This window comes from Girardinichthys multiradiatus, chromosome 5 (assembly GCF_021462225.1).
Source record: "Girardinichthys multiradiatus isolate DD_20200921_A chromosome 5, DD_fGirMul_XY1, whole genome shotgun sequence".
NCBI lineage: Eukaryota > Metazoa > Chordata > Actinopteri > Cyprinodontiformes > Goodeidae > Girardinichthys > Girardinichthys multiradiatus.
This window is the reverse complement of record NC_061798.1, coordinates 43,330,428-43,459,209: the sequence shown is the minus strand read 5'-3', so window position 1 is coordinate 43,459,209 and position 128,782 is coordinate 43,330,428. Positions and strand designations below refer to the sequence as shown.

Genomic DNA, 128,782 nt, shown 5'->3' with positions numbered 1-128,782 from the left:
ACACTGCCCGCATATAAGCCCCCACCTTTCCACAAGTCTTTCTCTTCCAGGCGGCCTTGCAGAGGGACCGGATAGGAGAGGAAAGCGCGCTGATGTCTTTTGCTGGCAAAAAGACATAAATTCAACTGGATCCAAAGCCATACGATCATCGATCATATGCAAAGTTTAGTAGAATGAAATACTGTCTGTGTATCTGGTATTTTCATTCATGAACGGGGAAATTAAGGTGAAAGAGTTGCTTACCTTTCTCTCCGAAGCCCCGCAGAAGCAAACCTGTGTCGCAGAAAGAGATCCCCGGCAGAGAAGCTGTTTCTACAAGCCGAGTCTGAAGGAAGTTACTACGGCCTGCACAACCGTGTTACGGTAACGAACAGCTGGGCAGCGGACAGGCCGAGCTGCCAGCTCTCCGGAGCTAATTCGGTAGCTAACGCAGAGGTTAGCTACCGAGCCAACCGCTTGTTGACTGGATACCTTCTTCAAACTTCGCCCTTGGACAACATTCCCTCAACATGGTCAGAGGTTAGGTTTGGGCAGATTAACAGTTAGGTTTAGGATGAAATGATCTAAACGTTTTCATGTTATGAAGTTTTGTTTTGTGGAACCTGGCTATCTTTAGAGCTAGTAGGCTAGCTACGGCACGCGCCGGTTCTGTGTTCTTTGTATGTTTTAAAGTTAAGATAAACTTTATTTAAAGGGTGGTTTTAACCAGAACATTGCTCATAACGCGCCGTCTGCGCTTATGCATTTTAACCCTTTTATTAACCCTGGTATTTTAAAGGTATGTGTTGATTCTGGTGCTAAGCTATCTTCTAGCTTAGCACTTTAGCTAGCTTCTTTGTTAGCTTAACGGCTGACCGGTAGAGAACATGTGCTACTAAAGACTATTCAAAAGAAAGGTTGTTGGTTTTCAAGCTAGTGAATAATAGTCCCTGAACATCATTTGCTAGAGTTGATAACTAAGTAAACACCATGAAGCCCCATTTCTCCAGAAAGATTTGGCTCTTTTCCAAAATACTCAATAATATTTCTTCAAATATTATTTCAATAAATAAAGGCAGTTAATTAGACACCGTTGAGAATTAGTCATCCAGGAGGGTGGTTTATTCAGCAGATCATTATTTAAAACATTATTTTATTAAAGTAATATGTTATCTGATCTTGCATTGTGAAGGGTTGTCTAGATGTTGCTGATTGTTGCCTAAGTTAGTTCCAAGACTAATTTAACTTCATTTCCGGATTCTTTAAGATAATCCTTGGTTCTCAAACATAAACATTTCATGGTAATGTTGCATCACTCTTTTTGGTCATGATTTCCAATCATCTTTAATCAACTTGTTTATATTGTACATAGTCCATTTAGTCTTCGTTATTCTTTAATTCTGCTTGGTAGTTTAGTTGAATTGTTTTAGCATAGTAAAGAGTTTGTTGATTGAAATATGTTTGACTTTGAGTTGACTTATTTTTGTTAATAAATTCTTGTATTTTAAGAAATTGTGTGAATTCATTCCTTGTATGTGCAGAGTTTATGCTGTTCAATAATGTCAGAGCTCGTCTCACACCTTTCTATTCTGTCCTAATACCATCGTCTTAATGGGGCTGGTATTCACAGGACAATACTTAACAGACCGAAATATTATTTGATAAAATATTAAAATATTAATATTAAAATATTGATATTAAATATTAAATAATATTCTCAGATTCATATTTACAACAGCATCTGAATGTTGCAGCTAGAATCGACACTCATCAACATATTCTGTTCAGAGATGATGTTCTGCATACATTAGTTGTAACAATTGACTACTTGGGCGAATGCTGCCTTCTTGTTATCTTGCAACAGTCTGCCCATCCTTCTATGACATCAAAAAAGATTTTATTGCCACATAACTACTACTCACTGGATATTTTTTCTGTTTTGGGTCATTCTCTGTGAACCCGAAAGATGTTTCTGTATGGAAATCCCAGGAGGTCAGCGGGGTCTGAAATACTCCAACCAGTAAGAAAAACCCAAACCAGTCAGAAATATATCACTTTCCAAATCTCTTTCTTGTCCATTCTGATGCTCGGTTTGGAGTCGTCTTTCCCACCGCAAGGAATTGAGTTGCTGCCATATGATTGGCTGATTATTGACTGCTATTTTTATAAGCAACTGAACAAGTGCACCTAATAAACTGTACATCATAATTTTACATAAAGTCAACCAAATGTGACAGTTAATGCTTCTTCTAATCTGATATGTCAGTAATGAGCAAGTTTTGTAATTCCAGTAAAATAGTTATAATCAAATGAAAAATTTCTGACAGGAAAATTGAATTTCTTATCAGTCACACCTTGTTCTTTATTTTCAGAATTAGCTCCTACAAGACCAGGCTCTACATGCAAATATCAAATACCTCAAACATTAGGTCAATTTTAACAGGAGAAAAAAAGCATCTACAGTTCTTGGAAGAAGGTGATAAACAAGAGGCTGTTTAGTTATTTAAACATGTCTACACATTACTGAGAATCTTCAGTTAGCAGGGTCAGGGGTAAAATAACACCTCGATTCACTTCCTGAAAATTCTGCCCAGTCATTCATGAGAAACCATGTGGAAAACCCCCCTCAGACATGTCTGATCTATCCGAAAAAGACCCAGAGTGCGTCATTAACACCGACCCTACAGAGCTTTGGAAATCTCTGGCCAGCAGCGAATCGAGCCCGACAGGAGCGTGAAATAGCTGCAAATTAATCCCTGCTGCTAGCCTGGGAAGTTTGTTCCAACTGAAATAACATGACTGCTAAACTAGTGTTTTTCTTATTTTACTAGAAGAACAATTGCCCTTTATTTAGTGTTCAATTTGTGGACAGTTATTAAATTATATCTGAGATCTTAAGTGACGAAATATTGTTTCTGAGAAAACACTTTTCTTTTCTGTACATTTTTAAGTAATCATTGAAGAGATTATCTGCTGGAAGGTGAACCACTGTCTCAGGCTCTAGTCTAATAGATTTTCTTCCCTATATTTAACTACATCCATCTTACCATCCGTTCTGAAGAGTTTACCTAGACTGCTGATAAATCCCGACATCCCCACAACATGATGCTGTCATGACGGTTAAATAATAGACTCTAGTGCAGGCAACAGTTACAAAGACAAGGTTATGATATAACAGATTTATTGATGAATGAGGAGAAACAGGAGGAAGATGTGGATGCCATGCTATGGCCGGTCAGAAGGTGGACTTCTAGGAAGAGGTGTTTGTTTTCCGATTGGCGGTTGGTGGACAGGCAGGTGATCTTGACGTAGGTAATTGTGGGAAGCAGTTAGCACTTTCCTCAGGTCTGCAGGTTCCAGGAACAGGAAGGAGACACATGGTTGGATAGGTACAGTGCAATATTTCCAACCAACCACAGATATGGACTGTACATAGGAAGGAAAAAGCCTAGGCTTGAATATTCAGAGGTTTTTCAAACTTGGGTAAGTGTTTGGATCAAAAAACAGAGAAACAAATGGTTACTCTGCTGCTCTGCAGGATCTAGGATGAAACTTCAAGGGAGCCAGGAATGATATTCTGTAGCGTACCCTTTCTAGCCAACCAGGCATTTAATGCCCCTGCCTTGTTGCAGTGAATCCCCTATGTGGCGGATGCAGGATGGCCATCAATTTCCCGGAAGGCTAGAGACAATCTGGCTGGAAAACAAAGAGCTGGGGAGGACTGGTTAAACTTGGGAGACGTGGAACTTGGGATGGACACGAAGATGAGAAGGAAGCCTGAGGCGAAATGTGGAAAGACTGATGATGAAGTTGATTCTGAAGGGGCGGAAGAATCTTGGTTTCCTGTAGTTTCCTGGAGTAAGCTTTGAGTAAAAAGTATCTGTAGGATAACCACACCTCTTGTACTAAAGAGTAGGTGGGAACCAGGATTCATTTCAGTGATTCTTTTGTTTTGGAGAGATAAACGTTGGAGAACAGCCCAGATTTGATTCCAAACTGTGGGGCTGGGGAGCAGGTGAGTTCTGACAGATGGAAATCATTCCATTGTCATTCGGGGGAGGACGAGGGGAGGTGTGAAGGTTGGTATCCAAGGTAAACTTCAAAGGGAGACAAACAAGATGCTGCTGAGATGTGAGAGTTGTGAGGGTACTCTGCCCAGATGAGGTGATGGCTCCAGGATGTGGGAATGTTGCTGCAAAAGCATGGGCTGATGGAAGCTTGGAGAGGGCAAGAAGAAGGTAGGCCTTCGGAAAACGATAGGTAATGGTGAGAATAAAAGTTTTGTTGTTGGATGGAGGTAAACCAGTGACAAAATTTAAAGCCATGTGGAATAAGGGGCAACTGAGAATAGGGAGTGGTTGGAGAAGGCCTGCATGGAGTTTGTAAAAGCTCTTATGTGTGCATATGGAACAAGCAGAGACGTATTCCACCACGTTGTTGAGGGAGGACCACCCAAAGTAACGATGGAGGAGGGGAATGATGCGACGGGAGCCTGGGTGGCCTGAACAGTTAGATGAATAAGCCCAATTAATAACCTGTGACCTGATAGTAGATGGGACATAGAGACGGCCTGGAGGACCACCCCTCTTGGGTCTGGATCATACTGCTGGGGTCTTTGAATATGATCCTCCAGATCCCAGAAGAGGGCCCCGACTGGGGAGTAATGGATTCTGGTTCCTCTGTGGAGAACTATCAGCAAAGTGCATCTGGCTTGATGTTTTCCGAACCCGAACGATAAGTAATGGAAAAGATAAAATGGGAGGAAAAACAGAGACCAATGAGACTGACAAGAATTAAGGTGCTTAGCTGACTAAGGGTACGAGAGGTTATTGTGGTTGGTCCAAATATTGATGGGTTTCGGTGTGCCCTCCAGGCAGTGTTGTCATTCCTACAGAACCAGTGTGATGGCAAGAAGCTCCAGATCCCTGATGTCGTAATTCTTTTCTGGGGATGAAAAGAATGCACAGCGCTGAACGTTACCGTCAATGGGAGAAAACGAATGGCTCCAGCCCACTGTGACTGAAGCATCCACTTCTAGAATGACCTGAACCTTGGGGTCTGGGTGGATGAGGATGGGTGCTGTGGAGAATCTTTCTTTAAGCTTCTGAAAAGCTTCTTCTGCTTCAGAAGTCCATGTGAAAGTCCTCTTGATGGATATGAGAGAAATGAGGGGTGAAGCTATCAGGCTCAAGTCCCAGATAAAACAGCGGTAGAAGTTGGCAAATCCAAAGAAACATTGGAGTTCATTTCTGGTAGTTGGACCATTCTAATGCTGTTTGGACCGGGGCATTTCTTCACTTGTTCACCCTCAAAAATGAACCCTGGAAAGGTTATTGAGCTGCCTTGAAAGTCCCATTTCTCGGCTTTGAAAAAAACATTCCCACAACATGATGCTGTTATGACTGTTGAATGTCGACTCTAGTGCAGGCAACGATTACAGAGACAAGGTTATCATTTAACATTTATAATCAACGATCAAAACAGGAGGAACGTATGGATGCCCTGTTATGGTTGGTCTGCACACTGAGGAGTGTGCAGACCAACCAGAAGGGGTGAGTTAAACCACAGAGGCTGAGATTAACAGGATATGTTGTGCTGTAGCTGAACGTCTCATTGTTTGCTTTCCAAATGACGGTTTGTGATGTTGGGGGGTGGCCCTGCGGGTGATCTTCAGGTTGGTAATCATGAGAAGCAGTTAGCACCATTGTCCTGTAATGAGCTCTACCCATGTTCTATTCAACTAGAACCAGCTTCCCTGTCCGTGCTGAAGAAAAGCATTATCATAGCTTGATGTTGTCACCTCCATATTTCATGTTTTATGGTGGGGATTTGGGATGTGTTCAGGGTGTTGTGTATTGATGCTTTTCATTCCAAAATGGAGGTACGTTTAGCCTTAAATAGTTTTGACAGAAAGCTCCAAGGCTCTCAAACTGGAGGAGCTGTTTCAGAAATTCATTTATTAGAAAGAAATGTGCTTTTAGAAGTTTTTAAACTTGAATGCCTGAGGTTATCACAAAAAAAGACCAAACACAATACATATATTAATATAGACAATTGACCTCCAGAGTGAAAATTAAAAAAATTCCAGGACCATAAATGACTGTCTCCATTCAGGTCAAGCACTAAGTTTAAAGTACATCGGTATGCGGACTTGACGCTGTGGGAAAACTTGTATGTGAATGTGCGTGAGAGAGACAGAGGCACATGCAGAGACTGCTGACCCCAATAATCCTATTTCTCCCAGCGTACACATCTTTTTCCTGGGTGGAGCTCTGCTGTTGTCATGGCGACTGGCTAAGGGGGGGAGGAGGAAGAAGAAGGGGGGGCGACGGTGGATAAAAGCGAATACTCTTGTTTCTCTGTGGGATGCAGCAATGACCAGTGAAGCGGCAGAGACATGCAGAGCCTGTGTCGAGACCGCACTCATTACATTACTTCTGTCTCCTCTCCTTCATTTTGCTGACAGCTCGTTCAGATGAGTTATTCGTACAGGAGGGGGTTTGTGTGTGTGATTACACACCCTCCACTTCTCATCCAACACCCCCTTTCCATCCTTCGCAAACAAAACTCACACCAGCGCTGTTACACCCATTTTTTTTATTGGTTTTATATTATAATGCCACGCTATGCTGCATGCCTTCATTCCACCGTCCTCTGCCTTTTAAGTTTATTTCCTTTATTTGGCTAAGGAAATTAAAAGAAGGCTTTTTGGGGCAAAACTTTTATGAAGATAAAATCAATCCCTTTTTTTTTTTTTGCTGTTCTCAGTAAAGTCCCTTAAAATTTAAAAGGGATCTTTTTGCACCAAATCCAGAAAGTTCACTGATTCATCTTCATACTTCTGCTATTTCCTTGAAGACAGATCAGTGTCTCAGACAGTAGTAACAGCCTGTTTTAACAAAAGTAACCCTGGCTGAATCTGCAGTGTTTTTTTCTTAAAAGAGAAAAACAAAACAACACAGTACAACTTGTTGATTCCCTCACTGCATCCAGCATTTACTTATCTTGATTTTCAATGTCGTGAGCTTACAACTTTATAGATTATGTTTCTGATTTATAACCCTTTTTATTTTTCCATAATTCAAGTCTCACTGCTTTTGATGAAATCACAAGATTGGAAACGAGGACTTCAGCAAAGATAAGAGGGCAACTAAATGAAAACTCATTTACTGATATACACTATGAAATATGCCACTAATAAATTAGGTGAAAATTCTACAATAAACCGCTTAGAAATTTGTTTGCAGAAAAATTTCCAACACTCAATTTGAAACAGCTAAATGCACCAAACCTCGTATTTAATGATTTGAAAAGCAGATGCAACTTTTAAGAATAAGCAAAAGAAAAAGATACAATTATAAAAATTGTCAGCTAAAAATAACATCAACAACAAACTTTACTTTAGCAGTAGATATTGTGGAGTTTCTATGTCACAAAATCTCATAATACCCTCCAATCGCGATTACAATCTGGTGGTGGAAAAAATTCTTTTTAGCTGCTTGTATTGGGATTTGAAGCCCCAATCCATCTATCCATCTCCTGTTCCATTCTACCATCACTCTTGAACAAAACAACAAACTTCTCCGCTTGAGGCAGAAACTACCCGTAAGACAGAGGGAGCAGTCCCCCTTTTTGTGGTGGCCTCAGACTAAGAGAAGCTAACTCATCTCAGCCGATTCACATCTAGTTGTAAATTATTCCAGTGCACACTAAAGGTTGTGGCTTTCAATATCACATGCAGGACTGGTAAAAGCGTTGGAGTGGCGAGATTCTGTTGGAGAAGCCAACAGAACCACCATTTCTGCAAAAAGCAAAAGATGAGATCTTAAGGGTCCCAAACTGGACACCCTTCTCACCATGACTGCGCCTTGAGATACTGCCCATGAACAATACAAACAGTATTGGTGACAAGGGGCAGGTCTGGTAGAGTCCAACAGCCACTGTCACAAGCTCAACATATTGCTGAGAATAGGGACACAGCTTTTGCTTTGGGATTACAAGGGTCAGATAGCCTTTACAAGCCATCCTGATGCCTAGTCTTCCCTCAGCACCTCCAACATAATACCTTGTCTCTGCCTTTTCCAGATCCACAAAATACATGTAGACTGGAGAAGCAAACTCCCATGACCTCCTCCAATCTGGTCCACTGTTCCATGGACAAAAGCCACACTGCTAGTCATGGAACCGAGCATCAACAATCAGTTGGAGTCTCCTCTCAAACATCCCAGAGTAAGCTTCCACCACAGGCTAAGAACTGTGATCCCTTAATAGGGGGAACACATTCTCTGGTTCCCATTCTTAAAAATTTGGACCACCACCCAACTCTGCCACTCCAACAGTTTTCCCAGTCCTCCATGTGACACTGAGGAGTCGTGTCAATCAACAGTCCCACATTGTCAAGAACCTTCAGTACTTCATCTAGTTCCCTGCTGCCAGGGAGTTTTTTACTATCTTGGTGACCTCTGCCAAGGTACTGATGGAATCACCTTTCGGCTTCACGGAGGAAGAGGTGGCCAGATTGAGGAGATCCTCAAAATGCTCCTTCCACCACCTGACAATATCCTCAGTGTGGGTCACACAGAGCACTTCTCACCCTACATCAATGTAGGTTAGGATTCCAAACCTGTACCGTCTGTAGGTCTTAATCATTAAATAAACATTTATTATTTGTCTTGTAATCTTTCAGTATTTATCTTTAATCATTTAAAAAAAATGTCCATGCAAAATATTCCGAAAAGCTCCCAAAAGCTTAATATTATTTTGGAAATTGATCAAATGTAATATTTACCCTAGTAGAAATAGAAACAGACATTTATGTTCTAAGAAAAATAATAGATATTGAAACCAGTTAATGTTGAATTTCTGAATGAATCAAACAAAGTGCTGTTCTGTCTTTTAATAACTGGGTAAACACCTGTTTATCTCTGCCTTTATATTGTCCACTCCTTCACTATATATTGCAATAAAAGTTGTTTGGAGGGTTTTCTTCTCCTCATTCTGATCTGCAGAATGTTTAATAATATTGGGAAATATTTTTACCTGAATCCACATTTAAATATTTGGTCTCAGTTCTAAATAGTAAAGATGTAAAAAAAAAATAAAGTAAAGGGTGCGGCATTGGCGCAGGGGTAAAGTGCGCGACCCATGTACAGAGGCTACAGTCCTCGACGCAGCCTCAAGGGTTCAGTCCCTGCCATTGAACTTTGCTGCATGTCTTCTCTCTCCACCTGATTTCCTGTCAGTTAACTGACAAAATAAAGGCCACTAGTGCCACAAAAATGTTACAAAATGGTATTAACGCATAAATTACAACATAATGAATGAGGCAACATGTTGTAAGTAAATAAAACTTCTGATTGAACAAAACAGTGATTTTATTTTGACATTTGGATGGTCCATGTAATGTTGCAGCTACCGTAACGGCGAAAGAATGTCAGAGGTAAATTATGTTTTTTTTTGTTCTGCAATGATCAAAAATCATTTATTACAACAATCATTTGGTGGTAATTATTCTGAACAGCTAACATAGAGAGATTGTCATGAGCCATTACAAGCCCATAATCCACCACTGGCTAATAATGAAGTGCATCCTTTTACAGTAAAACATGCCCAGCCGCTGCAGTCTGCAGCTCATATACCGGCTTCCTTTCCCCCTCACTACATGAGATAAAAGCTGTTACTAAAGACTTGAGTCCTAGTCAACTCTCAAGTCTTTATGCTACAAATCTAAGTTGAGTCTATAATCTTTTATTTTGGCGACTTAAAGGCACCTCATGTCAGAGTCTCACACTGAAGTCAGCATTTCTGGTTCAAGGTAATATGAAAAGAGCTCCTTGCCTACCAGGGCCATTTTTATGGGCAAATTTGTTCCAGGGTAAAAAAGTTTTTTTTTACCTGAGAGGGTAAAGAAGCACTCTAAAAAAAACTACCGTATTTTCCGCACTATAAGGCGCACCGGATTATAAGGCGCACCTTCAATGAATGGCCTATTTTAGAACTTTTTTCATATATAGGGCGCACCGGATTATAAGGCGCATAGAATAGAAGCTACTGCAGTCAAACGTTTGACTGGGGTTGCGTTATGCATCCACTAGATGGAGCTGTGCTAAAGAGAATGTCAACAAAACAGTCAGATAAGTCAGTCAGTCAAACTTTATTAATACACTACAAACCAGCGTTCTGATAACTCCATTCACTCTCATGGTAAGGTCTCCTCTACATAGAATTCTATTGAATAGAGCCAACCGCACGTTAGGAATGCATTGGAGTCTATGAAGTTGAAGTTGAAATCAAACGTTAGTTAAAACGTGAAAGGGAACTTTTCCCTGATTCAGTAAACACGTAAAAGAAACAGTTTGATGCACTAAATCAAACGTTAGTACTGTTAACCTTTCCTGTTTCTGTCCCCTGACCGTAGTCTGATGACACAGGGGAGACGCTTTCTCCAGGGCCGAAGTTACTAGTTTCCTCGGGGTTAACTCCCTCACTCATACGTTGCTGAGTTGAGCATGAAGAAACAGCATCAAAACACTGAGTTGTTGACGAGATTCGGGGTTCTTTTTAATGACTTTGCAGCACGTAAAAACACAGGGCTTACAGACTCATACACCGCTGCTCCGGTCGCCGTCTCTACCCACCCCACACACACAATAATACCGACGTCACTCCTTCACTCTTGATTCTCAGCTACGGCAGCACACAGCGCCACCTCTGTCCGGAGGAGTAATGTCAACATCTTCCACACACACACGAAACATACACCCCACACACTGAGCTTCTAATCACATATAGTTCAGGCAATTCCTGCAACAGTACATTCAAACGTTATACACACACAAGTGGTGTTGGACTAGGAGTAAGCACAGTACAGGTGTTTACCGCTATTACTTTGGCGACGCCCCTGACTACGGTAGCCGTAATGCTGCAAGCGGTGCAGCTTTGTAGTTTACCAGTCGTACTGAAACATTTGACAGAGCGCCGTGTACAACCAGTATGGATCAACCAATTAACCAATTGATCCATATATAAGGCGCTGCGGATTACAAGGCGCACTGTCATTTTTTGAAAAAATTTAAGGTTTTTAAGTGCGCCTTATAGTGCGGAAAATACGGTACCCTATTGTTGAACAAAGTTGTCCTGCAACTTTTAGATGTGCCTCTGCTTCATCAAACCTGAATCTAAGAATAAGGTAACCAGAGCTCTGGACAACGTGACTGTGTGTTCAGGTGTGTTGGACCTGATCTGAAGGTTTCAGGACACCGGCCTTCAAGGACTGAAGTTTGACACCCCTGCTACGGGTTGTCATGATTCATGAACACTGTTAAATTAAAACTATGCATCTAGAAATGAGAACCGCCTTATGTAATGTGAAATAAGTCAGACAAGGGCTTTCTTTTAATTTCTGTAGGTCACATCGTTAGCTGGACAGTTCTTTGATAGACAGCAGCTGATTTTATCTAAGATGGAAAAGGTCCAGATAATTCTTTGGAGTCAAACTATCCTTTCACAACTTCTCATTTGAAAACAAATAAATTAAGCCTTGCAGTCAGATGTTTTAAATTCACAGAGTAGCTTCACTTCTGTCTTGGTTTAATGAATCACAATCAGCAACTACTTTCAGTTAATTGTAAAGTATAATTTTTCTGTCCCAGACCTTTTCTAAGAGCAACTAAAACTGATCAGACACCATCCTTCTTTAAAACGTCTCCTTGCAACTCTGGTGATGTTTAATCTAAAAATATTACCAGCTCAGGGTTAGAAGAATAATGTATGTCTTTCTGCTCCTTACTGTCCTCTTTTTCCTTTAAGCTCTCCTCCTGGGAAAGGCTCAATTAGTTTTGACATTAGAAGTACGAATAAGGTCCAAAGTCACTGGATTTTGTCACAGGCAGGAGGTGGACTTAAAAGCCTGGAGTGCAGCTTATTAGGTGTATCTGTATGTTCACTTATACCTGTATAACAAATACAATATGACTATGACCCAGCCTGTCTTTGTCTCAGCAATGATCTATGATTGATTACTTAAGCTATGGTGCTGAATGCATAAATATGTGCAGCTAAGACTCTTGTATGAAAGGACTACAGTTAAACTTGTCTTAATGATCTTGTTTATCTATAAAAAAAAAGGCTAAACTTTTAGACCAACAAAATGGAGGCAATCTTGGGCAAAATGTATTTAAGGTTTTAAATTGTAAATGGACTGAATTTATAGTGCTTTTCTAGTCATAGCAACCACTCAAAGTGCTTAACAATACCACTGATATCCAGATCGATATGCAAACAATTTATTTCTATTATTATTTATTTATTAAGCTATTTGGTCATAATGGCAAGACGTTGTGTTGGTAGGACTCAGAGTGAGGATGCAAATCTAAGAAGCTGTACCATCTGTCAAAAAGGTGATGGATGGTAGCATGGTGGGCTGTTTTATCTGCCTGTGATCCTAGTGCTTGGCACAAAGGCGGACAGAGTAATGAAAATGGAAGACAGCCTTTCAAATTTTTCCATTTTATCTTGAATCATTTAGCAAGATGGTTAAAACTTGGATATTGCTGGGTGTTCCAAAAAAATTTAAACTGATTCCAAATTGGACAAAGCTGACTAATTGTAAGCCCTCTCCTGAACTGCACTGATGATTTGCCTAAAAGCCTGGTGGATTGAAGGAAACCAACTACTATGACCAACAAGAGTTATGCCAGAAGCTTGTTGATGGCAACAAAAAGCATGAGATTGAGATGCAACTTGCTAAGGGATATTTAATTAAATATTAGCAGAGTATATGTAAATTGTCATCCCAGTATGTATAATTGTGATTCTATGAATTAGTGAAAACCCACAATTTTCTGCTGCATTGTCAATGCATTTTGGAAAAGGATAGTTGAAATAAACCATGACAGAACTAAGATCTACACATTTGTGGTCACAATGAGTGTAGGTAAACTTTCCAATGGAACTGTACCAGTTCCAACTCTTATTTGACAAATGTTAGATTCAGTGTTTTGAGTTTATTGACTGTAATGTGCCAATTTCAAACTATATTCACCAGTCATGGCAAATTCCCACAAAATCCCACAGCCCTTGGCTTCCAGTGAGAAATAACTAGAAATCAAATTTCAGCAAGTAACGTTTTATTGTTAATTTCAATGCTCGTACTTTATTACCTTCCGACAAAATGGAGCAGTAAATTAATGAAAACTGTAGCTGTGAACCACAGACATTCAGAGTAAAAGCTGCTGCAATAAAGAAGCTCAAAATGTTCCACTTGTTTTGATGCTTTGACATTTTTTTCTAATATCAGCAAAACGACATGCATAAATCGAATCTGTGATTTTTTCCCCCCATTGTTACACAAGGTACTAATTATGTTGCAAAACTTTTAAAATATCCTACAATGTAATTATTCAAAACAGTTTCGCTCCTTTGTCTTTTTCTCCTTATTTTCAAATGCAGCAGCAATTTTTATTAGGCTGCAAGAAAAGCTGTTCATTGAAAGAATATGTTCCCCTATAAATGCTACATTGCAATATATGACTAGGAAGGCAAAATTATTGTGTTCTGCAATCACCTATTTTATGAGTATCATAGAATATAATGAATTGATTCTGAATATGAAACAAGTGAGAGTTCAGAAAACAACTCAAGATGATTCTCTCTCATAAATCTGGGATGTTGCTGAGAGTTTACCTGATAAAACTGCATAGACATAATGAAAATAAAAAAGTATCAAAATGAGAATTTTGAGTGTTCCCAGAAGTAGATTTCCCTCAAATAAAGATGTCTGGAAGAAGAACCTTTGTCAGTGAGGTGACCAGGAGAATAATAATCAGCAAAGATTGGATTTATAATTGGCTAATTTATAAAAGATGTCATGTTGAAGCATATTACAAAAAAGCAACATGGTTAAATTTTTCAGTTGCATGAAATGTAATCTTATCCGGCTGAGCCCCATTCAGTTTAATTTGCATCTCTACAGCCTTCTTTTCAAATTAAAACTACTCCAGCAGAAATGAAAAGCCATCTACTACAATTGGCTGTGTAATTGTGCTGCTAATGTCACTTTATTTTTAAAAACTAATTTATTTATCTTTTCAGTATATTAAAAATATACATTTAAAGGAAATTGTTTTTCTATTTTCCAGATAATCTTTCATAGACGCCAGTTGAAGGCACTAGGGAAGCTGTCAGTACCTGCCACATCTTTTGATGCCCAAGCTGGTAGAGGACTTAAGTGAGACTCCTTAGGTAGCAGAGTTTCACCACGAAAACTGCGGTGAGTCTCTTTGGTAACACAGTGTTACACTGGTTGATGGGTGGCAGTTTTCCCCATCATTTCCATTACAGCTTTGAATTTCAGTGCTGATGCAGTTTGTGCCGTAGTATCCGGATACAGGTTTCACAACAGACCCACTGCTTTGTCGCCTGGATGGAAAGATGTTAGCGGCTGATGCCACTGTGTCCGGTTGAAAATAATTGATACTGTTAGGGACATTAATCAGAAATAGCAATGGTACAGGTTGTTCATGCTAACAGTACTGATGCCCATCCGTTGTCTCCTATAACACCAAGTTGTGTGCATCCTCACTCAGTCAGCTGGCTGTCTTCTTTGCAGTTGGTTGTGCAGCTTTTCTTCCATAACAAGTCATCTACTAACTTTAATACATTCATTTTCAGCCAGCTTTCTATGAAGGCTTTTCTACAGTAATACTTATACTTGCATCTTTTGGGATCTGGTACCTGAGCAAACTATCCAGATTTAAAATAATGTCACTTCAAATTGGTCACATTGCATCCAGCACTGTAATATCTCTGATGAGGAGATATAGAGAAACTTAATAAACTATTTCAGCTAAATTATCATGTGGCATAGCAATCACACAGATAATTCAACATCAAGGTATTATTCCCAGTGTTAAGTAACATATATTGAGTTGGTACCACTACACTTTTGCAAGCTCTTCTTACACCGTTTTGGAAACTTTTTAACTGGTTACCTTATAAGCAGCTACATTTATGTAAAAAAATTTCTTCACATTCTCTGTAAATAGCACTATTAATTGCTGTATCATAAAAGTGTGTTATATTGAGATATCAGATCTTGATTGTTTTTTTATTTAGCTCCCTTTAAAGTTCTTCAAAGGATTTAAAAGACTTCCCTATTAACACGGCAGGAAAATCTCTGCATTTTATAACCGTATCTGTCATTCTGAGTTTTAAGGTAGGTAGAAGGTAAACAAGGGACCAGACAGAATGACAAAACTAAAGGAAACCAGATCTATGGGAAATGAAAACAAACAACCCTAACAGACAGATCCTGACAGTATGATCTTTCAAGTTCTTAATTTAGGGTTTTCAGATAGCCGCACCAGTTTCCTCCCATTAAATTTTTTTTTTAACAATCTCATTTCTTTTTTAGTGTATAAAAGTACTTTATGCTTCCTCTATGTACGTTTTCCCACATACCTTAACCTGGACCTTAGTGTGATCCAGCTTTGGTTTAATATCTTTTCATTTTGCCTGACTCTCAGGTGAATACCGGGAAACGATATGTCTTATTTAAGCAGCATAATGTTCTCACAGATTCTCCAAGACTTTTTTTTGTGGCAGCCAGATCATCACTAAAAAAATAAATATGAATCAGTGTTTCAATTTTTGACATTTATACCTTATTGCACTGCCTTGAAATCCCTAAATAGGCCCACTAAAGGCTTTTTTTTATTTGATTTGATTTATTGAGTTTATTTGTAGTATGCAATTATACTGCTTTGGTTGTTTAATACAACTGATACCTTTTGTGGGCTTTGAACATATCTCTCTTGAAAATGAGACCACTTATCGTAATGAGATTACTTGTATAAATAAAAGTAAAATGAACATAAATGTATGGACTTTTGCTTAACAAGTGTTCAATCGTGTTGTTATTTTATAAGCAAGAATAGTGATCAAAACCTAGCAATTTGTAGTTTTTTACAATTTTTTCTTCTTTTCTATTTCACATGCTGCATTGAACAAAGCACTGGATAAGGATTCACATTTGGTTTAGATTAACAGGTAGACAAATGGTACAGAAGCTGCTTGTTAGAGTAGGTTCATCTCAATAAATTGGAATATCATCATATTCATATTACATGCATTTATTACATTCAGAGTGATATATGAAGTATCTATTTCTGTTACTTTTGATGATTTTTGCTTATAGCTAATGAAACCCAAAAATTTTGTTCCTCAGAAAATTTTAATAAAACAAAAGCAAAGTTTATTTTCCATGCAAAAAATGTTGGCCTACAGAAAAGTATGTCCTTGTCCTGGGCAGTACATGCACACAATACATGGTTGGGGTTCCTTTTGTATGAATTAATGCAACAATGTGGCTTGGTGTTAAAGCCCAACGCAGCTCGTGGTGTACAGGTAGAGTGCCATATACAGAGACAACGAGTCCTCGACGCAGACACCCTGGGACCTTTGCTGCATGTCTTCCCCCTTCTCTCTTTGCCCATCTCCTGTCTATCTACTATTAAATAAAGCCAACTAGTGCCACTAAATAAATAAAAAACCCAGGTTACTTAAAAAGTTTGGCTATGGTCTCTCAAGGCAGTCAAGGCAGTTTGCAACAAAATCACATAAAAATCATCAATGGAAATCAAATTTATGAACCAATGGAGGCCTGGATTTGGAGTCACACACAAATTTAAAGTGGAAAAACACACTACAGGCTGATCCAACTTTGATGTAATGTCCTTAAAACAAGTCAAAATGAGGCTCAGTATTGTGTGTGACCTCCACGTGCCTGTATGACCTCCCTACAACACCTGGGCGTGCTCCTGATGAGACGGCGGATGGTCTCCTGAGGGATCTCCTCCCAGACCTGGACTAAAGCATTCACCAACTCCTGGACAGTCTGTGGTGCAGCGTGACGTTGGTGGATGGAGCGAGACATGATGTCCCAGATGTGCTCAATCCAATTCAGGTCTCGGGAACAGGCGGGCCAGTCCATAGCTTCAATGTCTTCTTCTTGCCGTGCGGCCCTCCAAAGAAATGCCACCCCACACCATTACTGACACACTGCCAAACCAGTCATGCTGAAGGATGTTGCAGGCAGCAGATCGCTCTCCACGGTGCCTCCAGACTCTGTCACGTCTGTCACATGTGCTCAGTGTGAACCTGCTTTCATCTGTGAAGAGCACAGGGCACCTGTGGCGAATTTGCCAATCCTGGTGTTCTCTGGCAAATGCCAAGCGTCCTGCACGGTGTTGGGCTGTGAGCACAACCCCCATTTGTGGACATCGGGCCCTCATACCATCCTCATGGAGTCGGTTTCTAACCGTTTGTGCAGACACATGCACATTTGTGGCCTGCTGGAGGTCATTTAGCAGGGCTCTGGCAGTGCTCCTCCTGTTCCTCCTTGCACAAAGGCGGAGGTAGCGGTCCTGCTGCTGGGTTGTTGCCCTCCTACGGCCTCCTCCACGTCTCCTGGTGTACTGGCCTGTCTCCTGGTAGCGCCTCCAGGCTCTGGACACTACGTTGACAGACACAGCAAACCTTCTTGCCACAGCTCACATTGATGTGCCATCCTGGATGAGCTGCACTACCTGAGCCACTTATGTGGGTTGCAGAGTCTCATGTTACCACGAGTGTGAAAGCACCACCAACATTCAAAAGTGACCAAAACATCAGCCAGAAAGCATAGGTACTGAGAAGTGGTCTGTGGTCCCCACCTGCAGAACCACTCCTTTATTGAGTGTGTCTTACTAATCGCCAAAGATTTCCCCCTGTTGTCTATTCCATTTGCACAACAGCATGGGAAGTTGATTGTCAATCAGTGTTGCTTTCTAAGTGGACAGTTTGATTTCACAGAAGTTTGATTTAGTTGGAGTTATATTGTGTTGTTTAAGTATTCCCTTTATTTTTTTGAGCAGTGTACATTCATCCAACAGAAGCAGCAGACATGGCTCTCTACCAGATCACTGACTCAGCAAACTTCGCACTGGACTTCAAGCAACTTGAATTATATCCCTTTCAATTCTTCCTTCAGACTCTGGGACATTGATTTCCAGATTAAATCCTAAATTTATTTTAATTTGAAAAGAGTAAATTGGAGAGCAGAACTTTTTTTCTTTCACTTAACTTTCCATCAGCCAGTTAAAACCAGCCTTTTTTAGCAATGACCTTTTGGGGCTTCACTGCTTGTGAAGAATGTCATTGAGTGTTTTCTGGACAATTGTAAAGTCAGACCACAATATAATGTTTCTGTATTAAATATTCATAGAAACCAGAATTGAGGTTTTAATTAGCTGTGAGTCATAATCAACAAAATGAACAGAATTAAGTAATGGTAATTAATCTAACTTTGGGGTTTCTGATGGAATTACTGAAATGAAAGGTTTTATTTGCACCTGTAGAAGAGGCCTCAACCCATTTATCTTAAAATAAATGCATAAAATACCTATGCAGATTCTGGTAAGAATCTTAGGTGTTAAGAGTTTTGAGTTTCTTTCATGTCTCTGTTTTCTTCATTTCCCTGTTGTTTATTTTCTCTTAGTGCTGCCATTTTAGTGCATTCCTTTGTATACTTATATCTTAATTCATTCTTGTTTTCTTTGCACATTTGAATTATCTCTGTTAAATCCCCCCTAGTGTTTGGATGTTTTAGTTCTCCCTCTCCCTTAGTTCCCTGCCTTCTCTCTGCCTCAGCTGCTCCACATATGGCCTGATTGACACACACTTGCATCCAATAACATTCTCTCTCTGTATATTTAAAGCTTTAATCACATTGCTCTCTGCTGGATCCTCCCGTTAGACTCTCTGGTTTCATGCCGTTCTCTCCTGTTGTGCCTGTGACTCCCCCATGTTCCTTGTCCTGTTTTTCTGTGCTTCCTTCTAAGTTTTCTTGTCCTCGTTTTTAAACTATGTACATCCAACAATCCTGTCATCACTTTCGTCCTTCACCCAACCTACTCATCCTGAAAGATGCACAGAAAAGTGCTTTACCATGTTAAGAAGTGTGTTGTGTAAGTTCTGGGGTGTTACTGCATGCATTTCATTGTATGCGTTGGTAAAAAAAATATAAAAATTGAGTCAAACAGGAAATTATTTTCAGGTATACCTATAAACTTGGCAGGTAGCGTTTATAAAATAATAAGCCCTCCCGCCTGTAAGTAGGTAGGCTTTTTTTTTTTTTTTTTTCCAGAAAGAGGTTTAACATGAATGATTCTTTAAAATAATAATGAACGGGATTGTGGAGAAAAAATGCGAGGCTGAAACCACAAAGAAATTAATGAACCCGCACAGGGATATATGAAGGGAAGTAGGACACGGCCTGCTTTTCCACATCGCAGCCACCAAGCGACAGTATTTCTCCCTTCTTGAGTGGAATCGCTCCCCTTTGGATTGTTTAATCACATGCTGGGAAGGTTTGAAGTGGCGGCTTTATGTCACACATGCGTACCGACAGAGTGAATGGCACACGGGCGCAGAAGTGACTCCGAGGAGAACAGAGCAGAGAGAGCGGAGAGCTGATCCTTGGCAGCTGGGTGAAAGCCTTGACAGGCAGGGGGTAGAGAGAGAGAGAGAGAGTGGAAGAAGAGGCGCTCGTGGAGAAGATGAACATGAAACCCGTGGGAGGTTGTAGTATCAAACCACCGGTGCCCACTCTGTAGGGCTCGCGGAGGAGTCACGGAAGGCGTGAATTTGGCTCAGTTGGGGGGAAAAGTTCTGCAGCTGTGCATTACAATGGTAATAAATGGGTCTCACCTGAACAGCTCCGCTCGGGACCCCAGTGAGGCCGTGTTGAGCCGCCCGCCGTGGGTCACCACAACTTTGGGCTGCTTTCTCATCTTCACCATAGTCGTTGACATCCTGGGGAACCTGCTGGTTATCTTCTCCGTGTATCGAAACAAGAAGCTCAGGAACGCAGGTGAGCACGGCAAGTGTGGAAATAAATACGTGAAAAACAAAAGCAAAAGAAAAGTGGAGATATGTTGAGCGCGCGTGATTACTCAGCTGCGACAAAAACAAAACAAACGTCAACAAGTGATTCGTGGCGCGGGCCCACTCACGTGGAAACACGTTTATTAATGAGAAACCAAGTTTATTACGCAGGCGCCGCAGGAGAGAAAAATGTTCGGCTTCAGGATGGTAAGCACAAATTTGAGTTCGTAATAAAAAAAAAAGGACACTTTAAACAACGCAATCTCCTATTTATTCATTTAGCAACTTGTTATTGAATAATTGTCCTTATGTTTGCTGCGTGCAGCTGACAGAAATTAAGACATTATCATCAGCTAGCTCCGAAGTGCTTTTGAGACTAACAAAATTCCACCGACCTCCACCAAGTTCCAGACAGGTAAAACAGCCTCGAAAAGACGCATTGTCACGATTATTGACTGGAAACCACGGAGAAAGCCCTGCGCTCACCAGACACCTCCCAGCTTATTTCTTTAATCTCATAAAGTGAGAAACAAATGTCACCTTTTAGTTTTTTTTGTTTGTTTTGTTTGTTTGTTTCTTAGCTATATGTGCTTTTAAACGCCCCATTTCACTGTGAATACCATGATAGTAGGGGCTGTGGATTAGATTGTGGGCCCTTTGTGAACAAGCAATGTATGTCTTGGCTATGGAGGCGGTAAAGCGCTCATCATTTAACAGTCAGAATAAAGAGCGCCGATGAGAAAACCTAAGAGGCTCCTGTCGTGCTCAGGTCTACTCACTCTGACTGGCAGCGGCGCTTATCATCGCTGTCATCATTTGGGGGGAGGGGGCTTTGGAGGGTTGATTTCTAAACGCACTTAGTCTTTCTCTCGTTGCAGAAATGTTATGGTCACATCAGATATCCATCATGTGTTATAAAGATAACTATAGCAATGAGAGACAAACCTCCTGTGAGATGTAGACGCAGACATATTTTGTGTCGCCCCGTCCCCGCAGGTGAAGAGGGGTTAAAAAGCCTTTAGATAAATTAATAAGTTATTGCTTTGGCATGATATTGTTAAAAATTGAGAAAAGACGCAACCTGTAATTTGAGATTATTTATTTGGTGCGGGAAAGTCCCGTGCTTGGAAACAATTGTCCTTTTTTTTTTTTTGTAACCTGTGGCACGATTATTGGTAATCCTAACAATCCATTTAAAAGAAATTTAACTGAAACATTTTTTTTTTTTTTTGCTTTACTTTCTAAAATGATCAGGGTTTCTAGGAAGTTTAAATCAGTTATCCATGGCTTCTTGTTTTCCGTTTTTATAAAATTATGCTGTAACTCACTGGTTCATTCTGAGCTACTCTTCAAAATGACCAGAGAAACTGTCATACACATAAGGCTGATCTCTGTAAGTGCAAAAATTGCACTTACAGAGAAGGGAATAAGTGCTTGCCTTAACTTAACCATTCAAACAAGATGAGCATCCACGTTTATGTTGCCACCATGGACAGTGAGAAGGATTTATAGGGGGTTAAAAGCTCCTAAGCTCACTGTTAGAGAACAATAGCAAAGGATGGCACCTTGAGGTCACCAAGTGTTCATAGCAACCATTCAATGCTTCCTAAATGCCAAGTAATTGTTTGAGAATGATGCCAAACCAAAAACGGCTTACATGTCCTAGCATAACAGATGTAAACATGCAGAATTGCTAAACTCTATTGGGACTTTCACTGCAACTGCTTTGCTCAGACTTTTCTCTGTGCATGTGTTCTTACTGAAAACTGTGTATGGACTAGAGGTGGAAAAAAATCAGGTCCACTTTTAAGTAGGGTAGAGGATCTGTGATGCTTTTTGTTCTAGTCTTAAGTGCTGGCCTATTGGCAAAAGGAGGGTTGTACAAAGTATTAACAGCAGGGAAATAAACAATTGTGCCCCCAGTGATTATTTTAAAAACAATTACTTCTTTGTTGTAGGATTTATATCCCTACTAAATGAATGCACTTAAATTAAATGTTGATTTTAAAATATTTCACTTTACCAGGGATGCCAAATAACTTGCTAGTCTCTGTATATTGACTGTTATAGGTCGCAAATTGATAAGCATGATATCAATACTTTGTAATAATCAGCAGCTGGCGAAGCCCTAATAAAGGTGCTGACTGTTCTGTTTCTGTTGCTCACATCTAATCTGCTTTAGAAAAATTTGTGTTCATGAAAGTCAGGAAAAAGTGTGGATTTTATCTATGGTCGAGCACTGCCCAGTAATTGGTGTGACAAAAGCACAATACGAGAGAATGGGTAACTTTAGGAAACTGCATCTTTAAAGTTTTCTCCTTATTATGGTTAATGCCATGTAAGGAGGTCATATTACAACACCAGGATTTTAATCAACCATGTAAGTTAGCTTGTATTATTTCAAGACTTCAGTGCCTTTTGTGAGTAAACTTTCCAGCTCATTAAACCAAATCTTTTTCTCTTTTTGAATTTTTACTTGACATCCTGAATGTGCAATATTTAAAGATTAAAAAGAAATTACGTTTTATTGCATTTTGCAATCCATGAATATTGACAAGGCTTGGGTAAACTGGAGACAGTTCCTCAAGATCATGCTTTTGGGGCACAGTCGCTACTTCCCCTTCAAAGGTCTGAAGACGAGCATGCCAAACTTGAATCTCTTATGATTTTGATGTCAAACAGCTGCTGGCAAATTGTATATGGATTGGCAGACTTATTGATTTACATAAAACCATCCTGTTCACGCTTTTAATCATCGTTTGTTTTACCAGACACAGCAGGAATCTGATAATGCAGAGGATTGTTTGACCACATATTTGACTTCACGGCATAAAAATATCAGGAGTGTATTTTAGCAGGTTCATTTTACAGCCAAGTTAAATTTAATTTCCCTTTGGCGAGTCTCCGCTATGGCTAAACAAGTAGGCATATATTTTCTTGGCATGTGCTGAATGTTTTTAGAAACTGCAGGGCAGTCTGACTAGAAGGGGATAAATTAAACAGTAAGTAATGAAACTTACTCAGTGGAGAACCTGGCAGGCATCATAGGCACACATTGCAAGAAGTAGCAGCGCTGCCGTCTATGCATGACCAAATCCTGTGTCGGCGCATGAAACGGCCCATGATAGAGTGAGCAGGGAGCCAACAACACATGGTGATTACTCTCAGCTGCATGAGTGAGCACGATCAAAATTGTGGCCTCAGCTCACTGCCAATACATTATCTTAAATGTACCTTTTCTGGTTGTAATGAGGGAGTTTTTATTTTTGTGCTAGAGCTGAAATGATTCAGGCCAACACAGCCTTGTCAGAGCTAATATTTTGACTGTCTGTTCAGGCGAGAAACACTAGAGTTTGGAATATGATCTGAGAAAACCAAATCTGACAGCTGGGCGTGAGTGCTGACATGCCACCTTGGTGGGTATTTTCCTTCCATTCCACAAGACTCAACGCTTTGAATGTTCAGTGTCTTCATCTGGTATTTCGGTGTGAAACAGGGTGGATTTTTTTGTGTGTGCAAGATGCCTCTCTGAGGTTGGTTGTCAGTTGACATTGTTTTATAATGGAATCATATTTTTTTCACACACATTTGGTCACAAGTACACTTCTGGAGATAAGGAATGAGAATCAGAAGATGCTGACAGTTTTGATGTCAAATGTCTAGCCATGGTAACACAGGAATAATTCCCCCTGAGGGACATTTTCAGTTATCAACAGTTTCAGAAAGTTCTGTTTCTCGCATGAAAATCTGAAAATATTTGTACAGGTAGCCATTTGAACATTAAAATTCACTTGGCACAAAAATAAAATAAAAATTTAGTTTTAGTACATTTTTCCCGTTAATGGTGCTACATTTATGAGGAAAATTGATCTGTGGGTTGCACCCAAAGAAACGTTCCCAGATTCACACTGCAAATTCTAAACAGCTCTTTGCTGGAGGTAGTGAGATGGCTATGGTTGTCCCACGAACCACTGAAGCAGCATTTAAAAGATGAAAAAACTTTGAAAATCCCAATAAGCCTTGTTTCTTCAAATGTTTATCATCCAGTGGCTGATAGACATAGCAAACCTGACACTATGTTTCAGACTTTTGTGTAGAAGTAAGAAAGAAAGTAGCTCTAAAGTTTCAAAGTTATGTTGACAGAGTCAACTAAAGGCTGGCTGGTAACACTTGTGGTCTCACCACTTTTAAATAGTTTGTGTGGCAGAGTTTTAGGTATCCAGTAGGACCAATAAACATTTACAGGGTCAGTCATCAGTCAGTCATTTTCTACCACTTATTCCATAGTGGGTCGCAGGGGAGCTGGTGCCTATCTCCAGCAGTCTATGGGTACACCCTGGACAAGTCGCCATTTATAGGGTGATACTAAAAAAAAAGAATGATTTGTAAGCTTAAGTTCACTTCTGATGTGTAGGTCTCTTTTGACACCAAAATAAAGGCATTTCACTGTTTTCCAAGGATTCTGGGCTGCACTTATTTGAACTCTGAACCATTAAACTGCTCAAACCTGCACAGTTTGATATTCAGGAAACCTTTAATCCTGTTAGTTAAAACACAAAAAGGAGCAGTGCTTTGTCAGCATTAAGGGCACCTTAGAAGACAATCATGGATAACAAAAATATAGACTGGTCAAACCTGGACCAAACAATTCTGGGCTGATTACAGATTATTTAAAAATAAAAATTTTTGATTAGTGAATCATTGATGCTATTGGTAATTTTAAATATCTTCACTCACCTCAATACCCATACCTTTTGTCTAATAACTGGTTAACTGATACTTTGATAGTTTGGTTGTGTTTTCAGAAGTGTGATTATCCAGCAATTTACTTGAGAAGGCTGTCAGCACTGAATGTCTCTCTCCATGCTTAGTTTCTTGGCCTCTAAAATGATTAAGAACAATATAGATATTTTTGTAAAAATGACAAATAATCACTTCCAGCTATCAGCTTCCTTCTATTATCAGTTTTCTCCTTAACAGCCTAAACCAGTCCAGCCAGGCTTTAGTGCAAACAAAGGCACTAAAGGCTGAACAAGCACCATTCTCTAGATGTTTTTTTGTTTCTTTCCTGACCATTTTTGTGTATTCCAGTGGATCAAATGTTTTAGAGTCAAACTGAGCTGTCAGCAATAGTCAAAGTCACTTACATCACCTATATTCTCCCTTGTGATGCTTGGTTCAGATTTCATTGAATCATCTTGACCTGCTCTTTATGCCTGAATATGTACACATAAAGCAGCTAAACTGGCATGGTTAGTAAAAATGCTGCTTTTTTGTGCCATTGTTACTCATAAAAAGTAATAAAACAAATGGAGCAGCACGGGAAACTTCAAACAGTGACTCATCTAATGTAGCATCCACAATCTGAAGTGACAGGTAGAGAAAAGCCTCACAGATCTGATACTTCTGTGTCCTAAGCTCTCCCTGCGCAAAATAAATCAGAAACTCCATATTGTAGCAGGACCATCTTTTATGATTGAGTGTTTATGTTGTTTAGCACTGCATGATTTGGTTATGCTCCATTAAGGAGATATTTTACCTTTTAGTCTCAGTTTCATTATCATTGGCAATTAATATTTTACTGCGTTACTGGAGCAATAATAAGCCTATGTTTCTAAATAAAATGAATGTTTTAGGTTTGTAAAAATGCTCCAGCTTTGTTGTGAAATTGTACACAGAAATTGTCTCCGCCTCATGGAGCTTAATAGAGAGAAAGGAAAACAAATCCATATATGTTATAGAGCAGATGTTGATTTCACAGCTTCCTGTTTAAATTATGATCCTCTGGCTGTGAGAAACTGTAAGCATTTGAGCTTTATCAGGGTCGTATTCATCTCTCAGTGTAAGACACAAAAAGTACCTTGGATTTTGTAGTTCCTCATCAAACTCATTAACACCTCCTTTTCATATTTGGCCCCATTATAACCGAAAAGTTTTATGGGTTTTTTTGGGATTTTATGTGATAGACCAACATGAAAGTGCACAGTTATGAAGTGGAAACAAAAAGGATATGTGGATTTTAAAAATTCTGTTAGAATGACAAATCTAAAGGAAGTAAGATGTGCATTTGTATTCAGCCCCATTTACTTTCATATGCTAAATAAAAGCCAGTGGAGCTAACTGCCTTTAGATGTCACATAATAAGTAAAGTCAATACTTTGTAGGACAACCATTTGCTGCGAATACAGCTGCAATTAATTTGGGGTATGTCTCTACCAGCTTCATCTACAGACCGGACATTTTGCCCTTTTTTCATTGCAAAATAGCTTAAGCTCAATCAGATTGGATGGGGAAGATTTGTGAACAGCAGTTTTCAATTGTATTCAAGATCTGGACTAAGATCTGCCCCAGTTTCTCACATCTTTCCATTTTTAGGATTGAGCTGTATTTAGCTTATCCCAGCTTTATGTACATTCCCTATCTCTCTTGAGCATGATGTTGCCACCACCATGTTTCATAGTGTGGGCAAGGTAAAATACTGACCAAAAAGACATGACGAATAGTTATATCAACATATTTCCCCACATTAGGTGTGGATCTCTGAGGTCCTCCAGAATTACTTTGGGCCTCTTGGCTACTTTTCTGATAAATGCTGTCCTTGTCCAGCCTGTAAGTTTATGTGGATGTTAATCTCTTTTTGTTGTGCCATACTTTTTCTTATTTCAGAAGAATGTTTTAATACCATTAAAGTTAATTAGATCCACTGAATTTTAAGGAGGCATGCACGGTGGTGTCGTTGGCAGCACTGTGGCCTAGTATTAAGAAGATCTAGCATTTGAATCTGATTCTGGGGTCTTTCTATGTGTAGTTTGCATGTTCTTCCTGTGCATGCTTGGGTTCTATCTGGGTACTCTGGCTTCCTCCCATAGTCCAAAAATATGCGTGTTAATTGGTCTCTCTAAATTTTCCCAAAAAGTGTGTGTGTGTGCATGCGTGTGTGTGTCTGTGTGTGTGTGTACATTACAATAAATAACAAAATAATTTATTGAATTACTACTGCACTTCAGCTACATTTTTCAATCTCAAAGTGCTACAGTAAAAATACAACTAGAAAATAAAACAATAACTAAAAGTAGCAAAATTCAAAGTACATTTAAACACAATAAATTCTTTTAAAGATGAAAGCCTTTAGTAGGGGTGCACCGATTGCAGTCTTCTGACCGATCACTGATTACCAATCTTTAAAGCCTGATCTGCCGAATCCAATTTTGGCCGATACCGACTTTTTAAATAACTGACACTGTCAGGTGTTATAAGGTCACAATACACCTTCAATATTTCAATCTTATTTAACTGATAAACATTGAACAATACCTGTGAAACAATACAAACATGTTTTAACTGCACATGAGGTAGTGCTCCCAAATATAAATGAAAAGTTTAGAGCATTGTGGTCCCTTTAGTCCTTCGTTTTTTTTCCTTTTTAAAAGAAAGAAATCTTGTGCAGCAGGTTAGACAAGTAGATAAGATCAGCAGATAAGAATGGTTTCACATGTAAGGGTTAGCCAATCACAAAATCTCCCAAAGTTCGGAAATTGGGGCTGATCCATCAGTGCAACCCTAGTCTTTAGTTCTTTCCTAAAAGTTATTTCATAAAACTAAACTGTAGTCTGTGGTATCCTTAGATGGTTGGGGTGATTAAAGTGCTGTTCTAAAGTTTGTCTGAAGAGAAAATGTGATCTAAAGAGGTGACCGCTTTGGAGAGCTAGAATACATAATGTGTTCTCTTCTAGTTGTATCAGTGTCAGGTGGCTGGATCATGTGCTCCTGCTTTTGATGACAGCGAAGGCTCCTTGCAAGCCCTGCGGAACAGCCAAAAGCATCACAAAAATTGAGAGGCAGTCCCCATGAGTGCATAATGCTGGGGCCCAGAACCAGACATTTGTATACTGTAACAAAAAGAAAATACTTTTTTCCTTGTCACCACAGTGGCAAAGTTTCAAATAATAATTAAATATTTACTACACATCAACTGTCAAGCTGAATGTTTGACAGTTGATGTGATGTTTGCATTGGCAGTAATAGAGTAGGATTAATGATTAACACCATTATTAAAATGTCACTGTCATAAGAGTCAACATTGATGCTTCTCAGTGGGTTAAAAAAATGTTTGCTCAGTAATGCCCGTAATGTGTGCAGTAGTCATCTTGTGTGGGTGCCTTGTCTTAAAGTTGATAACTAGACAATGATGACTAGAAGCTTGCAAGAAATTATACATCAACTAAGCTCCTCCACCTGCTGTCTTGATATTTTACACACAGCTTTCTTTAAGAAAGTTTTGCCTGTTATAGCATCTGATTTTATTCAAATAATAAACTCATCCCTTTTTTCAGATGTTTTACTGCAGGCCTTAAAAACAGCAATTATCAAACCACTTTTGAAAAAGAATAATCTGGACAAGTTGCTATTGCAGAATTACAGGCCTATCTTAGATCTCCCATTCATCAGTAAGGTTATTGAAGAAGCTGTGTTTCAACAGTTAAATACCTTCTTAACATTTAACAGCTTCAGCATCTTCCACTCAGGTTTTATAATCCCGGGTGACGGCATAGATGCGACGTCTGTTGAGCTGCACATGTCGAACTGCGCAGCCCAGCCGGTCTATGGCCCCAAAATGGATGACCCCAACACCACATACCAAGACTGCCCTTGTCAAGGTGTTCATTGACATCTGCATAATTTGAGACTGTGGAAGAACCACAGTGCTGGTGTTATTGGAGCTCATCCCAGCATTCAGTACTGTTGACCATGGAATATTACTGGTGTGTCTGGAGAACTGGGGCGGTTTTTATGGTACAGCACTTGGCCAGTATGAGTCCTCATTATAGAACAGGAACCTTTTTGTGTCAAAAGGTACCTTTACATCAGAGTTGACAAAAGTCACATGCAGGGTTCCCCAAAGATCCATCCTGGGGTCCCCCTAGCACAGATGAAAACAAACAACAAGATAAGTTATCACAACTATGCAGATGACACACTGCTCTACATTAAAATAGCACCAGGTTAGTATGAATTCTTTCAACTGTTGGGTAGTTTATTATAACAACCAATGTGTGGATGTGCCATTATATTCAAGTAATTATGTTTGGACCAATGGAAGAATGATCAAGAGTCAGTACACAACTTTAGTTACTATAGCTAGAAACCACTAATCACGCCAGAAATCTGGGTATAGTAATGGACTGAGACCCGAACCTCTATAAGTCGGCCTTCGATCACCTGAAGAACATTTCAAGGATTTAAGGACAAATGTTCCAGCAGGACTTTGAAAAACTCATCCATGCATCTATCTTTAGTTAAACTGATTACTACTACACTGATCCAGAATGCTGCTGCCCGCGTCCTCACTAAAACCTAGAAAGTAGAGCACATTTAAAGTCCTTACACTGGCTTTCTGTATGTCAGAGAATAGACTTTAAAATAGTTATGTTAGTTTAGAAATCACTGAATGGCTTAGAAACAAAATACATTAAAGATTTGTTGTCATTGTATGAACCTTCCTGACCACCCCTCTGGTTGAATTCTACTCTGCACCTCAGAATCAGAACCAAACATGGATAAGCATGTCAGTATTCAGTTCTTATGCTCCACTAATCTGGAACAAACTCCCAGAAAACTGCAAAAATGCTGAAACCCTGAGTTCGTTTACATCAAAGGTAAAAACTTATTTGTTTAGAGTTGAGTTTGACAGTTCATATATTATTTAATGTTATTATTAAAACTATTAACAGAAACATTATTAATTTCAGTCTGTAGTACAATTTTCCTTTATTATGCTATTGAAACATACTTTTTTAATGTTTTATCTTCATATGTTTTCATCATGTAAAACACCTTGAATTGTCTTGTTGGTGAAATGTGCTATACAAATAAGTTTCCCTTGCCTTGCCTTTACTATATATTGACTGCGTTTGGAGCATATACTGTATATACATTTTTGTTTAGTTTGTTTCAAATTAATGTCTGAAACATAAAAATCTGTTGAATGATAAAGCTTCTAGTTTAAATATATATGCCTGAAAGAGAGTTTCAAAGTTTCTGCATTATATATGTAGCACTTTCAGCTCCTTGCCAAGCATAGGCAGAGTTCAAGAGGTCTGTATAAAAGGAACTCAAAGAGTAGAAGAGAGTATGTATATACAGTGCCTGCAGATGTATTCACATCCCACAAACTTCATTATGTCTTATTAGCATTCTTTATGATGGAAAGCCACTTAGTGCATCAATGTAGAAGAATGATAATGCATACTTTCCATAATGTTTTACAAATACAATCTGAAAAATATGGCATGTATTTATATTTAGACTTCATGAGTTTGACATTTATGTGTCTTTGCAAAATAGCTCAAGGTCAGTTAAATTGGAGGGAAAGCATATGTGAAAATGAACTTCAACAGTTTGTCACGGATTCTTAGTTGGGTTTGCGTCAGGACTTTTAACTGGACCATTCTAACACACAAATAAGCTTTGACATAAACCATTCAATTGTACTTCTGCTTAAAGTACAGTCTCAGTATCAAGACTTTTGCAGTCTGTGCCCTCATTTATTTATCTATGATTGCCTTGCATTTAGATGTATCCAATTTTTTTTTTTATATCTTTACCAATGGCCCTGTCCTTTTTCAAGAAAAGTATCCAAACAGCAAAATGCTGTTTCACAATGGTGATGGTGTGTTCAGAGTGATGCGAATTGTTATTTTCTCCAATACAAATAGTTTTCCATGTAAGCCAAAATGTAAAAATTTGGTCTCATCAGACCTTGTTCCACATGTTTGCATGGTCCGCAACATTACTGACTTTCTTTCAGGACACCTTCATTAAAGGTGTATAATTGTTCAGTACACCAGTTTCCCGGACAGATTCTCCCACCTGTGCTTTGAAGTTCTGCGGCTCCTCAAGAATTTCTATGGACCTCTTGGGCCTCATTTGGCTGACAGTGTGTGTAAACCGCCATGTTTTTGTAGGTGTGAACTAGTACCATTTCCGCTTGTTTTTCGGATAATGGATTGAACTCCACATTTCAAGATGTTCAAACCAAAGGAAACTGTTGTTATAACTCAGCCTTAGTTTAGCCTTCTCCACAAGTTCATTCCTTTCTGCTGTGTTCCTTGGTCTTCATGATGCCATTTGTTCACTGATGTTCTCTAACAAACCTCTGAGCCCTCCATAGCTGGACTTATACTGAAAATAGGTTACAAATAAATGGACTATATATTTTTTAATAAAGCAACTTCAGAAGGCAATTGCTTGCATAAAACTTTATTTAGGGGTAACAGAGTAAAGGGGGCCGAATACATACTTCCTCTTTACTAATATGCACCATTGTGTTGGGTTCTCTAATAGAACCCCAATAAATTATGTTGACGTTCGTAGTTGTGATACTAGAAAAAAATGGAAAGGTTCAAGAGTGCTGTTGCAAGGCACAGCACATACTGTATGGCTAAACGGATGCAAATGTTGTTTTTTGTCCTTTATTAAGATATTTTGATTTTATATATACTTTATTTCTGGGTTTTATATTCATGCAGCTGATACCTCCAGAAGCCTATGTAGAGGTTATGCAAACATTATAATTGGTCATATTTGTCTCAGTGTCTTATGCTTACAATTCTCTAACAGATATGTGAAGGGGCAGAAGTTATAGCTACTCAGCAGGTCACCCCCGTGATGGCTATGATAAACATCAGGGTCGCACAGTGTGAGCAGCTTGACATTATGTGAAAAACAATGAAAAGGCTCACTGGGTGAAAAACACTTACTAATTAGGGAACAACATTGGCTAGCGGGTCATGACTTTGAAATTAATTAATAGTTTGCCCGAGTTGAATAATTGAACAATGAGTGTTAGAGGATAAGGATCTCTTCTTTTCTCAGGGCACTTAACTCCTCAGTGTAGCTTAACGTCTGCACCTCCGCCAGGATATGGTGAAACAGAGCGCACAGTGGCCCACCAAGAGACTGCTTTTCAGCTGATAATTTATGGATAACATAGACGGCTTCTCTCTGTGCCGTAAATCATTTTTGAGCTTTTATACGTTTTCGATACATATATATATATGTACATACATATATATATATACATATATATATATATATAAATATATATATATATATATATATATATGTATGTATATATATATATATATGTGTATATATATATATGTATATATATATATGTATATGTATGTATATATATATATGTATATATGTATGTATACATATATATATATGTATATATGTATGTATATATATATATATATATATATATATATATATATATATATATATATATATATATGTATATATATATATATATATATATATACATGTATATATATATATATACATATATATATATATATATATATACATGTATATATATATATATACATATATATATATATATATATATATACATATATATATATATATATACATATGTATATATATATATATATGTATGTATATATATATATATATATATCTGGTTTTAGACCACAATAATTTATTAGTATGGTGTAGGGCCTCCTTTTGCTGCCAATACGGCATCAATTCGTCTTGGGAATGACATATACAAGTCCTGCACAGTGGTCAGAGGGATTTTAAGCCATTCTTCTTGCAGGATAGTGGCCAGGTCACTACGTTATACTGGTGGAGGAAAACGTTTCCTGACTCGCTCCTCCAAAACACCCCAAAGTGGCTAAATAATATTTAGATCTGGTGACTGTGCAGGCCATAGGAGATGTTCAACTTCACTTTCATGTTCATCAAACCAATCTTTCACCAGTCTTGCTCTGTGTATTGGTGCATTGTCATCCTGATACACGGCACCACCTTCATGATACAATGTTTGAACCATTGGATGCACATGGTCCTCAAGAATGGTTCGGTAGTCCTTGGCAGTGACGCACCCATCTAGCACAAGTATTGGGCCAAGAGAATGCCATGATATGGCAGCCCAAACCATCACTGATCCACCCCCATGCTTCACTCTGGGCATGCAACAGTCTGGGTGGTACGCTTCTTTGGGGCTTCTCCACACCGTAACTCTCCCAGATGTGGGGAAAACAGTAAAGGTGGACTCATCAGAGAACAATACATGTTTCACATTGTCCACAGCCCAAGATTTGCGCTCCTTGCACCATTGAAACTGACGATTGGCATTGGCATGAGTGACCAAAGGTTTGGCTATAGCAGCCCGGCCGTGTATATTGACCCTGTGGAGCTCCCGACGGACAGTTCTGGTGGAAACAGGAGAGTTGAGGTACACATTTAATTCTGCCGTGATTTGGGCAGCCATGGTTTTATGTTTTTTGGATACAATCCGGGTTAGCACCCGAACATCCCTTTCAGACAGCTTCCTCTTGCGTCCACAGCTAATCCTGTCTGATATGGTTTGTCCTTCTTGGTGGTATGCTGACATTACTCTGGATACCGTGGCTCTTGATACATCACAAAGACTCGCTGTCTTGGTCACAGATGCGCCAGCAAGACGTGCACCAACAATTTGTCCTCTTTTGAACTCTGGTATGTCACCCATAATGTTGTGTGCATTTCAATATTTTGAGCTAAACTGTGCTCTTACCCTGCTAATTGAACCTTCACACTCTGCTCTTACTGGTGTAATGTGCAATCAATGAAGCCTGGCTACCAGGCTGCTCCAATTTAGCCATGAAACCTCCCACACTAAAATGACAGGTGTTTCAGTTTCATTGTCCAACCCCTGTATATGTATATATGTATATACATATATATGTATGTGTATATATATATATATATATATATATATATATATATACATACATATATATATATATATATATATATATATATACATATGTATATATATATATATATATATATATACAAATGTATATATATATATATATATACATACATATATATATATACATATGTATGTATATATATATGTATATATATATATAAAATCCTCTTTCATTATATTGTGGCAGAGCAGCAAGGAAAGCACTTTATTGCCATTGTACCTCAAAGTACATTGTACCACCAATCCCCAAACACATTTGCACACACATTTATACACCAATGCACACTTGCATCAGTACGCAACTTGAATTTGTCCAGGGGCACATCAAGTTATGACAGGAGGAAGCTGGAATCAAACTGACAACTTTCAGATTGCAAGATGACTACTCTTCCCACTGAGCTACAGTCACCCAATAGCAGCCTGTTTACCAAATACGTTTATACTCTTACTGAAGTAAGCTTTTGGATGACTACTTTTTACATGTACTTGAGTACATGAACATATTAAAGATACGCCACTCTTACTTGAGTAACAGTTTTGGCTACTCTACCCGTCTCTGCTCAGTACTTGAGTTGTGTTTTTACCAAATACTTCTATTTGCGTAATTTTTTCAGTGGCTACTTTTTATTTTACCAAGCATATGTAAATAAATTCCCATTTTCTAAGTAAGAAACAGTTAAGTTAACTTATTTGTCAGTCTATTGTCAAATCTGTTTCGTGGCTGTTACATGCAGACTTTTTATAATGCACTGAGGTATATTGCACTTAAATTTTGATAGGCCTTTTTATCAAAAGGCTTTCTTCTTGATAATATAATGGTTTTGTTATTCAGTTACACAGCATCATTCCTTTTCTTCAAAATAATTTATTCTATTTGTATTACATCACATAGAATTTAACTGGGTTCTGCTGAATCAAAGCACCAACTTTAAACTTGTTTTTGCTAAATCAAAATGTAGTGACCTGATCCTTGCTTCTTATGTAGAGGATTGTTGAAGGTCTGGCAAATTGTATCACATTGGCTACTGAAGAGAAATACTACTGTAGAAAACCTACTGTAGAGACACATCATTGTCCCATCTGACCAATACTGAGTGACTGTAACTTCCAGCTGCTAAACAGCAGCAATGTGATATCCTGAGGAATCATGCAGAGTAACATTGCTCAGATTGTTATAAGAGTCTTACGGAACAATCAAGAATGGCCCCACATAAGCCTTTTTCATGTTTTGCATCTTGTAATCTCTGTTGTGTCATCCTGTTCAGTGCTGGTGTTCTTTGCACATGATGGCATGTTACGTGATCATTACAAAACAACAAATATAACCAATGCTTATACGAGGTCAGTGTAGTGTATCTTTCACTTATTTTACCTCACAATAGAATTGTGAGGTAATAGATAGGTACTGCATCTTGGGATCACCAAGTCTTCCTAAAATCCATTTATTGTATTGCAAACAGCGCAGCCAGGTGTGTATTTCCTATTCTACAACTGCACAATTATAATAAAACCACAGCAGGATTTTTAAAAAGAATTGTAATGCAGGATTTTGCAATTTTACATTTACAAAGGATGCAGATAACTGAGGAGGGTGATGTAAATAGGAAAGAAAAATGTCGATTTAAAATGTTCAAAATGTCTCCCTTCTCACCCTAAACAGTCTGAGACTTTCAGTTTCTCATCATTTTGACATTATTATCATCTAATATTTAAGGAATATCTGAGTAAAACTTTTTCTATATTTACATTTGCTGAATTATTTTGTTCATTGCAGTTTATTTTTAACATGTTTATAGTTTAATACAATCCTCATAATTCTAACCCCCTTATCGGCCACCCACCATATTTTTTAATTCCTCTTCCTCCCACGGTTTACTCTTCCTTATACAATCAATGGTTGATTTTTTTTTACTCTTCTCACTTTAATCTGACCTTCTAGGCTCCATATTCCTCAAACACCCTGTCTGCTTGTATCACTTTGATCCAACACCCCCACTGTTCTCTGAGGATTTTAGGTTGTTGGGCTACATACCTGTGGAGGAATTCTGCCAATAGCGCTTTGCATCAAGCCAGTCAGGCAAGAAGACATTTTTTGCAACAAACCCTGTGGATTCCAGATAAAGAATGTCCTGGTGGAGAAAGTGAATTAAGGGTTTTTAAGCATGAAACAGTGGCCCTGCTTGATGTGGTCAAATTAAACAAGAACAGGTGTTTGGCATGGTGGAGGCCCCCTATTTCTTGTTTCACATGCTCACCGATCAAAGGGTGATTTATCTTGAAGCAAGTGTCCTTTAGTTCTACAGGTGTATTTTAATAAATTACAAGATTGAAGTGATTTTTTATTTTATTTCAGTAATTCAATTCAAAAATAAAATTTATTTTTCATTAGTTGTGAATGGGCTGCACAGTGGCGCAGTTGTTAGCACCCTTGCCTTGCAGTGAGACGTTCCAGTGTTCGAATCCTGGCTTGCGGTCTTTCAGCATACTCTCCTTGTACATGCGTGGGTTCTCTCACGGTACTCTTGCTTCTTAAACAGTCATGAAGATATGCATGTCAGGTTAATTTGTCTCTCTATACTGCCCTTAAGTATGAGTGTGTGTTGTGGTCTCTCCTGTGTGTTTCTGTGTTGCTGTGATGAACTGGTGACCCATCCAGTACATGGTGTTCCCTGTGTCTTGCTCAAGGACTGCTGGAGAGAAGCTCCAGTCCCCAGCACCTCTGCAAGCATAAGCAGGTATAAACAGTTGATGGATGGATGGATAAACAGTAACCCATAACCACCAAAATAAACTGAAATAAATACTTATCACTTCACATGTAATGGATCTATATATTATGAGTTTCACTGTTTGAATTTAATTACTGAAATAAATTAACTTACAACCCAGGGTCCTGACCCAAAAGTAAAGTTGTGCTTTGACACATCTCTCTCTTACCCTATTGAAACAGTGTATTTCCTACAGCACACATTAAATGGATTAAAAACCAACCTAAAATGAGTAGACTTCTTATAAAAGTAAATACTACTTCAACAGAACAAGAAAATGAAAACAATTAAATGTGGTTATTTGATCTCTCTCTTCAAAGACTTTGGTAGTTCATGAGAATCGGCTATATCTGAAGGATTATGTTGGTAAAAATAAATCAGTTCCTAATTATTTAAAGGCTAAAAGTCAAAAAGATTCAGTTAAAAGCCTTCAGCTGATCCAAAATGCTACAGCAAGAGTTCTGATAAAAACTGAAAGGAAAGATTATATTTCTAGTTTTATCTTACTTTCATTGCCTCCCTGATAAAACCAAAATATAATTTAAAATTTTCCTTTTCACATGTCAAGTTCTTAATAATCTAGCTCCATCATACATAAGAAATCAGATTGTTCCATATATTCCTAACAGAGCACTTTGTTCTCAGACTGCAGGTTTACTGGTGGCTCCTAGAGTCTCTAGAAGTAGAATGGGAGGCAGATCCTTTAGTTATCAGGCTCCTCTCCTGTGGAACCAGCTCCCAGTTTTAGTCCGTGAGGCAGACACCCTGTCTACTTTTAAGGCTAGGTTTAAGACTTGCCTTTTTCAAAAAGCTTATAGAGTGGCTTAGGTTATCCTGAGCTATCTCTGTAGTTATGCTGCTATAGGCTAAGGGTGCTGGAGGATATTAGGACCACTTTTCCCCTCTCTGCTACATTCTCTTACTACTGTTGTATTTTGCATTATTTGCTGTTATTTCAGCTTTTAACTTTATGTAGTATCTTTTTATGCTTTTTTTTTCTCTTCATATAAGCTATATCTGGCCTGGCAATTTTTATACCTGTGACCTCTGATACACCTGTCTCTGTCTTTTTGTGTTTAAGCTGGTCTTTAGCTGTGTTTTTCTGCTAGATTGGAGCCACTAAAGGAGCTACTGTGGCAATTAACCCTTAACTTTTTTATCATAGAAAGTACTCCTAGGCCACTGCTTCTGTGCTTTTTATGTGTTTTCCGTCTTCTCAACCCCCTGTCGGTCGGGGCAGATGGCTGGTCACCCTGAGGCATGTTCTGTTAGAAGTGTATTCCTGTTAAAGGGAAGTTTTCCTTTCCACTGTCGTTACATGGTCAGTATGAGGAATTGCTGCAAAGTTAAAAACTCAAAGCCATTGACTGTCCACTGTCAATACATGCTTGTTCAGGAGGAGTGATTGTTGTTGGAGTCGTGATTGATGCAATTAGCTATGTTTCCTTTGATATGTTTTTTTTTTAACAAATTTGAACAATAAACTGAACTTGAATGCATTGTTTAATAACTAAGATCAAACTGGAATATATCTAACTGACTTTTAATCTTTCTGTAAGTTGAATTGACTATAGATGTACGTGTATAAATTAGATGTTTTTATAAAGTGCCTTTAGACAACATTTATTGTGAATTGGCACAATAAAAATAAACTTAATTAAATTGAAACTATAGTTTTATGATTATAATTTATTGAGATGCACTGTACATGAGATCATGTTGTAATTCAAGCCCCTTCTCAAACAACCTCAGTATGTGGCGAACCCACTCAAGTTTCCCTTGTGCTATTTTTAACCATTCATCGTATTATTAAGTGAAAACCTCTTTATGCCCAGACGAAGCTTGAGATGACGTCCATGTGGACCATTAGGGCAGTGAGATCAAGTAAAGCCTGTGCTTATCCAAGAGGAACCGTGCGTAACATATATATACTGTAAAGTGCCTACAGCACTGTTTTAACTATTTGATTATGCACACATGCAGGGATTTAGAGGATAGAGATGATAGCAAGTGAAAGGGGAAGAAACCAATTTTAATCCCATCTAGGAGAATAAAAACAAACAAAAATAAACGCTACTCTCCACTTTCAAGGTGCCCTTGGTGGAAGCACTTGGTCCACCACTGCTGTTCTAAAGTGAAGACTAAAGTTGGACTCAACAGCTTCCAGCTGTGAATGTGTCAGAACTGATGACTGTTAAAACACTGCAGCAATGACAACATGAAAAAAGAAGGAATATAGCTTTAAAAAAAGAATCAGATACTCTATTTGATGTCTAACAAAATCTAAAGAAAATCCCTACTTTCCATTTTGCTATTATTTTTTTATTGGTTGGGTTAAAGACAGTGAGTTGCCTCCACTATAGTGGACTAACAAGCAAACAGCTTAATCAGAAAGCCTCAGCAGTCTCCATGAGGCAGCACGGTGATTCACTTTAACAGGATGTAATGACGATTATTACGGCAGACACATGAATACCATTTGATGCAGCCTTGTGAACACAGCCTCACTCAGCCTCATCAGGCCACTCTCTCTTGGTTCAGCAAAGCAGTTTATCATACTACATTTACTCGCATATACACACACTCCAGATGAGTGCACCATTAAAAAATAACAATTTCACAAAGTGCACAGTAAAAACATGAGGGCATTACATTCATGAGGTTAGACGGGGGTATGCTTATGCTGTCTGTATAAATGAGTGATGAAGTTCATATAAAGCTGCTTCCAAAATTGGAAAGAAGATTTTACTTGGTGCTGTTGTCTAAATTTGGTTCAGAAGTGTTACTATTTAAGTAAAATGCGAGCTCTGTCAAGACTCGTTGGAAATTTAAACCTATTGTAGTCTTACATTTTTTATTTAGGTGCATGAAAAACACATATTTGTGGAAAAAAAAAAGAGCACCCACTTTTAGTTCCAAGAGCTGGTGTTTGAGGCATAATCAAAGACAAAAGTTTAAACTTTTCCTGGCAAAACTCAAACCCAATAAAAGAAAGAACACCCTCTTTTAGTTCTAGGTCTTACATTTCATGAAAAAAATGTATCTGGGCCCGTATTCACAAAAAAAATAATACTAAGACTTATAGCTGCTCCTAGTGACATCAGTGTAAGAAAAATTTATCAAAATCTACAATTTTTCTTAGAATTCTACCTCAGAAAGATAAAAGTTATTCACAAAGAATCTTAGGCCTTAAGAGTGCTCCTAAAGTGCACAAATGTTAGGAGCAGAGATATTCTCTGTACAGTGAGCTACATTAAATTAATAAGACCCTTCCAGCTCGATGGGGCAGGAATCCACCACATAAACAGCCGATTAAATAAGCTCATAAACTTCTATAACAATCATTAATATAGAGATAAGATAAAGCTTATCATCCCCATAGGGAGAAATTAAATAGTTTCAGCAGCATGACAAGGTAAAGATGCACCTCTAGTAAGGTAATTTTAAGAAGGATAAATAATAGAAAAAATTATAAATAACACTGACTGAATAGTGAAGTAAAATATGGTAGAAAAGTATATTATTTACACACTGTAAAATGCTTTATAAACTAAACATTTTGAACAAAATAGAAAAAAAAAAAAAGTCGGGCTGCATGGTGGCGCAGTTGGTAGCACTGTTGCCTTGCAGCAAGAAAGTCCTGGGTTCGATTCCCGACCGGGGGTCTTTCTGCATGGAGTTTGCATGTTCTCCCCATGCATGCGTGGGTTCTCACCGGGTACTCCGGCTTCCTCCCACAGTCCAAAGACATGCCTGTTAGGTTAATTGGTCACTCTAAATTGACCTTAGGTGTATGAATGAGTGTGTGCATGGTTGTTTGTGTGTTGCCCTGCGATGGACTGGCGACCATAGTCGGCTGGAGATAGGCACCAGCTCCCCCGCGACCCATTATGGAATAAGCAGTAGAAAATGACTGACTAGAAAAAAGTCGGAAAATGTATATAAATAAATACACTCTAGACAAGATAAAGTAAAAAACAATACTATACATAGAAGGAAGATGTGAATAAGTATTTATTTTATTGTACATGATGATGTCAGTGGGCTGCACGGTGGGGCATTGGTAAGCCCAGGGGTCTTTCTGCATGGAGTTTGGATGTTCTCCCCATGTATGCATGGGTTCTCTTTGGATACCCTGGCTTCCTCCTACAGTCCAAAACCTTTACTGTTGGGTGAATTGGTCTCTTTCAATTGTACTTAGGTGTGAATGGGTGTGTGCATGGCTGTTTGACCTGTGTGTCTCTGTGTAGACCCCGTGACCCTGTGCGGAAGAGACAGTAATAGAAAATGGATGGATGATGTCAGTAACCTTAGCCTAAATGGTCATCTACAACACCCACCTCTGCGAAGAAGTTCGCTTATGTGCAATCTCCTCTCTAGCTTTTGATTGCAGCAGGTACCAGAGCTTCTCATTTTCCAGGCTGGTGTGTGAAAGCAGAACGAACAACACATTGATCTGCTTGACAATGTGTTCCCTCTTTGTTCGTACTGTCACCACTCCTCCATTCTTCTTTATGAGCTGTGCCAACAGCAGGCACTGATCCTCTGTCCAGTTCGGTTTTCTCCAACTTTTTTTCTCCATTTTGTTGTGGGCGTGTTGCCAAATCAAGCCGCTTCATGTAAGAAGGTAATGACAGTAAAAAGCTGAAAGGTGATACATAGGCAACAGTAACTCAAATAACCACTCGTTACAACCAAGGCATTGTTGAGGTAGGAAAACTTTTCTGGCCATCAGTTAATTCTTACATTACTCCTCACCTCTCATCGATTCTTTTTATTTGGCACCCAAAGGACAATCCTCAGTCAGAGATCAGTTGTACCTTTCCACAAGTTTATTAAAACCAATCTGAATTCAGAGAGGGGACATCACACTTACACGGGTACCTGGAAACGTCTGTGTGTTGTCCGTTTTGGAGGGTCCACAATACCTTTATATACCCTTCGCTGCTATGCAGTACACATATACAATCATCCTGTCTGTAGATATCTCCCCAGCAACCATATCCTTATGTCCAAATAAGGAGTACTTCTGGTTCTTCTCTTATAACAAACTTATCCTGTCTGGCTCCAGCCTTGTCTCCTTCCCCAATTTATGACCTTGCCCTCTGTGTGCCCTGTTCTCCCCTGTCTTCTTCTCCCCCTTCGGTGATTCCTTGTCCTTCACTAATTTATGACTTTGGACTCTATGCTTCACTCCCTAAGCTTGACCCCCTCTGCTCTATGTACACATGCCAGTTATACACATAGATGGTTTATATTACACACATAAATAGTTTATATTCTACAGCATGCAGAAGAGCATCTCTGAACGCACAACATGTCGAACCTTCAGACGGATGTGCTACAGCAGCAGAAGACCACACCGGGTACCACTCCTGTCAGCTAAGAACAGAAAACTGAGGATACAATTTGCACAGGCTCAACAAAATTGGACAACAGAAGATTGAAAAAATGTTGCCTGGTTTGATGAGTCTCGATTTCTGCTGCAACATTCGGACGGTAGGGTCAGAATTTGGCGTCAACAACATGAAAGCATGAATCCATCCTGCCTTGTATCAACGATTCAGGCTGGTGGTGGTGGTGTAATGGTGTGGGGGATATTTTCTTGGCACACTTTGGGCCCCTTGCTACCAATTGAGCATGGGGTCAACGCCACAGCCTACCTGAGTATTGTTGCTGATCATGTCCATCCCTTTATGACCACAGTGTACCCATCTTCTGATGGTTACTTTCAGCAGGATAACGCACCATGTCATAAAAGCATGAATCATCTCAGACTGGTTTCTTGAACATGACAATGAGTTCACTGGACGCAAATGGTCTCCACAGTCACCAGATCTCAATCCAATAGAGCACCTTTGGGATGTGGTGGAACAGGAGATTTGCATCATGGATGTGCAGCCGACGAATCTGCAGCATCTGTGTGACGCTATCATGTCAATATGGACCAAACTCTCTGAGGAATGTTTCCAGTAACTTGTTGAATCTCTGCCACGAAGGATTAAGGCAGTTCTGAAGGCAAAAGGGGGTCCAACCCGGTGCTAGCAAGGTGTACCTAATAAAGTGACCAGTGAGTAAGCATTCAAGTTTCTGAGTTCCTTTAAATGCGAAATAAGCTCTTCTGACTAATCTCACATGAGCTGGTCATAGTTACTTTACACAAGTCATCCATTTAAAAGAGAAAAAAAGACAAATATTTTGGTTATTTTGTAAAGAGATTATTTGTATTTACTTCCTTAGAAATTCACGAAAAAACACATTTATTTCTTTGTTTGTCCTTAGGACCCTTCTGCATAATTTCATCACCAGTGGCTAGAACCTTTCTCCATTCATAAAAGCTCTGTGCAACCATTTTAAACACAGCAGCCTTACTGATAAGAAAGGAGGTCTTGACTCATTCCATGAGGAGAGAAAAATGTTTGTCACTGAGAAATCAGCTGAAGCTCAAAGAATTATAAATACATTTATGAATAGAGGAGGTGTATGGAGCAGCTAATGTTCAAACATCATATGATCAGAAACATGATTACAACTTAGAGATACACCAGTTGCACTTTTCTTGGGAAATTGTTTTGCGTTGACTGTACATAAACATACACAAAACATTGATATTACTCAAGAATAAATTGCAAAACAATTCCTCACAGTTCCCTTACTGTTTTTGTTTTCACTGTTGGAGTGGAAGTTGCAGTTTATTGTACCTTCTCTAATTTTAGATAGAAGTTGCAGCTGTTTTCACCGTTAGTCTTTCTAGGCAGTCCCCAAAGACAGCAAAGGTCTAATGCCTTCTCTTGTTACCTTGATGGTTTCCATCACTAATGATGTCCTCTAACCAGTCCTTGAGTTTCTGCTTCAACCAGCCCCATTGACCTTGAAGCCACAGCTCATCTGTCCTGATCCCATGTCCCCAACATTCTTCAGAACTTGAGAAAAAACTACCTCTTGAGTTGAGTTAAAGATCTCCTGAATGGAATCCTCTTTCAGATTTTACCAGTTCTCCCTCGGCACTTGTTTGGGTCATCATCAATGCTCACATGGGCATTAAAGTTCCAGATAGCTCACCATCCAAAACACATTACAGACAAAAGTCTGAACTTGTTCTGGAAAAACTCAAACCCACAATCAGGCCCCAGCCTCATTCACCAGGGATAGCACCAAGGTGCCCAGTCGGTGGCTTTTGAGTCTCCTAAAACCTTTCCAGTGTCTTTCTTCCCTGGCAACTTCAGAGTTGAAAGAGTCTACACCCCATCCAAGAGTTTGGTTGAATACCTCAAATGTGTGTGGAGGTATATCCAGTTCCAACTACTCAACTTCAGATGCCATTTTCTGTAATACCATAGAGATTATTTGAACTATCCTGTTCTGCCCCTCCATTGCAGCTAATTTGTCGTGGGAGATACTAGTAGAAGCACGGACAACTTAGTCCCCAGGACCATAATGCTACTCAGAATCATCCACTTCTCTGCAGCTTGGCATGTAGCTCATGTATTTATTTAACTTGCATAAAAATCTAATATAATGATTGGTTGCAAAATTCGTCTGCAGCTCATTTGTATGAAGTAGGCTTCATGAATAGCTTGTTTAAGAAATAGGTCATGGGATGGCAACTGTACATCTTTGCCGGTGCTATGTTAAAAAACATAGCTAAAATAGAACTTTTAATTTTTTTATATTCTCCTGCTGAACTTAGTTTACTGTTTTCTTTCTTTTTAATGTCTGTCAAATAATTATTTTAAGTCGTTAATACCCTTATATTTAAATAATGACATTTGCCATCAAAACATAAACCTTCTCATTCTCATTCAATTGTTTTAGAGAAAACTAATAATCATTTGTTTCTTTAAAGTCACCACTGGATACTCCTAAAGTTGATTCTTTATCATGTTGCCATAGATTTCAAAAGTTTCTTTTTTATTTCTGTTGCATAAAATCATTTAACCCACTACCCACATTAAACCTTATTCTGAAGGTCCTGTATCATTACAGATGAGACACAACAGTAATCCTCTCTGGTTTGTTTTATCTGGAGTGTTTTAAGAGAGCAACAGTCATGTTTTGATGATGTAGTTTTTGTGGTGTAGGTGAACGCTAATCCCAAAGAGGAAAATTGTGACACTTTTTTTCTGTTTTGGTATGTCTGTGAAGTTTGTGAAGTAATTAGCAGAGTCCAGTCTGTCTCTAATGAGCTTCCTCAGCGCAGTATGCTTTCCTTTAATGACCCATAAAGATGCTCCCTGTGATTATTATCTGAATGAGTGTGTTTTGTCACACTCTGAGACATAAAGGCACATGTTTGGGTTCGCTCCAGCGTACTTTGGGTGTTGTCCAAAAACAATAGAGAATTAGGCAGTTCATGTTCCTGTTCATGCTGTTCTGTGCAGCGAGGGGCTCGTTTTTCTTTAAGTTTTTCAGGACAAATCCAGGTGGCATGCACCATGATGGAAAAATTATGTACTATCTTGTTAGAAATAACGCACTGTAACAAATCATTTTCAGATGTGTGTGCAATAAAGAGAATCATTTCGAGAGCTTTATTAAGAGAGAATTTGCAACCAGACATGGGATTTTCATTTGAAAACACCAGATTAAATTAGACTTGTTTTGCTGTGGTTGCTTTTCAGACTGAAGACGAGTTGGCTGAGAGAAGCTTCAGTGAATTATTCTTTTACTGTAGACAAGATTACGCCTAATGTTGTAATTCAGTTTTATGTAGCTCTTAAAAAGATGACATTTGGGCAGTAACCTGCTGCTCCCCAAAATGATCTTGCAGACAGTTATTAACCTGTGTTTGTGGTTTCAGCAATATTGAAGCTAATAATAGTGAGTGTTTTCTAACCCTTTTAACATCATTAAGTGTGTGACTTAAGAATTTCATTCTATTTAGAGCTGGCACCGAGTTGTCTTGAGCCAGATAATTCCTCAGTGGGAAATAAATCCTCCAGATTCATGAATGCTGCAAAAAATAGGTTCTCAAAATCTGTTTTCTTATATGCACAAATCAGGGTTTTCTGACTGATTTCTAATCCTAGGATTTTTGTTTTAATGAAGGACAAAATAACCAAAACAAAGGGAAAACAGAATGAAAGTACAGGCAGAAGTTAAAGCATTTACAGCACCTACTCCATCACAGTTTGAAACAGTAAAATCAGATTAGCGAAATCGCCAGGTTTTACAAGTAAAAAGGATAGTAAAACCACATAGAAAGTAAAGGAGTTGGGTTGTATTTAAGGCAAGAGTCTGTTAAAGAGGGGGCTCATAGTACACAAACAGAAATAAATTGAAAAAAAAAACATGTAATAACTAGCTAGGGAACTGGCTTTATTAAAAGAATCAACATTCCACTTCCTGACTGGAGCACTGGTGCAGTGAGACTTTGACTATGCTGCCATTTCTTGGTGGATAGGCTTTTGCAGATGTTTCACAGGTGTGCGTTAGAATAAATAGGCCTAATAGGGAACAAGCATAAAAGTAATAATTTCAGTCTTAAATAAAGTCATTACAGAACTCTGCTTAAATTTAGCTGTACTGGCCCAGATGTTGAGAATTACAATCTCCTTTTAGGAACAATTAAAAAGTACCAAATGTGTTATTTTCATTACTGGATTTTACTGTTATTGTTATAATTTGTCAGTATTATATTTTGTTTTTTTGTTTACATGCTCTCATGATACTTTGTGTTTTGGATTTCTGTAGATGCCTCTGTCTTTCCTTGTTTATATTCTCAGCGTTACTATTTTAGCTCATCCCATTGTTTATTCATTTCTTAGACCATTCTGTACATTTAGATATTCTCTGTCAGATTTCCTTTCTGTGTTCCTCTGTCTGCTCCTGCCCATGTTCTCTCCTCCCTCAGCTCTCCCTCCCTTCATTGGTCTCAGCTGTTTCTCATCTCCTGCTGATTACTCTCACCTGTTTTACCTTGCTCCACTCTTCCCAGTGTTTTTATACTGTCTGGTTGTCATCATTCATTAATGGATTCTACTGTCTGCCTGCCCGTTCCATGTCCGTCTCACTGCCCATGCTCCGTGTCCTGTTAACTCCTTGTAGGTTTACCCGTTTTATTATCATGAACTACTTCAACTCACAATGTGGCTCCCATGCTCATGTTTACCCTTTGGTCTTGGAAAAAAACATTCCTTGAGAACTCTGTTTATTTGTTGTTTTTCTTTTGTTACTGCTTGTTTCTGAATTTTTTTCTAGTTTGAAACGTATTGCATGTTTGTATGCTATAAACTCCTGGCTTTCTTGTGTTTTTGTCCTCAGTGATGATACTTGACTGTTGTCATAAAGTACTAATGTTGCTCTCATATGTACTATCACCAAACTAAATTTAATTCAGTTTAATTCAATTCAAATAGCAACTAACAGTATAAAGCCGTAACTTTCATCATCTTACATCCTGGTCTGCCCTCAGTTTGCTGCATGAATAATTGCTGTTACTGGCCAATGGCCTTGGTCATTCTCTGTAATTCTTACCTGTTTGCTGGCCTTAGAAAATAAAGCAAGTCGTCTGGAGCAAAAGTCTACTCACCCTCACATTCAGCTCCTCTGGAACAAATTTAAGTTTAAAAGTAGTTACCTTAGTATTTGGAGAGCAGTTGGAAGATACAAATTATAGTCAACTCTCCTGGTTTCTTGATTATGTAATTGGAATTTTTTTATATTTATACTCACCCACAAGAATTTATGACTTTGCTGTGAACATGCTTTGCATTGCTGTTTATCTCTTTGAGAACCTGCTCGACTCCTCCTTTGTAATTAAAGTTGACCTCAAAAGGGGCAGCAGCAGATAGTGTCATTTAACTCATAAAAATAAATGCAACTTGGTCAAAAATATCAAACAAATCAGTCATTCCTACCTGCCAGCCGATTTTGACCAGTTTACCTGAATTATCCTAAATTACTGCTACACACTGTAAATGACTCCTCCTAGGTGGGTTTGTTAATGTATACATACATCTGTGTGTGTGTATGTGTTTGTTTATGTGTGTGTGTGTGTGTGTGTGTGTTCCTGTCTTGGCATCACAGTGAGAACCATTTTCCCGATTTCACTATCAAATTGAGGACTGTTTGTACCAAAGTGAGGACATTTTGCTGGTCCTCACGACCTATTTTGCTAATGGTTAGGTTTAGGACTAAGGTGTGAATTGACTTTTGGTTAAGGTTAGGGTTAGGCATGCACTGGTAATGGTTAGGTTTAGGTGAGTTTAGTGTCAAGGTTAGGGCATAGAAAGGGTTGAAAATGACTGAAAATCAATGGAAGTCAATGGGAGTCAACACATGGTCCTCACTACATATAGCAAAGCAAGAGTGTGTGTATGTGTGTGTGATTGTTGAACAAGTGTGCAACACTCCCTGTCAGGACCAATTTGAGTGCAAAACTAAGGATGTGTTTGCAAAGTGGGCCAGTGCACCAATTACTCCCTCCTGTGTGTTTAAGGGTCAAGGGGAGGATTAATGACTAAAGAATTAACCTGTGGCCTCATGCATATATGTGAGTGCTTACAGAATAAGCAACCCAACCTTTTTGACCAGAAATGAGAAGTCTTTGGAGGCAACGATGCCAGGATCAGTAAAGTGAGTCTTGTGGAAGCTGTTTTAATCTGTTTTCAAGCATCTCCTCAATAACACTATTGTGAAAAAAGCCACAATACTGACAGAAATCTCTAAGCTTAAAGGTGTCTAAATCTTAATTTTGAATATTCTAAATCAATGAAGAAAGGCTTTTTGAATAGTTAATAGAAGCACAGTTGTGAAATTTTAGCTGTCCTCCCACCCAGAGGAGAGGTGCAGCTTTTAGCCCAGTCATCAATCCATAAACGCTTCTTCCATACAAGGTCACAGGGGAGCTGGTGCCTATCTATAGCAATCTATGGGTGAAAGGCGGGGTACACCCTGGACAGGTCACCAGTCCATCGCAGGGCACACAGGACAAACGACCATGGTCATACCCATTCACACCTAAGGTATGGTTTAGAGAGATCAATTAACCTAACCCATGTTTTTAGGCTGTGGGAGGCAGCCTGAGTGGGTCCAAATGCTTCACCTGGATGAATAAAAAAACTTGAATAACATAATTTGATTATTTCATTTCGGCATTTGAGCTGCTCTTGCTTCGATTCTGTAGTAGTGGTACCTACAGTGACTTGCGAAAGTACTCGGCCCCCTTAAACTGGTCAACCTCTTGCCACATTTCAGGCTTCAAACATAAAGATATAAAATTCTAATTTTTTGTGAAGAATCAACAACAAGTGGGACACAATTGTGAAGTGGAATGACATTTATTGGATGTGTCAAACTTGTTTAACAAATAAAGAACTGAAAAGTGAGGCATGCAATATTATTCGGCCCCTTTACTTTCAGTGCAGCAAATTCACTCCAGAAGTTCTGTGCGGATCTCTGAATGATCCAATGTTGTCCCAAATGACTGATGATGATAAATATAATCCATCTGTGTGTCATCAAGTCTCCGTATAAATGCACCTGCTCTGTGATAATCTCAGGGTTCTGTTCAAAGCGCAGAGAGCATCATGAAGACCAAGGAACACACAGAGATTTATCTTCCAACAAGACAATGATCCAAAACATAAAGCCAAATCTACAATGGAATTTCACAAATAAACGTATCCAGGTGTTGGAATGGCCAGTCGAGAATCTGTGGAAAGAGCTGAAGACTACTGTTCACAAACGCTCTCCATCCAACCTCACTGAGCTCGAGCTGTTTTGCAAGGAAGAATGGGCAAGAATTTCAGTCTCTCGATGTGCAAAACTGATAGAGACATACCCCAGGCGACTTGCAGCTGTAATTGCAGCAAAGGGTGGCGCTACAAAGTATTAACGCAAGGGGGCCAAATAATATTGCACGCCCCACTTTTCAGTTTTTTATTTGTTAAACAAGTTTGACACATCCAATAAATTTCATTCCACTTCACGATTGTATCCCACTTGTTGATTCTTCACAAAAAATTAGAATTTTATATCTTTATGTTTGAAGCTTGAAATGTGGCAAGAGGTTGAAAAGTTCAAGGGGGCCGAAAACGTTCGCAAGGCACTGTATATTTGGTATGTATGGCATCTGTTGGTTGTAACGCTCTACAGCTGCCTGTTGTGTTCATACTGTGTTCACTTACTGTGTTAATATTGTAGTATGAGGGTGTAAGAAGGCTATGCTTAAGTTTTATTTACTAAAGGCAGTGCATCTTCCTATGCCAGTGTAAAACAAAGAAAACAGATTTGCAATATTGTAATAGTAGTACTACTGTTCGGTCAAGTTTTTATTCAAAAGCCAATAAATCTAAGTGAAGTCTCAACAGAACCTCAAAGCATTTTTCCCAGTGTTTGTGGTCACCAAGTTATAAATCTCAATCTGCCAGCAAATGCCCCTAAACAGTCTTCAAAACAAGCGCCCTCCTTGTTTTCTCTATTCTGCTCATTGTGGTACTCAGCTTTGTTACTTGAATATTTGGCATCACTTTTGAACTGGATTTATATTGTTGAGCCTATATGGTCAGCATAGACAGACTGTCTACACGGGCTCAAATTTGCAGGCTGCACATGGTTGACTGTAGTGGACATGACACACCTACAGTGCCTTGTGAAAGTACTCGGCCCCCTAGAACTTTTCAACCTTTTGCGACATTTCAGGTTTCAAACATAAAAATATAAAATTCAAATGTTTTGTGAAGAATCAACAAGTGGGGCACAATCGTTAGGTGGAATGAAATTTATTGGATGTGTCAAACTTGTTTAACAAATAAAAAACTGAAAAGTGGGGCGTGCAATATTATTCGACCCCTTTACTTTCAGTGCAGCAAACTCACTCCACAAGTTCAGTGAGTATTTCTGAATGATCCAATGTTGTCCCAAATGACTGATGATGATAAATAGAATCCACCTGTGTGTAATCAAGTCTCCGTATAAATGCACCTGCTCTGTGATAGAATTAGAATTTTATATCTTTTGTTTGAAGCCTGAAATGTGGCAACAGGTTGAAAAGTTCAAGGGGGCCGAATACCTCCGCAAGGCACTGTATGTGGACTGGTACAGATGATTTTATTTTTTTTTGGTCCAACATTTAAAATCAAATTTGCTTGGAAAACCTTCTCAAACAAATTAATTGTTCTTATGGGTAAGGAGGTACTTCTTGTTTGTATATTCACTTTTTTCTTTGAAAGTCTAGCGATAAAATTAGTTATGTTCTGGTAATTGGTATTTTATATAATTGTCAATGTCATACTCTATTTCTTTAATGTTTTTTTTGTTTTTTTTTTAACTTTAATTTAGGCTCAGGATCCCGATCAAGGCATTTCTAAATCACCAGCATCAGAGGCCTTCATTGAAATAAACTCTGATACCTGTTTTTGTCAACTGTAAGCTGTGCTGCAGTTTGTGTCACCAAATCTAAAAGTGGTTGTTGTAGGAAACACTGTAAAGATCAGAAACCAGACAACTTTTTCTGTCCACACACAAATAACCGGAACCGCACTGAAACATTTTAAAATATGCATGAAAATTCCTTAAGTCAATTATAAAGAAATAAAACAGTCAGGAAAATGTAGGTTAATTATAATTGATATTGTGAACAATACATTTTTTTCAGCTGTCTACTTTATTCAAATAAATTGATTGAAGTGCTTCTTGGTAACAACTTTTGCTCGATGCCACTGTCATCCAGCTTGCTGCATGTGTTTAAATATGCTGCTTATTGTGTGTGTGTGTGTTTCCTGTAAGTATTTGAAACTTCCTCCTAATTTCAATGATTTTGACCCCGTTCAAAAAGGCTGAATCTTTTTGCCACAAAAATGACTGCACTGGCTTAAGATATGTTTGTAACGTGATGAAAAAAAAACTACTGACATAACAAGAAAGAAAAAAATTATGTTGGATTAGTGGGAAACTGACACAGTACACGATTTTAGAAAGGAACTTAGTCAGTAAATATGAAATAAAATACTGTCCATCTCATGAACCCGGATAATTTTGAAAAAAAAAATGGTCTCATAAGCTTCTATGAAATGAAATGTATGTAATATTTTCAAAGCCATCATATTCACATAATGTGCAGTAAGTCATCTCAAAAAAAGGCTTAGAGAGGAGAGAAATTAGAGGTTTAGAAAATGTTGGATATGCTTTTAAGAATTTAAACTATGATTTTCCAGGTCAATTGGAGTCAACAAGATAGCAGAAATGAGTACAGCAGAAACCTAATAAAGATCGTTTATCTAAGTAGTTGTTGAAAATGCCCTTTGACTTCAGTTTCCCACCGGAATAGCAAAGACACACAAAAATATACAGATGAATGTTACCCCTAGGACAGTTACATAAGTCATTAATTCACACAGCCAAAACAGCTTTTTTTCTTCCTGCCTTCTGCATTTGATCCTCATCAGCAGCAAGATAACATCTTATCGCATCTTACAGTTTTATTTTGAATCAGAATAACATAGAGCAGTGGTTATTAACATTTTGAGAACATGTACCACCTCCGTAAATACTGAGTACCACCAAACCGACAGACCTTTTATTACAGCAGAACATTGACTGTCTCAGTTTGCTTAGGTTTTTCAAGAAGAAAATAATGAAAAACTTTCATATCTATTGGCACTACACAGTCGGTTACAGGATGTGGTTAATTGTATTCCTCAAAAACAAAATTTTGAAAAAGGAAAGAAAAGTGAGCTTCATTTTTTAATGGCATATATTTTTAAAGCTGTGAAACCTATAAACAGTATGAAAACTAATCTGAATGTACTTTGTTATTTGTTTTTCACAGTGAATGGAGGGCTGCACGGTGGCGTAGTTGGTAGCACTGTTGCCTTGCAGCAAGAAGGTCCTGGGTTCAATTCCCAGCCTGGGGTCTTTCTGCATTGAGTTTGCATGTTCTCCCTGTGCATGCGTGGGTTCTCCAGCTTCCTCCCACAGTCCAAAGACATGCCTGTTAGGTCAATTGGTAACTCTAAATTGCCCTTAGGTGAATGAGTGTGTGCATGGTTGTTCGTGTGTTGCCCTGCGATGGACTGGCGACCTGTCCAGGGTGTACCCTGCCTCTCACCCATAGACTGCTGGAGATAGGCACCAACTCCCCTGTGACCCACTATGGAATAAGCAGTAGAAAATGACTGACTGACAGTGAATGGACAACTTCAAAACATTTTTGGTGTGTTTTTAGCCATGTCTCCTAAAGATAGGTGGTGAGTGCCCTGTGTAGTAAATGGCATGTAATCTGGACGTGCAGTGTCTGACAGACTACTGTTTAAATAGACTACTGATTAAAAAAAACAAAACAATGTTTTAACAGGTATATGTTGAAAAAAATTGTGGCTGCTTTTTTGGCAGCAAAGAAAAAAAAATAGAGTGAGCACTTTTGCCCCAAAAACCATCTATGCAGAAATCATGGGTGTGACTGTTTAAGCAGGGGGTAAACAGCCAGGCCACTGATGCTGGGTTTGGTGTCATTCCCACATGCACATTCCAACTTCCAAGGTAAATAAGTTGCCACCTGTGCTTGTTCTTGGCTCAATGTTGACCACTGCAGTTTCTGATTGAAACAATGAATTTACTCGAATTACTTCTTTTTGGTTGTTAATTCGCTTTGTTTTTAAAAGAAAGGGTTTATGCCAGAATTTCTGGTAGAATACTTATGTTACTGGACCACAGTTTGACAACCTTGGAGCTAAACAATTGCAACTGCACAAAGTAGACCATTCTTCACCAATGTCAGTGAATAAGGTCCATTTTCATAGTGAAATACAAGCTGTCAGGACAGGTAGTTTTTCATTTGTTTGTTAGAAATTAAACCAAAAAATAATAATAAAGATATTACCAGATTTACAGTTCCCTGAAACCAGGCCACAAATGTGTTACAGGAAATAAGCTGAACCCTGTAGTCATGCTGCAGCTGTATTCAGAAAGTAGAGCAAACTGCATGTACACACTCACATATGCATACACCTTCTATCAGCTCTGAAACATGATAATCTCAGTTCCAACATGTATTAAATGCTCTCCACAATCGTGGCAAAGAACATTAAAAATAAAAAGGACACCTTTAATTTGCTTACAGTTTTTACCTATTTACTGTTGCAAGTTTGCACACCTTGGCAATGTTTCCATCAGTTTGCTGCAAACAGGATATATTTCCAAACAGACTTTCTCCAGTAATATGTTAAAATCCTTACCAACCTTAATGGTTTTTGGAATCTTTAGTATAAAGTTGTACTCTAAGCTTAATAACCCCAATAACCTTGAAGCGTGATGAGTGTGCTCATTTCATAATGAGCAGCAGCAACTCCTCATTAAATACTTACTTTCATGGGACCTAAATGACATAAATGGGATCAATCCAATCTTCTGACAGGATCAAGCTGCTTTGAAATTGCAAATGGGAATCCAGCCACTCTGTAATTGGTTGCTGTTTGCGTGTGTGTGTGTGTGTGTGTGTGTGTGTGTGTGTGTGTGTGTGTGTGTGTGTGTGTGTGTGACTGGGTGATGAATGCCTGCATTAGCTGTTTTTTCAGTGTGAAATGTGGTGTTATAGGTTTCTTTCTCAGTTGAAAATGTATAATTTTATGACTTGGCCATTTAGTGTATTTGAAAAATGTTGAAAGCGATTTGATATCAGTCTGTGTATTGCAGAATGGACAAGGAGCCAAAATAAATCGAACACTCCATGAGCACCAAGTCAGGGAGTTAATGATTTTAAAAAACACTAAAGGTGCAGCAAAAGTTGGAAGCAAGAAGCTAATGCTAGCAGTGGTAAAAAAATAAAATAAAAAAAAGTCAAAAAGTCATAAAAGCAAAAACTGATAAGAGATAAGTGGACAGCATCCACAGATAAGGATTTACTAACACAAGTTAAAGAGGAATTATTTGATGAAGGGCAAATGTGGCAGTCAAAAACTAGAACCAGGTGGTCTGACTAAACTCGAACTAGGACCAGTAAGAAAAAATAGGTTCAAGAAGTAAAACAGAAAGCACACGAAACAGAAAAAGCAAACAAACATATAACCAACATGATCATGTTATTATCTTATGTTGTTTCTGACTAGAAACTGACATAATTTGAATGGCTGACTAACTTGGTGAACCATCCAAAGCTCTGTTTTGGGCTCAGTATTAATCAGAGGATGATTTCAATGTGAGATTCATAAAAACTGCGGATACAGGCCAGTCCCAGCATATGGACAATCAGGTGCTTATAAATCTGTCTGCTGGAAACAATCATCATTTACATACAAACCCCCATTTATTCATTGTTTTGGAGACATTGTTCGCATAATCTGCATACATACACGTTTTCCTCATGTTTTAAAGTGACAGCACAAATTAAACCACAAAAAATTTATATTTTTTATAAATATAATTATTATATATTTTCTTTGAAATTCTATAATTTTAACAGCATACTTGCAAAAAAAATTTTAACACCTAATAGATGTCCTCAAAAGGTTTTTGCCTATCAGCCTTTAGAAACATCTTGGTTTATCAGGCTGCAGAGGATCAAATTAAATCTTCTAGATGATCTAATGCCTCTTTTCCACTGGCTCAATTTGGCCCTACTCGACTCTACTCAGCTCGCTTTGCAAGTGTTTCCATTACAGTTTTTTCTGTGCCAGTACCTACTTTTTTGGTCCCTGCTCCTGAGTGGATCCGACCGGGGTTGAGTAGGGACTACATGTGACGTGAACAGACTGCTGTTCAATGATTGGCCGTGGAAGGAGGAGAAATGAGAAGGTTTTCATTGAGACAGTGCAGGGAAAAGTTAATAAAACTCAAGAGTGACTACAATAATATTAAGGACCACTGTGGCTGGAGCAGGTCATGCATGTAATTTCACCATTTCAGAAAAAATGACAAATCAGCTTTCTGAATTAAAAACTGGCAGAGCACTGTATTTAATAACATCCTAAATCAGCTGATTATATATAAAATCAGCTGTTCAGAGGCACAAAAATTTCCCCAAAACACACAAAACAATACCACCATGAAACAACGTGTTCGGTGGGTTCGGTCATTTATTCGGTCCTTTAGCGAACCAGAGTCTGCTGGAGGAGAGAGCAGCTGCCCGTAATCAGACTGCCTGCATCGGACCAAAATGGAGGACGAGCCCGCTGAATCTGCAGAGCACGAAATATCCAACCTGAAACTAAGGGTGTATTCACACTTGCCACTTTTGGTCCGCTTTAAATGGACCAAAGTTCATTTCCCCCCTTGGTCCAAATCGTTTGTGCAGATGTGAATACACTCAAGCGAACCCTGGTCCGGACCAAACAACCGGGCCGAGACTCACTTTTTGAGGTGGTCTTGGTCCGCTTCTAAACGGACTCTGGTGCGGTTCACTTATGGTCTGAATACGAACCGGCCCCGGTCCGAACCAAGTGCAGAAAACGTACGTCTCTTTGGACTTAACAAGCCACCGTAGCCGATAGCAAAGGTGTACGTTATACTCCAATCATACCAGGCCAGCTGATTGTTGCAACACCGGGCATGTGGGACCGGGGACTCAGAGCACACCATTTTCTTCGGTGTTCACCACGCATTCTCCAACGCTGTTCCAAATTACAAGTAATAGTTCACTTGCAAAAAGTACAATGTGAAAGCAAACCCCACCAAACAAAAAACAAAATAAAGTCCGCTTTTGCTCCGGACCAAACAAGCGGACCAAAGGACTTTCCTGGTGTGAATACACCCTAACTTCAAAGGTCAGAAGTCCGCGGTTTTGCTCTTTTAGGTCCTTGTCCTCATTATTGCTATGAGAGACTAAAATACACCCTTCAATCAAACGTTTTGACAGGTGACCTTTGACCTTAAGGGGGGTCATGGGTGATGGGGGCGGGGAGGTCATGGGGTCAACAGGGGTGTGTCCGAGGGGCGTAACCGTGGATGCTGATTGGTTGTCGTCATTAGGGGCGATACCTTAAATGAACCAATAATAATACAGGGGTGTGTTTAAGGGTGTTACGGGGAAGACCTTAAATGAACCAATTAAAACACATGGGTGTGTATGTTATAAATAGAACAAGACAAATATGGTATTATCAGAAACTGTATGGCATCAGCACCAATTAAAAATAGAGGTGTGTGTTTGTAAGCCTCGTTAAACCTTGAATAACCCAATGAAAACAATGGGGCGTGCTTTAGTGTTTACTTTAAATACGGGGATAAAACTCTGCACTTTACATGCAGCATTCGTTGGGAAAAGAACACCCGTTTAGCAATGGCTAGAGTTAAGAGAGTTAATCGTCAAGTGGAGGAGAAACGCAACACGTGCCAAGATGATGATGAACAAGCAACTGCATCATCTATATCATCTACTTCTTCATCTGAGATACCTATCGGAATTCCCGTCATAACATACTCTACCGATGATGAGGATCCAACTTCAACAACCATGGTTGAAAATCAGACCTCGGGTCGGCCAAGAGGTATGTCAGTTCTGCGCGAAACCCCAGTGACCGTCTACCAGCATTCATCCCGTGAATTGAATGCTCCTACGAAATCAACATACTACATCTGCAGGGTACAAAGACCCCCGTTCAACACTCTGCAGACAGAATGGTCTTTGGAGCCATATGGCCTGATTGGTATATGGGGTTATATTTTCATGTATGAAATAGGAGACCTTTGCCGGGATAAATTGGATCAAGACGAGGTATTTAATGGATCACTGGCTCTATGTACTCTCACCCACAGCGAGGCTTGCAATCCCGCACCTTAATGATAGCCCTGAAACAGTCTCAATGCAGGAGAGGGAGGAAGAAGAAGAAGAAAATGAACTGTCTCCTCGACCTGCAAAACGGGCGAGAATGTTTCATATACCATCCGATGTTGAAATAGCTGAGAGAGAACCGCTCTTTAGCGCAGTGTGGGGGTCAAAAACCACAGCAAATGGTCGCTGGTCTTTTCGGGCAAGCAGACGCAGGAACAACCGGATGAACCCTTCAGATCTGTTTGTGTTGGAGGCTTTCAATCAGGACTGCGGCATATTCAAGACAATGCTGGCTCTGCCGTTTGAAGCTTGGGCAAAGAAGATGAGTGAAATTGGACAGCGTCTTTCCGACCTTTTCCACAACTCACGCAGTTGGATCGATGTCATGTCAGTGAAAAAAACGCTGACGTTTCCTGTTTTACGTCTAGAACAAACCCTCTTCTGAGGACCCGCCCCCCTTCCTATGATATATATATGGGGGGATAACAGCGAGCTCACAGACACTGAGAATTGAATCCTGATAATGAGTGAGCCAACACCATACAGGGATCTCTACAACCACTGAGCAGAGATCCACTTCTCTCCTGAGCATGATGAAAGCTTCAACATTGGACCATATTCAATTCAATACAGTTTTATTTATATAGCGCCAATTCATAACACATGTTGTCTCAAGGCACTTCACAACAGTCAGGTACATACATTCCAATTAATCCTAACAATTGAACAGCGCAGTCGGAGTTAGCTTTTTATTCAAATTGGATAAAACGTTTTTCTATCTAAGGAAACCCAGCAGATTGCATCCAGTCAGTGACTTGCAGCATTCCCTCCTCCCGGATGAGCATGTAGAGACAGTGGACGGTCACTGGCGTTGACTTTGCAGCAATCCCTCATATCATCCGCCTTTCCCGGACCTCTTCTCACCATCCACCTCAACGTCCTCATTCTCAGAGACCCACTTCAGTCCTGCATCACCTACAGGATACAACATGAAAATGTATCAATCGCTTTCTCCAGACCTCTACTCGCCATCGTCGCTATTCATGGCTAAGTCTGTAGACGCAAATGTCCTGCCTGAAGACATGAAGGTGGTCGTGGAGGATGAGGTAGCTACCAGCTACTCACCCTCTACCGAAGCCCCTACACAAACCCTGGAACCGATGGAGGACCCTCAGCCTTCAGCGGAGGAAGAGAGTAACCAGGTGGACGAAATTGACGGTTGGTTCTCAACCACCCTCATCAATACGGTGAAAACAGCGATACTTCATTTATTCAACATAACCTCTTTGAACTATCTCAGAGAAACCTACTATGGGTGTATAATGAACGACCCAAGCCAGCATCACCACCAATGCCTGGAGGTATTGGGGGAGGATTATTACCAAGTCAACTTTCAACGCATCGTACGACGACTCGTAACCCCCAAACTCGTTCCTGCTATTCAGAATCTTCTGGTACTTCGACGCATACAAGCGGAGGACTTCAGAGTGAAGACGATTGCAGAGACAGTTTTATATGAACTGAAATCGGTACAAGGCATCCACAGTGCAATAGCGCACGTTTATGATCGCATGGTTGGAGAGAAACACCTCAAACAACTTAACTCTGTTTCAGAGTGCTACGGACTGACAAACTGTTTGATGACTTGTGTCATTTTTAGTATTCCAGTACTTTAATTAATTTGCATTATATGATTTTTCTTCTTTTTTTTTTATTTTCACTATTAAATACATTTAAAGCAGGAACATATTAACCTTCCCCAAAAGTGTTGTTTAAAAGCTAGTAGTGTTTGAATTCATCTGAATTAATCTGCATTTTATCTGATTTTTTTCTTTTTACTATTAAATACAAAAACAAAAAAAAGGGATAAATCTACCCTCCGGTGTGTTTTTTCTCATTATTTAACAAGTAATCGTCAGAGTGAGCATAAGGCAGAGATGGCAGGAAGACGGCTGATGAAGAAAGTATATTATAGCCCTTCAAATCCGGGAAGTTTTGGGGGTGTAGATAGACTGAGGAGGGTTATGCAAGATGAAACGGGAAAGAAGGTTGCGGTTGAAAAAGTTAAAGATTTTTTATCAGGAGAAGATACCTATACTCTACATAAACCTGCAAGAATAAAGTTCCCAAGAAACAGAGTTTTTGTCACCAGACCATTGAGGCAGTTCCAGGCTGATCTCTGTGACATGCAAGCTCTGGCCAAGGAAAATGATGGTTATAATTATTTATTAACCGTCATTGACATCTTTTCAAAAAGGGCGTATGTACGAGTTTTGAAGAGGAAAACAGCCGCTGAGGTGGTAAAGGCATTTGAATCAGTTTTTAAAGAAAGTCAGATCCCCAAAAAACTTCAGACTGATGCCGGTTAAGAATTTTTTAACAAGAAATTTAAGGTTTTAATGGAGAAACACGGTATTGAACATTTCGCGACAGCGAGTGAAGCAAAAGCTTCAGTGGTCAAGAGATTTAACCGCACATTAAAAACAAGGATGTGGAGATATTTTACAGCTAACAATACCCGGCGGTACGTCGATGTCCTGCAAAACCTAGCTAGAAGCTACAACCACAGCTACCACTCCAGCATTAAAATGAGCTCTATTGAAGTGACCTCACAAAATGCCTTTCAAGTGTTTCAGAATCTGTATGATGTCAAGTCCAACAGATATTGCAAGGACTCAGTGACAACGTTTAAACAAGGGGATCTTGTCAGAATATCCAAGGTCAGTGGAGTGTTTGACAACAAATACGAACAGAGTTTTACGGATGAAGTGTTTACAGTGTATGAGCGGATACCCCGATCTCCTCCTGTATACAAACTCAAAGATTTGGATGGAGAACCTATCCAGGGTTCCTTTTACGCTGAGGAACTTCAAAAAGTAAAAATATTTAACGACAAGATGTATCAAGTGGAAAAAATATTAAAACGACGTACGGTCAAGGGAGTCAAACAGGTTTTTGTAAGCTGGAAAAACTGGCCTGAGAAATTCAACAGTTGGATCAGGTTTGATGAACTTCGAAACGTATAAAAAGGTTTGCACTAAACCTCACAGTTGACACAGCATCATGAACCGTCAGGTAGAGGATGATGGCTTTTACGTTACCCTTCCCTCTAACGCTAGCATGGAAGTGTTTAAAAATAATACCAGTTCAAGTTTCCGTGTAAATTTAGCTCAACATATTGATTTAGAAGGCCAATGGATGGTTGCATTAGCAGAGATTTCATACCCTCGTGCATGGCATAATTTACCGGATTATGATGCCTACTTTGAATGGAGGAAGGTTGGTGATGTGGAGATCAATACGCAAAGGATCAGAAGTGGCTACTATAACAGCGTTATTCAACTCGAGACAGGGATGGAACTGTTTTTCAAAGAAATGAACACGGGTATCCGCATTAAATTCAGCAAAGTTCAAAAGAAATTTGCATTTCAAGCAAGCAGTCCGTATGAAATACGTTTCTTCAGCACTCTAGCTTATATGATGGGCGTGAAACCAGGGGAATGGATTCATGTATCTGAACCAAAACTGGCTCCTTTTCCGGCGGATATAAAGGCTGGTTTCTATTACCTATACTGCTACAGCGACGTGGTCAGCCCGCAAATAGTAGGCGACACTTTTGCACCTTTACTGCGGACCATCAAAGTACAAGGCGACTTCAGTGATATGGTTACTCTGATGTTTAACCCCGCCCACTACCTTTCAGTTTCCAGAAGACATATTGAAAATATCAATATAGAAATTAAATCGGACTAAAACGTTCCTGTAAATTTCGTCTATGGAAAGACCGTCATAAGACTACACTTCAGACCGGTGATATCACAACGTAGCCTGAGATAAATTGTATTTGTATAAACTATTCCAGAGATATGTATATAACCTCTAAGACTGATTGGTTATCATTCATATTACCCTGGTCCTTCAACACTGCATCAAGCAAGCAAGAGAGAACATGGCACAGCTAAGTCTGAGACGTGATCCAAATCGCTTTGTAAATTACTATGTAAGTCAATCAGGCGGTAATCTGCCAGGTTTTTATGGGGCTCCGGTAATGTACGGACGTGGAATTGGATCATTATTTTCAAAATTATTCCGCTTCGTATCCCCTCTGGTTAAAAAAGGATTTGCTATTGCAAAACCCCATCTTAAAACAGCTGCATCAAATATCGCTTCGGATGTCATAGGTAGAGCCGTGAGTAAAATGAGTGGTTCTACACACACCGAAGGTCAAGAAGGTTCAGGAATAATGGTTTTATCCAAAAGACCCAGAACAAGACCCCCTGGTGATCGTTTAAGGATGGTTAAAAAACAACGACAAACACAAAAAAGGAGATCAGTCACAGCTGACAAACGAAGAGGAAGGAAGTCTTCCGCAAGTTTTGATATATTTAAATAATGGCTCTTTTACATAACAAATCATCAGAGTGCACGCTGGCAGAGCTGGACTTATTTTCTGCCCCGATGACGCAGCTAGCGATTGAGGATAAAATTTACACCGAGATCCAGCCTTTATCTGCAATCACTGATGGAGGCCCGATCGAGTTTTTCATTCCGGGAGACGGAGAAAAGTATCTGGATCTCAACGATACGCTGTTGCATCTCAGAGTGAAAATTACTAACGAGGATGGAACAAACCTGCCGGATGATGCACCTGTAGGGCTCATCAACTACCCGTTAAACACCATCTTCAGTCAGTGTGATGTCATTCTCAGAGATCGATTGATTTCACAATCCAGCGCCACCCATTCATATAGAGCCATGATTGAGACATTGTTAAACTTTTCTGAGGATTCTTTAAAAAGCCAGATTAGCTCTGGTCTTTTTTATAAAGACACAGCCGGGGCTCTGAACTCTATTGTTATAACTAACGGCCCTAATCAAGGTTTTAACAGCAGAGCAGGCTTTACGGCAAATTCCAGGGAGGTACATCTCCTAGGCCCCCTGCATGTAGACATATTTTTCTGTGAGAGACTTCTTTTAAACTCTGTTGACCTCAAAATTAAACTTACAAGAGCCAACGATGCCTTTTGTCTCATGGCAGCAAGAGACTCCACTTACAAACTTAGGATATTAGGAGCCTCTCTTTTCATCAAAAAAGTTACCGTTTCTCCAGCTGTACGACTGGGGCACGCTTCAGCTTTAATGAAGGCAAATGCTCTGTATCCACTTTCACGTGTCAATGTAAAAACATATTCCATCCCTGAAAATTCAAGGGTGTGCAACCAAGAGGATCTTTTCTTAGGCATCTTCCCCAAGTATGTGGTGACTGCGTTACTGGATCATGACGCTTTTACAGGAACACGCGATCTCAATCCGTTTGACTTTAATTATTTTGATATGGAATATTTAGCTTTGTGTAAGGATGGCAGACAAATTCCAGCTAAAGCCTTCCAGCCCAATTTTAACCAAGGTCATTCAGTGAGAGAGTATTACAACTTGTTTACGGCTACAGGACGACATCTAAAAGATCTTCCGCTGAGTATATCACGTCAAGAATTTAATCAAGGATACTCTCTATTCGCATTTATTCTTAACCCGGGTGAGGACACAGATGCTCTATCTCCAGTTTCCAGTGGGAATTTAAGATTGGAAATGCGCTTCAAAAACCCGTTGCCTCATACCACCACGCTGATCATCTACGCTTGTTATGACTCTATTTTAGAGATTGATTCAAAGAGGCGTGTGCTGGTGGATTATTATTAATCTAATCAGACATGAATAATCATGAAATTGAGAACCTGCTGCATCATCTGCTGGGAGATTTGTTTTGCGGTGTGTGGCCGTGCGACCAGCTGCCGTTGCTAGCTGACAAATTCCCAGGGCCGGCCTACTTTATTGTGAACACACATCCTTCACACATGCCCGGAGAACACTGGTTAGCTCTGACTTTGGATGAGAATGGTCAATCCAGCTTTTTTGACTCTTATGGATTCTCTCCGGATTTCGAGTTCTACCCGTCAAGCATCGTAACATTTTTAGAAGACAGATCCTCAAAAATATTGTATCATAATAATCAGCTTCAAAACACTCTGTCACCATTGCATTTTTTATCTATGTCATAGAGCGTGCGGATTATCACTGCAGCAAGTGTTGTCAAAATACACCGGAGATGTGATTAAGAATGATTTAATGGTATCTAAAATATCAGAAATGTGTCATTAATCAAAGTTGTACATTTTATACTCACAGAACATGCTCTTTGGAGATGTTTCTGGATTGTTATGGAATTTAAATTGTCATTTTTTTTTTCATTGTTTTTTCTTATGATTTCATATTTGTGTAATGACATCATATGTTAGTGTGTGAAGTAGAGAATGAAGCTAGACTTGAAAATATAATCAATAAATATTTTATTGAATAAAATAAATAGGCTACATGTTTCATTTTCTTATAACGGTTTAAGGTGAAAATGTAATCCATTGGGGTGGTAGTGTTGTCTTACGAAGAGACTTTTTTGACCTCCCATCAGCATTTTTATCTTCCAGCTCGGATCTCGACCAGTGGGGGGAATGAGTTATCTGCCTTCTTCTTCTTGTTCTTCTCTGCTTAACGCTGGGGGGGGGTACCCTCTCCCTCTGTTTTGAACCGTCTATATTCATCACGAGCATAAGGGTTAATGACTGAAGATATGGGGATGTTTACCTCTGACAAGGTGTGTAGAAAGTCACACCATCCTCGGGGTAGCGGTGCTCCAGATTTTTTAAACGGTAGCATGAGATTTTTCAACAAGTCAATCATTTGGGACCTGTTTACGACATTTCCTTCAAATACAGATTCACCTCGCGAAGTCCAACTCTCACTTCTTTCAGACAATTTCTTCAAAATGTACTCATCATTTTTACGGTTATGCTTCGGTAGGCTTTTCAACTTTTCAACTTGATCCTTAGGGGCCTCGTCCTGCCCCGGGCATTGTTTTTCTTGGGACTGCTCATGCTCAGGAACCTCTGTGTCACGCTGCAGCATCAAACTCACCCGCTGTTCTTCTTTCACACCTTGCTTGAGTAGAGTCAGATACCTCTGCAAAAGCGCATCGTATTTCTTGATTTTTTCATAAGAAGTCAAACCGGACTCGTTTAATAACGCTCTCATTTCAGTCTCCAAATTCTCCTCCGCCGTCTGTCTGATGAATGTTTCTGATTGGGTCAGACGCTTGAATTGATGAGGGGAAATGAGAAGCATCTTCTGCGATGTTCTGAGAGACATTATCTCCTGATTATACCACCCACTAGGTCACCGATCAAGGCAGCAAGAGCCGTTAAGACGGGGAGAATAAAACCACCTCCTTGACTCTTGAGTGCCAACTGCTTCTGTTTTAGACCGGTTCTTTTATCACCCAACAATCTGATGATTTTTCTTTGTTTCTTCAATTGTCGGTGTTGAGAGGGCGATCTCACACAGAGCCTGAAAAAAGTCAGGTGAGCAGTGTGCGAGAATATCCTTGCGTTTCTGTGGACAGGCTTGGTACAAAGCTCTGAATAATGGGGAATTCCTTTTTATACGTGCAGACATGATGACTTATTTTGTTTTGGGCACGTACACAGCAGGCCACTGGTGAGGAAGTATGCCCGTTCTCAGTCTGAAATGTTCTGGGCAGGTAGGCGTAAAATCGATGATTAAATACCCATGAGCTTCTCTCGTCGCATCTTCAAAACTCTCCAAGAAGAGACCCTTTTGAGATGGAAACATTTGGCGGGCCAGTATATTCAGCTGGAGTTTATCTCTTGGGTTTTTAAACAACACCATATAATTAGCGTTCAGGCTGATGGTGTGACTGTACGTTCCCTGATTAAATACATTCTGAGTCAGCATCATGACACTCATATTACGATGGTGACGAAACTGGGTAAGGACTTTCATCACGTTTTCATCATCTGAGGCTTGAGCAATAACATCGTCTAGAATAATCAGATGATTCTGATCAGGAGGAAACAGGTTTTCATCTTCAAAAGAATGAGGCAATCCTTCCACAAAGGTAATATTTTTATTCATCTTCTGCAATTCATTATACATGGGTTGAAAAAAAGTGTAAATCCATACAATATTTTCAGGTGCAACATCCATGACATTATTACAATTTTGTAAAATACTTTTTACAAAGAAAGTTTTCCCGCAGCCGCTGAGTCCAACATGAGAAAGGTGCTCTAAATCTAGGATCAAAATCAATCTCCTGTAAATCCATGGAACGTTTTATTTTTATTATTATTTATTTATTTTTTCTTCTTCTTCTTCTTAAGCTCTAATAACCAAAAGGCAGAAAAAAGACGTCTCTTATCATAGACCAATCGAAACCTTTTAAGAAATGTTGCGTTTGTCAAATGGAATCTCTTTTTATCCCTCCTGATCGTGTGCTGAGGAATTTCAATGACACTCTCACTTGACCTCTGTAAATAGCTCTTGACCAGCCCTTTGATGCTGTCCGAATTGACCCTCTCGCTGCATTCATGCGTCTGAGTGATGCCTTTAGCATGTATCACTACTTTTTTACGGTTTTTAGTTTGGTATGCATAACTCTTGGGTCCTGTTGATGCAAACTCCGAAATGCTGTCACCATCTAACTCGTCAGTAAGATCACCCAGATAATTTCCAAGCTCCAAAAGAGTTTCACCACTTGTTGTCACATAAATCAAACTGTCCGTGTCAATATAAATCAATCTGTCCTGTAACTCCTCCATGCTGCTAAGAAGTTTTAAACATGCATAAGCGGTGGTGAATGCTGCAACAAACACATTGTTTGCCTTGCTTGGAGGAGAGATGACACGTTTACTGAAATTCCACTGCACTACACACATTTCAGGGTTGAAAAAATGAAAATAGTTAACTCTATATTTACTCGAGAACATGAAGCTGAAAAATTCATCAGGGTTAGTGATCACTGTGGTCTGAGACAGATCACTTCTTTGCGCAAATTTCCCCCAAAAACTGTTTAAACACAGTTTTGCCACCTGCCTTTTGGTAGGGTTCACCTCGATTTTCTCAGGGTCTAATTGGATACCCTGATGGAGTTTGTAGTCTGCTACATACTTTGACTTGCTCTCCTGATCCACTGCTTCAGACGGGTAGCCTGAAGCCTCCTGCTTACCTTTCAGGAAGGTGTTGATATACCCTTTAAAGATTGTGTCACTGCTCTTTTCAAAATGCCACACCTCTGTGATTTTAGCAAGGCGATAACCACACTGCAACGCTTTACAAAACTCTACACTTACCCACACACCTGTCAGAGCTCTGTCCTCATCTTTATGCCTGCAGGGACCTGACTGGTTATTTATTTCAGAGCATGTGCGGCAGAGAGTAAACACAAGTTTACCTCGGGAAGTTCTGTAAGGTAAAACGGGGAAAAAGAGGCCACGTGGTGGGTACACCACACCTTTGATTATTCCGAAGTAGCTGCTGGGGTCATCAAAATCTTTGCATATGATGGTGAGGTGACCGAGGGGAAAAACGCAGTTGGCGTTTACATAAGGGTACAGAGATGTGTAATCCACATAATGTACAGTTTCACCCGACCCGCTGTGTACCTCAGTCTCATAGCGCAAGTGCGTCCACCATACAGAGCATCTCGGGGTGATAATGGTTCAGGTGCGTTAACTTTCTCAAGATTGCTGATCGCCCCGGGTGGGTTTTTTTTCATTTCAGTCCACTCATGCTCCTAGATGACCTCGAGACGAAGGCCGTACACAATTTGGAGCACCTTGCTTCTCTCGATTGTCGCTGTGTAAAACTGATCGATTAAGTTTAAAAAGTCACCGTGCTGATCTTCATTGTGGTTGTTAACAAGAGATGCATCATCCTCTAAAACATGTGCAGGTATAGGGATTTCGTTAAGCTCAGTTACTAAATTTTGTATTTCATCCAGGGCAAGTCTGATTCGGTTATCCATTTATATGAGCATAAGAAAAATTAGACAAACCTACAGAAAAAAAAACAACAAAAAAAACAAAACAAAACACAGTGATCAGTTCAGTTTAAAATCACCTTGATGTCACCAAACTGCTTCTGTAACAGAATCTGACATGCAGCCAGAAGCCTTAACGAAGAGGCCTTATTCCGACGGTCCCCTGCTGCTGCTTGAGAGGCCTTCTTGCTGCGACGTTCCTGTCCGGTTCTGGATCGGATCTGTCCTACCATTAACGTTACCTCTGTAAAAAAGAATGAACAACAAAACAAATATATATATATTGAAATAAACAAACTTTTGGCTGGGGTTAAATATTCTGTAAAATCAAAATAAAATAAAGTTATGCAGCACAGCGCTCATAAATAAATTATTATAATAGTTTAAAATAAACAAGTTTTTTTAAGGGAGGAAGTGAATTCCTATAACTTTATTACATGTAGGTTTATAAACGAATTTTGAAGTACTATAACTTACGGGTCTGTGCGATGAAAGCTCCAGATTTCGTTTCTTGTTGTACTGGACTGATGCGCTTGTGTGAAACGCTGCCTTGATCTTTGAAAAGCGACCTTCTGGTGGGCGGCTTCAGTGTCGCATCTTTGGGTGCATCTGTAAACAGATTTATATGATATTTTATTGAACTATGCTTAAAATACATATATATATATATATATATATATATTGTTGTTTTTTATTTATTTTCACCCACCTTGCTGCTCGACAGCTGATGGCAGTATTCCAAGTTCGGCTTTAGTTTGCTTGATCAAATCAGCTGGTGCTGCTGTGTCATCCAGAGCGTTCTCTGTCGAATCTGTAAACAGTTTTTATCTGAGGTTTAAAACAAGTCTCTAATAATTACACATTCACTCTCAAAGAAAACAAATAGTTTTTCAGGGCTTACTTTCTGGCCCGGGAGCAGCTGGTAACTTATCCGGTGTGTTTTCAAGGGAAATGATGATAATTTGCGGAGGCGTATTTAACGATTCAGATTTTAATTCTTTGTTAGAAGAAAGTTCAGATGTTGTCGGGTTGTCATTTTTGAAGATAATCCGCCTTCTCAACTTTGATTGTTGGGGGAAGGCCGATTCCTGCCGCTGATCCCTCCAACTTGATCATTCGGGTTTACTTCTCTCATCAAATCTATAAATTTGTTCAATGTTAGCTGATTTATTCGTTAACTATAAAATATTGATGCATTTAACATTACTTACCATATTCTGATTGAATCAAGATGAAATCCTCAAGGTCATCGGTGGTGGATTCTAAGACAAAAAAACAATATATATATATATATATATATATAAATATATATATATATATATATATATATATATATATATATATATATATAAACAATATTAGAGAACATTCACATGCATTTAATGATTTCTTAAAGATGAATACCTACTTCTAAAGATGACATTGTACGTCTGAGAATTGTTAGAAGCAGATTCAACAATTTCTTTGTTTCCTAAAATATGTATATTGATGCATTTAACATTACTTACCATATTCTGATTGAATCAAGATGAAATCCTCAAGGTCATCGGTGGTGGATTCTAAGACAAAAAAACAATATATATATATATATATATATATATATATATATATAAATATATATATATATATATATATATATATATATATATATATATATATATATATATATATATAAACAATATTAGAGAACATTCACATGCATTTAATGATTTCTTAAAGATGAATACCTACTTCTAAAGATGACATTGTACGTCTGAGAATTGTTAGAAGCAGATTCAACAATTTCTTTGTTTCCTAAAATATGTACCAACATTTTTTTTTCTCGTCAGTACTAGTATTTTTCAGTGTAACAATTTTAAACCTTTTTTTAGCTGTAGCAGACTTGACGCTGATGAGGATGTAGGCAACTCTGAGGTCTCTGGGGCTACTGTGAAACTAAACCTGTTTTTATTACCTGCACACTGAAATGCAAAAAAAGAGGTCCAATTACCATATTAGCTATTCATTACACTGTTTCTTGTGGACATAACTCAGTGAGCTCTGACATGGGGAAGCAGTGTCTATATCTATAAACTTTACCAAAATCAAAAACAAGAATTTCCTTTTAGAAGCACGTATTAGCAATGAGAAACCAGCAAACTTTGATATACATCAGGCCCTGGGGGTCTCACCTGTTCATGAACCTGTGTATTGACTCTTTTGGAGCGGGGGGGTTCAGAGAGTTCTAATTACTTTATTGCCCTGTGTCACACACTTGGTCAGGAAACTGAATCAGAAGGCCAAGGATGATGTTGACTGGGAGTTCGGTTACAGAATAACATTTGCTCTAAGATGAAAAAAAAAATGTTTTAGAAAAGCTACAGGTAACTAAAATTATCATTCCTTTTCCTAAAATGGAGTCTCTCATGGTTCAAAACAAACACATCATTGCTAGTCAATTTATAACTTGGAAACAGTATACAGAGGGATTGTAAAGTTTTTCTGTTAATTTCATATTTGTCTTACCTCGTTCTCCTGGTTTCCAGTCTGTTGACGCAGAAGTTTGCCCGTTCTACCAATATAGTGAAGCACAATCTTTATTTACTTTTTAGGTATTTTCTATTTTGAACTGATTTAGACTCAAAATATATGAATGTTAAATTTTCATCATTACATTATTGAAAATAATGAACTTTATCACAATATGCTAATATTTTTTTGAGAAGGACCTGTATTTACAGGTCATTTCAAAGAAAATCACACCATCATTCCAGCCCACTGAACAAGAATGGAGGTCAATTCGTTTTATACACGGGGAATGGAAGGCAATTGGTTGACAAGACCCACACTACACCTAAATTCACAAGTTCATAGTACATTGTCTATTTAATTAGTTTCTTTTAGGAACTTTCTCACACATTAGACACATAAAATAATGTAGATTTTCTTTTAGATGAGGGGTCATTAAAGATCACGGGAAACCCATTTTTATCACCAGCTTGTTCTCTAAACATCTTTCATTTCTGGGGCTTTAACAAAAATTTCATTACTTGTTGACTTGTTTGCCAAAATGTCCTAATCCCTTTATGAACACACATATTCTCCATTTTGTCTGATGTTATGTTTGCTCTTTTCTCAATCCACAGTTTTTAAAACATGGTTTAGTGTTTTAGATCCATATTTCTATTTTCATGAGCCATAAAGTTTTATTATTATAGCACTTCTTCCTCCACTGAGGGGCAATGAGGACTCCAAGGCTAAAGTTGGTGAACGAAACTCTTTGTGTGCTGCAAAAATGTGATATGTATCTTCAACTATTTATAAGTAAGGATATACTTTGGCTACTCTTTATTGTTTTTGTTGTTCTCCTTCTGAAGCAGCCACATTTTTAATGATTCTGGCAGGAGGTGTCATGTCCATTAAACACAAACCCTGTGTCAGGACTTCACACTCCAGTCTATCATTTCACTTATCAAAATGTTTTAAACCTAGCTCTAACCTGGTACGAATTCAACAAAGAATCAAAGATTTTAGTATTCATAATGTGACCATTAGTGGACAGTAGTTCTTGTATGCAGAACCTCATCTACATGTGCTTGCATAGCTGACATGACTTCTGTTATCTCATAAATGTTCACTTTATTAGTAAAGCGAGCGATGAGTCAGTTTTGTTTGTGTACCTTATTTTTTTATTGATTTAACTTTTGAGGTTTTCAGTAGGAGAATCAAGACAAGCAGGCAACAAATTAACACTGCAACAGTAAATTTAGCCATAGCACTACTCACCACAAATTAGATTTTAGGTTTTTTAGCTGATTGAATTTTGTGGGAAGACAGAAAAAACGGTTGTTACATTTGTGATGCATTAAAAGCAAACCTGTTTGTCCTTGCTGAACTTCAGGTCAGCCTCCCTCTATTTGGGTCAACCTACCACCCTCCTGCCCCACACGGCCCTCTGCTGCCTTTCAGAGAGCTATTCAGCAAGAGTTGTATCAACTGTGGAATACATGATGGAAACCATGGTGGACAGAGATTTAATATTTTCTTAGTGGAGTGTGGTGGGCGGTGGCAAACAGTTTAAAAGTCAAATTTTACCAGGTATTTTTTTGTCTCATTGTGTTAGCCTTGCACATTGGAAAGACGCCTGTACAAAGGAAGGAGACAAATTGCTTGACATTATGTTGATGATTGCGGTTTTTTTATGGAAAGGTCATTCTGCAACCATTTCAGGTTATTGCAGTTTTATTTCTTTTTAAAAATGCTTGAGGTAAAATTAGGAAAGAAAATATATATTTCTGTAAATGTACATCTATGATCTTAAATTTAGAGAACATCCAGACATTAGACAAGTTGATGCCATGATAACTTTAAACAATTGCCAATCAGGGGTCAGCAACCTTTACACTTGCTCCTGCTAAATAAAATTTGTCTGCACGTGCAATAAAATGAAACACAAAAAACATGTTAAATTTTATAAATGGGTTCTGGTCATTTCCCCTCTTCGCCATACATTAATTCATTATCTCCAAAGGGATATTTTATGTGTCCTTTGATAACAGATTTAAAGCTATTTCCAATAGTTTTCTGTAAGGAAATGCGGTTTTCTGACTCCAATAAACATCTACCAGCAGGAGGTTAGAGTTATTTTTGGCTTGATTTGGGTCATAATCTGATCCTTACATTGATCAAAACTCAAATACATTACTCAATACAATTAAATTATATGTTAGATTTTTAAAAAAAATTTATGATTATTTATCTCCATAATTATTTCTTAATATGTTACTACTAAGACAAATAAACTTATAAACCATAGCTAAGTAAATGTTGAATGTATAAAATTCGTTTTTACAGGTATGAAATAGGAGTAAAAAAGGACTCAAATGGCCTACAAAACTGGGGGCACAAACTTTCAGAGTTCATAAATACTTAGTATATTAACTTGATTGCTGTATGGTAAAAAAGAACCACTTATTTATGTACCAGGTTTAGGGAAAATTGAAAACACAAAGTTTTACAACAACAAGAAATTAACATTTTATCAAAAATAGGGAGAAAATAGAAAAAAAGGCTATAGTTTTAATTGTATGGACAAAGTGTCCAGTGTGTGATGTTTAATGGGTTGATGGCAGGACCAAAGTGCAAACAAAAACTCAGGAGCAGCATGGTTTGTAAAGAGATTTAATAAATAAAGCGGCACACTTACAGCAATGACCTTGGAACCTTGGTGGGGAAACAGGCACAAAAACAGAGCAAAGGCATGGAGCAAAGTAACGGGACATTCCGGTAAAGAGCAATGACAACCAACTGTTTTCATACAGGGAGAGAGTGAGGAGTAGGCATGGCAGGCATGTATGGCAATCAGGTGAGAAAGTAGAAGATAAATAAAGGGAGAGAAAACTGAGGGATAGGAGTAAATGAGCTGGAGTAGACACATAAACACAGACAGAAATCGAGCAAAATCATACACAAATTTACCTGAAAACAAAAGTAAACCGGGAGATAAAACATAAAAAACAAACTGAGACACCTAACAATAATGGACAGGGAAATGAACTGAAGAATACAAAAGCTATGAACCTAACAACATGAAAGAAAAGGTGAAAAAAAAAATACACACAAAAAAAAATCTCACACCTGTAGATCATGACAAAGTGAACCAAAAAAATACTCCTTGTACCATTAGTCTCATCATGTTTGTTTTCATGCAGTATGTGTAAAGATACCAAAGCTGCTTAGTTATTTATCATATTTGACCAATTGTATTAATAGTGACTGTATAGGCCTAAGGAGCGACACCCTGCACTAGATAATGGTTTTAATTTGTCTTATGTCCAGGTCACAAATTTCATTTAACAAAGCGGATTTAATTTATAGTTTATTTTTTCTCTCTTCCCAAAATCAATTGTAATAAATTTTAACAAAAGGAAAAAGAGACTTGACAATTAAAACAGTTTCTCTCCATGGAAGTAGTCACAGTAATAAATAATTAATTGTGTGTTCTATTTTAACATTGATGTCTGAATTACACAGTTCTAAGCTGGTCAGGTAAAATGCTTTGCCCCCCAAAGTTGATCCAACATGGCTGCTTTGCAATGAAAAGCTGCAGTTATGAACTGTTTATTAGCAAGTCTGTGAGTGTGTACATAATAAAGTCTTCATATATATTACTATACAGTCTCTATTGGTACCATGTGGTTACCGTGTTTACTTACAAAAAAGCTGTATAAAATGTTATATCAGGTCATACTGCTAATATGGTCTTGAGAAAAATGATAAGAAAATCCTGTTGGTTCTCTGACTTTCTCCTGTGCTTAAGCCTGTCTGCATTGGTTTAGTACTCCTAAAATAAGAGTGCAATTGAGAAAGAACAGAAAACTCCATGCAAGTTGTAGTTTTCACATCCGAGTTGTGGTTTTCACACCCACACAGTGTCATTGTCTGACATCTATTCATTCTTTGCCCTTAGGTAAAACATACTCAGACATCCTGTTTTCAGCTGATTTCTTGTGAGAAACTGATTAACACACTTTTAAGGGTCTCATGACAATAATTGAGATGGACTGCATTGGTAATGTGTGTGTGCTTTCTTCAATAATATTTAGTTCGGTTGTATTACATAATTTAGGATTTTCTTTCCATGAAAATTGTACAAAACTGCAAAACATTTACACCATCCCCTATTTTGCCTTTAAATAGTCAAGTAGTCACTAAGGTTTTCCTAATCAGTAGTTCTCAAGGATTTCAGAAGGTCTTTCAGCATTTTTCCTTGAACCCTGGCTGCTTCTGTGTTATCTCTGTCCAGTTCTGAGTGTTTCAGCATATTGTGCTGTGTGTGCTTAAAATGTTGAGAAAGTGGAAGACATAACACAATGGATCTGGCCTGTAATACTATCAATAACAGTGTATAATATCTGTTGGTAATGGCTTAACAAGACAAAACAAAAACCTGACTCATCACCCTGCAGTTGATAATCTACTCTAAGTTTTCAGTTAATAGTTTTTTGGAATCAGCTTGTTAGTGCTAGAATATTAACTTATATGTCGACTTGTGGCATATTTAGCATTTTTCATAGTATCACAATTTCTGTTATTTTCTGTTATATTTCCTAAGCCTGTGAATTCTAGCATCCGTTTCCTGTTCTTAGCAGAATGAAGTTACACCCAGTCATGTTTCTTGCTGAAGCTGTTTCAAGGCTTGTGTGTTGTGAGTTCAGAGATAGTTTTCTGCATACCTTGGTTGTAATGAATGATTATTTGAGCTACTGCTGCCTTTGTGTCATCTAAGACCATCCCCTCTTCTTCTCTAAGCTCTGATAAATGTTGCTTTCTGGATATATTCATGTTTTGGTTTCTAAAATACTCACAGCAACCCATCTGGTACCAACAAACATGCAATGGTAAAAGTCACTTGAATTTCCTTTTTCCCCATTCCATTTGAACTTCAGCAAGTCATCTATGCCACACCATGTCTAGATTTTTAAATGCTTTGAGTTGCTGCCATATGATTGGCTGATTTAGAATTTTTGTTTACAACCAATTGAACAGGTGTTCCCTAACAAGGTTGCCAGTGAGTGTATTGCTGAAGACTTGTTAAAAGGTTACAAGAAAGGTGGACTTCATTAGAAATATAAATAAGGAAGGGATGACTCTTGACCCCTGCGTAGAAACTATTCATGTGCTCGATAGAGGTGAGATATTAGCAGTAGATGACAGCCTTTCTAAATTACTCCAAGCTTTACAGCTTTACAGCTAGTCAAGAAAACAAAGACAACATACATTCTTAAATGTGTTGCAGCTCTGTGTCAGCTGATATTTATTCAGGGAATCCAAAGATCAGTCCTAAATGTGTTTTCTTACAAGGGATGTGCATAGCTTTATCCATTTCAGTCTCACATGACAAAACAAGGCTTTGGTTTTTTCCTTTAATAATCAAGAAAAGTTAACAGTATAGCTGAAACACTCTTAATGGAATTACTATTAAATAATTCACATAAAACTGGCAACTTGTGAGTCAGAGCCAAACAAGTCTGGGATAATCAATGCATATCTGCACAGCGAAGGAAACATAACATGTTTTTAGCACCATGTTTTGAGGGGAACTTAGCAAAACAGTTCCAGATGGGGTTTTCTGCTGTCCTACTTTCTGTCTTCTGTTCTGAATCACAGATGGCAGAAAGATGGCACAATCAGCTACTTTGCATTAAAGTCCTACAAATATGATGGTGTAGAGAGCAGCTCACTGGGGAGCAGCTGGAGCACTGTAAATCTTCGCAGCACCAGCAGCTATAAGAGGCGCAGGCACATGGTCCACTCAGCCCTCTGCTCGTCTGGAATAAAGTACAGTATCCTGATCTAAATGACGTAATATTCAGTAAGATTAGCGTGAAAGAATGATACCTGGCACATCTAAAGCTTACAATGACATATTGGTGTCTAAGAAGGACATTAGAGTTGGGGAAATAACACATTTTCATACTAATAAATGGGTTCATTTTCATATCAAATGCTGACACTAGTGCAAGACATGTAAAGACTGTGTAATCAGATTGACAACATGACATTGGACAAGTTGTCTGGGGGGCTTTATCAGAAAGAAGTGACTGGACCTGTCAGACTGTGTCACGCCACCAGCTGTGAGGGCCTGGCTGACATCTAGTGTGACACCACCCGTGGTGTTTTGTCATCTCTGCTCCCTGAACACAGCAAAGTAGATGTGGCGGACAGGTATTTTCACAACACATGATCCTCAAAATTGCCCTGGCTGCTATAAAAATTAAAGGGCTGGACTTTTGGGATTGGCTTCCCTCCATGAAGTATCTGAGGTTTTAAGAGAGTTGGGCAGATAGGTGGTAAACATCACTGGATGTGAGATGGTGGTTATTAAGTTGAAAGCCAGGGTTAAAACAGACAGGGCATTTTAATATTATTGTGTAAGTAAAAAAGAGCTTATTTATTTGTCTATAAATAAAACAAAGGCTGTTGAAATTGCTGTTTTGAAAGCATTTTTCTTAGTAAGTAATAAAAATGCCTCACAGCTGAGAATTTAGCTGGATAAAGGACGTTGTGTGCCAATTCTGAGACCATCTCAAAGGAATCTCCTCCCCAATGGGAAAAGTTTATTGGCCTAAGATAATTGCACAGAAGCAGAGGTGTGTGGGAATAACCTTGGATTAAACACAGAACACCAAAAGAAAAAGTACACTACAACGGCCATTTGTAAACGATAATGTTATGTGATTTGTATGATTTTAATTTATGTAGACTTGGACTTCTTGTGCTTAAATAAAGTGTTTATCAACACATTAAACTTTTATACATTTTGTCATGCCACAACCGTAAAATTCTCTGTATTTTATTGGGATTTTATATAGAGCTTAAAACTGGATAAAAAATGATAAAATGATTTTCAGGATTTTTTACTCATAGAAAACTGAAATGTGGTGACATTTAATTTGATACCAAAATATAATCCAGTACCTTCAGAAACTACCCTGGTAAGTAAATAGCCTAAAAAAGCATCACCATCCACCTAAACTGACAGGTCAGGCAAGGACAGCATTTATCAGAAAATTAACTAGGAGGACTTTAGTAACTCTGGAGGATAAAGAAGGGCTCTGGCTAAAATAGACCAAGATTTAACTTTATGGTATTTATACAACATACCTTCTGTGTTGGAAAACGCTGAACATGTCTCTGAGCACACCATCCCCATGGTGAGTCCAGGTGGTTGCAGCATCATGCTATGGGGATGCTTTTCGTCATCAGAGACAGGGAAGTGGTTCAGAGTTGGGTAAAGATAAACACAGAAGCTGAAGACTTAAGATTTGGGTGGAGGTTCACCTTCCAGAGGACAATCAACACAATACCTACAACTATAGGTACAATGGATAATTTCAGATCAAAGTATATTTAAGTGTTAGAGTGGCTCGGTCAAGAGGAAATAAAGAATGGCAAACTGTAATGCTGGGATTAACATACCCCAAAAGACTGGCAGATCTAATAATAGTGAAAGGTAGTTCTACAGTTGAATATATTGAATCAGGGAGACTAGAGGCTAATGCTTGCTACACTTGTCAGAGCTACATTTTTAAAAGGTTTGAAAGGATGTATCATTTTTTTCTCCATTTCACTATTGTTTGCTACATTATGTAACTCTATCATACCCATAAAATTGTAGTAAAGCTTGTGGTTGTAATGTGACTAAATGCAAAAAATTAAAGGGGTATAAATACTTTTGAAAATGCACCGTAAACTGCTTGCTTTGTGTGATGGTTGTTAACAAGAAAGCTTTAGAGCACAGAAAGCACTTAAGGTCAGTTTATAAAACCTTTCCTTCCTGTTTTCAAATGAAGGGTAGGAATCTGCTTTTTCTGTGAGTACCTCCTGTTTTGCTATTCTAAAAGATCTGAAAACACATTCTGTATTTAGGGAAGATGAATATTGACAGATTATGTTGCACGTCTTTATTAATGTACTGTAATCTGTGGGCTTTTCCATCCATTCAAGTGTCTTGAAATAGCCTCAGTATGACATGCGAGAAGATTAAATGTGCTGAGAATCATCCTCCAAGGCTGTCACAGTCTTCATTCGTAAACACAATACCAGCAAATCCAGTAGTGATTTTGGACTGTAATCACTATTTCTTTATAAAGGCTTCATGTCATTCAGTCTATTTTATATCTCGTATATATCTTGGTGTCTTTTTCAGTAATCATATTTGCATTTAATGTAAAGTTTCAGCAATCTAGTTGTAAAACTATTTGCATTTTTTTCCCATTTTGTGGGCTCCTCTGGAAGGTGCCACTATACCTTTAACAAGAACCATCAAAAACCTTCTTTGCCCCTTTTTGCACTGATAAATGTTACGTGTCATAAAAGCTCATAAACTCCCACAATACACCGTTACACACCAACACACACAAATAATTACGAACTGCATTTTCTCCATTTCCTAACGGGCTCGTCTTTATTTCTGTTAGCACAGTTACTGCTGCTTGACCCATTACTTCCATCAGTTCTGAGATATCACAAAGATATAAATTTTAGAAGGTTATACATAAACAAGAACATACCAAACCAACACAAACCTAAGAGACAACAGGATGTGGAAATTCTTTTTACACTAACAGTGCAGTTAATGTTAGGATTAAATTAATAGCAGAAATAGTTCTGTCCGTGAGTCTACCAAAGAAGAAACACAACTAAATACAGAATCACCAAGTAAGAAGTGCTGTCTTAAAGGGGACTTATGCGAAATCCACTTTTTTAGCCCTTAAATACATTTTGTTGTGTAAGGGGAATCTGAAGGTGTGCAGAAAAGTTGAATTTAGTCTCTCCAGGTGCTGCGTAAATATCTTATATGTATATATCTTATATTCTGTTTGGGTCATATCTTTTAATCCATTTAGTTTTCTATGTTCGCTATTACCTTTATTGAACTGTTACGTCACAGCATTTGCTGCGGAACTGCTTAACAAGGTCATGCACTTCTGACTAAACAATCTGCTATTTTTATTTCTCACTGTGATTTTGTAGTTCAAGCTCAAGTATGCCGAAACTGCAAGAGGATAAGTCTAAATGTTCGGTTGTTGGGTGTATTAACCCACATAATTCATGACACGACCCTCAGCATGAGAACCTCTTCAAAGTGTCTTGTAAATTTTATTTTTCATGGAAATGTTTCCACATCAGTGGGGAAATTCCTCTTTGATTGCGCAAAACACTTCAAGGACAAGTGCGTTCAGCAACCTCTGCCAGTATCAAGAAGGATTTGCTGAAAGACATCATCTGATTAAGGGGTCAGTTTCTTTTTTGTACGACAGGGGTCCCTAAACCCCACACTCCAGTCCAAATCTGGACCCAGAGGGTGTTTTGTCCGCACCGCAAATCATTTTCTCATTTACTAGACATTTATTCCTGCCAGCTGCCGCGTCTGACTTTTCAACAGGCGCGACAGGCAGCTATGTGGGTTGGCAACATTCTGATCTACACTCCAGACCAGCTGGTAGCGGTAATGCATTACATTGTCGTATGCCAACCGCCAGAAAACGACAAAGAAGAAGCTATGGGGGATCCTTGAACGTGGGTTGCTAATGCCCCTTTTCCACTGGCGCGTTTTAGGTGGCGTTACTCCACTCCACTCAGTCTCTCTCTACTTGGTACTGTACCAGTTATTTTTCCACTGACCCACTGACGGCTGGAGCTATGGTGGCTGAAGCTCCGCCTCCAGCCGTCAGTGTAGTGCGCTGTGCTGCTATTACTGTTCCTTAGTTACCAGCTTGGGAGCTCACGCTTGCTGACAGTACAAGGTCTTAGTGGTGCACAGATGAGTGAGAAAAAGAAGATCGCTTTGTCAAATTTGTTCAATGTTAAATAAAAATGAAAGAATATTTTTGTCAGTTGATGTTCAGACCCTTAAGTGTTTGGATGATGGAGGTAGTGGACTTCCTGCTATTTTAGTTGAAGACCTCTGGTCAATGGAAACGACTAACACAGCAAAGCAGTAAGCTGCAAATAACGCTAAAACGACAACAAACTTTATTTTAGACATGATTTATATGACGTCCTGGCCATTGTTTTGATAGCAGTAGCATCGTGCCTTCTGCTTATGATGTGTGTTCGCTTTTAGCTCTTTGAAGATATAACTGTACTGCATGTTTTGAATAGTATGAATGGATTTTAGGTAGGCACAAAACATAGCGTTTTCTCCTTTAATCATTCTTTGAGCCAACAAAATCGAATAGTTCTTTTTAAAAACGCAATCAATGGGGAATGCCTTTCTTCTCTGATTCTGTTCCCTCATTGTCTGCAATGTTGCCCAGTTCACTGTTTTAAGGCATGGCGCTGTTAATCCAATCCAATTTTATTTATAAAACCCTTTAAAAAGCCAAAGGGATCAAAGTGCTGTACAGTACATGCAGGAATAAATATAAGAATAAAAATAACAAATAAAAACAAAGTAAAAAAGCAAAAAATCAAAATCAACTATAGCGAAAGCTATAGTAAAAAGATGAGTTTTAAGTGAACATTTAAAAGCAACTAATGAGGGACCCTGTCTGATTCATAACTTAGGCCACAACACAGCAAAAGCCTGATCTCCAATGACCTTAGATTTGGTTCTGGGTACATTCAGAATCTGCTGATTAACAGATCTGAGAGAACGGGAAGGTGTGCAAGCATGTAGCAGCTCAGAGAGGTATGGAGGAGCAACACTATTTAAAGACTTTAAAACAAAAAGAAGTTTCAAACGAATTCTAAAATTGATCGGCAACCAATGCCAGGATTTTAAGACAGGTGTAATGTGGTCAAATATCCTTGTCTCGGTTAGAAGACGTGCAGCAGCATTTTGCACCATCTGCAAACAGTCGACTCACTGATCCCGGCATAAAGGGCATTACAGTAGTCAAGCCAAGTAGTGACAAAGGCATGAACTATTATTTCAAAGAGATGCCGTGAAATAATGGGCTTTATCATTAATGTTTTCCTCTGGGTCACAAACCCTGCTTAAGGTTTTGCCCCGCACGGTTGATTTTCCCTCTGTCTTTTAACAACTTTTACATCATGTTGTAATCAATACGTGTAAAAGAGTCACTTTTGACCGTGTAAGGAGTAGAAAGTAAAGATATTTGTGTTCAAATGTAGGAAGTAAAATGTTGACAGAAAAATATATGTTCAAGGTATGTATGGATATGTAAACAAGTATTTGTACTTCATTGCTTCCCACTTCTGGTGATCTTTATATTTCTATGCATTGAATGCAATTTTTCTATTTGTCTTTGGATGATAATGACTGTGACAGAAAGATCTTCAGTCACAGACTGTGATTGCAGCTTTTTTCCCATTGGCTCTTTAACCCAACTCTTACATGAAATGTGTGAACTTGCTGATCTTTTTTCATAAAGACTAAATTTACTGTTGCAACAACACATTACCAATAGAATAAAATCAAGCATTGTCTGGGTTGTCTAAACCCAGCTGTTCCCTAATAGTGGCTTAATAGTGTAATATTTGGTGAATTCCTCTAAACAGAATTGACTCCAAAAGATCAAACTTACTATAAATGCTCGGCCACTCTAACCTAGTCTTTCCTATCCTAGATTTTTAAAAAGCTTCTGGTTAAAGCACAGAAGTCAGAAACATTATCTGCCTAAGTAAGCTTTCATTCTTCTGCTACCAATGAGGTTTTCTGTCTTCCCTGAGCTTGCCTTAGGAGAGCTGTGTTATCTTTTGACAGGTCTACCACCTCAGTCAAACTCCCAACCATCCCCCGTCCCCAGAGGGAGTCACATTGGGTATTTGCCAGACACTTTTTACTGAAATAGAGAGGCCATCAGGACTTGGCTCCCCACTTCTTTGGCTCGGTGAAACAATGATAAGAGAACCCTTCAAATACCGATAAGAATCCCAGTCTTAATCACCTCAAGGATGGATTATTACAACTCTGTCGGCCAATCTCTGCTGTCTAATCTGCAGCCAGCCTCCTAACATGAGAAGGAGACATAGAAATGAGGTTCCCCCACACCAGTTAATCTCCCCTGGCTTTCTGAAAAAATATAATTGGGATTTTAACATTTTTCATTTTTTGATTTTTTCAAAGCTTTGGCCATTTTTCAAGTTCCCCTCCATTTCCTGTATGTCACTAATGAACAATACTTTCCTATGAATAAACATTTTTATTTGAAGATAAAAAAAAACTAAGAATGAATGTTTACCTAAGTATTTTTCTTTCACTTCCTCCACAATAATGTCACCTGTACACTTACGCTTAATTCACGTAGGCCCTGATCTTCAAAGATCCCAAATAAGGAGCGCTAAATTGCTTGTACAAAAAAAAAAAAAAATGCACGTGCAATCAATGGGCGTGTTGCGCTCGATTTTCAAAGATTGCACATGCCATGGATAACAGGTACAAAAGAGGTAAAGACGGCTCTATTCAAATGAGGAAATGCGTGTGCTACTGGCTGGCTGCTACTGCCCCCAGCAGGAGGAAAAACAAACAAGAGCTGTGGTGCTTGAAGCATGATGGGGTTGTTCTGGACTGCAGTTTGTTAACTGTTGTCATCTCTATTCAAAGCAGCATGTTTGTCTTTACAGCCTGACAAGATTATTTATCTTCTCTGTGCATAACTGCACATGCAGAAGGCTGAGTTTGAAGTTGTTTTGCATGCAGATGCTTTTTGTTTGTGGACCGGACGTACTTTGTGAGATAGACTACATCCTGCTTTGCCTTTAATCAAAATATTGGATTACAAGTTATTGCTCAGGAGGGCAGAGCTATGTCCAGAGTGGCGCGTGCCCTCTGCACACAAGGCAGATGTTCAGCGCTCTGTCTGGGACAACACTATAAGAGCGCGCACATCTTGTTAACTGTGTTGCTGGACATAACTTGCAACAGTTGCAGCTTAGAAATTGGCCAATAAATATTAACAATTAAAAAGACAATTATGTCTATGAATTAATTTATTAGATGTTTGTCTTTTCATTCTTTTGGAAGACTCACCATGTTTTTTTTGTTTTTTTTTTGGAGTATACAGTACAGACCAAAAGTTTGGACACACCTTCTCATTCAAAGAGTTTTCTTTATGTTCAGGACTATGAATATTGTAGCTTCTCTCTGAAGGCATCAAAACTATGAATTAACACATGTGGAATTATATACTGAACAAAAAAGTGTGAAACAACTGAAAATATGTCTTATATTCTAGGTTCTTCAAAGTAGCCACCTTTTGCTTTGATTACTGCTCCGCACACTCTTGGCATTCTGTTGATGAGCTTCAAGAGGTAGTCACCTGAAATGGTTTTCACTTCACAGGTGTGCCCTGTCAGATTTAATAAGTGGGATTTCAAGCCTTATAAATGGGGTTGGGACCATCAGTTATGTTGTGCAGGAGGTGGATACAGTACACAGCTGATAGTCCTACTGAATAGACTGTTAGAATTTGTATTATGGCAAGAAAAAAGCAGCTAAATAAAGAAAAACGAGTGGCCATCATTACTTTAAGAAATAAAGGTCAGTCAGTCCGAACAATTGGGCAAACTTTGAAAGTGTCCCCAAGTGCAGTCGCAAAAACCATCAAGCGCTACAAAGAAACTGGCTCACATGAGGACCGCCCCAGGAAAGGAAGACCAAGAGTCACCTCTGCTGCGGACGATAAGTTCATCCAAGTCACCAGCCTCAGAAATCGCAGGTTAACAGCAGCTCAGATTAGAGAACAGGTCAATGCCACACAGAGTTCTAGCAGCAGACACATCTCTAGAACAACTGTTAAGAGGAGACTGTGTGAATCAGGCCTTCATGGTAAAATAGCTGCAAGGAAACCACTGCTGAGGACAGGCAACAAGCAGAAGAGACTTGTTTGGGCTAAAGAACACAAGAAATGGACATTAGACCAGTGGAAATCTGTGCTTTGGCCTGATGAGTCCAAGTTTGAGATCTTTGGTTCCAACCACCGTGTCTTGTGCGGTGCAGAAGAGGTGAACGGATGGACTCTACACGCCTGGTTCCCACCGTAAAGCATGGAGGAGGAGGTGTGATGGTGTGGGGATGCTTTGCTGGTGACACTGTTGGGGATTTATTCAAAATTGAAGGCATACTGAACCAGCATGGCTACCACAGCATCTTGCAGCGGCACGCTATTCCATCCAGTTTGCGTTTAGTTGGACCATCATTTATTTTTCAACAGGACAATGACCCCAACACACCTTCAGACTGTTTAAGGGCTATTTGACCAAGAAGGAGAGTGATGGGGCACTGCTCCACATGACCTGGCCTCCACAGTCACCGGACCTGAACCCAATCGAGACGGTTTGGGGTGAGCTGGACCGCAGAGTTACGGCAAAAGGGCCAACAAGTGCTAAGCATCTCTGGGAACTCCTTCAAGACTGTTGGAAAACCATTTCAGGTGACTACCTCTTGAAGCTCATCAACAGAATGCCAAGAGTGTGTGGAGCAGTAATCAAAGCAAAAGGTGGAAAAGGTGGCTACGTTGAAGAACCTAGAATATAAGACATATTTTCAGTTGTTTCACACTTTTTTGTTCAGTATATAATCCCACATGTAAATTCATAGTTTTGATGCCTTCAGTGTGAAGCTACAATATTCATAGTCATGAAAATAAAGAAAACTCTTTAAATGAGAAGGTGTGTCCAAACTTTTGGTCTGTACTGTACATTTTAAATGTACTAAATTTAGGTGCAAAAACAGCACCCACAGTCTGTTTCAGGTTTGATAAATCGCATTTTGGGTGGGAAGGGATTACATTTGCATAAATTTGCACGTTTGGGTCAGTATCATATGTTTTGCATATTCATGAAGGCAAACAGGCTAAAAAGTTTGCACCCGCTGATTTTACACATGCAATTAGCACCTGGTTTGCAGATTAGCTTTGCAGACGCAAACAGGTTTGCGTGTGGTTTTGAAGATTAGGACCCTACAGTATATGTCAACAACTGAGAAGCATAACCTTATTTTCAGTATGTCAATACAGGTTATGCAGTCAATAAACAGGGTAGTATTAACACTAATATTAACATTTATGTTTGTCCTAAAAAATGTTTTATATCTTCTCTCAATCTTTTTTCACTCCTGCATTCACATTCCTAAAATAGTGTCAACAAAATGAATTTGATCAATCAAGCCAGCCTAATAAGTCCTTTAATGGAGCTCATTCTAACTTAAAATGTGACTAAAATGTTTAGAATTTAGAGAATACTTTTGTTTTGACTCCAAATGTTTTAGATGGAAGAGACCAAGCTATGAAATGTTGAACTACTGTCATAGAAAATGTTATGTATGTCTTGTTTCTATATTAATTTAGGTTATATAGCATATAAATGTATATAGTAATCTGCTGCTTAGTGTGTTTAAATCTGCAATCCTGTGCATTAATCAGCACATCTTGTCATACAGATTTTACCTTGACATGAAAAATACAGACATTTATTTGAGAAATTCCCAGTATAAGATTGTGCATAAAACACAATAACGGAATATTTACAAGAAATGCAAAAACTGTGCAAATAGAAGCAGGTATGTAAAAATTTCTTGAGTCTGTTGGGAGTAGTGATAGTTAAAAGAGATGCATTTTCGTACAACATACGGTGCCACTGTAATGTGACATAGCACATCCTTCAGATAATAAAATCTGTTCATATTCTCACAAAGATTTTTTATCCTAGTCCTGAACAAAAAACATTCTGTTTTTGTTTAGGATTAGAGGCATTTTTCTGTTTTCTGCACATTAACACTGATGTCTGTAACATCCTCTCACAATGTACGCACTTAGTCTTGACTTCTGACCTTGAGTTATGACATGGATAGTTTGTTGATCCATTTGTTGTATGTCACAGTGATTAGAGGCTAACTTACTCAAACTGGCTCCACCTGGTGATGATCCTCAGCCCTTGTCTATTATCTCCTTGTCGGTGAATTCTCTGTGCTCTATTGAAGACAGTAGTCTCACATGTTTTGCTGTACATAAACATCTGAATATGACATTAACCCACACTGCATGTACCAGACTATTTTAAGAAATTATCAGAAATTGTTTGACAAAAGTCAACAGCTGCAGTCAGGTTGTTGGAAATTTATGAAATATGACTGAAGAGTATCTAAAAGGCAATCTTGGTAACCGCTGTGGGGATTATTTAAAATGTTAGGAAATCTAAAGTGTAATTATTTTCAAGATTTAAACCTACATTATTTAAAATCCATTTAACTATTGACATGGTCTCTTTATTTACATGTGCAGTGATAGTTTTCCATGTGCAATTCCACACATGTACAGGGGTTGGACAATGAAACTGAAACACCTGTCATTTTTGTGTGGGAGGTTTCATGGCTAAATTGGACCAGCCTGGTAGCCAGTCTTCATTGATTGCACATTGCACCAGTAAGAGCAGAGTGTGAAGGTTCAATTAGGAGGGTAAGAGCACAGTTTTGCTCAAACTATTGAAATGCACACAACATTATGGGTGACATACCAGAGTTCAAAAGAGGACAAATTGTTGGTGCACGTCTTGCTGGCGGATCTGTGACCAAGACAGCAAGTCTTTGTGATATATCAAGAGCCACGGTATCCAGGGTAATGTCAGCTTACCACCAAGAAGGACGAACCACATCCAACAGGATTAACTGTGGATGCAAGAGGAAGCTGTCTGAAAGGGATGTTCAGGTGCTAACCCGGATTGTATCCAAAAAACAGAAAACCGTGGCTGCCCAAATCACGGCAGAATTAAATGTGCACCTCAACTCTCCTGTTTCCACCAGAACTGTCTGTCGGGAGCTCCACAGGGTCAATATACACAGCTGGGCTGCTATAGCCAAACCTTTGGTCACTCATGCCAATGCCAAACGTCGATTTCAATGGTGCAAGGAGCGCAAATCTTGGACTGTGGACAATGTGAAACATGTATTGTTCTCTGATGAGTCCACCTTTACTGTTTTCCCCACATCCGAGAGAGTTACGGTGTGGAGAAGCCCAAAAGAAGCGTACCACCCAGACTGTTGCATGCCCAGAGTGAAGCATGGGGGTGGATCAGTGATGGTTTTGGCTGCCATATCATGGCATTCTCTTGGTCCAATACTTGTGCTAGATGCCAAGGACTACCAGACCATTCTTGAGGACCATGTGCATCCAATGGTTCAAACATTGTATCCTGAAGGCGGTGTCGTGTATCAGGATGACAATGCACCAATACACACAGCAAGACTGGTGAAAGATTGGTTTGATGAACATGAAAGTGAAGTTGAACATCTCCCATGGCCTGCACAGTCACCAGATCTAAATATTATTGAGCCACTTTGGGGTGTTTTGGAGGAGTGAGTCTGGAAACGTTTTCCTCCACCCGTATCACGTAGTGATCTGGCCACTATCCTGCAAGAAGAATGGCTTAAAATCCCTCTGACCACTGTGCAGGACTTGTATATGTCATTCCCAAGACGAATTGACGCTGTATTGGCCGCAAAAGGAGGCCCTACACCATACTAATAATTGTGGTCTAAAACCAGGTGTTTCAGTTTCATTGTCCAACCCCTGTAGTTTTGCATGTTGGCAAAAAGCTCAGTTTTTATCTCATCCCAGCCCCAGAGACCTATGCTGCATATCTTTCCCCTCTCTCCACCCCATCTCCTGTTTACCTACTTAAAAAAAAAAAAATACTCCACCATACTTCACATCATAAAGGTTATCTGGATAGATATGTTAAAAATGTTTAGTTTTACAGTAGATGGTTTAAATACGGCATATGTACAAAGATAAACCTTTATATATTTTGTCAAATAACGACCTCAACTTCAACTTATGTTATTGAAATTTTACATAATAGACCAACAAAAAGTAGTACCTAATGATGATGTGGAAGGAGAAAATGTTTTAAAAATAAAAGCAAGAAAATTGTGTTTGTGTTCAGCCAGTTTTAATTTGATTCCAAGAAATCAATTGTAGTTCAACCAATTGCCTTCAAAAGTCAGCTGGATAGTGAATAAAGTTCCCTTTTGTGTAATTTGATCTCAAACTGAACATTAGTGAAAAAAACAACATCATGAAGACCAAGAAACACATAGACATAAATTTGTGAAAAGATTTAAAGCACGATAAGGTTATGAAACATTATCCCACGCTTTGAACACTGTTCAATCCATCATCTTAAAAAATTACAAGAGTATGGCACTGCTGCAAACCTGCCAAGACATGGCCGCCTGAACTTACAGGCTGGGCAAGGAGAGTACTTCTCAGAGAAGCAGCCAAGAGGCCCATGGTAGGTCTGGATGAACTGTGGAAATCCACAGCTTAGGTGGGAGAATATGTTAGCCAGACAACCTTTAGTTGTACACTCAACAAATCTGTTTTTTATGACTGGAGTGGAAAGCCATAGCTGAAGTAAAGCCATAAAGAACTCTGGTTTGCAGTTTGTCAAAAGCAATGTAGGTAACACAGAAAACAAGTGGAAGAAGGTCCTCAGGTGGGATGAGATAAAAACTGAGCTTTTTGCCAACATGCAAAACTACAGGGGTTGGACAATGAAACTGAAACACCTGGTTTTAGACCACAATTATTAGTATGGTGTAGGGCCTCCTTTTGCGGCCAATACAGCGTCAATTCGTCTTGGGAATGACATATACAAGTCCTGCACAGTGGTCAGAGGGATTTTAAGCCATTCTTCTTGCAGGATAGTGGCCAGATCACTACGTGATACGGGTGGAGGAAAACGTTTCCAGACTCACTCCTCCAAAACACCCCAAAGTGGCTCAATAATATTTAGATCTGGTGACTGTGCAGGCCATGGGAGATGTTCAACTTCACTTTCATGTTCATCAAACCAATCTTTCACCAGTCTTGCTGTGTGTATTGGTGCATTGTCATCCTGATACACGACACCGCCTTCAGGATACAATGTTTGAACCATTGGATGCACATGGTCCTCAAGAATGGTCTGGTAGTCCTTGGCATCTAGCACAAGTATTGGACCAAGAGAATGCCATGATATGGCAGCCAAAACCATCACTGATCCACCCCCATGCTTCACTCTGGGCATGCAACAGTCTGGGTGGTACGCTTCTTTTGGGCTTCTCCACACCGTAACTCTCTCGGATGTGGGGAAAACAGTAAAGGTGGACTCATCAGAGAACAATACATGTTTCACATTGTCCACAGTCCAAGATTTGCGCTCCTTGCACCATTGAAATCGACGTTTGGCATTGGCATGAGTGACCAAAGGTTTGGCTATAGCAGCCCAGCTGTGTATATTGACCCTGTGGAGCTCCCGACAGACAGTTCTGGTGGAAACAGGAGAGTTGAGGTGCACATTTAATTCTGCCGTGATTTGGGCAGCCACGGTTTTCTGTTTTTTGGATACAATCCGGGTTAGCACCTGAACATCCCTTTCAGACAGCTTCCTCTTGCATCCACAGTTAATCCTGTTGGATGTGGTTCGTCCTTCTTGGTGGTAAGCTGACATTACCCTGGGACTCGAACCCAGGATGGCTGTGTCAAGGACAGCTCCACTGCTACTATTAGGTAGTGTTTTAATTGGCACAACTGAAATCCATTAAAGGTCTATAACAGTTCAACTTTTTGCTCCACAAAACAGATTTGCATCCATACAGCATATGCACATGTTTCTCTGACAGCTTGAAATGCTTTTTTTGCAGGACATGTTTACCATGGCAACATTTATATTACAGGCTGAAGATCAAAACCATGTTTGATATAAATAACTCTAGACTTTCTTTGTGAATAACTGCAATGCAAATGTGAATGTTAAAGCCCTTTCAAAACAGTTCCCAAGAGCTCCTATAAACGTTTAGGTTAGAGTTTTTTGGAAGTGTTTATATCACTGGAACAATTTTATTTTTATTTCATGTTATTCAAAGCTAAGTTTATCAAATGAGGTATTTGCTGTAGGTAAAATACTAACCGCTCACTACTTCTTCACAAAACCCCAATGAAAAAAACTCTGAAGAGTCCCTATAAAGAGTGCTTTCTCACCCTGGATTTTTATATAAGTATAATTAAAAAAGAACTATGTTAACTTTGTAGTTTTGCAACCTGCAGCAGATAAGTAATTATTTTTATTGTGTCTGAAGAGAACATTGAACTAGTTATTGTGAGATTAAAACTTCCTCAAAAGTGTTTGTGGAGCATCACCCAGAATTCAGCTATATTTTTTATTTTAAATGCATTTTAAAGCAAGATTTGATCTTGTTGGAAGTGGTGGCCCAAAAAAAAAATGTCGGTCCAAAACATTCTTCTTTTGTCTCATAAAACACATCATGTGAGCCAACACAAACAGAAACTCAGAAACTGGTTACTCTGAGATCAGATGACATGATGAGATGAGAGAACTATTGATCTAGACAGGGAAACTGGTTTTACAACAGATCAGACAACCTTTTTACATGCACACTCGGAGAGTTACGAAGGACTATGTACCATGATTAAAAGCTATTTCACAAAGAGGCTACCAAGACATTATTGTTTTCTGATCCAATTTAGAAAAATATTGGATTTTCTTCACTTAATCAATTTTGTAAAACAGCAACCATTACAAGAGTTCATTCAAAAGTATTCAAAAGTTAACTTACTGTTTTAAAAACATACTTTCGATGTTTTTTAGAGTCAGTATGACAGATTTCTCCCATGGGTGCCTGGTTATGTGAAAAAATGAAGAAACAGAATGGAAAGATACAACCCCCACACTCCCTTCCCTAAAATCCCATCTGATTAAAAGAATAAGACAAGATCTATGTCCTGATGTTTATTTCTGTGCTCCCACCATCCTTTATCGTCTACTTCTAATTATAGATCTTAGGACGTTGTACCTTCACAGCTCCTTGACCTTAGCTGGTCTGGCTTTGAACTCCCTTCTAAACTCCAACCCAATCTTAGTTAGATGCTATAGACTATTTAAAGTGTACAGCTAGGTTTAGCCACAAAACTGGTCACTGTGAAGCTGTTTCTATACAAGGTGAGATTTTTACAAAGTCAGATTAATTGATCAGCGTTTCATTATATGGTTTTCATGTCACTACAGCTGATGAGATATTCGCCACATGAAGGAACTTACAATATTTCCACTGGATAGTGCTATACTGTGCAAAGGTCTCTACAATGTTCAGTATGATTCATTGTGAGTAAGCAAAATATAACACTAATAAACAGGTAAAACCAACTTTTATATACACTGAACTATTAAATAATGAGAAAAAAACTTTTTTATTTGTTAAAATTCAGACGTTCACTTAAAATTCCTCAGTATTTGGTAGAATTGCCCTTTAAACTGTATGATTTAGATCAAATGTTTTTTAGTATCCTTCCACAAGGTTCTAACAATAGCCTGCCAAAGGTTTAGGCCATTCCTCCAGCCAGAACTGGTGTAGCAGTCAGGTTATAACCCACAACTTACATGCATCATTTTGGCAACATTATGGGACTGAGATCAGGGCTTTCATGCATATACATGCATATAAAAAAAAAATATATATATATAAATGCGACACCTTTAGGCAAATAGAAATAATAAATGTGACACCTTTAGGCATATAGAAATCATACCCAAGGTTGAACCAAATTTGTGAAGCTCCACGATTCTCTTCTTGATATCTTGGCTGATTTCGTCTGATTTTCCCATGATATCACAAGGTAGCTGTGTGTTTGAGCTGTTGTCTTAAAATACATCCAGAGTTGTGCCTCTTATTTACTACGAATCAAAACTTATAAAGCCACGACATCTTTATCTCGGCTTTGCCAGATTCTTGAACTGCATTGCAATCCTAGTGTATGTAATGTTCTGAGTTTAAAGAAAATAATAATAAACACTGTCTTCATTCTGGCATCATGAATATATTGAAATAACATTTACTTTTATTACAATTTGAGATTTATATCAAATTCTTTTTAAAAACTATTTATTTTGTTATTTTAGTTTTTTTTTTTTTCTGTTAGATTCTTTTAAATTAGTTATTTGTTTCTATTTTCAAAGAAGAAAGAAAAAAATGTCTACTGTACATTATAAATTGTCAGTATATAATTTATGAATATTAGCTAGAGAGTTGGCAAAAGCAAGTAATAAAGAGTTTTATTCATGTAATAGATTTTTATAATATCTCTTGTATCTGGCTTTAAATAGTTATGTCTGCTCAAACACTGAATATATCCATTTCTTGAAGCTAAACACATAATATGGACAGACACAATGCTGCCGAAACAACATACTAATTGTTTTTAGCAAGGACAATGAATTTATTTTTATTTGTGGCTTTTCTGAAAATCAAACTTTGATCAAAATTAGAATTAATCCTGTCAAGTTCATAGCAAACTAAACATGTGGGTATCAGGCCCCTCGGTCAGGGAGGTGATAACAAACTACTGAATTTGCTGAGCAAACTGAGGCAGCACATTTTGAAGGACAACAGTCAGAGTGTGGCCTACCCTGAAACTTGTCAGAGGCTGTACAACTCTCAAAGTGAAACGGGAGTCTGATACTGATGCTGACTCTGGCTGCAGAGGAAAGCGCTTTGAAAGAAACAAGAGGATGAAGGCGCAGGTCTCATGCTGTGCTTGTTCTTTTTTTTTTTTTGGTCTTTATAACCACAGAGGTTGAATGAGGTTATGAGGTGAGAGGTATAAAACAGCCCAATGTGATGTCTTTTTGCAAGAGATTGAGGGTTAGACAATTTTGTTAAAGAAAAATATTTATTTATTATAATTCTCTCTTAATAAATATAGATCCGTGATTGACTTTATAATTTGGGATCAGTGACCAAATATAACCGTTTTTTAGCAGTTGCTCCTGAGGACACCACATTGAAATGTAGAGCCTGCCGGAGCTGACTGGAATATATACTGTAAACATTATTCGCAACATAGAGATAATGAGTGGAAAGTTATGGACAAATAATTGGATAATTTCAACTAAGAGTGAGGATTTATTTTCAAATAAAAAGGGAAGCTGTGGAGGATAAAACATGAGAGACCAAGAGTCAGGCCTTAACCAATGACAGTAAAGAAAGTAACAAGTGAACAAATAATAATCACACATGTGAGAAGAAAACAATCCTTCGGACTGCACCTCGCTAAAGATCACAACCCTTTCATATGACTGAAACGGTTTCATAAAGAACAAGGTGACTGACCTTTTGTGACCTTAACAGCCAGGCCTTTTTAGTCTTTTGGAAAAGTGTTCAACACTGCTGCCTCGCATTCAATTCAATTGAATTTCAATTCAGTTTTATTTATATAGCGCCAAATCACAACACGTCATCTCAAGGCACAGCTGAAACGGCTGTAAATGTTCGACTCTGAAGAAAGTGGTATTACTGCCAAAATTTGTTTAAAAGGTTTGAAATTAACTTCGATGTAATTCTCATATTTTATTCAGTATATTTTTAATAAGGTTCTAAACTGTAAGCATATGTCATTGGGAAATATATTGTCCTCATAAAATGTTAATATTGTGGCTTTAATACAATAAAAAGGGAGAAAATTCTAGCTGATATTAAATGGGGTGTACATCTTTTTGGCTTACCGTACCATGTCAAAAATCATTGCAAGACACAGTAGCAAAAATACATGGATGAGCCTCAATTGTACCTAAATCCTATAACAGGAATTGGTTAAAAGTGCAGGATTGCAGAAATGGAAAAGGGACACAGCACCGGGCCATATCTATCCTCAAGCCAAATGAAAACTCAGAATGACGCGTCAATCACAGAACTGGCCACAGTGACAGAGAGAGACTGAAAGTGAGAGAGTCCAGCAACCCAAAGAGCCAGCTGCCCAAAGGCGTTTCACCTTGACAAGGTCAACACAGTGTAAAACCTTCTGTATCAGCGCTTTCACTGTGACAAACACACACTGGAAGGACGGGGTGCACCTTAAATACAGCTGTTAGCAGGTCGCCTCTGTGTATTGGTTTTTTTCAGCACAAAGCTCCAAAGCCTTCTACCACCTCCAACATCATGCATATTTATTCCCCAGGTATGTTGTCAAACAGTAGATTTTGCCAGTTACCACATCTTATGTGTTTTAATCTAGCTGTAAGCTGACAAGTGAAGGATTCTTAAGGGTTCAGTTGCCAAGGAACATGGTATTTTCCCTGCCTAGTCTGCAGAAATGGAAACAGAGCTAATGACAGGGTGAATATCATACCGAGACGGACCATGTAAACACAACATTAAAGAAATGTTAGTAGAAACAGTATTGCTGGATGGATAAGAGGCAACAGTTATTCAGTCATTAGAACTGTTTATGTTTTACTATATCATAAAAAAAGATATATTTAGTGGGTTATGATTTAGCCACAAAAATTTAAATCAAACCTCTGGTGGGTAAAAACACACGGATTCCACACTGTCAAAATTTACTAAACAAAGCTGAAGCGAAAAAGAAAATTAATGTGTAAAAGAACAAAATCAAAGTAAGTTTAGAACCAGAATCTGTATCAGTTGTTGCTGTTTTGTCTGACTTTACCAGTCTCTCACATTTTTGTTAAAGAATTTTAGCACATTTTTCATTATAATACTGCTTCAATTCATAGAGGTTTGCATGCATTGTTTCAGTGCAGATCTCTAAAGGTCCCACCATAACATTTTACTCTGTAAGGTCTGGACTTTGACTAAACCATTAAAGGGCCTTGATTCTTTTCTTTTTCAGTTATTCTGTTGTACATTTGCTGCTGTGTTTGGGATCACTGTCCTCTAGAGAAACCACTTTCCAGCTTCCAACCTCTGGCAGCCTCACGTTTGAGTTGAGAATACTTTGGTGTTCAGAGAAGTTCCTAATCAATGGCTGCAGGGTGCCCTGCTAACATAGCTGCAGCACAAGGCCCAAATCATTTTTCCTTCGCCACCATACCTGACAGCCGGTGTAAGGAGTTTCTGTTGATATGCTGTGCTTGGTTTTCTCCTGTTATGTGCATTGTAATGTGCGTTATGGTCAAACATCTCAACTGCTGACCTTATCTGCCTAGAGTGTGTTGTTCTACAGCTCTTGCTCTCCATTCAGATGCTACTTCGCAACTATAAGTCATGCTGCTATATTCATTATATAGAGCAGATGCCTTCTTCTGGTAGCCATTTTTGTTAAATTGTTTTCTAGTTATCTTGTCAATAATTTTATAATTTAATATACCAAGCGGGATCTATAGAATATATGATGGAACTCTTTGGTTCTATGCAATTTCCCTGATCATCTGATCTTGGGGTGAATTTACAGCGGTCTTAAAGGTTTTCCATTTGTGGATGATCTTCAAATTATTTTTAAAGGCAGCAATGGCAGCTTCTCTTAGGGCATTGCATATGTCTTATTCTCCAGAGCACACATTACCTTGCTTCTGCTTTTCCCTTTTAATTATATGGACATAGCAAGGAAGTACTAAGCTTTCTGCATATAGCTTGTGCATTTGGGCTTCATATAAGTAATTAATAATGAAAAATCTGTTCTGTTTTCAATACAGTTGATGATAGATTTAAATACCTTTATAGCCTGATAAAAACCATATAATTTTTATTTTCTTATGCATAAAACCACAGAATGGAAGGTGTACTTTTATGTACTTATTTGTTGGATGAACTAAAATGCTGAAATACCTGTCAGAATCAAAATCTGCACACGATGTGAACTCCAAAACAAACTCTGAGGAATTTTTGTTGGAGGTGATTATTTTCCAAGAGTTGTGCCTGAAGAGTTATCCTAAGGGTCCTGTTGCCAAGGAACTGAACCCTTAGGACCCAAGTAAACTACTGTAGCAGTAATTTACTTGATTAACATTACCTGCAAGGGAATGCTAAATATTCCACTCATTTTATAAAAGCCACATAGTGTAGACGTTTTGTAAAATAAAGACATTTAATTTGTATTTTCAGGTTGTTTTAAAACCCTATACGGTTTAGAGAGAGAAGGTACATCCATTCATTGTTTAAACATACTTGTTCATGCGGGGTTTATGCAATCCTGCACCCTCCATTGATCGTTAGATGAGAGGTGGGGTACACCCTGGACAGGTCATCATTTCATCACAGGTCAAAATAAATACACACAAGACAAACAAACATGCACAAAAATGCTCTCACTCCTTAGGGTAACTTAATGATAACAGTCATGTTTTTGGACTGTAGGAGGAGGCCAGAGAACCTGGACAGAACCCACACATACAGGGAGAGAATATTAAAACTCTATGCAGAATTTGATCCCACAACTCTCTAGCTGCAAAGGAACAGTCCTAACAACTGTGGCACCATGCAGCCGCAAGAGTAAATGGGAAATTTCAATATAGAACTGGGTAAGAAACGGAAACTGATTAACCTGAAACTGTTGCTAAAAACTGCAGTTATTCACGGTCAGCAGGAAAAATATGTTTGACAAGATTCTGCAGGTATCTTTAGAAGACTGTCCAATAATTTTTACTTCGCAAAAATAGATGTATGACAGCATGCATACATACACGTGTACAGTATTTATATACTGTGTGTATATATATATATATATATATATATATATATATATATATATATATATATATATATATACTGTTAAGCTGCAACGTGATCTTGTGACAACAGCAGCTGCCACTACGTCTTAGTAGAGGTCGGCTGAATGACGGGTATAAAAAGACTAAACTTAATTAATAAGGCCATGTGATCTCTGGCAGTGGAATATGTTGATATGTACTTTTGGAAATAACAGGCGACGCAGGTGATCTGTGGTTTGATATTTAAGCTCAAGTGATACCGACAGATGCAGCAAACAGGATGGGAAGTGTGTCTGATACTGTCTGCCCATAAATCAGTCCAAAAATGAAATTGCTTCTCCTACTCCAGTAATTGTAGTGGTAGTGCTTTCCTTCTGATGTGCATTAGGTGCATCTTATCATCTATGGCTGTAAATGTTCAAATATTAAAAATGTTATCCAGGCCTGTTATTATGCTTTGTGATGCTATGCTCAACCCTTTCCACTGATATACAGGAAAAGATGTGAAAATGCAGTTTAATTAGGTGTGTGTTGACTGTCACCTTACTCCAAAAGTGTCCTCTGCCAAAAACCTGTGCGTCGTTTTCAGTACGACAACAAAAAAGAATAAAAGAAACGTCTGTTGATCACGCCTGCCCGGCATGCATGTTTAGCATCTGCTGACAATTATTAGTATTTATTTAGCAACAGGGTTGTCCCTCCTTTTCATTACTGACCAACATCAGAAGGTGACAGCTGCTGTTAACTCTGCAAATAATGATGTGAAAGCTTTTATGCCTCATGTTTTGAAACAGATAAACATATGGATGGTCAGAAATCTGCAAAAGCAATTAATCTCAGCATCCAGCCTTTATGTATGGCTCCCTCTGCCTCATGTAGCTTTTTAGAAACAGACGCAGATGAATGTCTCTGAGGGACTGAACCGATTATGTGTGAACTTAAATGACCCAGAGTCATCTTATACATTAGCCTTGATATTTGTACTGACAATTCAATATTTATTATAGTAATATTTTATTAGAAAATTATTTTTAGAATTAAAACATAAAAGAAAAAGTACTGAGTAAACCAAACAGCATTTTTTGAAGCAGTAATAAAATATCAAAACCAAACTGAAACTGACTTTTTCCTATTAGCTCAATAATTGTATTTGTTAAAAGGGGTACTTTGGAAAATGTTATGAACATTTCTACTGAATGTTGATGTCACATAATAACCAGTTTCAAAGTATTTGATAGATTTACAAATAAATGTTGAGTCAGTTGGTGAATGGACCACATTTAGACTTTGTCATTTTACCTACCAAACTGACACAACATTAGTGTGATCTAATTTTAGTTTTAATATAAAGTGGGACATCCAAATACAAAATTAACTAAAACAAGCATTTATCCTTTGAAAAAAAAAAAAAAAAAAAAAAACAAAAATGCAATACTCAGAATATCAGACGTTTTAAGTATAACAGAGGCACTAGTCATATAAAATTGTTTTTAAAGAAGAAATGTACTGTAAAACATTCCAAAAACCAGTTTGAAGAGTTCTGGCCAGCGTGACAGACGAATGATAAGTGAGGCCAGATTGCTCTCCCTTTTTGGACTTTTTGCACAGGGCTTATCCTTAAAAACTACAGTCACTAATGTTAGCAGCTCAGGCACCCCACACATTACATCTTTTCTCTTCTTCCAACATTGCAAACACCTTCGTGACGGCTTTGAAGATAAACACCTCAGTTACCGTCGACTTATTTACTGACATAGTAGCACAGAAAAAGCAAGGAGGGCAAAACGGGAGATCCAGGATGCATGTAGCAAAAACACACGAAGCCTACAGATAAAACAAAGCCAGGTTCATGACAGGTGTACAGCAGGAATTTGTGTTTGAAATATTCACACGTGGATTCGAAAAATAATTTGTTGCGGTTGTAGTTAGAGATTAGTCTGCTGCTTGGTAGTCTCAAGTAAAACGATCTCATTGTTATTTTTTAACTAACTCAGATAATTTGCATGGGCTGCACAGTGGCACAGTTGGTAGCACTGTTGCCTTGCAGCAAGAAGGTCCTGTTTCTGCATCAAGTGTGCATGTCAAACTTCGTGCATGCATGGGTTCTCTCCGAGAACTCTGGCTTCCTCCCACAGTCCACAAACATGACTTTCAGGTTAATTGATCTCTCTACATTGCCAATAAGTGTGAGTGAATGTGTGTGTGCATGGTTGTTTGTCCTGTGTGTCTCTGTGTTGCCCTGCGATTGACTGGCGACCTGTCCAGGATGTACCCCGCCTCCCGCCCGTAGACTCCTGGAGATAGGCACCAGCTCCCCCCGCACTCCACTATGGAGCAGTGGTATAGAAAATGACTGAGTGACATAATTTACATGTTTTTAGGAATGGGACACAAAGACATAGCTACTAGCCATAGATTTCTTTCTTCAGTTTTAAACAAATTGTGCACCAACACAGTTTATGGGATACCATTCAAAATTGTTGCAATACCTATTTTGCCCCAGTGGATTGCGGCAATTTTTACATTATCGACTTGAAATGCAAATGAAGAAGATCCTAAGCATGGCTAAAGCAGTACTTAGTTAAAGGCTTAATATATTTTTCCTAAATAACTGTAGCTCCTGTCTTTGGAAGTATTTACCATTTCCTTTCATTCATATACCTTCTGGAAGACAAAACGAGACAGATTTGAAAAAAGTACAAAAAATTGGCTTCACTTATGTCTTGGTTACTAGCTTTGGAAAAAGGTTTTTAAATATCTTAGTTTCTCTCACCAAAAATCTGCATGTGGGTGGAAGATGCAAACGCAGCAGGAAATATCTCTTGAAAAATCTCTGTGTTATTTTGGAGAAAGCTTTGTTAGCTTCATTGTGTCATGCAAGAAGTTTGCAGTTTGGTAACTGTAGACAGGACGTTTATAGAACAGTAAAACTGGAAGATTCAAATATATTCAACTAATACAAAAGGTTTACCAACAATGCTGAAAGACCAAATTTGAAGCTTTATTTTTGTCTGTGACTTATCTTCTTTTTTCTGTTGGTGTTTGTTTCATTTGTAGGCAACATCTTTGTGGTTAGCCTGGCAGTGGCGGACCTCGTGGTGGCCATCTACCCATACCCTTTGGTCCTCACCTCCATTTTCCACAATGGCTGGAACCTTGGTTACGTCCACTGCCAGATCAGTGGCTTCCTCATGGGTGTCAGCGTCATCGGCTCCATCTTCAATATCACTGGCATAGCTATCAACAGATACTGCTACATCTGTCACAGCCTCAAATACGACAAACTTTACAGTGACAAAAACTCTGTGTGTTATGTGATTTTAATATGGGCACTGACTGTGGTGGCTATTGTGCCCAACCTCTTTGTGGGTTCACTCCAATATGATCCACGAGTTTATTCCTGCACCTTCGAGCAGTCAGCCAGCTCGGCCTATACAATCGCAGTGGTATTTTTCCACTTTATATTACCCATCATGATTGTCACCTACTGCTACCTGCGCATTTGGATATTGGTTATACAGGTACGGAGACGGGTCAAGCCAGACAACCGGCCAAAACTGACACCAAACGATGTCAGAAACTTTGTCACAATGTTTGTGGTGTTTGTGCTCTTTGCTGTTTGCTGGGCACCACTCAACTTCATTGGCCTGGCTGTAGCAATCAAACCTGAGATTGTTGTTCCCCTCATCCCCGAGTGGTTATTTGTGGCCAGCTACTTCATGGCTTACTTCAACAGTTGCCTTAATGCCATTGTTTATGGTGTGCTGAACCAGAACTTCCGGCGGGAGTACAAACGTATTGTAGTGTCAGTGTGTACAGCCCGCATCTTCTTCCAGGACAGCTCCAATGATGCAGGGGAGAGACTCAAAAGTAAACCATCACCGCTCATGACCAACAATAACCAGGTGAAGGTGGACTCTGTCTGAACCAGAACTCGGAGACTGGGTCTTTTATGCTGGATTTGAAAGTTCCTCTGTTTTTTAGACTGACTGACAAAAATACCAAATATAAACATAAAACAACTTCTGTCCTTTGGGCTTTCAAGACTGTCACACTGTAGGGTGCTATCTGACCTCTGAACAATCACAGTAAAAACAGGAGTTTATTTATCCTCTGTCTTTGTATCAAGCACTTTGTTTGATTCTGCAGTACAGGTAGTGAAATAAAGAAATAATGTCTGTTTTCGTTTCTTATTTGCATTGATGATATTCATGTATCATTAACAATATTTAGTATTCATTTTGTGTTTATATATATATATATATATATATATATATATATATATATATATATATATATATATATATATATATATATATATATATATATATATATATATATATATATATATATGTGTACCCCGCCTCTCGCCCATAGACTGCTGGAGATATGACTATATATATATATATATATATATATATATACAGACACAAACACTATATTGCTAAAAGTATTGGGTCCCACCACCAAATAAATGAATTCCTGTGTTCCAATCACCATGGCAGCAGTTTGGTTTGGAGAGGCCTGCCTGGCCTGCCCAGAGTCCTGACACCTTTGGGACGAATTACAGCGCACTCCTAAACCTTGTGGAAGATGTTCACAGAATAGTTAAAGCTGCCACAGAGTTAAGGCCAAAATTATACATACCCCAGGCAGAGGTTGTGAGAGTTTTAATTGAACCAAAATAAATCTTGTCAAAAGATAATACAGGTGCTTCTCAAAATATTAGCATATTGTGATAAAGCTCATTATTTTCCATAATGTAATGATGAAAATTTAACATTCACATGTTTTAGATTCATTGCACACTAACTGAAATATTTCAGGTCTTTTATTGTCTTAAAACGGATGATTTTGGTATACAGCTCATGAAAACCCAAAATTCCTATCTCACAAAATTAGCATATCATTAAAAGGGTCTCTAAACGAGCTATGAACCTAATAATCTGAATCAACGAGTTAACTCTAAACACCTGCAAAAGATTCCTGAGGCCTTTAAAACTCCCAGCCTGGTTCATTACTCAAAACCCCAATCATGGGTTAGACTGCCGACCTGACTGCTGTCCAGAAGGCCACTATTGACACCCTCAAGCAAGAGGGTAAGACACAGAAAGAAATTTCTGAACGAATAGGCTGTTCCCAGAGTGCTGTATCAAGGCACCTCAGTGGGAAGTCTGTGGGAAGGAAAAAGTGTGGTAGAAAACGCTGCACAACGAGAAGAGGTGACCAGACCCTGAGGAAGATTGTGGAGAAGGGCCGATTCCAGACCTTGGGGGACCTGCGGAAGCAGTGGACTGAGTCTGGAGTAGAAACATCCAGAGCCACCGTGCACAGGCGTGTGCAGGACATGGGCTACAGGTGCCGCATTCCCCAGGTCAAGCCACTTTTGAACCAGAAACAGCAGCAGAAGCGCCTGACCTGGGCTACAGAGATGCAGCAATGGACTGTTGCTCAGTGGTCCAAAGTACTTTTTTCGGATGAAAGCAAATTCTGCATGTCATTCGGAAATCAAGGAGCCAGAGTCTGGAGGAAGACTGGGGAGAAGGAAATGCCAAAATGCCAGAAGTCCAGTGTCAAGTACCCACAGTCAGTGATGGTCTGGGGTGCGTGTCAGCTGCTGGTGTTGGTCCACTGTGTTTTATCAAGGGCAGGGTCAATGCAGCTAGCTATCAGGAGATTTTGGAGCACTTCATGCTTCCATCCGCTGAAAAGCTTTATGGAGATGAAGATTTCATTTTTCAGCACGACCTGGCACCTGCTCACAGTGCCAAAACCACTGGTAAATGGTTTACTGACCATGGTATCACTGTGCTCAATTGGCCTGCCAACTCTCCTGACCTGAACCCCATAGAGATTCTGTGGGATATTGTGAAGAGAACGTTGAGAGACTCAAGACCCAACACTCTGGATGAGCTAAAGGCTGCTATCGAAGCATCCTGGGCCTCCATAAGACCTCAGCAGTGCCACAGGCTGATTGCCTCCATGCCACGCCGCATTGAAGCAGTCATTTCTGCAAAAGGATTCCTGACCAAGTATTGAGTGCATAACTGTACATGATTATTTGAAGGTTGACGTTTTTTGTATTAAAAACACTTTTCTTTTATTGGTCGGATGAAATATGCTAATTTTGTGAGATAGGAATTTTGGGTTTTCATGAGCTGTATGCCAAAATCATCCGTTTTAAAACAATACAAAACCTGAAATATTTCAGTTAGTGTGCAATGAATCTAAAATATATGAATGTTACATTTTCATCATTACATTATGGAAAATAATGAGCTTTATCACAATATGCTAATATTTTGAGAAGGACCTGTATAACACTAAGATGATTACAAATTTTGAAAATATCCTTACTGGCATGATGGCAAACCCTTCTGTATGCTTCTTTGTTTACTTCACTGAAAAGGAGATCCATCCAGACAGACAGACAGACAGACATACATTTATGTCATTCTGACCAAAATCATTCTGACCAATGGTGGAATTAGGCGTAGGGTACATTTAAAAATTTATTTTGACTGACAGTGATATTAATGTCTAGGAGTGACCTAGCCAGAGTCCCAACTTGATTCTGATGGAGAATCTGTGGAGGAAGCTAAAGATTAGGGTTATGGCAAGGGGCCTTTAAACCTCATCACCAAAAAAAAAGTCAACGCCAGTGACTGTCCACTGTCTCTACATGCTCATCCAGGAGGAGTGAATGCTACAAATCTCTGACTGGATGCAATCTGCTGGGTTTCCTTAGATGGAAAAACATTTTATCCAATTTGAATAAATAACTGAATCTGACTGCACTGTTCAATGATTAGGATTAATTGGAATGTATGTACCTGACGTTTGTGAAGTGCCTTGAGACAACATGTGTTGTGAATTGGCGCTATATAAATAAACTGAATTGAATTGAAATAAATTGTGAATCAGCTGATCAGCAATTATAAGAAGGCTATTGCTGTAATGCCAATACATATGTTTTCATTGATATCTGAACATGCCATTTTCAGTAAACTTAAATAAATACAGATTTGTTTTTTTAGCAAACTGATACTCCTTTTACATTGTTTTATTATGTTTTGAGAGATGTCTGTCCCAATTCCTATCAGAAACAAATTTCGTGGTTAAAAGAAAATAATCTTAAATCCCTCGCACTGTTATTAAAGGTTTCTGCTGTAACTACATGTATAAATACAAATATATTTATGACCCTGTCAGGGTCAAGATGAAGGAAGTTGAGGCCAACAACCTTTTATGACATTTTGTTGAAAATATAACAGTAAAGTACCTAATTTTATAATCTTATTTGTGATACTGTAACACTGCTTTAGTTCAGGCAGTATGGGTTGCTGCTGTCTTAATATACCTTACAATATTGTCCGTATACTTTAGGTGGAATATTAAAATTAGTAAGAGGAATCTTTCTCTCAACCCTGTGAACTCATTATACTGTATGCATGGATATAAAAAAATGTTCATATGCAAAATAAAATCTGAAATTGATCTTTGATTGATTGATTGATTGATTGATTTGCTTTACTCCCCAAAATGTTTTACTGAAACTTTAGGGCAGAATTATTAACTAATAACATTTTATGTAATTTTTAATATGATCTACTGGTCCCTAAACATGTTTGTTTTAGCAGATCAGTGTCCTTGCCACTTGTCTCGTGAGGTTGCAATAGGAATCATAAAACAGTGGACACATCCCTTCAAGTAGGATTTTCCATTACAGTTGACATTTATCAGAGCCTAACAAAGTAACTTAATATTTGCTGGTGAATCACATTTCTGCTTTATTATCAGGTAATTTGGTGAGCTGGTTTGTGCTGAATTTTGCAGTATAGTCATCTGGTTGCAGAGTACAGAGCCATCCTAGAAGGACCCCTTTTTACTGTTTATTATTGGACTTAATATTCTGGCCTTCCTCATGCCATGTGCACCTTACGTCCATGAAATTAAAATTGATCCTTGATTTTGTGTTTTGAGTATGCTATGAACAGTCAGGTAACATAAGAATGCTTTACTTCAAATAAATTTTTCTAAAGTATAACGTTTTGACAAACCTATCCAAACAATGCGGTTTAATCTAAAATGAACATTTGCCAAAGATTCCACTAAAGCAAGTGATATGAGGGTATGTATCTCATTGTTAATTTATGCATTGCCACATAACCTATAAACATTTCTCTGTAAATATACAGTACTGTTCAGGCTCAGTTTATGTGAAGTGTTGGTAGGCACTAGAATCCTTCAAAATGTGAAGGACTCTCCAGCACATGGTAGGCATGAACTCTATAGGCTACTGTACATCAGGACATGGATGTGTGTCGTATTTTGTGCGTAGGCAACCCTGGTTAGTGTAACACAAAGAAAGGCGTCAGGCAGCATAGCGGAGAATAGCTTAAAAATGCATTCGAAATCCACTCTGTTTACGTAATCAACACTGACCATCATCCTTTAAGCAAGAGCTCAAAGAGCTCCCAGTGGACTCCCCTCCCCCTCATCTATCCATTTAATCCCAAGAGCTGTGTTTGATAGGAAAACAGAGGAGGTTGGTGATGAGCAAATGAAAAAATCCCAGGGACTTAATCTGCCCCCAAACGTTGTCATACAGTAATCTGGTCCCAAAGACTTTTTATAGCCCAGGAAGTACAACAAATGAAAGAGAAAAAATAGATGTTTTATGACCACTGAGTTAATTCATTACTCCTTTAGTACTTTTAAGAAAAAAAAAAAAACCAAAACAATAAATCCACGGTCAAACATGATCCACAAAAAATAAATTTTGGAAGCTCATAGAGAAATCTCTTTTTCAGATAAAGACTCGTATCTGCAAAATGTTCAGTAAAAATATTAATCCACTCAGCTCTTACAATGCGTTTCCTATTAGGCAGATTTTACCTCCATCAAGAGGAATCATGTTGTTGCTTGAAAATCCCTGTAATAGAAAAAGCTGATTCTAAACGTTTGTCTCTAGCCCACAGGTTTGGGTTTCAGCCATTGGCATGTCCTTTTTGGATTCAGAAGACACTGATCTAATTAAAGTATCTACAAAATCAAATTTCCTCAGTGTAAAATGAAATACTTGTTTTCAGACGAACCAAGAACCAATGATCAGAAAGAGTAAGTGGAAATGCAAAATACTTTAAGAAATATTTGGTTTTGAATTTTGGAACCTACTGGAGATGAAATGGTCTTAGGTTGCACTGATAGTTATTACTTACTAATACAAATAATGTTTCAGTGTTTGTATTTGACTAGGACATGTTTAAATCCCATATTAAACAGGCTTCTAGGATTTCCTTCTTTCACCTCCAGAATATTGCGGAAATTTGAAATATCCTGTCCAAGAGTGATGCTGAAAAACTAGTCCATGCATTTGATACTTCAAGGCTGGACTATTGTAATTCTTTACTATCAGGGTGTCCACTAAATGCCGTTAAAAGCCTTCAGTTGATCCAAAATGCTGCAGCAAGAGTTTTAAAGAAAATTAAACAGAGAGATCTGTCACAGAGTGACATTTTTGGACTCTGTTTGTGGCTTTGTATTTGTGTACCTTTTGCTTAGATGTTTCTATTTCGGTTTTTGTATCATGTTTTCTTTTCTCCCTCTTCCGCCTCCTAGTGTTTTCTTCTTAAGTTCTTTTTTAATTGTTTTCTTATTACTTGGTATGGCTTATTATTATTATTATTATTGTAATTATTATAGTTCTTGGTCTTCCCTGGATTTTCTAGTTTTATTTCTCTTTAGTATCTTTGTGTTTAATTGTGTTTTATTATTTGTTCCTTTGCATTCTTCTAGTTTACTAGTTTATTTTATGTTTCCTTTCCAGTTAATTCAGTCAGTGTGGTTAGGTTTATTTACTTTTGTATTCAGGTTTTCTTTATGGGTTCTTTGTTTGTTCTCAGGTTGTTATTGTTGTTCCTATGTTCCCTCTAGTTTCTCTGTTTACTTTAGTCATGATTATTCTAGTTTTCTTATTCCCCATTTGATTATTTATCTTTGTCTATAGGTTTGCTTGGTCTGTGTTTCTGTTTATTAGTTTCTTTGCCCATCCTCAGCCTTTGTATTTGTTTCACCTGTTCCTTCTGCCTCCCTGCCTCCTTGTCACACCTGTTCCCCATTCCGTTGATTATCTGTCTTTGTTATCTCACAGTATATAAGTTGGTTTTGTGTCTTTGTTCAGTGCTGGTTCCTTGTGTTCGTCACACCTCGTTCTTGTCCATGATTATGCTTTGTTTTTTTTTCATGCTTTGCCTTGGGAAACCTGCAGTGATTTTGCTACATTTTTGACCTGGTAAATAAATCTTTGAATTTCAAAGATGATTATGCCGAGCTCTTGTCTGCACTTTGGTCCGTTCCAAAACCACATCTTGACAAGATCACGATTGTCATATTTTAACTTCCCTTCATTGGCTCCCTGTTAAGTCCAGAATAGAATTTAAAATTCTCCTCCTCACATATAAAGCCCTTAATGATCTAGCTCCATCATACATCGGAGATCTGATTGTTCCATATTTTCCTAACAGAGCACTTCATTCTCAGACTGCAGGTTTACTGGTGGTTCCTAGAGTCTCCAGAAGTAGAATGGGAGACAGTTCCTTTAGATATCAGGCTCCTCTCCTATGGAACCAGCTCCCAGTTTTAGTCCGTGAGGCAGACACCCGGTCTACTTTTAAGGCTAGGCTAAAAACTTGCCTTTTTTGATAAAGCTTATAGTTAGAGTGGCTTAGGTTATCCTGAGCTATCTCTGTGATTATGCTGCTAAAGGTTTAGGCTGCTGGAGGACATAATGACCACTTTTCCTCATGTTGCTATATTGTCCTATTACTCTCCAAATGTGCAATATTTGCTGTAATTTTAGCTTTTAACTTTATGTTCTCTCTCTTTTTTTTTCTTTTCATAGAAGCTATACCTGGCCTGGATCTGAGTTTAGCTGTGACACATTCCTAGAGGGGGGCATCGGCTGAGCTGTTGCTGCCAACAACTTGATGATCTCCTTCTATGGATGACACCAGGCCCTGTCTTTCAGTGTTTAATTCTGTCTCTCTTCTAGACATAGCTACTGGCTGAGTTCTTACAATGACTCACTGAGCTTGCTCTCTTTCATACTCTAGACTTGAAAACTGCCTCAAAGCTTATCTGCTTAGCTGTGTTTCTCTTTTAGATGAAGCCACTAAAGGAGCTACTACTGCCATAGAGCATAGTCTCTTGCAAGCAACTGCAACTACATGCACATTCAAGAGGAGCGACTGCTACAAGTCAGTCACTTGATGCAATCGGCTGGGTTTCCTAAGGCAGAAAACGTCTTAACCAATTTGAATAATAAACTGAAGTTGAAAGTTTCATAACTAGACTTAATTTGAAATGCGAGTACCTGACTTGGAATCTGTCTGTATAATTGGATAAAATAAACTTATCTTTTGTAAAGTGCTTTAAGACAAAAAATTTTGCCAGTTGCTGCTATATAAATAAACTGAATTGAATTGAAACTGAATTGTATCATTTTAAATCCGCCCTTCATTTAAGGAACTTATTATTCAGATGGACCTTGGAGCTGAAGCAGATGTCCAACTGTTTTTCTAGTGTGCTTCCTGATTTTTTTTATAACTACTCAAATTTCACTGGAATAAGGGACATTGATATAGTTTGATGTGGTTTATATAATAATTTCACAGCAGGACTTGTAAAATTATTGTCTCAATTTTGATGGCGTGCATTGCTTTCCTAACTGTGTCCTTTAACTTTGATAACATTAAAGTAGAAACTTTCAGCAGGGCTGTTACACCATAAAATTCTAGACCAAAGTTAATGTGGCAAAATAAAATAGAAGTCAGTAGATATAAAATGCAAATGCTGTGCTTTGTGTTTAGCCCGCAATGCAGAGAGATGAGACGCATGCTATGTAATTGCAAAAAGCTTGATTAGTCTTTAAAATGTACATTATAGAAAAGAAAAATCGGTATTTTTTCTTTGGTGCAAAATCATCAGCTAACACCATTTCAGCTTACTTAACAGGTAAATCTTTGAAAGAGTCATGCTGAAATCCCTCTATCAACCCTTACTAGCAGACTGCTATACAAGATGGTAAGATGTGCTTCAAATCATTGTTTCAGGTGTTAGCAAAGCATTCCTCCAAAGAAAAGCATGTAGTTCTTTGGTTTATGAAATTACTTCACATGTAATTAAACTCCTGCTAAGAATATTGCACCTAATAGAGCAGTTTTATGGATCATCAAACACTTCAAGCTGAGAATTCCATTGAAGAAGGATTTATTTGGGGCGACTGTACCTCAGTGGGTGGAGTAGTTGTTCTGCAATCTGAAAGTTGTGATTTTGACTCCAGCTTCCTCCTGTCACATGTTGATGTTACCCCTGGGTAAGCCTCTTAACCCCAAGTTGCCCTCTGATCTGCGTATCAGTGTATAAATGTGTGTACGTTTGTTAGTGTGACTGGATGAATGTGGTTCTAGTGTAAATCGCTTTGAGTGGCCGGTATGACTAGAAAACCAGTGTATACATTCAGTCCATTTACCATTTAATTACATTTGTGGAGAAGTTTAAAGCATGGTTAGGTTGTGAAATAATATCCCAAACTTTGAACACCTCACAGAGCTCTATACAATTTATAATTTGAAATAAAAGACATTGGTACCAAGACATGGCCATCCACCTAAACCGACAGGCCGGGCAGGGAGGATATTATTCAGAGAATACACCCGGAAACCTATGGTAACTTTGGACGAGCTGCAAAAATCCAAAGCTCACGTAGAATTGTTGAAAGAAAGCCATAGGATAATCCTATATTCAGTTAGCCATAACCCATGCCGGGGGCAAAGCTAACACATGCTCTGGTCAGATGAGACAAAAAACTGAATTCAAACACAAAATGGCATGTGTGGTCAAAACCCCACCACGCATAGACCCTAACAAGGTGTGGACAACCCATCCCCATTGCAAAATTATGGTGGTGCCAATATATTGTGCAATTCTTTTCTTCAGCAATGACAAAATAAATGGTTATAGTTGAGCTATGAGGAACTAAATATTGTGGAGTCCTGAAAGAAAGCCTTTTAGAGGCTTAAACGGACAAAACTGGGGCAGAAATTCACTTTCCAGCAGGACAATGACCCTAAACATACAGCAATAAAATATTGAGGTCCCAGACAATGTCTAGACCAAAATCCAATTCAGAATATGTGGCAAAAGACACACTCTCCATCCAATCTGACTGAGCCTGAGAAAGTTTGCAAAGCAGAATGGGAAACACTTTCTGTCTCTATATGTCTAAAACTGGCAGACATACTGCAAATAACTAGCACCTTCAATTGCAGTAAAAGGTGCTTAAATATGGACTCAGGGGGCTGAATCCCCTCCCTCCTTGAGCCGTCACCTTAACGTGGTGGAGGGGTTTGAGTGCTCAAATGATCCTAGAGGCTATGTTGTCTGGGGCCTAAATGCCCCTGGTAGGGTCTCCCATGGCAAACAGGTTCTAGGTGATGGGTCAGACAAAGAATGGTTCAAGAACCCCTCATGAAGAACACAATATCGAGGCACGTGACGTCGCCCGGTACGGCGGAGCCGGGGTCCCACCCTGGAGCCAGGCCTGGGGTCGGGACTCGTCGGAGAGCGCCTGGTGGCCGGGTTGCTCCTCACGGGACCCGGCCGGGCCAAGCCCGAACGAGAGACGCGAGGCCATCCTCCAGTGGGCCCACCACCTGCAGGGGGAACCGTGAGGGACCGGTGCAAAGAGGATTGGGTGGCGGACGAAGGTGGAGACCTCAACGGCCCGATCCCCGGATGCTTAGGCTGGCTCTAGGGACGTGGAATGTCACCTCGCTGGGGGGGAAGGAGCCTGAGCTTGTGCGGGAGGTCGAGAGATATCGACTAGAAATAGTCGGGCTCGCCTCCACGCACAGCGTGGGCTCTGGAACCCATCTCCTTGAGAGGGGTTGGACTCTCTTCTACTCTGGAGTGGCCCACGGGGAGAGGCGGCGGGCTGGTGTGGGTTTGCTTGTTGCCCCCCAGCTCAGCCGTCTCGTGTTGGGGTTTACCCCAGTGGATGAGAGGGTTGTATCCCTGCGCCTTCGGGTTGGGGAGAGGTCTCTGACTATCATATCAGCCTACGGGCCGAGTGGTAGTGCAGAGTACCCTGCCTTCTTGGCGTCCCTGTCGGGGGTGCTGGATAGTGCCCCTCCTGGGGACTCCATTATTCTGCTGGGGGACTTCAACGCCCACGTGGGGAACGACAGTGACACCTGGAGAGGCGTGATCGGGAGGAATGGCCTCCCTGATCTGAATCCGAGTGGTGTTTTGTTATTGGACTTCTGTGCTAGTCACGGATTGTCCATAACGAACACCATGTTCAAACATAAGGGTGTCCATCAGTGCACTTGGCACCAGGACACCCTAGGCAGGAGGTCGATGATCGACTTTGTTGTCGTATCATCAGACCTTCGGCCGCATGTTTTGGACACTCGGGTGAAGAGAGGGGCTGAGCTGTCCACTGATCATCACCTGGTGGTGAGTTGGATCCGCTGGAGGAGGAGAAAGCCGGACAGACTCGGCAGGCCCAAGCGCATAGTGAGGGTCTGCTGGGAACGCCTGGCGGAGCCCTCGGCCAGGGATGTATTCAACTCCCACCTCCGGGAGAGCTTCGACCAGATCCCGGGGGATGTTGGAGACATAGAGTCAGAGTGGACCATGTTCTCTGCATCTATTGTCGATGCTGCTGCCCATAGCTGCGGCCGTAAGGTCTGCGGTGCCTGTCGTGGCGGCAATCCCAGAACCCGGTGGTGGACACCGGCAGTAAGGGATGCTGTTAAGCTGAAGAAGGAGTCCTATCGGCTGTGGTTGGCTTGTGGGACTCCTGAGGCGGCTGACGGGTACCGTGAGGCCAAGCGTGCTGCGGCCCGGGCTGTGGCAGAGGCAAAAACTCGGGCCTGGGAAGAGTTCGGTGAGGCCATGGAGAAGGACTACCGGTTAGCCTCGAAGCGATTCTGGCAAACCGTCCGACGTCTCAGGAGGGGGAAGCAGTGCTCTGCCAACACTGTTTATAGTGGGGGCAGGAGACTGCTGACCTCGACTGAGGACATTATCGGGCGGTGGAAGGAGTACTTCGAGGATCTCCTCAATCCTGCCATCACGCATTCCGTGGTGGAAACAGAGGCTGGGGACTCGGGGTTGGACTCTTTCATCACCCAGGCTGAAGTCACCGAGGTGGTTAAAAAGCTCCGCGGTGGCAAGGCTTCGGGGGTGGATGAGATCCGCCCTGAGTACCTCAAGTCTCTGGATGTTGTAGGGCTGTCATGGTTGACACGCCTCTTCAACATTGCGTGGCGGTCGGGGACAGTGCCTCTGGACTGGCAGACCGGGGGACCGGAGGGTGTGTTCCAACTACAGGGGGATCACACTCCTCAGCCTCCCTGGTAAGGCCTACGCCAGGGTATTGGAGAGGAGAGTCCGACCGATAGTCGAACCTCGGCTTCAGGAGGAACAGTGTGGTTTTCGTCCCAGCCGTGGAACACTGGACCAGCTCTATACCCTCTACAGGGTGCTCGAGGGTTCATGGGAGTTTGCCCAACCGGTTCACATGTGTTTTGTGGACCTGGAGAAGGCATTCGACTGTGTCCCTCGTGATGCCCTGTGGGGGGTGCTCCAGGAGTATGGAATCGGGGGCCCTTTATTAGGGGCCATCCGGTCCCTGTACGAGCGGAGCAGGAGTTTGGTCCGCATTGCCGGCACTAAGTCGGACCTGTTCCCAGTGCATGTTGGACTCCGGCAGGGCTGCCCTTTGTCGCCGGTCCTGTTCATAACTTTTATGGACAGGATTTCTAGACGCAGCCAAGGGCCGGAGGGGGTCTGGTTTGGGGACCAGTGGATTTCGTCTCTTCTTTTTGCGGATGACGTGGTCCTGCTGGCCCCCTCTAGCCAAGACCTACAGCATGCGCTGTGGCGGTTCGCAGCCGAGTGTGAAGCGGCTGGGATGAGGATCAGCTCCTCCAAGTCCGAGGCCATGGTACTCGACCGGAAAAGGGTGGCTTGTCCTCTTCAGGTTGGAGGGGAGTTCCTGCCTCAAGTGGAGGAGTTTAAGTATCTCGGGGTCTTGTTCACGAGTGAGGGAAGAATGGAGCGGGAGATCGACAGACGGATCGGTGCAGCTGCCACAGTAATGGGGGCGCTGTGCCGGTCCATTGTGGTGAAGAGAGAGCTGAGCCGAAAAGCAAAGCTCTCAATTTACTGGTCGGTCTACGTTCCTACCCTCACCTATGGCCATGAACTTTGGGTCATGACCGAAAGAACGAGATCACGGATACAAGCGGCTGAAATGAGCTTCCTCCGTAGGGTGGCCGGGCACTCCCTTAGAGATAGGGTGAGGAGCTCGGCCATCCGGGAGGGGCTCGGAGTAGAGCCGCTGCTCCTCCACATCGAGAGGAGCCAGTTGAGGTGGCTCGGGCATCTATACCGGATGCCTCCTGGACGCCTTCCTCGGGAGGTGTTCCAGGCACGTCCCACCGGGAGGAGGCCCAGGGGACGGCCCAGGACACGCTGGAGGGACTATGTCTCTCGGCTGGCCTGGGAACGCCTTGGGCTCCCCCTGGAGGAACTGGAGGAGGTGTCTGGAGAGAGGGACGTCTGGGCGTCTCTGCTGAGTCTGCTGCCCCCGCGACCCGGTCCTGGATAAGCGGAAGACGACGAACGAACGAACGAACGAACGGGGCTGAATCCCAATGCATGCCACATTTTTCTGATTATTTAATATAAAATAGTTAATGAACTGTGTATCATTTTCTTTCCACTTCACAATTACACATTACATTGGGCTGGTCTGTCCTATAAAACCCCACAGAAAAACACTGAATCATTGGTTGTAGCAAGAAAATTAGCTAAATGGTACTTGGAACATTTTAAAGTTTTTATTCATACATCATAGAAACATATTGAAAATATTTAAATATTTCATATTAAAACCAAAACAAAAATATTCAGTTATTTTTGGAATTTGTTTCTTCCATATATTTATTATTTTTTAAATAATTTATTCTTGTACATTGTATTTTAGTCTCTACTGGTTTGCATTGAGTCTCACTGAAAAATGACAAAAGCTGAGGAAGATAGCGGACCGTGTTGATCTATGCCCCCATTTTTCTGTTCCAGAGACTTAATCTGCAGGTGAATCACCCGGGTCTTTGAATGCTCCCTAGAGCTGCACAACACTGCACTCGGCTGTCTGGGAGCTGCATGGCACAGAGGAGATTATAATGATCTCACCAGCAGTCGAGATAGAGACCATTAGCAGCCTTGAGTTTCTCCTGTTATAATGACAGGACTGACAAGTGTGATTTATCTACAAAGTGACAGCTATCTTTTTACATTTTACTTGACAAATTCCTGCCTTTTTATACAATTCAAGGATTTTCTTAAAGAATGTTAAGCTGCGTGTCATTGAACCACTCATTAGAAAAGTATCATACTTTGAATTGAAAAAGAACAAATTCCACTTCATATTCTGCTCCCCTTCCTGCCTCTTCGGCTCATTTTCTGTCTCTGTTTTTTTTCTTCCCCTTTTCTTTCCCAGCTTTCATGTAGCAATGGAAATTGTTTTCACATACCTTTTAACACATCTCCCAGAAGGGCATGTCAGTTCTTGTTTCTGCCTGGCCACACAAAAATGATATGGGGCTCTTCAAAGCGCTGAGAAGCGGATAAAAGAGAAGGTCTGAAATCACACTTTGAAGCACAAAATCCAGATCTGTGCAATAAGGTTAAACTGATGTCAAATAAATCAATGGAAAGATCAGCTTTGCAAAAATTTTTTGTCCTACAGAATTTCTTGATGTAAAGATAAAGGGCATAATCCATGTAAGATATATTAGGGAAGAATTGATAACAAAGCTTACAAGGGTTTAGGTGAACGTTTATAATGAGGCATGCACAATATGAGACGTACACAATATGACCTACTAAACTTGTTCAATATATCCAAATCACAAATAATTTTGTGGACTTTTAAGCTGTGAAATACAGCAAATAAAAATAGGGATTTCAGAGTTTTTTTTAACCAAACATAGCGATGACGTGTACTAAGGTTTACTTAGTACATGCTGTGTTTGTTGGCTCAATTGATTAGGGCAGTTGTTAAAAAAGCTTGCCTTCAGCACTAACATTAAGGAAAGTGTTGAAATTCAGCATGTATGCATTTGGGACATTATAAACACATTTGTGGTTCAGTAGAACAGATGTCTTGAATTATTTTAGAATAGCCGTTGCCACTAACCTGTATTATCACCTCCTGTTCAGTTTAAATCCTGTTAAAACTCAAAGGAGCTTTCTGCTCAGTGGTGGTTGTTGCATGACAGTGACCACGTTGGGGCCTTCCTTCACCCCTGGCCATTTTTTATAATGAAAAATCCAAAACCAAACAATGAATGATGCAGTCATGTTTTCTTACCATGCTTACAATTTGTGCAAAACAGGGAGGCTGCTGTTCATTCATGTCGGCATTTAGGTATTTTGTAGAATTTATATTGGGAGCAATCTCCTGCACCTATTTGCAGTGTCAGAGATTTTTGTACATATGGGATGTGATTCATATATGATTTTAGCCCATAAACAGAAGCAAAGTGCAAAGAGAATCTACAAATATCACCAATGAAACAACAGCTGTCTCAACAGACACAGAGTTACTCCAATGGCAAGAAGCATTCAATTCTCAAAAATCAGCTGTTTACTGCAGCCATTTCATGTAATTTACTGTATTCAGCATCTCCTCAAAAGTGGCTATGATTGGAGTGCAGGAATAGAAGAGAAGCAACCTGCTACAATATTACTTTAAAAAATAGGGGCTTTTTTATTTCATCTCTTCCAGTTTTGCTGACATTGTTCAAAACTCTATTTTATATTATTATGAGAAATCCAAACAGATACTGCTTTGCTTAGAGCTGATCAATGAAAATGGCTCACCTTGTTCAACAGTTGTGCAAGAGGACTTCATTCTGGCTTCCTGGCTGGGAGAGAGAGAACAGCAAGCACATTTAGACAAATAATGTAAAACAAGGTTAACAGCCACAAGGGATAAACCTGATGACTGTGTTTGCTCTAACACATCCCTAGTACTATTTGCTTTGTGAATCATATACTAAAGCTGTCGTCCCTTTATTTCTTATCTTGGCACATATGTTGGCATTTTTAAAAACACGTTTTATGTGATTTAAAATGTATTTTAATGTTCTGTAAAATGTGGTTATTTTTTAAATGTGGTTGTTGTGTTTTCTCCTTCAGGGCAAAAACAATGTTTTCATTATGTTTTCTATTTTTTCAAAAGCTGAGGTCTAACTGTTAATAAGTTTTACTGTGTCATTGTTTTTCTGTACTTTCCTTCTGCACCAGCTTTCATTGACAACCAGCTGTACATTACCAGTTGTTTACCTCAGAGTAAATGAACAATATTCAGTGAACAAAAGAGAGAAGACAGATGTTTTTTTTTTTCCTATTGCTCTCATAACTTTTATTCGCAGGTTAAAGTAGTTCCTAAAACAGATATTACAGGGCCAACTCTGTTCCCATTCTGCAAGGATAATAAGTAGAAAAGTAATTCACACTGTAAACCAGGTGAAAATATTGTCCTAGAGCCAGAAGCATTTAAAGAGCATTTCAGTCCTGTAAAGACTGACAATAAAAACAAAAAGACACCAGTTAGAGAAATTAAATAGCAGATGTTTATTTCTTTGGTGCTCAGACCCCAGAGGAAGACATGAATGCTATGAATGACATGAGTTTGAAGGAACAATTTAGGATTAGGATTAGAGATGTCTTCCCCCCTGGGATCCGATAATGGTGATGGAGTGGAGGCCCGAGGAAATAAGGGAGTTGGAAGGAGCTAGGAAGCCAGATCGTGGCGATGGGGTGGAGGAGGGTTGAAGCTCAGCGGGAGAGCAGGGAGATCCATGGTTGGAGGCCCTTAATAGCGAAGCCTTGAAGGGTGATTGGCTGAGGAGGAATGCAGACTTGACGCTGATTGGTTGGAGCGGAGGCGCATGATGAAGTCATAATACGGAGCCGGTGGAGGAGGTGAGTCTTCCAGATTGAGTTTTTGTCAAAACTCCATTTCTTTATTCAGTAACTTCATTTTGTTGCAAGCTATTTTTAGATATCTAAGAGAAGTGTTGGCGCAAAAGGTTATTTGGGTCACCCATATGTCTGTAAGTGTATATGTGTAGGACAAGGCTGTGGGAAGTTTTAATGAATGGGTTGAAAACTGATACATGGCACTTCAGGAAAAGTGCTATTGTAATCAAAAAACAAAGCTCTTATAACGTGTTACAAGCGTCTTCTGGATTACCATCCTGGTAACATGAAACACACTTTGTTGTTCTTGCCCACTATGGTTTTTGGCCTGATTTGTACCCCAGATATACCATCAGAAGCTGACAAAGACTCTCCCATTTTAAATGTTCTTCTGATGTCAACAATTGTGTATTCAGCAGAAGCAGTGTATTGTATGCAGACCTCAGTGTTACATAATCTATAGTTGCAATGCAGGGCATTTCAATGTAACTCAGTAAGGTGGTCATCAGTCAGCATAAGATGTAAATGCCAAGAGATTAAACATATACAGCATTAGTAACTGCAAGATTTGTTTGCCAGCTCTTAGGTATTGTTAGGTTTAAACCCCAACACTCATTACAACATCTGCACAAAGAAAGACACAAAGAAGTTAGTTTGTTTTAACTTGCAAGGAGAGTGTCCCGGAGACTGTCTCAGTTACAATCCTCCAAACACACTCTGAAGACAGTCTCCGCTCTTCATGCTTTTATTAGAAAAGGAACGCCCTAGTTACATGAGATTTCAACTGCTGAGGGAGTTTATCTTTATGTGAAAACAGACTGTTCTCACATCCTGTGCTCATGTTGCAACATCATATTCCTCTATGCATATAAGGAGATAACAACCATTCTCAATCAGTAATATAAACAGCACATCTAGATAGTAAATAAGTAATGTAGAATGAAAACTGAATAATGTATGTACATTTATCTAACATTTCCCTCCTGTTTATTCAGTTTAGCATTATATCAATTTTAAACATCATTCAGTGACTACTTCTTTTCAGATTTTCAGTCATGAAATCATTGCAATGCATAAAAAGTTACACTCAGAGGACCTCCCTAATAACCATCAGGGTCTGGATACAAGTCTGGAAAATGCAGAGACGTCTCTTCGTTGCTTGTCTCATCAGGGTCTTCATCTGAGTCCTCGTCTGGTCTTATAAGGGCATACATCTCTGAGAGCTCTGTTTTAACTGGTTGTATAGCAGAGGTGATTATTCGAGAACACAAGGCTCTTATACAAGGAATACAACAACATCCACATAAGGTGAGAATAGCTGCAAACACAGCAATAGACATTAATATAGAAAACACTAGTTGTTTATATTTTCCAAACATTTCCCCAAAACCATCCCACATTGAGGTGTCAACTCCAGAATGGTCTTTCATTTTGTCGTTGAGTGATCTAAGGCCTTCCAACGCTTTAGTCAGGCTTCCATCAGCTGCGGTGTTATTTGGTATAAAAGTGCAACACTGACCACCAAATATGGAACAAACACCTCCTTTCTCAGCTAAGAGCATGTCAACGGCGATTCTATTTTGGAAAGCCATAAGTGAGGTAGCTGACAGTTGTTCATGGATAGCGGAGAAACCTTCTTCAGTTTTGTTTCCTAATCTCTGCACATTATAATGGATGTAGTTGATTCTGTCTACATTTTTATTGATTGTACACCACCAACATAGGGTGGATTCAAAGCCTGCTGCTACTTGATCTGCTAATTTATATTCATCAGGGACCCCTCTTGGTATTCCTATGCTGTCTATGTAAGTAGGGTCATCTTGATTGTTTCATACCACTACAATCTAGATACCAGTCATACCCATCCCAGCTGTTTGCCCCATAGCCCCCTATTTGCAAGTTTCGATCAAAAGTGAACACAGTCTGTGTTCTGTTAGTTTGATAGCAGAAATACAGTTCTTTTGTTCTACTGCTATCCCCATCTGTAGTTTTACAGGGTTTTTTTAATATTTCATGTTGGATTTTGGATCGATTAGGATTATAGTACCCTGTTCTTCTTTTTTGCATTTTGTGATTTCTTTCCCATATTAACAGGGCACTTACAACTATGATTGAGATGATGCTCCCTATTATCAATATCTTTTTGTGTGTAGGGGTGAACATCTTTCTGTAGATTGGAGCCCTTCCTAAAAACCTGTAGCAGAGCTGTGGACAATCTTCACCGGTTTGAGACAACTGCAAACTATAATTGCAGCCCCCTTTGTAGCCGGACTACCTCTGAAGGTCAGATGAAGAGCTACAATGCTACAACAGATACCACAATGCTATTACTACAACACAAACAATGATAGTTAGGGTAAACACTGCTATTGAGAAATTTATTTTAGTCATGTTCTATTATTCTTTTACAATGTGTTAGATGGATCCATGAGTTCCTTTCTGCAATCTTAATCGCAGTTCCAGTAGTCAACAACACCTGATAGGGCCCTTCCCACTTAGGTGAATGCCAATACTTCTTCTTTATGCTTTTTATCAGGACCCAGACACCTGGTTCAACTAACGGTATTCCCTGCATAGACACAGAAGTTTCATCATCATTAGTTTTCTCATTGTTTTGCTGTCTTTGTTGTAACATCTTTCTCATATAATCTGCCAGTGTGCTTTCATTATCTGTTTCCCACATATTTTTAAACTATGGCAGTCTGTAAGGTCTCCCAAACACAGTTTCATATGGTGTTAATCCATCTGAGCTAGTTATGTTAATATAGAGTTTTACTAAATCCATGCATTTAGTCCATGGTCTTCCAGTTTCTTCCATGCATTTTCTTAACCTGTTCTTTATAGTCCCATTCATTCTTTCTACTAGCCCAGCGCTTTGTGGATGATAAGCACAGTGGTGTTTTAGGTCTATGTGGAAGGCTTGTCCTATTTTGTGAATGATTTGATTAACAAAGTGTGTACCGTTGTCACTATAGATTTTCTCTGGAATACCATACCTTAGTATTATGTCTTTGCATAAGGCTTTTGCCACTGTTAATGCATCTGGTGTTTTTGTTGGAAATAGTTCTATCCATTTTGAGAATGAATCTATTATTACCAAACAATACTTATTCCCTTCGCTGTTGTTTAGTTCTATGAAATCCATGTGGATATGTTGAAAAGGGTATTTGGCCTTGGGAAATTGTCCCCTTTTTGGCCTTAAGTTCCCTTGGGCATTGTGTTTTGCACATACTAAGCAGCTTCTACAAAAATTTTTTGAATAGGAGTTGAATCCATAGGTTGTGTATACTTGGTTTACCAATCCTGTCATCCCTCCTGTTGAGACATGTGACTTACCATGACTCAATATTGCTGCCCATTTGTATAGGTTTTTTGGTAGGATTGGTTTATTTTCTGGTCAGGTGAAAATACCATATTTTAATTGTGCCCCTTTTCTTTGCCATTGTTGTTGTTCCTGCTTTGGTGATTGTTGTTGCATGTCTTTTAATGTTTCATTTTGTAAATCAGCTCCTGTCATCATTAGAACTTGTATTTGTTTCTGTGCTGCTTCCTTTGCTATCTTGTCTGCAAAGGCGTTGCCTTTTGAAACTGGGTCAGTTCCTGTTGTGTGTGCCGCACATTTGCATATTGCTAGTTCTTTTGGTAATTGCACAACTTGTAGCAGTTCTGTCAGTAATACTGCATGTGTGACTGGTTTTCCGGTTGATGTTATCATACCTCGGTTCTTCCAGTGTTGTGCAAATGTGTGGGTTGTTGCATAAGCATACTGGCTGTCTGTGTAGATGGTTGCTACTTTATCTTTCATTAACTTGCATGCTTCAGTTAAAGCCACTAACTCTGCAGCTTGTGCAGAGTAGTGTTGAGGCAGCGCTTCTGCTTTCAACACCCTATCATGAGTGACCACAGCATATCCTGTTTTTGTCTTCCCTTTTTCATCTTTTTTAGAGGAACCATCTACAAATAATGTTTCACCTTTCTGTAGAGGAGTATCTTTTAAATCTGCTCTGCTTTTTGCTGTTTCTTCAGCTAATGTTTCACAGTCATGAGTTTCACCATCTTCTTCTGTTGGTATCAGTGTTGCTGGATTCAGCATTGTGCAACGTTCTATTTTTAGATGTGGTTGTGACAGTAAGATAGACATGCATGACAGATGTCTTGCTGGTGACAGGAAACTCATTTTTGTTTGCAAGAGTAGAGCTGATACTGCATGGGGAACTTTTAATGTCAGTGGGTGGAAAAGTACTATGTCTGCACTTGATGTCACAGCTAGAGATGCTGCGATAACTGCTCTCACGCAGTGGGGTAGAGCACAAGCAACAGCATCCATTTTAGTGGAAAAATAGGCCACAGGCCTATATTTGTTTCCATGTAGTTGTGTCAAAACTGATGTCATAAAATGTCCTTTGCAATCCACCATTTGCACAAATTCTTTCTTGTAATCAGGTAGTGCCAATGCACAGCTGCTTACCATGGCCTGTTTCAAGCTGCAAAGTGCATTTTCTGCTTCAAGATCCCACTCCAGGGCATCAGACATTTTAAGTTCCTTCTGATACATAAGGTTTTGCAGTGGTGCTGTTATTTCTGCATAATTGGGCACCCAACTTCTGCAATAGTTTGCCAGACCCAGAAAAGACATCATTTGCTTTTTTGTTATTGGTTTTGGTGCTTGTAATATTGTTGTTTTTCTCTCTTCCATTATTGTTCTTCCTCCTGAACTTAATTGATGACCCAAATACTTTACTGTTTCTTTGCAAAATTGCAACTTGCTTTTGCTTATTTTATGGCCTTCTCCTGCTAGATGTGTTAGGAGAGCTAAAGTGTCCTGTTTACATGCTTCTTCTGTTTCTGATGCCACCAGTATGTCATCTACATATGTTAATAGTTGACTGTTTTGTGGAGGCTCGAAGGTGGACAGACTGGAGGTCAAAACTTGAGAGTAGATTGTTGGACTCTCACAATATCCCTGAGGTAACCTTGTGTAGGTGTACCTTTTCCCTTTAAAAAAAGGTACACCTACACAAGGTACACCTACAAAGGCGCCATCTCCTGCGGCTTTCAATGCCGCAGGAGATGGCGCCGCAGATGGTCGCCTCGGCGTGTTGGTGCGCATTGTTTTGTTTTGTTTTTTGCTTTAAAACGGTCTTCTGTGATGGTACCCGGAGCTCTCTCACCAGAGAAGAACTCATGAACATCAGGGCTACTACACCAGAGGAGTTATTTCCCACTTTTCTGCCTACTGCTCTGGAATTTTTGGACATTCTGGTCAAAGGTGCGCTCACCTTTGTTCACGCGGTGAAACGCCGGAAGAGAGGGAAACGGGCTGGGGTGCTGGTACGTCTTCGCCAGCGTGGACTACGAACACCGTTACCTGGAATATTTCTCTCTAACGTGCGCTCACTTCCCAACAAAATGGAGGAACTACAACTGTTGTTGGGGAAAAACAGGGACTTTTATTCATCGGCAGTTTTGTGCTTCACGGAGACGTGGCTGTGTGGATTAATACCGGACTCTGCGTTGCAGCTGGCAGGATTCCAGCTCTACAGAGCGGACAGAGACACGGAACTCTCCGGCAAAGCGAAAGGTGGAGGAATCTGTTTTTACCTCAACAGTGGTTGGTGCAACGACGTGACAGTGATTCAGCAGCACTGTTCTCCAGACCTGGAATCCTTCATCATAAACTGTAAGCCTTTCTATTCCCCCCGTGAGTTCGCTTCGTTCATCCTGGTCGGTGTTTACATCCCGCCGCAAGCTAACGTGCAGGTCGCACAGCGCATGCTCGCCGACCAGATACTGAGTGTGGAGCGGACCAACCCGGACTCCTTAGTAATCGTCGTTGGCGACTTTAACAAAGGTAATCTCACCCACGAACTCCCCAAATACAGACAGTTTATAAAATGTCCGACCAGAGAGGACAACATTCTGGATCACTGTTACACCACCATCAGAGACGCTTATCACGCCGTCCCACGTGCTGCACTGGGCCAATCCGACCACATCATGGTCCACCTGATTCCTGCATACAGGCAGAAACTAAAGCTCTGCAAACCTGTTGTGAGGACGACAAGGAAGTGGAGCAGTGAGGCTGTGGAGAATCTCCAGGCGTGTTTAGGCTGTACAGACTGGGATGTGTTCAGGACTACTACCAACAGTCTGGACGAGTACACAGAGGCTGTGACTTCCTACATCAGCTTCTGTGAGGACAGCTGTGTACCATCATGCACCAGGGTGAGTTACAACAACGACAAACCCTGGTTCACAGCTAAACTCAGAAGGTTAAGACTGGATAAGGAAGAGGCCTTCAGGAGTGGGGACAAAGACATATACAGAGAGGCTAAGTACAAGTTTGGCAAGGCAGTGAAAGAGGCCAAACGACTGTACTCTGAGAAGCTCCAAAACCAGTTATCAGCCAACGACTCTGCGTCTGTCTGGAAAGGGCTCAAGCAAATCACCAACTACAAGCCGAAAGCCCCCCACTCCATCAACGACCGACGCCTCGCCAACGACCTGAACGAGTTCTACTGCCGCTTTGAAAGACAAAGGGACAGTCCTGCAACCATCCCCCACGACGCCCCCCAACAGCTGCAGCCACAATCCACCACCCCCACCTCCCCAACCTCAAGAGGGGCCTCGGCACCTCCAACTCCCACCCTGAAGTTCCCCCCCACCAGCCCCCTACCCACGCCGAGGACGGCTCTTTCCATCCAGGAGAGGGACGTCAACAAACTCTTCAGGAGACAGAACCCCCGGAAAGCTGCTGGTCCGGATTCTGTCTCACCAGCCAGCCTGAAGCACTGCGCTGATCAGCTGTCTCCAGTCTTCACAGACATTTTTAACACCTCACTGGAGACATGTCATGTGCCAGCCTGCTTCAAGTCCTCCACCATCGTCCCTGTTCCCAAGAAGCCAAGGACCACAGGGCTTAATGACTTCAGACCCGTCGCCCTGACCTCTGTGGTGATGAAGTCCTTTGAGCGCCTTGTGCTCTCACACCTAAAAGACATCACCGACCCCCTCCTTGACCCCCTGCAGTTTGCCTACAGAGCCAACAGGTCTGTAGATGATGCAGTCAACCTAGCCCTTCACTTCATCCTCCGGCACCTGGACTCCACAAGAACCTACGCCAGGATCCTGTTTGTGGATTTCAGCTCTGCCTTCAACACCATCGTCCCAGTTCTGCTACAGGAGAAGCTCTCCCAGCTGAGTGTGCCCGACTCCACCTGCAGGTGGATCACTGACTTCCTGTCTGACAGGAAGCAGCGCGTGAGGCTGGGGAAGCACGTCTCTGACTCCCTGACCATCAGCACCGGTTCCCCCCAAGGCTGTGTTCTCTCTCCTCTGCTCTTCTCCCTGTACACCAACAGCTGCACCTCCAGTCACCAGTCTGTCAAGCTTCTGAAGTTTGCGGACGACACCACCCTGATCGGACTCATCTCTGATGGTGATGAGTCTGCGTACAGATGGGAGGTGGACCATCTGTTGGACTGGTGCAGCCAGAACAACCTTGAGCTCAACGCTCTAAAGACAGTGGAGATGGTTGTGAACTTCAGGCAGAACCCAGCCCCACCTGCCCCCATCACCCTCTGTGACTCCACAATTGACACTGTGGAATCTTTCCGCTTCCTGGGAACCATCATCTCCCAGGATCTCAAGTGGGAGCCAAACATCAGCTCCCTCATCAAGAAAGCCCAGCAGAGGATGTTCTTCCTGCGGCAGCTGAAGAAATTCAACCTGCCAAAGACTATGATGGTGCACTTCTACACAGCCATCATTGAGTCCATCCTCACCTCCTCCATCACCATCTGGTACGCCGCTGCTACAGCCAAGGATAAGGGCAGGCTGCAGCGTGTCATTCGGTCTGCTGAGAAGGTGATTGGCTGCAGTCTACTGTCGCTCCAGGAACTGTACACCTCCAGGACCCTGAAGCGGGCCGGGAAGATTCTGGCTGATCCCTCCCACCCCGGTCACAGACTCTTTGAGACTCTCCCCTCTGGCAGGAGGCTGCGGTCCATCCGGACCAAAACCTCACGCCACAAGAACAGTTTTTTCCCATCTGCCACCAGCCTGGTTAACAAAGCCCGGAAACCACCCTGACACTCTCCCTTTCCCCCACACCCCCCCTTTTTTTGCTGACAGGACACTTGTAACCTGCAACTCTATGCGTTACATTAACGCTCAGCTTGGACTCCTGCTTTACTTGCACTGCTTTACTTGCACAATGATCACCTGCACTGTTGTATTGCTCTTGCATCTTATACTGCTCTATATTTACTCTCACTCACTTAAAACTGTGCACATATATTTATATTATATTGTAGATATGTTTATACTGTTTAATTTGTACTGTATTGCACCGAGTACGCCAAAACAAATTCCTTGTATGTCCAAAAACGTACTTGGCAATAAAGCTTTTCTGATTCTGATTCTGATTCTGATTCTGATTCGAAATGTGAAAGCAAACCAGTACTGACTGTCTTTATGCAGTGGCACAGAGAAAAATGCATTGCTTATGTCCACTACAGTGAAAAACTTAGCTTTTGGGTTCAGAGAATTCAACAGTGTGTGTGGATCTGCTACACACGGCGATCTTTGAATGACTGCGTTATTAACTGCTTGTAAATCCTGAACCATCCTCCACCCTACAGATGGAGGTGTCTTTTTTACAGGGAATATAGGAGTGTTACAGGGTGACTCAGCACATTCAATCAACACTCCTGCCTTTTTCAAATCTGTAATAACTGGTTCAATTCCTATCATTGCATCAGGTTTTAGTGGGTATTGTTTCACTCTAGGCCTATATTCTGTTTTGGGTCTTATTACAACAGGAAGCGCTGTTTTGACTAGGCCAACATCTGTTGGCCCTTGAGACCATAGTTTTTCAGGAACCAGCTTCAACAGTTCCTCTTGTTCCTTAGTAAAGAAGATATGTCACTTTTCCTTTTTGTCTAGATGCACTCTGGATTGGACAGTCACTGTCCAAAACATGCCTTTTTTGTCATCAGGGTTGATTGACTGTACCAGGTGTTTACACCTGTTGCAACCCAATCTCTTGCTCTTTCACCACTGTTTACTAATTGGCCCAAGTTTTTCCACTCTTCAGTTGTCTCTTTACACAGTGAGATATGAGGTTCTGAGTATTGTCTAAACAACCTTTTGACTGTATCTGGCAGTATTACTGCAGCTGCGGCATTTGCCGTCACGTCTGAGTACACATATGACACTGTTATTTTTACTGGAGTGATTTTGTCAAATTCGCTTTTGTATTTGGTGTCTGGTTTGTTTGTGTACCACATTGTAACATGTAGGTCATCAGGTGACATTACATCCTGAGGGTTTTGTATGGAATTTTTTCCTTCATCTACGAGAAATGACCCCGTGGAAGTTGGTGCTTTATTTGGGATGTCCAATGTATAGTAATAGTTTGGGCTTCCCACTCCCTGCATTACATATACATTTTCAGGCCTTTCCCTAGCTATTTTTAATCCATCAGGAGTTGGCAATATGATTAGTTGTAAGGCGACCATTGCATCTCTACCTAATAGATTTACTGGACATTCTGGCAATATCAGTACCGAAAGTTGGCATGTTTTTCCTTCCGGGTCTCTGAGCCATATGGGTTCAGTCTCAGTAACCCTTTTTGTCACTCCTTGGGCTGCTCTGACCACAGCATAATTTCCACTAGGCTTTGCATGTGGTAGTGGCTCTCTGAGGGTGGTTCTACATGCTCCAGAATCACAAAGGAACGTGATAGGTGTGCCTTGTACTATCAATGTTATTTCTGGTCTAATTTTTTCTACATAGAACAGTTCTTCCAGATTTAATATATTTTCTCCCTCCTCAGTCAAAAGTACCCTTTCTGTCATTTCACCAAGGGGTTGTGTGCTCAGTTTCCCCTGCGGCTCTGGTGCTAGTCACGCACTATAGTTTTGTTGGGCAGAGCTACTTTGGCAGTCTCTAGCCATATGTCCCTCTTTTCCACAGGACCAGCATGCTCTTGGATTTGTGCTCCAAAATGTCCTTTGCCTCTACCTCTTCCTCGACCTCTACCACGCCCCCTGCCTCGTGTTTGTTGATAATAAACTGCATTATCAAAACAGGCTGTCTCTTCCTCGTGGTAGAACACTGTGTCTTTTTGTTTGGTCTTTTTACTTTTTATAACTTTTTCTGCATGCAGGGCATGGTTGATGTAATCCTGTAATGAGCCTCCACTCATTCCTATGTAATGGCGGTTTACCCAGCCATGTATTTCAGGTGACGAACCTGAATGGAGTGCATTTTTTAACTGTTGTTGGAAGGCACTGTTTACATCTTCACTTGGTTCTAGACCACTGTGAACCTTGAACACCGTTCCCATTTTTGCTCTATATTCATCAAATGGTTCATCTGGTTTCTGTCGGCACCTTCCTATTTCAGTGTAATTTGCTCTCTTTTTATATTTAGCTTTAATTCTTTCCAATAGGGGGTTCACATGTTCTGTCAGATCATTACTGTCAGCAACTCGGTTGGTACCATCTGCTTGAGTAGGCGTATAAGTTCCTTTAACATGAAACCAGTCAGGGCCTAACTTGCACATCCACACCTGTTGTACTTCTGCTCCGTTCAGGTGATAAGAACGTCTGAGGTCTTCCATTTGTTTCAAACATTCCTCAACATCTTCTCTAGGGTGGGGAATGCCCTCTACTGCCTTTTTAATATCATCTTGTGTCCATGTTCGATATACCCTTATTACAGCCGGATCATTCTGTCCTGATCGTGGATTTGGAAGTTCTATCAGAGGGAAAGTCTGTACTTCAAGTCCCTCTTCCTCAAAACTTAGTAACTTTTGAGGTTCCCTGGGAGGGCTTAACACACTATTAATGTCCCCAGATAGGGTTGTTGACCAGCTTCCTACTGCGCCGTGTTTCCGTAATTTATGCTTACTTCCTATATCTTTTGATGTATATTTAGGTGGTTTTTCGGGAAATGGGGCGGCAGGGGGAGCCTCAGGCTCAGTTATTTCATCTTCCCCAGCCGCCTCTTCATCTTGTTGGGCTAATTGTTGCTGTAAGGCTGCATAAGGACCTGAATATTCATCATCTTCCTTTCGGTGAAACATTATTTCTTTTTCTTTTCATTTGTTTTTCATTTTGTTTACATTTGTTAGCTATTTTACCTTGTAAGTCTTTTAAGGCAGCCGTGGATAACTTTCCATTAAAGTTATAATGTTTTACCCAGTAACATAATGGTTCCACAGCTGTTGGTTCTTCCTTTTCTACTACTTTCCAATCTTTGCATGATAAATTATCAAGTAACTTTTGTTTTTCTTTACTTTGTCCCTTACCCATTTTTAGGCGACTTTTAGTTCCAGTATGGTTTTAACACCTGGTGTGTTCTAAATACTGGAAATACTTTTTAAACAAGATGGTGATCAACTAACCTGTTGCGGTAAAATTCACTTCAACCTGTTAAGGTGGAATTTTCTTGCCTACATGCATCCGCAACGGCTCACCATTTGTTCCTTGTTTAATTTATATGAACAACAGTCACCTAGTGGTGGCTATTTTTCCACTCTCACACTCACTCGCTCCTTTTATTAGTTTCTTAACAGAGGACTCCGCCGTCCTTAACGTAGAATTTAATTAGTCTATTTCAACTAAGGGAGTCTACCCTCCTGCGGAATTTAACTGTATTCTTCTTAGTTTCCTAACAGAGGACTCCGCCGTCCTTAACGTAGAATTTAATTAGTCTATTTCAACTAAGGGAGCCTACCCTCCTGCGGAATTTAACTGTATTCTTCTCTTGTACCTGATAGTGTCTAGAATTGTCAGGGTTTTACTATTTTATTCTTTTGTCATTCATCCCTCTTTTAATCATAAGATTTACTCACACTTCTCTGCGTCTTTGGAGTTCCGTCAACCCTTGGATTCCAGCTTGTCAGGGAGAACCAGTCCCGGAAAAGGTATTTTTACCGTGGCCACGGAGTTTTACCTGGATCTCTCTCACCCGCTGGGATTGTCAGGTATCTTGGAATCCGGCTCTCGAAGGACCATTTAAATGTTAGGTTTAAACCCCAACACTCATTACAACATCTGCACAAAGAAAGACACAGAGAAGTTAGTTTGTTTTAACTTGCAAGGAGAGTGTCCCGGAGACTGTCTCAGTTACAATCCTCCAAACACACTCTGAAGACAGTCTCCGCTCTTCATGCTTTTATTAGAAAAGGAACGCCCTAGTTACATGAGATTTCAACTGCTGAGGGAGTTTATCTTTATGTGAAAACAGACTGTTCTCACATCCTGTGCTCATGTTGCAACATCATATTCCTCTATGCATATAAGGAGATAACAACCATTCTCAATCAGTAATATAAACAGCACATCTAGATAGTAAATAAGTAATGTAGAATGAAAACTGAATAATGTATGTACATTTATCTAACAGGTATGCTTAAAAATAAAAAATTGTGTATATATGTACATCTAAAAATATATCCTTTATTACTGAGATCAAAGTGTAGAGGTGTCAAATTCCTTGTTTTTTTGTATAAACTTAGCAATAAAACTGATGATGATTGTTAAAAAGCACTGCTGTTTTTCGCTGGTTGTGCAAGGACAGTAGATTCAGCTGATTGTAAGCGGGCCTTGCTGCCTGGGTGGGTTTTGTCGGTTGGGTGCATCCATGAGTATGTTTCTGTGCCAGTTGTTTGGAGCTTACATTGTCTTACCACTGTGCAAGTCAGT

General features: G+C 39.6%; 1 protein-coding gene across 1 annotated transcript; it reads left to right on the top strand.

The window, feature by feature from the left end:
- Positions 1–19,381: 19,381 nt before the first annotated feature.
- Positions 19,382–100,182, top strand: mtnr1aa (melatonin receptor 1A a). The gene is made up of 2 exons (XM_047364557.1): positions 19,382–19,888; positions 99,060–100,182. The coding sequence occupies exons 1-2, from the start codon at positions 19,705–19,707 to the stop codon at positions 99,926–99,928; spliced, it is 1,053 nt and encodes a 350-aa protein (XP_047220513.1). The 5' UTR covers positions 19,382–19,704; the 3' UTR covers positions 99,929–100,182.
- Positions 100,183–128,782: the final 28,600 nt, after the last annotated feature.

Coding starts and splice junctions, on each gene's coding strand:
- mtnr1aa (XM_047364557.1), top strand. CDS start 19,705: ATGGTAATAAATGGGTCTCACCTGAACAGCTCCGCTCGGGACCCCAGT. Junction 19,889..99,059: donor CAAGAAGCTCAGGAACGCAG/GTGAGCACGGCA, acceptor TTTCATTTGTAG/GCAACATCTTTGTGGTTAGC.